Raw genomic sequence first — 144,179 nt, 5'->3', positions numbered from 1 at the left:
AAAAGTCATGATTTTGTAGATTTCGTGCTCTTCTTTGCGAATTCAAGCCAGAAAACAACGAAAATCGGCGAGAAATAATCGTTTTGCATCGAAATATGCGGTTTTCTGTAAGAATTTTGATGATTTCGTGCAGAATTCTGCTGTTTTCTTGCAATTCAGCCGTTGAATCTTGGTAAAAAGTCATGATTTTGTAGATTTCGTGCTCTTCTTTGCGAATTCAAGCCAGAAAACAACGAAAATCGGCGAGAAATAATCGTTTTGCATCGAAATATGCGGTTTTCTGTAAGAATTTTGATGATTTCGTGCAGAATTCTGCCGTTTTCTTGCAATTCAGCCGTTGAATCTTGGTAAAAAGTCATGATTTTGTAGTTTTTGTGCTCCTCTTTGCGAATTCAAACCAGAAAACCACGAAAATCGGCGAGAAATCGTCGTTTTGCATCGAAATTTGCGGTTTTCTGTAAGAATTTTGATGATTTCGTGCAGAATTCTGCCGTTTTCTTGCAATTCAGCCGTTGAATCCTGGTAAAAAGTCATGATTTTGTAGTTTTTGTGCTCCTCTTTGCGAATTCAAACCAGAAAACCACGAAAATCGGCGAGAAATCGTCGTTTTGCATCGAAATATGCGGTTTTCTCTAAGAATTTTGATGATTTCGTGCAGAATTCTGCTGTTTTTTTGCAATTCAGCCGTTGAATCTTGGTAAAAAGTGATAATTTTGTAGATTTTGTGCTCCTTTTTGCGAATTCAAGCCAGAAAACCACGAAAATCGGCGAGAAATCGTCGTTTTGCATCGAAATATGCGGTTTTCTCTAAGAATTTTGACGATTTCGTGCAGAATTCTGCTGTTTTCTTGCAATTCAGCTGTTGAATCTAGGTAAAAAGTCATGATTTTGTAGATTTCGTGCTCTTCTTGGCAAATTCAAGATAGAAAACAACGAAAATCGGCGAGAAATCGTTGTTTTGCATCAAAATATGCAGTTTTCTCTAAGAATTTTGATGATTTCGTGCAGAATTCTGCTGTTTTCTTGCAATTCAGCTGTTGAATCTAGGTAAAAAGTCATGATTTTGTAGATTTCGTGCTCTTCTTTGCGAATTCAAGCCAGAAAACAACGAAAATCGGCGAGAAATCGTCGTTTTGCATCGAAATATGCGGTTTTCTGTAAGAATTTTGATGATTTCGTGCAGAATTCTGCTGTTTTCTTGCAATTCAGCCGTTGAATCTTGGTAAAAAGTCATGATTTTGTAGATTCCGTGCTCTTCTTTGCGAATTCAAGATAGAAAACAACAAAAATCAGCGAGAAATCGTCGTTTTGCATCGAAATATGCGGTTTTCTCTAAGGATTTTGATGATTTCGTGCAGAGTTCTGCTGTTTTCTTGCAATTCAGCCGTTGAATCTTGGTAAAAAGTGATGATTTTGTAGATTTGGTGCTCTTCTTTGCGAACTCAAGATAGAAAACAACGAAAATCAGCGAGAAATCGTCGTTTTGCATCGAAATATGGGGTTTTCTCTAAGAATTTTGATGATTTCGTGCAGAATTCTGCTGTTTTCTTGCAATTCAGCCGTTGAATCTTGGTAAAAAGTGATGATTTAGTAGATTTCGTGCTCTTCCTTGCGAATTCAAGCCAGAAAACAACGAAAATCGGCGAGAAATCGTCGTTTTGCATCGAAATATGCGGTTTTCTCTAAGAATTTTGACGATTTCGTGCAGAATTCTGCTGTTTTCTTGCAATTCAGCTGTTGAATCTTGGTAAAAATTGATTATTTAGTAGATTTCGTGCTCTTCTTTGCGAATTCAAGCCAGAAAACAACGAAAATCGGCGAGAAATCGTTGTTTTGCATCGTAATATGCGGTTTTCTCTAAGAAGTTTCATGATTTCGTGCAGATTTCTGCTGTTTCCTTGCAATTCAGCCGTTGAATCTTGGTAAAAAGTGATGATTTTGTAGATTTCGTGCTCTTCTTTCCGAATTCAAGCCAGAAAACAACGAAAATCGGCGAGAAATCGTCGTTTTGCATCGAAATATGCGGTTTTCTGTAAGAATTTTGATAATTTCGTGCAGAATTCTGCTGTTTTCTTGCAATTCAGCCGTTGAATCTTGGTAAAAAGTCATGATTTTGTAGATTCCGTGCTCTTCTTTGCGAATTCAAGATAGAAAACAACAAAAATCAGCGAGAAATCGTCGTTTTGCATCGAAATATGCGGTTTTCTCTAAGAATTTTGATGATTTCGTGCAGAATTCTGCTGTTTTCTTGCAATTCAGCCGTTGAATCTTGGTAAAAAGTGATGATTTTGTAGATTTCGTGCTCTTCTTTGCGAATTCAAGCCAGAAAACAACGAAAATCGGCGAGAAATCGTCGTTTTGCATCGAAATATGCGGGTTTTCTCTAAGAATTTTGATGATTTCGTGCAGAATTCTGCTGTTTTCTTGCAATTCAGCCGTTGAATCTTGGTAAAAAGTGATGATTTTGTAGATTTCGTGCTTTTCTTTGCGAATTCAAGCCAGAAAACAACGAAAATCGGCAAGAAATCGTCGTTTTGCATCGAAATATGCGGTTTTCTCTAAGAATTTTGACGATTTCGTGCAGAATTCTGCTGTTTTCTTGCAATTCAGCCGTTGAATCTTGGTAAAAAGTCATGATTTTGTAGATTTCGTGCTCTCCTTTGCGAATTCAATATAGAAAACAACGAAAATCAGCGAGAAATCATCGTTTTGCATCGAAATATGCGGTTTTCTCTAAGAATTTTGATGATTTCGTGCAGAATTCTGCTGTTTTCTTGCAATTCAGCAGTTGAATCTTGGTAAAAAGTCATGATTTTGTAGATTTCGTGCTCTTCTTGGCGAATTTAAGATAGAAAACAACGAAAATCGGCGAGAAATCGTTGTTTTGCATCGAAATATGCAGTTTTCTCTAAGAATTTTGATGATTTCGTGCAGAATTCTGCTGTTTTCTTGCAATTCAGCCGTTGATTCTTGGTAAAAAGTCATGATTTTATAGATTTCGTGCTCTTCTTTGCGAATTCAAGCCAGAAAACAACGAAAATCGGCGAGAAATCGTCGTTTTGCATCGAAATATGCGGTTTTCTGTAAGAATTTTGATGATTTCGTGCAGAATTCTGCTGTTTTCTTGCAATTCAGCCGTAGAATCTTGGTAAAAAGTGATGATTTTGTAGATTTCGTGCTCTTCTTTGCGAATTCAAGCCAGAAAACAACGAAAATCGGCGAGAAATCGTCGTTTTGCATCGAAATATGCGGTTTTCTGTAAGAATTTTGATGATTTCGTGTAGAATTCTGCTGTTTTCTTGCAATTCAGCCGTTGAATCTTGGTAAAAAGTGATGATTTAGTAGATTTCGTGCTCTTCATTGCGAATTCAAGCCGGAAAACAACGAAAATCGGCGAGAAATTGTCGTTTTGCATCGAAATATGCGGTTTTCTGTAAGGATTTTGATGATTTCGTGCAGAGTTCTGCTGTTTTCTTGCAATTCAGCCGTTGAATCTTGGTAAAAAGTGATGATTTTGTAGATTTCGTGCTCTTCTTTGCGAACTCAAGATAGAAAACAACGAAAATCAGCGAGAAATCGTCGTTTTGCATCGAAATATGGGGTTTTCTCTAAGAATTTTGATGATTTCGTGCAGAATTCTGCTGTTTTCTTGCAATTCAGCCGTTGAATCTTGGTAAAAAGTGATGATTTAGTAGATTTCGTGCTCTTCCTTGCGAATTCAAGCCAGAAAACAACGAAAATCGGCGAGAAATCGTCGTTTTGCATCGAAATATGCGGTTTTCTCTAAGAATTTTGACGATTTCGTGCAGAATTCTGCTGTTTTCTTGCAATTCAGCTGTTGAATCTTGGTAAAAATTGATTATTTAGTAGATTTCGTGCTCTTCTTTGCGAATTCAAGCCAGAAAACAACGAAAATCGGCGAGAAATCGTTGTTTTGCATCGTAATATGCGGTTTTCTCTAAGAAGTTTCATGATTTCGTGCAGATTTCTGCTGTTTCCTTGCAATTCAGCCGTTGAATCTTGGTAAAAAGTGATGATTTTGTAGATTTCGTGCTCTTCTTTCCGAATTCAAGCCAGAAAACAACGAAAATCGGCGAGAAATCGTCGTTTTGCATCGAAATATGCGGTTTTCTGTAAAAATTTTGATGATTTCGTGCAGAATTCTGCTGTTTTCTTGCAATTCAGCCGTTGAATCTTGGTAGAAAGTGATGATTTAGTAGATTTCGTGCTCTTCTTTGCGAATTCAAGCCAGAAAACAACGAAAATCGGCGAGAAACCGTCGTTTTGCATCGAAATATGCGGTTTTCTATCGCAAAGAAGAGCACGAAATCTACAAAATCATGACTTTTTACCAAGATTCAACGGCTGAATTGCAAGAAAACAGCAGAATTCTGCACGAAATCATCAAAATTCTTACAGAAAACCGCATATTTCGATGCAAAACGACGATTTCTCGCCGATTTTCGTTGTTTTCTGGCTTGAATTCGCAAAAAAGAGCACGAAATCTACAAAGTCATCACTTTTTACCAAGATTCAACGGCTGAATTGCAAGAAAACAGCAGAATTCTGCACGAAATCATCAAAATTCTTACAGAAAACCGCATATTTCGATGCAAAACAACGATTTCTCGCCGATTTTCGTTGTTTTCTGGCTTGAATTCGCAAAGAAGAGCACGAAATCTACAAAATCATGATTTTTTACCAAGATTCAACGGCTGAATTGCAAGAAAACAGCAGAATTCTGCACAAAATCGTCAACATTCTTAGAGAAAACCGTATATTTCGATGCAAAACGACGATTTCTCGCCGATTTTCGTTGTTTTCTGGCTTGAATTCGCAAAGAAGAGCACGAAATCTACAAAATCATGACTTTTTACCAAAATTCAACGGCTGAATTGCAAGAAAACAGCAGAATTCTGCACGAAATCATCAAAATTCTTACAGAAAACCGCATATTTCGATGCAAAACGACCATTTCTCGCCGATTCTCGTTGTTTTCTGGCTTGAATTCGCAAAGAAGAGCACGAAATCTACAAAATCATGACTTTTTACCAAGATTCAACGGCTGAATTGCAAGAAAACAGCAGAATTCTGCAGGAAATCATCAAAATTCTTACAGAAAACCGCATATTTCGATGCAAAACGACGATTTCTCGCCGATTTTCGTTGTTTTCTGGCTTGAATTCGCAAAGCAGAGCACGAAATCTACAAAATCATCACTTTTTACCAAGATTCAACGGCTGAATTGCAAGAAAACAGCAGAATTCTGCACGAAATCATCAAAATTCTTACAGAAAACCGCATATTTCGATGCAAAACGACGATTTCTCGCCGATTTTCGTTGTTTTCTGGCTTGAATTCGCAATGAAGAGCACGAAATCTACAAAATCATCACTTTTTACCAAGATTCAACGGCTGAATTGCAAGAAAACAGCAGAATTCTGCACGAAATCATCAAAATTTTTAGAGAAAACCGCATATTTCGATGCAAAACGACGATTTCTCGCTGATTTTCGTTGTTTTCTATCTTGAATTCGCAAAGAAGAGCACGAAATCTACAAAATCATGACTTTTTACCAAGATTCAACGGCTGAATTGCAAGAAAACAGCAGAATTCTGCACGAAATCATCAAAATTCTTAGAGAAAACCGCATATTTCGATGCAAAACGACGATTTCTCGCTGATTTTCGTTGTTTTCTATCTTGAATTCGCAAAGAAGAGCACGAAATCTACAAAATCATGACTTTTTACCAAGATTCAACGGCTGAATTGCAAGAAAACAGCAGAATTCTGCACGAAATCGTCAACATTCTTAGAGAAAACCGTATATTTCGATGCAAAACGACGATTTCTCGCCGATTTTCGTTGTTTTCTGGCTTGAATTCGCAAAGAAGAGCACGAAATCTACAAAATCATGACTTTTTACCAAAATTCAACGGCTGAATTGCAAGAAAACAGCAGAATTCTGCACGAAATCATCAAAATTCTTACAGAAAACCGCATATTTCGATGCAAAACGACGATTTCTCGCCGATTCTCGTTGTTTTCTGGCTTGAATTCGCAAAGAAGAGCACGAAATCTACAAAATCATGACTTTTTAACAAGATTCAACGGCTGAATTGCAAGAAAACAGCAGAATTCTGCACGAAATCATCAAAATTCTTACAGAAAACCGCATATTTCGATGCAAAACGACGATTTCTCGCCGATTTTCGTTGTTTTCTGGCTTGAATTCGCAAAGCAGAGCACGAAATCTACAAAATCATCACTTTTTACCAAGATTCAACGGCTGAATTGCAAGAAAACAGCAGAATTCTGCACGAAATCATCAAAATTCTTACAGAAAACCGCATATTTCGATGCAAAACGACGATTTCTCGCCGATTTTCGTTGTTTTCTGGCTTGAATTCGCAAAGAAGAGCACGAAATCTACAAAATCATCACTTTTTACCAAGATTCAACGGCTGAATTGCAAGAAAACAGCAGAATTCTGCACGAAATCATCAAAATTCTTAGAGAAAACCGCATATTTCGATGCAAAACGACGATTTCTCGCTGATTTTCGTTGTTTTCTATCTTGAATTCGCAAAGAAGAGCACAAAATCTACAAAATCATGACTTTTTACCAAGATTCAACGGCTGAATTGCAAGAAAACAGCAGAATTCTGCACGAAATCATCAAAATTCTAACAGAAAACCGCATATTTCGATGCAAAACGACGATTTCTCGCCGATTTTCGTTGTTTTCTGGCTTGAATTCGCAAAGAAGAGCACGAAATCTACAAAATCATGACTTTTTACCAAGATTCAACGGCTGAATTGCAAGAAAACAGCAGAATTCTGCACGAAATCATCAAAATTCTTACAGAAAACCGCATATTTCGATGCAAAACGACGATTTTTCGCCGATTTTTGTTGTTTTCTGGCATGAATTCGCAAAGAAGAGCACGAAATCTACAAAATCATGACTTTTTACCAAGATTCAACGGCTGAATTGCAAGAAAACAGCAGAATTCTGCACGAAATCATCAAAATTCTTAGAGAAAACCGCATATTTCGATGCAAAACGACGATTTCTCGCCGATTTTCGTGGTTTTCTGGCTTGAATTCGCAAAGAAGAGCACGAAATCTACAAAATCATGACTTTTTACCAAGATTCAACGGCTGAATTGCAAGAAAACAGCAGAATTCTGCACGAAATCATCAAAATTCTTACAGAAAACCGCATATTTCGATGCAAAACGACGATTTCTCGCCGATTTTCGTTGTTTTCTGGCTTGAATTCGCAAAGAAGAGCACGAAATCTACAAAATCATGACTTTTTACCAAGATTCAACGGCTGAATTGCAAGAAAACAGCAGAATTCTGCACGAAATCATCAAAATTCTTACAGAAAACCGCATATTTCGATGCAAAACGACGATTTCTCGCCGATTTTTGTTGTTTTCTGGCATGAATTCGCAAAGAAGAGCACGAAATCTACAAAATCATGACTTTTTACCAAGATTCAAGATTCAACGGCTGAATTGCAAGAAAACAGCAGAATTCTGCACGAAATCATCAAAATTCTTACAGAAAACCGCATATTTCGATGCAAAACGACGATTTCTCGCTGATTTTCGTTGTTTTCTGGCTTGAATTCGCAAAGAAGAGCACGAAATCTACAAAATCATGACTTTTTACCAAGATTCAACGGCTGAATTGCAAGAAAACAGCAGAATTCTGCACGAAATCATCAAAATTCTTAGAGAAAACCGCATATTTCGATGCAAAACGGCGATTTCTCGCCGATTGTCATGGTTTTCTGGCTTGAATTCGCAAAGAAGAGCACGAAATCTACAAAATCATGACTTTTTACCAAGATTCAACGGCTGAATTGCAAGAAAACAGCAGAATTCTGCACGAAATCATCAAAATTCTTACAGAAAACCGCATATTTCGATGCAAAACGACGATTGCTCCACGATTTTCGTTGTTTTCTGGCTTGAATTTGCAAAGAAGAGCACGAAATCTACAAAATCATGACTTTTTACTAAGATTCAACGGCTGAATTGCAAGAAAACAGCAGAATTCTGCACGAAATCATCAAAATTCTTAGAGAAAACCGCATATTTCGATGCAAAACGACGATTTTTCGCTGATTTCCGTTGTTTTCTATCTTGAATTCGCAAAGAAGAGCACGAAATCTACTAAATCATCACTTTTTACCAAGATTCAACAGCTGAATTGCAAGAAAACAGCAGAATTCTGCACGAAATCATCAAAATTCTTACAGAAAACCGCATTTTTCGATGCAAAACGACGATTTCTCGCCGATTTTCATGGTTTTCTGGCTTAAATTCGCAAAGAAGAGCACAAAATTCACAAAATCATGACTTTTTACCAAGATTCAACGGCTGAATTGCAAGAAAACAGCAGAATTCTGCACGAAATCTTCAAAATTCTTACAGAAAACCGCATATTTCGATGCAAAACGACGATTTCTCCACGATTTTCGTTGTTTTCTGGCTTGAATTCGCAAAGAAGAGCTCGAAATCTACAAAATCATTACTTTTTACCAAGATTCAACAGCTGAATTGCAAGAAAACAGCAGAATTCCGCACAAAATCATCAAAATTCTCACAGAAAGCCGCATATTTCGATGCAAAACGACGATTTCTCGCCGATTTTCGTTGTTTTCTGGCATGAATTCGCAAAGAAGAGCACGAAATCTACAAAATCATGATTTTTTACCAAGATTCAACGGCTGAATTGCAAGAAAACAGCAGAATTCTGCACGAAATCATCAAAATTCTTAGAGAAAACCGCATATTTCGATGCAAAACGACGATTTCTCGCTGATTTTCGTTGTTTTCTATCTTGAATTCGCAAAGAAGAGCACGAAATCTACAAAATCATTACTTTTTACCAAGATTCAACGGCTGCATTGCAAGAAAACAGCAGAATTCTGCACGAAATCGTCAAAATTCTTAGAGAAAACCGCATATTTCGATGCAAAACGACGATTTCTCGCCGATTTTCGTTGTTTTCTGGCTTGAATTCGCAAAGGAGAGCACAAAATCATCACTTTTTACCAAGATTCAACGGCTGAATTGCAAGAAAACAGCAGAATTCTGCACGAAATCATCAAAATTCTTAGAGAAAACCGCATATTTCGATGCAAAACGACGATTTCTCGCTGATTTTCGTTGTTTTCTATCTTGAATTCGCAAAGAAGAGCACGAAATTTACAAAATCATGACTTTTTACCAAGATTCAACGGCTGAATTGCAAGAAAACAGCAGAATTCTGCACGAAGTCATCAAAATTCTTACAGAAAACCGCATATTTCGATGCAAAACGACGATTGCTCCACGATTTTCGTTGTTTTCTGGCTTGAATTCGCAAAGAAGAGCACGAAATCTACAAAATCATGACTTTTTACTAAGATTCAACGGCTGAATTGCAAGAAAACAGCAGAATTCTGCACGAAATCATCAAAATTCTTAGAGAAAACCGCATATTTCGATGCAAAACGACGATTTCTCGCCGATTTTCGTTGTTTTCTGGCTTGAATTCGCAAAGAAGAGCACGAAATCTACAAAATCATGACTTTTTACCAAGATTCAACGGCTGAATTGCAAGAAAACAGCAGAATTCTGCACGAAATCATCAAAATTCTTAGAGAAAACCGCATATTTCGATGCAAAACGACGATTTCTCGCCGATTTTCGTTGTTTTCTGGCTTGAATTCGCAAAGAAGAGCACGAAATCTACAAAATCATCACTTTTTACCAAGATTCAACGGCTGAATTGCAAGAAAACAGCAGAATTCTGCACGAAATCATCAAAATTCTTAAAGAAAACCGCATATTTCGATGCAAAACGACGATTTCTCGCTGATTTTCGTTGTTTTCTATCTTGAATTCGCAAAGAAGAGCACGAAATCCACAAAATCATTACTTTTTACCAAGATTCAACGGCTGAATTGCAAGAAAACAGTAGAATTCTGCACGAAATCATCAAAATTCTTAGAGAAAACCGCATATTTCGATGCAAAACGACGATTTCTCGCTGATTTTCGTTGTTTTCTATCTTGAATTCGCAAAGAAGAGCACGAAATCTACAAAATCATCACTTTTTACCAAGATTCAACGGCTGAATTGCAAGAAAACAGCAGAATTCTGCACGAAATCATCAAAATTCTTACAGAAAACCGCATATTTCGATGCAAAACGACGATTTCTCGCCGATTTTCGTTGTTTTCTGGCTTGAATTCGCAAAGCAGAGCACGAAATCTACAAAATCATCACTTTTTACCAAGATTCAACGGCTGAATTGCAAGAAAACTGCAGAATTCTGCACGAAATCATCAAAATTCTTACAGAAAACCGCATATTTCGATGCAAAACGACGATTTCTCGCCGATTTTCGTTGTTTTCTGGCTTGAATTCGCAATGAAGAGCACGAAATCTACAAAATCATCACTTTTTACCAAGATTCAACGGCTGAATTGCAAGAAAACAGCAGAATTCTGCACGAAATCATCAAAATTCTTAGAGAAAACCGCATATTTCGATGCAAAACGACGATTTCTCGCTGATTTTCGTTGTTTTCTATCTTGAATTCGCAAAGAAGAGCACGATATCTACAAAATCATGAGTTTCTACCAAGATTCAACGGCTGAATTGCAAGAAAACAGCAGAATTCTGCACGAAATCATCAAAATTCTTACAGAAAACCGCATATTTCGATGCAAAACGACGATTTCTCGCCGATTTTCGTTGTTTTCTGGCTTGAATTCGCAAAGAAGAGCACGAAATCTACAAAATCATGACTTTTTACCAAGATTCAACAGCTGAATTGCAAGAAAACAGCAGAATTCTGCACGAAATCGTCAACATTCTTAGAGAAAACCGTATATTTCGATGCAAAACGACGATTTCTCGCCGATTTTCGTTGTTTTCTGGCTTGAATTCGCAAAGAAGAGCACGAAATCTACAAAATCATGAATTTTTACCAAAATTCAACGGCTGAATTGCAAGAAAACAGCAGAATTCTGCACGAAATCATCAAAATTCTTACAGAAAACCGCATATTTCGATGCAAAACGACGATTTCTCGCCGATTCTCGTTGTTTTCTGGCTTGAATTCGCAAAGAAGAGCACGAAATCTACAAAATCATGACTTTTTACCAAGATTCAACGGCTAAATTGCAAGAAAACAGCAGAATTCTGCACGAAATCATCAAAATTCTTACAGAAAACCGCATATTTCGATGCAAAACGACGATTTTTCGCCGATTTTCGTTGTTTTCTGGCATGAATTCGCAAAGAAGAGCACGAAATCTACAAAATCATGCCTTTTTACCAAGATTCAACGGCTGAATTGCAAGAAAACAGCAGAATTCTGCACGAAATCATCAAAATTCTTAGAGAAAACCGCATATTTCGATGCAAAACGACGATTTCTCGCCGATTTTCGTGGTTTTCTGGCTTGAATTTGCAAAGAAGAGCACGAAATCTACAATATCATGACTTTTTACCAAGATTCAACGGCTGAATTGCAAGAAAACAGCAGAATTCTGCACGAAATCATCAAAATTCTTACAGAAAACCGCATATTTCGATGCAAAACGACGATTTCTCGCCGATTTTCGTTATTTTCTGGCTTGAATTCGCAAAGAAGAGCACGAAATCTACAAAATCATGACTTTTTACCAAGATTCAACGGCTGAATTGCAAGAAAACAGCAGAATTCTGCACGAAATCATCAAAATTCTTACAGAAAACCGCATATTTCGATGCAATACGACGATTTCTCGCCGATTTTTGTTGTTTTCTGGCATGAATTCGCAAAGAAGAGCACAAAATCTACAAAATCATGACTTTTTACCAAGATTCAAGATTCAACGGCTGAATTGCAAGAAAACAGCAGAATTCTGCACGAAATCATCAAAATTCTTACAGAAAACCGCATATTTCGATGCAAAACGACGATTTCTCGCCGATTTTCGTTGTTTTCTGGCTTGAATTCGCAAAGAAGAGCACGAAATCTACAAAATCATGACTTTTTACCAAGATTCAACGGCTGAATTGCAAGAAAACAGCAGAATTCTGCACGAAATCATCAAAATTCTTAGAGAAAACCGCATATTTCGATGCAAAACGACGATTTCTCGCCGATTTTCATGGTTTTCTGGCTTGAATTCGCAAAGAAGAGCACGAAATCTACAAAATCATGACTTTTTACCAAGATTCAACGGCTGAATTGCAAGAAAACAGCAGAATTCTGCACGAACTCATCAAAATTCTTACAGAAAACCGCATATTTCGATGCAAAACGACGATTGCTCCACGATTTTCGTTGTTTTCTGGCTTGAATTCGCAAAGAAGAGCACGAAATCTACAAAATCATGATTTTTTACCAAGATTCAACGGCTGAATTGCAAGAAAACAGCAGAATTCTGCACGAAATCATCAAAATTCTTAGAGAAAACCGCATATTTCGATGCAAAACGACGATTTCTCGCTGATTTTCGTTGTTTTCTATTTTGAATTCGCAAAGAAGAGCACGAAATCTACAAAATCATTACTTTTTACCAAGATTCAACGGCTGAATTGCAAGAAAACAGCAGAATTCTGCACGAAATCGTCAAAATTCTTAGAGAAAACCGCATATTTCGATGCAAAACGACGATTTCTCGCCGATTTTCGTTGTTTTCTGGCTTGAATTCGCAAAGAAGAGCACAAAATCATGACTTTTTACCAAGATTCAACGGCTGAATTGCAAGAAAACAGCAGAATTCTGCACGAAATCATCAAAATTCTTAGAGAAAACCGCATATTTCGATGCAAAACGACGATTTCTCGCTGATTTTCGTTGTTTTCCATCTTGAATTCGCAAAGAAGAGCACGAAATCTACAAAATCATGACTTTTTACCAAGATTCAACGGCTGAATTGCAAGAAAACAGCAGAATTCTGCACGAAGTCATCAAAATTCTTACAGAAAACCGCATATTTCGATGCAAAACGACGATTGCTCCACGATTTTCGTTGTTTTCTGGCTTGAATTCGCAAAGAAGAGCACGAAATCTACAAAATCATGACTTTTTACTAAGATTCAACGGCTGAATTGCAAGAAAACAGCAGAATTCTGCACGAAATCATCAAAATTCTTAGAGAAAACCGCATATTTCGATGCAAAACGACGATTTCTCGCCGATTTTCGTTGTTTTCTGGCTTGAATTCGCAAAGAAGAGCACGAAATCTACAAAATCATGACTTTTTACCAAGATTCAACAGCTGAATTGCAAGAAAACAGCAGAATTCTGCACGAAATCATCAAAATTCTTAGAGAAAACCGCATATTTCGATGCAAAACGACGATTTCTCGCCGATTTTCATGGTTTTCTGGCTTGAATTCGCAAAGAAGAGCACGAAATCTACAAAATCATGACTTTTTACCAAGATTCAACGGCTGAATTGCAAGAAAACAGCAGAATTCTGCACGAAATCATCAAAATTCTTACAGAAAACCGCATATTTCGATGCAAAACGACGATTGCTCCACGATTTTCGTTGTTTTCTGGCATGAATTCGCAAAGAAGAGCACGAAATCTACAAAATCATGATTTTTTACCAAGATTCAACGGCTGAATTGCAAGAAAACAGCAGAATTCTGCACGAAATCATCAAAATTCTTAGAGAAAACCGCATATTTCGATGCAAAACGACGATTTCTCGCTGATTTTCGTTGTTTTCTATTTTGAATTCGCAAAGAAGAGCACGAAATCTACAAAATCATTACTTTTTACCAAGATTCAACGGCTGAATTGCAAGAAAACAGCAGAATTCTGCACGAAATCGTCAAAATTCTTAGAGAAAACCGCATATTTCGATGCAAAACGACGATTTCTCGCCGATTTTCGTTGTTTTCTGGCTTGAATTCGCAAAGAAGAGCACAAAATCATCACTTTTTACCAAGATTCAACGGCTGAACTGCAAGAAAACAGCAGAATTCTGCACGAAATCATCAAAATTCTTAGAGAAAACCGCATATTTCGATGCAAAACGACGATTTCTCGCTGATTTTCGTTGTTTTCTATCTTTAATTCGCAAAGAAGAGCACGAAATCTACAAAATCATGACTTTTTACCAAGATTCAACGGCTGAATTGCAAGAAAACAGCAGAATTCTGCACGAAGTCATCAAAATTCTTACAGAAAACCGCATATTTCGATGCAAAACGAAGATTGCTTCACGATTTTCGTTGTTTTCTGGCTTGAATTCGCAAAGAAGAGCACGAAATCTACAAAATCATGACTTTTTACTAAGATTCAACTGCTGAATTCCAAGAAAACAGCAGAATTCTGCACGAAATCATCAAAATTCTTAGAGAAAACCGCATATTTCGATGCAAAACGACGATTTCTCGCCGATTTTCGTTGTTTTCTGGCTTGAATTCGCAAAGAAGAGCACGAAATCTACAAAATCATGTCTTTTTACCAAGATTCAACGGCTGAATTGCAAGAAAACAGCAGAATTCTGCACGAAATCATCAAAATTCTTAGAGAAAACCGCATATTTCGATGCAAAACGACGATTTCTCGCCGATTTTCATGGTTTTCTGGCTTGAATTCGAAAGAAGAGCACGAAATCTACAAAATCATGACTTTTTACCAAGATTCAACGGCTGAATTGCAAGAAAACAGCAGAATTCTGCACGAAATCATCAAAATTCTTACAGAAAACCGCATATTTCGATGCAAAACGACGATTGCTCCACGATTTTCGTTGTTTTCTGGCTTGAATTCGCAAAGAAGAGCACGAAATCTACAAAATCATGACTTTTTACTAAGATTCAACGGCTGAATTGCAAGAAAACAGCAGAATTCTGCACGAAATCATCAAAATTCTTAGAGAAAACCGCATATTTCGATGCAAAACGACGATTTCTCGCCGATTTTCGTTGTTTTCTGGCATGAATTCGCAAAGAAGAGCACGAAATCTACAAAATCATGACTTTTTACCAAGATTCAGCAGCTGAATTGCAAGAAAACAGCAGAATTCTGCACGAAATCATCAAAATTCTTACAGAAAACCGTATATTTCGATGCAAAACGACGATTTCTCGACGATTTTCGTTGTTTTCTGGCTTGAATTCGCAAAGAAGAGCACGAAATCTACAAAATCATGACTTTTTACCAAGATTCAACGGCTGAATTGCAAGAAAACAGCAGAATTCTGCACGAAATCATCAAAATTCTTAGAGAAAACCGCATATTTCGATGCAAAACGACGATTTCTCGCTGATTTTCGTTGTTTTCTATTTTGAATTCGCAAAGAAGAGCACGAAATCTACAAAATCATTACTTTTTACCAAGATTCAACGGCTGAATTGCAAGAAAACAGCAGAATTCTGCACGAAATCGTCAAAATTCTTAGAGAAAACCGCATATTTCGATGCAAAACGACGATTTCTCGCCGATTTTCGTTGTTTTCTGGCTTGAATTCGTAAAGAAGAGCACAAAATCATCACTTTTTACCAAGATTCAACGGCTGAATTGCAAGAAAACAGCAGAATTCTGCACGAAATCATCAAAATTCTTAGAGAAAACCGCATATTTCGATGCAAAACGACGATTTCTCGCTGATTTTCGTTGTTTTCTATCTTGAATTCGCAAAGAAGAGCACGAAATCTACAAAATCATGACTTTTTACCAAGATTCAACGGCTGAATTGGAAGAAAACAGCAGAATTCTGCACGAAGTCATCAAAATTCTTACAGAAAACCGCATATTTCGATGCAAAACGACGATTGCTCCACGATTTTCGTTGTTTTCTGGCTTGAATTCGCAAAGAAGAGCACGAAATCTACAAAATCATGATTTTTTACTAAGATTCAACGGCTGAATTGCAAGAAAACAGCAGAATTCTGCACGAAATCATCAAAATTCTTAGAGAAAACCGCATATTTCGATGCAAAACGACGATTTCTCGCCGATTTTCGTTGTTTTCTGGCTTGAATTCGCAAAGAAGAGCACGAAATCTACAAAATCATGACTTTTTACCAAGATTCAACGGCTGAATTGCAAGAAAACAGCAGAATTCTGCACGAAATCATCAAAATTCTTAGAGAAAACCGCATATTTCGATGCAAAACGACGATTTCTCGCCGATTTTCATGGTTTTCTGGCTTGAATTCGCAAAGAAGAGCACGAAATCTACAAAATCATGACTTTTTACCAAGATTCAACGGCTGAATTGCAAGAAAACAGCAGAATTCTGCACGAAATCTTCAAAATTCTTACAGAAAACCGCATTTTTCGATGCAAAACGACGATTTCTCGCTGATTTTCGTTGTTTTCTATCTTGAATTCGCAAAGAAGAGCACGAAATCTACAAAATCATTACTTTTTACCAAGATTCAACGGCTGAATTGCAAGAAAACAGTAGAATTCTGCACGAAATCATCAAAATTCTTAGAGAAAACCGCATATTTCGATGCAAAACGACGATTTCTCGCTGATTTTCGTTGTTTTCTATCTTGAATTCGCAAAGAAGAGCACGAAATCTACAAAATCATCATTTTTTACCAAAATTCAACGGCTGAATTGCAAGAAAACAGCAGAATTCTGCACGAAATCATCAAAATTCTTACAGAAAACCGCATATTTCGATGCAAAACGACGATTTCTCGACGATTTTCGTTGTTTTCTATCTTGAATTCGAAAAGAAGAGCACGAAATCTACAAAATCATGACTTTTTACCAAGATTCAACAGCTGAATTGCAAGAAAACAGCAGAATTCTGCACGAAGTCATCAAAATTCTTACAGAAAACCGTATATTTCGATGCAAAACGACGATTTCTCGACGATTTTCGTTGTTTTATGGCTTGAATTCGCAAAGAAGAGCACGATATCTACAATATCATAACATTTTACCAAGATTCAACGGCTGAGTTGCAAGAAAACAGCAGAATTCTGCACAAAATCATCAAAATTCTTACAGAAAGCCGCATATTTCGATGCAAAAAGACGATTTCTCGCCGATTTTCGTTGTTTTCTGGCATGAATTCGCAAAGAAGAGCACGAAATCTACAAAATCTTGACTTTTTACCAAGATTCAACGGCTGAATTGCAAGAAAACAGCAGAATTCTGCACGAAATCATCAAAATTCTTAAAGAAAACCGCATATTTCGATGCAAAACGACGATTTCTCGCTGATTTTCGTTGTTTTCTATCTTGAATTCGCAAAGAAGAGCACGAAATCTACAAAATCATTACTTTTTACCAAGATTCAACGGCTGAATTGCAAAAAAAACAGTAGAATTCTGCACGAAATCGTCAAAATTCTTAGAGAAAACCGCATATTTCGATGCAAAACGACGATTTCTCGCCGATTTTCGTTGTTTTCTGGCTTGAATTCGCAAAGAAGAGCACGAAATCAACAAAATCATCACTTTTTACCAAGATTCAACGGCTGAATTGCAAGAAAACAGCAGAATTCTGCACGAAATCATCAAAATTCTTAAAGAAAACCACATATTTCGATGCAAAACGACGATTTCTCGCTGATTTTCGTTGTTTTCTATCTTGAAATCGCAAAGAAGAGCACGAAATCTACAAAATCATTACTTTTTACCAAGATTCAACGGCTGAATTGCAAGAAAACAGTAGAATTCTGCACGAAATCATCAAAATTCTTAGAGAAAACCGCATATTTCGATGCAAAACGACGATTTCTCGCTGATTTTCGTTGTTTTCTATCTTGAATTCGCAAAGAAGAGCACGAAATCTACAAAATCATTACTTTTTACCAAAATTCAACAGCTGAATTGCAAGAAAACAGCAGAATTCTGCACGAAATCATCAAAATTCTTACAGAAAACCGCATATTTCGATGCAAAACGACGATTTCTCGACGATTTTCGTTGTTTTCTATCTTGAATTCAAAAAGAAGAGCACGAAATCTACAAAATCATGACTTTTTACCAAGATTCAACAGCTGAATTGCAAGAAAACAGCAGAATTCTGCACGAAGTCATCAAAATTCTTACAGAAAACCGTATATTTCGATGCAAAACGACGATTTCTCGACGATTTTCGTTGTTTTATGGCTTGAATTCGCAAAGAAGAGCACGATATCTACAATATCATGACTTTTTACCAAGATTCAACGGCTGAGTTGCAAGAAAACAGCAGAATTCTGCACGAAATCATCAAAATTCTTAGAGAAAACCGCATATTTCGATGCAAAACGACGATTTCTCCATGATTTTCGTTGTTTTCTATCTTGAATTCGAAAAGAAGAGCACGAAATCTACAAAATCATGACTTTTTACCAAGATTCAACGGCTGAATTGCAAGAAAACAGCAGAATTCTGCACGAAATCATCAAAATTCTTAGAGAAAACCGCATATTTCGATGCAAAACGACGATTTCTCGCTGATTTTCGTTGTTTTCTGGCTTGAATTAGCAAATAAAAGCACGAAATCTACTAAATAATCACTTTTAACCAAGATTCAAGGGCTGAATTGCAAGAAAACAGCAGAATTCTGCACGAAATCATCAAAATTCTTAGAGAAAACCGCATATTTCGATGTAAAACGACAATTTCTCGCCGATTTTCGTGGTTTTCTGGCTTGAATTCGCAAAGAAGAGCACGAAATCTACAAAATCATGACTTTTACCAAGATTCAACGGCTGAATTGCAAGAAAACAGCAAAATTCTGCACGAAATCATCAAAATTCTTACAGAAAACCGCATTTTTCGATGCAAATCGACGATTTCTCGCCGATTTTCGTTGTTTTCTGGCTTGAATTCGCAAAGAAAAGCACGAAATCTACAAAATCATGACTTTTTACCAAGATTCAACGGCTGAATTGCAAGAAAACAACAGAGTTCTGCACGAAATCATCAAAATTCTTACAGAGAACCGCATATTTCGATGCAAAACGACGATTTCTCGCCGATTTTCGTTGTTTTCTGGCTTGAATTCGCAAAGAAGAGCACGAAATCTACAAAATCATGACTTTTTACCAAGATTCAACGGCTGAATTGCAAGAAAACAGCAGAATTCTGCACGAAATCTTCAAAATTCTTACAGAAAACCGCATATTTCGATGCAAAACGACGATTTCTCCACGATTTTCGTTGTTTTCTGGCTTGAATTCGCAAAAAAGAGCTCGAAATCTACAAAATCATGACTTTTTACCAAGATTCAACGGCTGAATTGCAAGAAAACAGCAGAATTCCGCACAAAATCATCAAAATTCTTACAGAAAGCCGCATATTTCGATGCAAAACGACGATTTCTCGCCGATTTTTGTTGTTTTCTGGCATGAATTCGCAAAGAAGAGCACGAAATCTACAAAATCATGATTTTTTACCAAGATTCAACGGCTGAATTGCAAGAAAACAGCAGAATTCTGCACGAAATCATCAAAATTCTTAGAGAAAACCGCATATTTCGATGCAAAACGACGATTTCTCGCTGATTTTCGTTGTTTTCTATTTTGAATTCGCAAAGAAGAGCACGAAATCTACAAAATCATTACTTTTTACCAAGATTCAACGGGTGAATTGCAAGAAAACAGCAGAATTCTGCACGAAATCGTCAAAATTCTTAGAGAAAACCGCATATTTCGATGCAAAACGACGATTTCTCGCCGATTTTCGTTGTTTTCTGGCTTGAATTCGCAAAGAAGAGCACAAAATCATCACTTTTTACCAAGATTCAACGGCTGAACTGCAAGAAAACAGCAGAATTCTGCACGAAATCATCAAAATTCTTAGAGAAAACCGCATATTTCGATGCAAAACGACGATTTCTCGCTGATTTTCGTTGTTTTCTATCTTTAATTCGCAAAGAAGAGCACGAAATCTACAAAATCATGACTTTTTACCAAGATTCAACGGCTGAATTGCAAGAAAACAGCAGAATTCTGCACGAAGTCATCAAAATTCTTACAGAAAACCGCATATTTCGATGCAAAACGACGATTGCTCCACGATTTTCGTTGTTTTCTGGCTTGAATTCGCAAAGAAGAGCACGAAATCTACAAAATCATGACTTTTTACTAAGATTCAACGGCTGAATTGCAAGAAAACAGCAGAATTCTGCACGAAATCATCAAAATTCTTAGAGAAAACCGCATATTTCGATGCAAAACGACGATTTCTCGCCGATTTTCGTTGTTTTCTGGCTTGAATTCGCAAAGAAGAGCACGAAATCTACAAAATCATGTCTTTTTACCAAGATTCAACGGCTGAATTGCAAGAAAACAGCAGAATTCTGCACGAAATCATCAAAATTCTTAGAGAAAACCGCATATTTCGATGCAAAACGACGATTTCTCGCCGATTTTCATGGTTTTCTGGCTTGAATTCGAAAGAAGAGCACGAAATCTACAAAATCATGACTTTTTACCAAGATTCAACGGCTGAATTGCAAGAAAACAGCAGAATTCTGCACGAAATCATCAAAATTCTTACAGAAAACCGCATATTTCGATGCAAAACGACGATTGCTCCACGATTTTCGTTGTTTTCTGGCTTGAATTCGCAAAGAAGAGCACGAAATCTACAAAATCATGACTTTTTACTAAGATTCAACGGCTGAATTGCAAGAAAACAGCAGAATTCTGCACGAAATCATCAAAATTCTTAGAGAAAACCGCATATTTCGATGCAAAACGACGATTTCTCGCCGATTTTCGTTGTTTTCTGGCATGAATTCGCAAAGAAGAGCACGAAATCTACAAAATCATGACTTTTTACCAAGATTCAGCAGCTGAATTGCAAGAAAACAGCAGAATTCTGCACGAAATCATCAAAATTCTTACAGAAAACCGTATATTTCGATGCAAAACGACGATTTCTCGACGATTTTCGTTGTTTTCTGGCTTGAATTCGCAAAGAAGAGCACGAAATCTACAAAATCATGACTTTTTACCAAGATTCAACGGCTGAATTGCAAGAAAACAGCAGAATTCTGCACGAAATCATCAAAATTCTTAGAGAAAACCGCATATTTCGATGCAAAACGACGATTTCTCGCTGATTTTCGTTGTTTTCTATTTTGAATTCGCAAAGAAGAGCACGAAATCTACAAAATCATTACTTTTTACCAAGATTCAACGGCTGAATTGCAAGAAAACAGCAGAATTCTGCACGAAATCGTCAAAATTCTTAGAGAAAACCGCATATTTCGATGCAAAACGACGATTTCTCGCCGATTTTCGTTGTTTTCTGGCTTGAATTCGTAAAGAAGAGCACAAAATCATCACTTTTTACCAAGATTCAACGGCTGAATTGCAAGAAAACAGCAGAATTCTGCACGAAATCATCAAAATTCTTAGAGAAAACCGCATATTTCGATGCAAAACGACGATTTCTCGCTGATTTTCGTTGTTTTCTATCTTGAATTCGCAAAGAAGAGCACGAAATCTACAAAATCATGACTTTTTACCAAGATTCAACGGCTGAATTGGAAGAAAACAGCAGAATTCTGCACGAAGTCATCAAAATTCTTACAGAAAACCGCATATTTCGATGCAAAACGACGATTGCTCCACGATTTTCGTTGTTTTGTGGCTTGAATTCGCAAAGAAGAGCACGAAATCTACAAAATCATGACTTTTTACTAAGATTCAACGGCTGAATTGCAAGAAAACAGCAGAATTCTGCACGAAATCATCAAAATTCTTAGAGAAAACCGCATATTTCGATGCAAAACGACGATTTCTCGCCGATTTTCGTTGTTTTCTGGCTTGAATTCGCAAAGAAGAGCACGAAATCTACAAAATCATGACTTTTTACCAAGATTCAACGGCTGAATTGCAAGAAAACAGCAGAATTCTGCACGAAATCATCAAAATTCTTAGAGAAAACCGCATATTTCGATGCAAAACGACGATTTCTCGCCGATTTTCATGGTTTTCTGGCTTGAATTCGCAAAGAAGAGCACGAAATCTACAAAATCATGACTTTTTACCAAGATTCAACGGCTGAATTGCAAGAAAACAGCAGAATTCTGCACGAAATCTTCAAAATTCTTACAGAAAACCGCATTTTTCGATGCAAAACGACGATTTCTCGCTGATTTTCGTTGTTTTCTATCTTGAATTCGCAAAGAAGAGCACGAAATCTACAAAATCATTACTTTTTACCAAGATTCAACGGCTGAATTGCAAGAAAACAGTAGAATTCTGCACGAAATCATCAAAATTCTTAGAGAAAACCGCATATTTCGATGCAAAACGACGATTTCTCGCTGATTTTCGTTGTTTTCTATCTTGAATTCGCAAAGAAGAGCACGAAATCTACAAAATCATCATTTTTTACCAAAATTCAACGGCTGAATTGCAAGAAAACAGCAGAATTCTGCACGAAATCATCAAAATTCTTACAGAAAACCGCATATTTCGATGCAAAACGACGATTTCTCGACGATTTTCGTTGTTTTCTATCTTGAATTCGAAAAGAAGAGCACGAAATCTACAAAATCATGACTTTTTACCAAGATTCAACAGCTGAATTGCAAGAAAACAGCAGAATTCTGCACGAAGTCATCAAAATTCTTACAGAAAACCGTATATTTCGATGCAAAACGACGATTTCTCGACGATTTTCGTTGTTTTATGGCTTGAATTCGCAAAGAAGAGCACGATATCTACAATATCATAACATTTTACCAAGATTCAACGGCTGAGTTGCAAGAAAACAGCAGAATTCTGCACAAAATCATCAAAATTCTTACAGAAAGCCGCATATTTCGATGCAAAAAGACGATTTCTCGCCGATTTTCGTTGTTTTCTGGCATGAATTCGCAAAGAAGAGCACGAAATCTACAAAATCTTGACTTTTTACCAAGATTCAACGGCTGAATTGCAAGAAAACAGCAGAATTCTGCACGAAATCATCAAAATTCTTAAAGAAAACCGCATATTTCGATGCAAAACGACGATTTCTCGCTGATTTTCGTTGTTTTCTATCTTGAATTCGCAAAGAAGAGCACGAAATCTACAAAATCATTACTTTTTACCAAGATTCAACGGCTGAATTGCAAAAAAACAGTAGAATTCTGCACGAAATCGTCAAAATTCTTAGAGAAAACCGCATATTTCGATGCAAAACGACGATTTCTCGCCGATTTTCGTTGTTTTCTGGCTTGAATTCGCAAAGAAGAGCACGAAATCAACAAAATCATCACTTTTTACCAAGATTCAACGGCTGAATTGCAAGAAAACAGCAGAATTCTGCACGAAATCATCAAAATTCTTAAAGAAAACCACATATTTCGATGCAAAACGACGATTTCTCGCTGATTTTCGTTGTTTTCTATCTTGAAATCGCAAAGAAGAGCACGAAATCTACAAAATCATTACTTTTTACCAAGATTCAACGGCTGAATTGCAAGAAAACAGTAGAATTCTGCACGAAATCATCAAAATTCTTAGAGAAAACCGCATATTTCGATGCAAAACGACGATTTCTCGCTGATTTTCGTTGTTTTCTATCTTGAATTCGCAAAGAAGAGCACGAAATCTACAAAATCATTACTTTTTACCAAAATTCAACAGCTGAATTGCAAGAAAACAGCAGAATTCTGCACGAAATCATCAAAATTCTTACAGAAAACCGCATATTTCGATGCAAAACGACGATTTCTCGACGATTTTCGTTGTTTTCTATCTTGAATTCAAAAAGAAGAGCACGAAATCTACAAAATCATGACTTTTTACCAAGATTCAACAGCTGAATTGCAAGAAAACAGCAGAATTCTGCACGAAGTCATCAAAATTCTTACAGAAAACCGTATATTTCGATGCAAAACGACGATTTCTCGACGATTTTCGTTGTTTTATGGCTTGAATTCGCAAAGAAGAGCACGATATCTACAATATCATGACTTTTTACCAAGATTCAACGGCTGAGTTGCAAGAAAACAGCAGAATTCTGCACGAAATCATCAAAATTCTTAGAGAAAACCGCATATTTCGATGCAAAACGACGATTTCTCCATGATTTTCGTTGTTTTCTATCTTGAATTCGAAAAGAAGAGCACGAAATCTACAAAATCATGACTTTTTACCAAGATTCAACGGCTGAATTGCAAGAAAACAGCAGAATTCTGCACGAAATCATCAAAATTCTTAGAGAAAACCGCATATTTCGATGCAAAACGACGATTTCTCGCTGATTTTCGTTGTTTTCTGGCTTGAATTAGCAAATAAAAGCACGAAATCTACTAAATAATCACTTTTAACCAAGATTCAAGGGCTGAATTGCAAGAAAACAGCAGAATTCTGCACGAAATCATCAAAATTCTTAGAGAAAACCGCATATTTCGATGCAAAACAACGATTTCTCGCCGATTTTCGTTGTTTTCTATCTTGAATTCGCCAAGAAGAGCACGAAATCTACAAAATCATGACTTTTTACCAAGATTCAACGGCTGAATTGCAAGAAAACAGCAGAATTCTGCACGAAATTATCAAAATTCTTACAGAAAACCCCATATTTCGATGCAAAACGACAATTTCTCGCCGATTTTCGTTGTTTTCTGGCTTGAATTCGCAAAGAAGAGCACGAAATCTACAAAATCATGACTTTTTACCTAGATTCAACGGCTGAATTGCAAGAAAACAGCAGAATTCTGAACGAAATCATCAAAATTCTTTGAGAAAACCGCATATTTCGATGCAAAACAACGATTTCTCGCCGATTTTCGTTGTTTTCTATCTTGAATTCGCCAAGAAGAGCACGAAATCTACAAAATCATGACTTTTTACCAAGATTCAACGGCTGAATTGCAAGAAAACAGCAGAATTTTGCACGAAATCATCAAAATTCTTACAGAAAACCGCATATTTCGATGCAAAACGACGATTTCTCGCCGATTTTCTTTGTTTTCTGGCTTGAATTCGCAAAAAAGAGCACGAAATCTACAAAATCATGACTTTTTACCAAGATTCAACAGCTGAATTGCAAGAAAACAGCAGAATTCTGCACGAAATCATCAAAATTCTTTGAGAAAATCGCATATTTCGATGCAAAACAACGATTTCTCGCCGATTTTCGTTGTTTTCTATCTTGAATTCGCAAAGAAGAGCACGAAATCTACAAAATCATGACTTTTTACCAAGATTCAACGGCTGAATTGCAAGAAAACAGCAGAATTCTGCACGAAATCGTCAAAATTCTTACAGAAAACCGCATATTTCGATGCAAAACGACGATTTCTCGCCGATTTTCGTTGTTTTCTGGCTTGAATTCGCAAAGAAGAGCACGAAATCTACAAAATCATGACTTTTTACCAAAATTCAACGGCTGAATTGCAAGAAAACAGCAGAATTCTGCACGAAATCGTCAAAATTCTTACAGAAAACCGCATATTTCGATGCAAAACGACGATTTCTCGCCGATTTTCGTTGTTTTCTGTCTTGAATTCGCAAAGAAGAGCACGAAATCTACAAAATCATGACTTTTTACCAAGATTCAACGGCTGAATTGCAAGAAAACAGCAGAATTCTGCACGAAATCATCAAAATTCCTTGAGAAAACCGCATATTTCGATGCAAAACAACGATTTCTCGCCGATTTTCGTTATTTTCTATCTTGAATTTGCAAAGAAGAGCACGAAATCTACAAAATCATCACTTTTTACCAAGATTCAACGGCTGAATTGCAAGAAAACAGCAGAATTCTGCACGAAATCATCAAAATTCTTAGAGAAAACCGCATATTTCGATGCAAAACGACAATTTCTCGCTGATTTTCGTTGTTTTCTATCTTGAATTCGCAAAGAAGAGCACGAAATCTGCAAAATCATTTTTTTTTACCAAGATTCAACGGCTGAATTGCAAGAAAACAGCAGAATTCTGCACGAAATCATCAAAATTCTTAGAGAAAACCGCATATTTCGATGCAAAACAACGATTTCTCGCCGATTTTCGTTGTTTTCTATCTTGAATTCGCCAAGAAGAGCACGAAATCTACAAAATCATGACTTTTTACCAAGATTCAACGGCTGAATTGCAAGAAAACAGCAGAATTCTGCACGAAATCATCAAAATTCTTACAGAAAACCGCATAATTCGATGCAAAACGACGATTTTTCGCCGATTTTCGTTGTTTTCTGGCTTGAATTCGCAAAGAAGAGCACGAAATCTACAAAATCATGACTTTTTACCAAGATTCAACGGCTGAATTGCAAGAAAACAGCAGAATTCTGCACGAAATCATCAAAATTCTTAGAGAAAACCGCATATTTCGATGCAAAACAACGATTTCTCGCCGATTTTCGTTGTTTTCTATCTTGAATTCGCCAAGAAGAGCACGAAATCTACAAAATCATGAATTTTTACCAAGATTCAACGGCTGAATTGCAAGAAAACAGCAGAATTCTGCACGAAATCATCAAAATTCTTAGAGAAAACCGCATATTTCGATGCAAAACAACGATTTCTCGCCGATTTTCGTTGTTTTCTATCTTGAATTCGCCAAGAAGGGCACGAAATCTACAAAATCATGACTTTTTACCAAGATTTAACGGCTGAATTGCAAGAAAACAGCAGAATTCTGCACGAAATCATCAAAATTCTTAGAGAAAACCGCATATTTCGATGCAAAACAACGATTTCTCGCCGATTTTCGTTGTTTTCTATCTTGAGTTTGCCAAGAAGAGCACGAAATCTACAAAATCATGACTTTTTACCAAGATTCAACGGCTGAATTAAGAAAACAGCAGAATTCTGCACGAAATCATCAAAATTCTTAGAGAAAACCGCATATTTCGATGCAAAACAACGATTTCTCGCCGATTTTCGTTGTTTTCTATCTTGCATTCGCCAAGAAGAGCACGAAATCTACAAAATCATGACTTTTTACCAAGATTTGACGGCTGAATTGCAAGAAAACAGCAGAATTCTGCACGAAATCATCAAAATTCTTACAGAAAACCCCATATTTCGATGCAAAACGACGATTTCTCGCCGATTTTTGTTGTTTTCTGGCTTGAATTCGCAAAAAAGAGCACGAAATTTACAAAATCATGACTTTTTACCAAGATTCAACGGCTGAATTGCAAGAAAACAGCAGAATTCTGCACGAAATCATCAAAATTCTTTGAGAAAACCGCATATTTCGATGCAAAACAACGATTTCTCGCCGATTTTCGTTGTTTTCTATCTTGAATTCGCCAAGAAGAGCACGAAATCTACAAAATCATGACTTTTTACCAAGATTCAACGGCTGAATTGCAAGAAAACAGCAGAATTTTGCACGAAATCATCAACATTCTTACAGAAAACCGCATATTTCCATGCAAAACGACGATTTCTCGCCGATTTTCGTTGTTTTCTGGCTTGAATTCGCAAAGAAGAGCACGAAATCTACAAAATCATGACTTTTTACCAAGATTCAACGGCTGAATTGCAAGAAAACAACAGAATTCTGCACGAAATCATCAAAATTCTTACAGAAAACCGCATATTTCGATGCAAAACGACGATTTCTCGCCGATTTTCGTTGTTTTCTGGTTTGAATTCGCAAAGAAGAGCACGAAATCTACAAAATCATGACTTTTTACCAAGAGTCAACGGCTGAATTGCAAGAAAACAGCAGAATTCTGCACGAAATCTTCAAAATTCTCACAGAAAACCGCATATTTCGATGCAAAACGACGATTTCTCGCCGATTTTCGTTGTTTTCTGGCATGAATTCGCAAAGAAAAGCACGAAATCTACAAAATCATGACTTTTTACCAAGATTCAACAGCTGAATTGCAAGAAAACAGCAGAATTCTGCACGAAATCTTCAAAATTCTTACAGAAAACCGCATATTTCGATGCAAAACGACGATTTCTCGCCGATTTCTGTTGTTTTCTGGCATGAATTCGCAAAGAAAAGCACGAAATCTACAAAATCATGACTTTTTACCAAGATTCAACAGCTGAATTGCAAGAAAACAGCAGAATTCTGCACGAAATCATCAAAATTCTTAGAGAAAACCGCATATTTCGATGCAAAACAACGATTTCTCGCCGATTTTCGTTGTTTTCTATCTTGAATTCGCCAAGAAGAGCACGAAATCTACAAAATCATGAATTTTTACCAAGATTCAACGGCTGAATTGCAAGAAAACAGCAGAATTCTGCACGAAATCATCAAAATTCTTAGAGAAAACCGCATATTTCGATGCAAAACAACGATTTCTCGCCGATTTTCGTTGTTTTCTATCTTGAATTCGCCAAGAAGGGCACGAAATCTACAAAATCATGACTTTTTACCAAGATTTAACGGCTGAATTGCAAGAAAACAGCAGAATTCTGCACGAAATCATCAAAATTCTTAGAGAAAACCGCATATTTCGATGCAAAACAACGATTTCTCGCCGATTTTCGTTGTTTTCTATCTTGAGTTCGCCAAGAAGAGCACGAAATCTACAAAATCATGACTTTTTACCAAGATTCAACGGCTGAATTAAGAAAACAGCAGAATTCTGCACGAAATCATCAAAATTCTTAGAGAAAACCGCATATTTCGATGCAAAACAACGATTTCTCGCCGATTTTCGTTGTTTTCTATCTTGCATTCGCCAAGAAGAGCACGAAATCTACAAAATCATGACTTTTTACCAAGATTTGACGGCTGAATTGCAAGAAAACAGCAGAATTCTGCACGAAATCATCAAAATTCTTACAGAAAACCCCATATTTCGATGCAAAACGACGATTTCTCGCCGATTTTTGTTGTTTTCTGGCTTGAATTCGCAAAAAAGAGCACGAAATCTACAAAATCATGACTTTTTACCAAGATTCAACGGCTGAATTGCAAGAAAACAGCAGAATTCTGCACGAAATCATCAAAATTCTTTGAGAAAACCGCATATTTCGATGCAAAACAACGATTTCTCGCCGATTTTCGTTGTTTTCTATCTTGAATTCGCCAAGAAGAGCACGAAATCTACAAAATCATGACTTTTTACCAAGATTCAACGGCTGAATTGCAAGAAAACAGCAGAATTTTGCACGAAATCATCAACATTCTTACAGAAAACCGCATATTTCGATGCAAAACGACGATTTCTCGCCGATTTTCGTTGTTTTCTGGCTTGAATTCGCAAAGAAGAGCACGAAATCTACAAAATCATGACTTTTTACCAAGATTCAACGGCTGAATTGCAAGAAAACAACAGAATTCTGCACGAAATCATCAAAATTCTTACAGAAAACCGCATATTTCGATGCAAAACGACGATTTCTCGCCGATTTTCGTTGTTTTCTGGTTTGAATTCGCAAAGAAGAGCACGAAATCTACAAAATCATGACTTTTTACCAAGATTCAACGGCTGAATTGCAAGAAAACAGCAGAATTCTGCACGAAATCTTCAAAATTCTCACAGAAAACCGCATATTTCGATGCAAAACGACGATTTCTCGCCGATTTTCGTTGTTTTCTGGCATGAATTCGCAAAGAAAAGCACGAAATCTACAAAATCATGACTTTTTACCAAGATTCAACAGCTGAATTGCAAGAAAACAGCAGAATTCTGCACGAAATCTTCAAAATTCTTACAGAAAACCGCATATTTCGATGCAAAACGACGATTTCTCGCCGATTTCTGTTGTTTTCTGGCATGAATTCGCAATGAAAAGCACGAAATCTACAAAATCATGACTTTTTACCAAGATTCAACAGCTGAATTGCAAGAAAACAGCAGAATTCTGCACGAAATCATCAAAATTCTTAGAGAAAACCGCATATTTCGATGCAAAACGACGATTTCTCGCTGATTTTCGTTGTTTTCTATCTTGAATTCGCAAAGAAGAGCACGAAATCTACAAAATCATGACTTTTTACCAAGATTCAACGCTGAATTGCAAGAAAACAGCAGAATTTTGCACGAAATCGTCAAAATTCTTAGAGAAAACCGCATATTTCGATGCAAAACGACGATTTCTCGCCGATTTTCGTTGTTTTCTGGCTTGAATTCGCAAAGAATAGGACGAAATCTACAAAATCATCACTTTTTACCAAGATTCAACGGCTGAATTGCAAGAAAACAGAAGAATTCTGCACGAAATCATCAAAATTCTTAGAGAAAACCGCATATTTCGATGCAAAACGACGATTTCTCGCTGATTTTCGATGTTTTCTATCTTGAATTCGCAAAAGAAGAGCACGAAATCTACAAAATCATGACTTTTTACCAAGATTCAACGGCTGAATTGCAACAAAACAGCAGAATTCTGCACGAAATCATCAAAATTCTTACAGAAAACCGCATATTTCGATGCAAAACGACGATTTCTCGCCGATTTTCGTTGTTTTCTGGCTTGAATTCGCAAAGAAGAGCACGAAATCTACAAAATCATGACTTTTTACCAAGATTCAACTGCTGAATTTCAAGAAAACAGCAGAATTCTGCACGAAATCATCAAAATTCTTGGAGAAAACCGCATATTTCGATGCAAAACGACGATTTGGAATAACGAATCTTGGTAAAAAGTCATGATTTTGTAGATTTCGTGCTCTCCTTGGCGAATTCAAAATAGAAAACAACGAAAATCGGCGAGAAATCGTCGTTTTGCATCGAAATATGCGGTTTTCTGTAAGAATTTTGATGATTTCGTGCAGAATTCTGCTGTTTTCTTGCAATTCAGCCGTTGCATCTAGGTAAAAAGTCATGATTTTGTAGATTTCGTGCTCTTCTTGGCGAATTCAAGATAGAAAACAACGAAAATCGGCGAGAAATCGTTGTTTTGCATCGAAATATGCGGTTTTCTGTAAGAATTTTGATGATTTCGTGCAGAATTCTGCTGTTTTCTTGCAATTCAGCCGTTGAATCTATGTAAAAAGTCATGATTTTGTAGATTTCGTGCTCTTCTTGGCGAATTCAAGATAGAAAACAACGAAAATCGGCGAGAAATCGTTGTTTTGCATCGAAATATGCAGTTTTCTCTAAGAATTTTGATGATTTCGTGCAGAATTCTGCTGTTTTCTTGCAATTCAGCCGTTGAATCTTGGTAAAAAGTGATGATTTTGTAGATTTCGTGCTCTTCTTTGCGAATTCAAGCCAGAAAACAACGAAAATCGGCGAGAAATCGTTGTTTTGCATCGAAATATGCGGTTTTCTGTAAGAATTTTGATGATTTCGTGCAGAATTCTGCTGTTTTCTTGCAATTCAGCCGTTGAATCTAGGTAAAAAGTCATGATTTTGTAGATTTCGTGCTCTTCTTGGCGAATTCAAGATAGAAAACAACGAAAATCGGCGAAAAATCGTTGTTTTGCATCGAAATATGCAGTTTTCTCTAAGAATTTTGATGATTTCGTGCAGAATTCTGCTGTTTTCATGCAATTCAGCCGTTGAATCTTGGTAAAAGGTGAAGATTTTGTAGATTTCGTGCTTTTCTTTGCGAATTCAAGCCAGAAAACAACGAAAATCGGCGAGAAATCTTCGTTTTGCATCGAAATATGAGGTTTTCTGTAAGAATTTTGATGATTTCGTGCAGAATTCTGCTGTTTTCTTGCAATTCAGCCGTTGAATCTTGGTAAAAAGTCATGATTTTGTAGATTTCGTGCTCTTCTTTGCGAATTCAAGCTAGAAAACAACGAAAATCGGCGAGAAATCGTCGTTTTGCATAGAAATATGCGGTTTTCTGTAAGAATTTTGATGATTTCGTGCAGAATTCTGCTGTTTTCTTGCAATTCAGCCGTTGAATCTAGGTAAAAAGTCATGATTTTGTAGATTTCGTGCTCTTCTTGGCGAATTCAAGACAGAAAACAACGAAAATCGGCAAGAAATCGTTGTTTTGCATCGAAATATGCAGTTTTCTCTAAGAATTTTGATGATTTCGTGCAGAATTCTGCTGTTTTCTTGCAATTCAGCTGTTGAATCTTGGTAAAAAGTCATGATTTTGTAGATTTCGTGCTCTTCTTTCCGAATTCAAGATAGAAAACAACGAAAATCAGCGAGAAATCGTCGTTTTGCATCGAAATATGCGGTTTTCTCTAAGAATTTTGATGATTTCGTGCAGAATTCTGCTGTTTTCTTGCAATTCAGCCGTTGAATCTATGTAAAAAGTCATGATTTTGTAGATTTCGTGCTCTCCTTGGCGAATTCAAGATAGAAAACAACGAAAATCGGCGAGAAATCGTTGTTTTGCATCGAAATATGCAGTTTTCTCTAAGAATTTTGATGATTTCGTGCTGAATTCTGCTGTTTTCTTGCAATTCAGCCGTTGAATCTTGGTAAAAAGTCATGATTTTGTAGATTTCGTGCTCTTCTTTGCGAATTCAAGATAGAAAACAACGAAAATCGGCAAGAAATCGTTGTTTTGCGTCGTAATATGCAGTTTTCTCTAAGAATTTTGATGATTTCGTGCAGAATTCTGCTGTTTTCATCCAATTCAGCCGTTGAATCTTGGTAAAAAGTGATGATTTTGTAGATTTTGTGCTTTTCTTTGCGAATTCAAGCCAGAAAACAACGAAAATCGGCGAGAAATCGTCGTTTTGCATCGAAATATGCGGTTTTCTGTAAGAATTTTGATGATTTCGTGCAGAATTCTGCTGTTTTCTTGCAATTCAGCCGTTGAATCTTGGTAAAAAGTCATGATTTTGTAGATTTCGTGCTTTTCTTTGCGAATTCAAGCCAGAAAACAACGAAAATCGGCAAGAAATCGTCGTTTTGCATCGAAATATGCGGTTTTCTGTAAGAATTTGGTGATTTCGTGCAGAATTCTGCTGTTTTCTTGCAATTCAGCCGTTGAATCTAGGTAAAAACTCATGATTTTGTAGATTTCGTGCTCTTCTTGGCGAATTCAAGATAGAAAACAACGAAAATCGGCAAGAAATCGTTGTTTTGCATCGAAATATGCAGTTTTCTCTAAGAATTTTGATGATTTCGTGCAGAATTCTGCTGTTTTCATGCAATTCAGCCGTTGAATCTTGGTAAAAAGTGATGATTTTGTAGATTTCGTGCTTTTCTTTGCGAATTCAAGCCAGAAAACAACGAAAATCGGCGAGAAATCGTCGTTTTGCATCGAAATATGCGGTTTTCTCTAAGAATTTTGATGATTTCGTGCAGAATTCTGCTGTTTTCTTGCAATTCAGCCGTTGAATCTTGGTAAAAAGTCATGATTTTGTAGATTTCGTGCTCTTCTTTGCGAATTCAAGATAGAAAACAACGAAAATCAGTGAGAAATCGTCGTTTTGCATCGAAATATGCGGTTTTCTCTAAGAATTTTGATGATTTCGTGCAGAATTCTGCTGTTTTCTTGCAATTCAGCCGTTGAATCTTGGTAAAAAGTCATGATTTTGTAGATTTCGTGCTCTTCTTTGCGAATTCAAGCCAGAAAACAACGAAAATCGGCGAGAAATCGTCGTTTTGCATCGAAATATGCGGTTTTCTCTAAGAATTTTGATGATTTCGTGCAGAATTCTGCTGTTTTCTTGCAATTCAGCCGTTGAATCTTGGTAAAAAGTCATGATTTTGTAGATTTCGTGCTCTTCTTTGCGAATTCAAGCCAGAATACAACCAAAATCGGCGAGAAATCGTCGTTTTGCATCGAAATATGCGGTTTTCTGTAAGAATTTTGATGATTTCGTGCAGAATTCTGCTGTTTTCTTGCAATTCAGCCGTTGAATCTTGGTAAAAAGTCATGATTTTGTAGATTTCGTGCTCTTCTTTGCGAATTCAAGCCAGAAAACAACGAAAATCGGCGAGAAATCGTCGTTTTGCATCGAAATATGCGGTTTTCTGTAAGAATTTTGACGATTTCGTGCAGAATTCTGCTGTTTTCTTGCAATTCAGCCGTTGAACCTAGGTAAAAAGTCATGATTTTGTAGATTTCGTGATCTTCTTGGCGAATTCAAGATAGAAAACAACGAAAATCGGCAAGAAATCGTTGTTTTACATCGTAATATGCAGTTTTCTCTAAGAATTTTGATGATTTCGTGCAGAATTCTGCTGTTTTCATGCAATTCAGCCGTTGAATCTTGGTAAAAAGTGATGATTTTGTAGATTTCGTGCTCTTCTTTGCGAATTCAAGCCAGAAAACAACGAAAATCGGCGAGAAATCGTCGTTTTGCATCGAAATATGCGGTTTTCTGTAAGAATTTTGATGATTTTGTGCAGAATTCTGCTGTTTTCTTGCAATTCAGCCGTTGAATCTTGGTAAAAAGTCATGATTTTGTAGATTTCGTTCTCTTCTTTGCGAATTCAAGCCAGAAAACAACGAAAATCGGCGAGAAATCGTCGTTTTGCATCGAAATATGCGGTTTTCTGTAAGAATTTTGATGATTTCGTGCAGAATTCTGCTGTTTTCTTGCAATTCAGCCGTTGAATCTAGGTAAAAAGTCATGATTTTGTAGATTTCGTGCTCTTCTTGGCGAATTCAAGATAGAAAACAACGAAAATCGGCGAGAAATCGTTGTTTTGCATCGAAATATGCGGTTTTCTGTAAGAATTTTGATGATTTCGTGCAGAATTCTGCTGTTTTCTTGCAATTCAGCCGTTGAATCTATGTAAAAAGTCATGATTTTGTAGATTTCGTGCTCTTCTTGGCGATTTCAAGATAGAAAACAACGAAAATCGGCGAGAAATCGTTGATTTGCATCGAAATATGCAGTTTTCTCTAAGAATTTTGATGATTTCGTGCAGAATTCTGCTGTTTTCTTGCAATTCAGCCGTTGAATCTAGGTAAAAAGTTATGATTTTGTAGATTTCGTGCTCTTCTTTGCGAATTCAAGCCAGAAAACAACGAAAATCGGCGAGAAATCGTTGTTTTGCATCGAAATATGCAGTTTTCTCCAAGAATTTTGATGATTTCGTGCAGAATTCTGCTGTTTTCATGCAATTCAGCCGTTGAATCTTGGTAAAAAGTGATGATTTTGTAGATTTCGTGCTCTTCTTTGCGAATTCAAGCCAGAAAACAACGAAAATCGGCAAGAAATCGTTGTTTTGCATCGAAATATGCAGTTTTCTCTAAGAATTTTGATGATTTCGTGCAGAATTCTGCTGTTTTCATGCAATTCAGCTGTTGAATCTTGGTAAAAAGTGATGATTTTGTAGATTTCGTGCTTTTTTTTGCGAATTCAAGCCAGAAAACAACGAAAATCGGCGAGAAATCGTCGTTTTGCATCGAAATATGAGGTTTTCTGTAAGAATTTTGATGATTTCGTGCAGAATTCTGCTGTTTTCTTGCAATTCAGCTGTTGAATCTTGGTAAAAAGTGATGATTTTGTAGATTTCGTGCTTTTCTTTGCGAATTCAAGCCAGAAAACAACGAAAATCGGCGAGAAATCGTCGTTTTGCATCGAAATATGCGGTTTTCTGTAAGAATTTTGATGATTTCGTGCAGAATTCTGCTGTTTTCTTGCAATTCAGCCGTTGAATCTAGGTAAAAAGTCATGATTTTGTAGATTTCGTGCTCTTTTTGGCGAATTCAAGATAGAAAACAACGAAAATCGGCAAGAAATCGTTGTTTTGCATCGAAATATGCAGTTTTCTCTAAGAATTTTGATGATTTCGTGCAGAATTCTGCTGTTTTCATGCAATTCAGCCGTTGAATCTTGGTAAAAAGTGATGATTTTGTAGATTTCGTGCTCTTCTTTGCGAATTCAAGCCAGAAAACAACGAAAATCGGCGAGAAATCGTCGTTTTGCATCGAAATATGCGGTTTTCTCTAAGAATTTTGATGATTTCGTGCAGAATTCTGCTGTTTTCTTGCAATTCAGCCGTTGAATCTTGGTAAAAAGTCATGATTTTGTAGATTTCGTGCTCTTCTTTGCGAATTAAAGATAGAAAACAACGAAAATCAGCGAGAAATCGTCGTTTTGCATCGAAATATGCGGTTTTCTCTAAGAATTTTGATGATTTCGTGCAGAATTCTGCTGTTTTCTTGCAATTCAGCCGTTGAATCTATGTAAAAAGTCATGATTTTGTAGATTTCGTGCTCTCCTTGGCGAATTCAAGATAGAAAACAACGAAAATCGGCGAGAAATCGTTGTTTTGCATCGAAATATGCAGTTTTCTCTAAGAATTTTGATGATTTCGTGCAGAATTCTGCTGTTTTCTTGCAATTCAGCTGTTGAATCTTGGTAAAAAGTCATGATTTTGTAGATTTCGTGCTCTTCTTTGCGAATTCAAGATAGAAAACAACGAAAATCGGCAAGAAATCGTTGTTTTGCATCGTAATATGCAGTTTTCTCTAAGAATTTTGATGATTTCGTGCAGAATTCTGCTGTTTTCATGCAATTCAGCCGTTGAATCTTGGTAAAAAGTGATGATTTTGTAGATTTCGTGCTTTTCTTTGCGAATTCAAGCCAGAAAACAACGAAAATCGGCGAGAAATCGTCGTTTTGCATCGAAATATGCGGTTTTCTGTAAGAATTTGGATGATTTCGTGCAGAATTCTGCTGTTTTCTTGCAATTCAGCCGTTGAATCTTGGTAAAAAGTCATGATTTTGTAGATTTCGTGCTTTTCTTTGCGAATTCAAGCCAGAAAACAACGAAAATCGGCAAGAAATCGTCGTTTTGCATCGAAATATGCGGTTTTCTGTAAGAATTTGGTGATTTCGTGCAGAATTCTGCTGTTTTCTTGCAATTCAGCCGTTGAATCTAGGTAAAAACTCATGATTTTGTAGATTTCGTGCTCTTCTTGGCGAATTCAAGATAGAAAACAACGAAAATCGGCAAGAAATCGTTGTTTTGCATCGAAATATTCAGTTTTCTCTAAGAATTTTGATGATTTCGTGCAGAATTCTGCTGTTTTCATGCAATTCAGCCGTTGAATCTTGGTAAAAAGTGATGATTTTGTAGATTTCGTGCTTTTCTTTGCGAATTCAAGCCAGAAAACAACGAAAATCGGCGAGAAATCGTCGTTTTGCATCGAAATATGCGGTTTTCTCTAAGAATTTTGATGATTTCGTGCAGAATTCTGCTGTTTTCTTGCAATTCAGCCGTTGAATCTTGGTAAAAAGTCATGATTTTGTAGATTTCGTGCTCTTCTTTGCGAATTCAAGATAGAAAACAACGAAAATCAGCGAGAAATCGTCGTTTTGCATCGAAATATGCGGTTTTCTCTAAGAATTTTGATGATTTCGTGCAGAATTCTGCTGTTTTCTTGCAATTCAGCCGTTGAATCTTGGTAAAAAGTCATGATTTTGTAGATTTCGTGCTCTTCTTTGCGAATTCAAGCCAGAAAACAACGAAAATCGGCGAGAAATCGTCGTTTTGCATCGAAATATGCGGTTTTCTGTAAGAATTTTGATGATTTCGTGCAGAATTCTGCTGTTTTCTTGCAATTCAGCCGTTGAACCTAGGTAAAAAGTCATGATTTTGTAGATTTCGTGATCTTCTTGGCGAATTCAAGATAGAAAACAACAAAAATCGGCAAGAAATCGTTGTTTTGCATCGTAATATGCAGTTTTCTCTAAGAATTTTGATGATTTCGTGCAGAATTCTGCTGTTTTTTTGCAATTCAGCCGTTGAATCTTGGTAAAAAGTCATGATTTTGTAGATTTCGTGCTTTTCTTTGCGAATTCAAGCCAGAAAACAACGAAAATCGGCAAGAAATCGTCGTTTTGCATCGAAATATGCGGTTTGCTGTAAGAATTTGGTGATTTCGTGCAGAATTCTGCTGTTTTCTTGCAATTCAGCCGAAATCTAGGTAAAAACTCATGATTTTGTAGATTTCGTGCTCTTCTTGGCGAATTCAAGCTAGAAAACAACGAAAATCGGCAAGAAATCGTTGTTTTGCATCGAAATATGCAGTTTTCTCTAAGAATTTTGATGATTTCGTGCAGAATTCTGCTGTTTTCATGCAATTCAGCCGTTGAATCTTGGTAAAAAGTGATGATTTTGTAGATTTCGTGCTTTTCTTTGCGAATTCAAGCCAGAACACAACGAAAATCGGCGAGAAATCGTCGTTTTGCATCGAAATATGCGGTTTTCTCTAAGAATTTTGATGATTTCGTGCAGAATTCTGCTGTTTTCTTGCAATTCAGCCGTTGAATCTTGGTAAAAAGTCATGATTTTGTAGATTTCGTGCTCTTCTTTGCGAATTCAACATAGAAAACAACGAAAATCAGCGAGAAATCGTCGTTTTGCATCGAAATATGCGGTTTTCTCTAAGAATTTTGATGATTTCGTGCAGAATTCTGCTGTTTTCTTGCAATTCAGCCGTTGAATCTAGGTAAAAAGTCATAATTTTGTAGATTTCGTGCTCTTCTTGGCGAATTCAAGATAGAAAACAACGATAATCGGCGAGAAATCGTTGTTTTGCATCGAAATATGCAGTTTTCTCTAAGAATTTTGATGATTTCGTGCAGAATTCTGCTGTTTTCATGCAATTCAGCCGTTGAATCTTGGTAAAAAGTGATGATTTTGTAGATTTCGTGCTCTTCTTTGCGAATTCAAGCCAGAAAACAACGAAAATCGGCAAGAAATCGTTGTTTTGCATCGAAATATGCAGTTTTCTCTAAGAATTTTGATGATTTCGTGCAGAATTCTGCTGTTTTCATGCAATTCAGCTGTTGAATCTTGGTAAAAAGTGATGATTTTGTAGATTTCGTGCTTTTCTTTGCGAATTCAAGCCAGAAAACAACGAAAATCGGCGAGAAATCGTCGTTTTGCATCGAAATATGAGGTTTTCTGTAAGAATTTTGATGATTTCGTGCAGAATTCTGCTGTTTTCTTGCAATTCAGCCGTTGAATCTTGGTAAAAAGTCATGATTTTGTAGATTTCGTGCTCTTCTTTGCGAATTCAAGCCAGAAAACAACGAAAATCGGCGAAAAATCGTCGTTTTGCATCGAAATATGCGGTTTTCTGTAAGAATTTTGATGATTTCGTGCAGAATTCTGCTGTTTTCTTGCAATTCAGCCGTTGAACCTAGGTAAAAAGTCATGATTTTGTAGATTTCGTGATCTTCTTGGCGAATTCAAGATAGAAAACAACGAAAATCGGCAAGAAATCGTTGTTTTGCATCGAAATATGCAGTTTTCTCTAAGAATTTTGATGATTTCGTGCAGAATTCTGCTGTTTTCATGCAATTCAGCCGTTGAATCTTGGTAAAAAGTGATGATTTTGTAGATTTCGTGCTTTTCTTTGCGAATTCAAGCCAGAAAACAACGAAAATCGGCGAGAAATCGTCGTTTTGCATCGAAATATGCGGTTTTCTCTAAGAATTTTGATGATTTCGTGCAGAATTCTGCTGTTTTCTTGCAATTCAGCCGTTGAATCTTGGTAAAAAGTCATGATTTTGTAGATTTCGTGCTCTTCTTCTCGAATTCAAGATAGAAAACAACGAAAATCAGCGAGAAATCGTCGTTTTGCATCGAAATATGCGGTTTTCTCTAAGAATTTTGATGATTTCGTGCAGAATTCTGCTGTTTTCTTGCAATTCAGCCGTTGAATCTTGGTAAAAAGACATGATTTTGTAGATTTCGTGCTCTTCTTTGCGAATTCAAGCCAGAAAACAACGAAAATCGGCGAGAAATCGTCGTTTTGCATCGAAATATGCGGTTTTCTGTAAGAATTTTGATGATTTCGTGCAGAATTCTGCTGTTTTCTTGCAATTCAGCCGTTGAACCTAGGTAAAAAGTCATGATTTTGTAGATTTCGTGATCTTTTTGGCGAATTCAAGATAGAAAACAACGAAAATCGGCAAGAAATCGTTGTTTTGCATCGTAATATGCAGTTTTCTCTAAGAATTTTGATGATTTCGTGCAGAATTCTGCTGTTTTTTTTGCAATTCAGCCGTTGAATCTTGGTAAAAAGTCATGATTTTGTAGATTTCGTGCTTTTCTTTGCGAATTCAAGCCAGAAAACAACGAAAATCGGCAAGAAATCGTCGTTTTGCATCGAAATATGCGGTTTTCTGTAAGAATTTGGTGATTTCGTGCAGAATTCTGCTGTTTTCTTGCAATTCAGCCGTTGAATCTAGGTAAAAACTCATGATTTTGTAGATTTCGTGCTCTTCTTGGCGAATTCAAGATAGAAAACAACGAAAATCGGCAAGAAATCGTTGTTTTGCATCGAAATATGCAGTTTTCTCTAAGAATTTTGATGATTTCGTGCAGAATTCTGCTGTTTTCATGCAATTCAGCCGTTGAATTTTGGTAAAAAGTGATGATTTTGTAGATTTCGTGCTTTTCTTTGCGAATTCAAGCCAGAAAACAACGAAAATCGGCGAGAAATCGTCGTTTTGCATCGAAATATGCGGTTTTCTCTAAGAATTTTGATGATTTCGTGCAGAATTCTGCTGTTTTCTTGCAATTCAGCCGTTGAATCTTGGTAAAAAGTCATGATTTTGTAGATTTCGTGCTCTTCTTTGCGAATTCAACATAGAAAACAACGAAAATCAGCGAGAAATCGTCGTTTTGCATCGAAATATGCGGTTTTCTCTAAGAATTTTGATGATTTCGTGCAGAATTCTGCTGTTTTCTTGCAATTCAGCCGTTGAATCTAGGTAAAAAGTCATGATTTTGTAGATTTCGTGCTCTTCTTGGCGAATTCAAGATAGAAAACAACGATAATCGGCGAGAAATCGTTGTTTTGCATCGAAATATGCAGTTTTCTCTAAGAATTTTGATGATTTCGTGCAGAATTCTGCTGTTTTCATGCAATTGAGCTGTTGAATCTTGGTAAAAAGTGATGAATTTGTAGATTTGGTGCTCTTCTTTGCGAATTCAAGCCAGAAAACAACGAAAATCGGCAAGAAATCGTTGTTTTGCATCGAAATATGCAGTTTTCTCTAAGAATTTTGATGATTTCGTGCAGAATTCTGCTGTTTTCATGCAATTCAGCTGTTGAATCTTGGTAAAAAGTGATGATTTTGTAGATTTCGTGCTTTTCTTTGCGAATTCAAGCCAGAAAACAACGAAAATCGGCGAGAAATCGTCGTTTTGCATCGAAATATGAGGTTTTCTGTAAGAATTTTGATGATTTCGTGCAGAATTCTGCTGTTTTCTTGCAATTCAGCCGTTGAATCTTGGTAAAAAGTCATGATTTTGTAGATTTCGTGCTCTTCTTTGCGAATTCAAGCCAGAAAACAACGAAAATCGGCGAAAAATCGTCGTTTTGCATCGAAATATGCGGTTTTCTGTAAGAATTTTGATGATTTCGTGCAGAATTCTGCTGTTTTCTTGCAATTCAGCCGTTGAACCTAGGTAAAAAGTCATGATTTTGTAGATTTCGTGATCTTCTTGGCGAATTCAAGCCAGAAAACAACGAAAATCGGCGAGAAATCGTCGTTTTGCATCGAAATATGCGGTTTTCTGTAAGAATTTTGATGATTTCGTGCAGAATTCTGCTGTTTTCTTGCAATTCAGCCGTTGAATCTTGGTAAAAAGTCATGATTTTGTAGATTTCGTGCTCTTCTTTGCGAATTCAAGATAGAACAGAACGAAAATCAGCGAGAAATCGTCGTTTTGCATCGAAATATGCGGTTTTCTCTAAGAATTTTGATGATTTCGTGCAGAATTCTGCTGTTTTCTTGCAATTCAGCCGTTGAATCTTGGTAAAAAGTCATGATTTTGTAGATTTCGTGCTCTTCTTTGCGAATTCAAGCCAGAAAACAACGAAAATCGGCGAGAAATCGTTGTTTTGCATCGAAATATGCGGTTTTCTGTAAGAATTTTGATGATTTCGTGCAGAATTCTGCTGTTTTCTTGCAATTCAGCCGTTGAATCTAGGTAAAAAGTCATGATTTTGTAGATTTCGTGCTCTTCTTGGCGAATTCAAGATAGAAAACAACGATAATCGGCGAGAAATCGTTGTTTTGCATCGAAATATGCAGTTTTCTCTAAGAATTTTGATGATTTCGTGCAGAATTCTGCTGTTTTCATGCAATTCAGCCGTTGAATCTTGGTTAAAAGTGATGATTTTGTAGATTTCGTGCTCTTCTTTGCGAATTCAAGCCAGAAAACAACGAAAATCGGCAAGAAATCGTTGTTTTGCATCGAAATATGCAGTTTTCTCTAAGAATTTTGATGATTTCGTGCAGAATTCTGCTGTTTTCATGCAATTCAGCTGTTGAATCTTGGTAAAAAGTGATGATTTTGTAGATTTCGTGCTTTTCTTTGCGAATTCAAGCCAGAAAACAACGAAAATCGGCGAGAAATCGTCGTTTTGCATCGAAATATGAGGTTTTCTGTAAGAATTTTGATGATTTCGTGCAGAATTCTGCTGTTTTCTTACAATTCAGCCGTTGAATCTTGGTAAAAAGTCATGATTTTGTAGATTTCGTGCTCTTCTTTGCGAATTCAAGCCAGAAAACAACGAAAATCGGCGAGAAATCGTCGTTTTGCATCGAAATATGCGGTTTTCTGTAAGAATTTTGATGATTTCGTGCAGAATTCTGCTGTTTTCTTGCAATTCAGCCGTTGAATCTAGGTAAAAAGTCATGATTTTGTAGATTTCGTGCTCTTCTTGGCGAATTCAAGATAGAAAACAACGAAAATCGGCAAGAAATCGTTGTTTTGCATCGAAATATGCAGTTTTCTCTAAGAATTTTGATGATTTCGTGCAGAATTCTGCTGTTTTCATGCAATTCAGCCGTTGAATCTTGGTAAAAAGTGATGATTTTGTAGATTTCGTGCTCTTCTTTGCGAATTCAAGCCAGAAAACAACGAAAATCGGCGAGAAATCGTCGTTTTGCATCGAAATATGCGGTTTTCTCTAAGAATTTTGATGATTTCGTGCAGAATTCTGCTGTTTTCTTGCAATTCAGCCGTTGAATCTTGGTAAAAAGTCATGATTTTGTAGATTTCGTGCTCTTCTTTGCGAATTCAAGATAGAAAACAACGAAAATCAGCGAGAAATCGTCGTTTTGCATCGAAATATGCGGTTTTCTCTAAGAATTTTGATGATTTCGTGCAGAATTCTGCTGTTTTCTTGCAATTCAGCCGTTGAATCTATGTAAAAAGTCATGATTTTGTAGATTTCGTGCTTTTCTTTGCGAATTCAAGATAGAAAACAACGAAAATCGGCAAGAAATCGTTGTTTTGCATCGTAATATGCAGTTTTCTCTAAGAATTTTGATGATTTCGTGCAGAATTCTGCTGTTTTCATGCAATTCAGCCGCTGAATCTTGGTAAAAAGTGATGATTTTGTAGATTTCGTGCTTTTCTTTGCGAATTCAAGCCAGAAAACAACGAAAATCGGCGAGAAATCGTCGTTTTGCATCGAAATATGCGGTTTTCTGTAAGAATTTTGATGATTTCGTGCAGAATTCTGCTGTTTTCTTGCAATTCAGCCGTTGAATCTTGGTAAAAAGTCATGATTTTGTAGATTTCGTGCTCTTCTTTGCGAATTCAAGATAGAAAACAACGAAAATCGGCAAGAAATCGTTGTTTTGCATCGAAATATGCAGTTTTCTCTAAGAATTTTGATGATTTCGTGCAGAATTCTGCTGTTTTCATGCAATTCAGCCGTTGAATCTTGGTAAAAAGTGATGATTTTGTAGATTTCGTGCTTTTCTTTGCGAATTTAAGCCAGAAAACAACGAAAATCGGCGAGAAATCGTCGTTTTGCATCGAAATATGCGGTTTTCTCTAAGAATTTTGATGATTTCGTGCAGAATTCTGCTGTTTTCTTGCAATTCAGCCGTTGAATCTTGGTAAAAAGTCATGATTTTGTAGATTTCGTGCTCTTCTTTGCGAATTCAAGATAGAAAACAACGAAAATCAGCGAGAAATCGTCGTTTTGCATCGAAATATGCGGTTTTCTCTAAGAATTTTGATGATTTCGTGCAGAATTCTGCTGTTTTCTTGCAATTCAGCCGTTGAATCTTGGTAAAAAGTCATGATTTTGTAGATTTCGTGCTCTTCTTTGCGAATTCAAGCCAGAAAACAACGAAAATCGGCGAGAAATCGTCGTTTTGCATCGAAATATGCGGTTTTCTCTAAGAATTTTGATGATTTCGTGCAGAATTCTGCTGTTTTCTTGCAATTCAGCCGTTGAATCTTGGTAAAAAGTCATGATTTTGTAGATTTCGTGCTCTTCTTTGCGAATTCAAGCCAGAAAACAACGAAAATCGGAGAGAAATCGTCGTTTTGCATCGAAATATGCGGTTTTCTGTAAGAATTTTGATGATTTCGTGCAGAATTCTGCTGTTTTCTTGCAATTCAGCCGTTGAATCTTGGTAAAAAGTCATGATTTTGTAGATTTCGTGCTCTTCTTTGCAAATTCAAGCCAGAAAACAACGAAAGTCGGCGAGAAATCGTCGTTTTGCATCGAAATATGCGGTTTTCTGTAAGAATTTTGATGATTTCGTGCAGAATTCTGCTGTTTTCTTGCAATTCAGCCGTTGAATCTAGGTAAAAAGTCATGATTTTGTAGATTTCGTGCTCTTCTTGGCGAATTCAAGATAGAAAACAACGAAAATCGGCAAGAAATCGTTGTTTTGCATCGAAATATGCAGTTTTCTCTAAGTATTTTGATGATTTCGTGCAGAATTCTGCTGTTTTCATGCAATTCAGCCGTTGAATCTTGGTAAAAAGTGATGATTTTGTAGATTTCGTGCTCTTCTTTGCGAATTCAAGCCAGAAGACAACGAAAATCGGCGAGAAATCGTTGTTTTGCTTCGAAATATGCGGTTTTCTGTAAGAATTTTGATGATTTCGTGCAGAATTCTGCTGTTTTCTTGCAATTCAGCCGTTGAATCTAGGTAAAAAGTCATGATTTTGTAGATTTCGTGCTCTTCTTGGCGAATTCAAGATAGAAAACAACAAAAATCGGCGAGAAATCGTTGTTTTGCATCGAAATATGCAGTTTTCTGTAAGAATTTTGATGATTTCGTGCAGAATTCTGCTGTTTTCTTGCAATTCAGCCGTAGAATCTTGGTAAAAAGTGATGATTTTGTAGATTTCGTGCTCTTCTTTGCGAATTCAAGCCAGAAAACAACGAAAATCGGCGAGAAATCGTTGTTTTGCATCGAAATATGCGGTTTTCTGTAAGAATTTTGATGATTTCGTGCAGAATTCTGCTGTTTTCATGCAATTCAGCCGTTGAATCTTGGTAAAAAGTTATGATTTTGTAGATTTCGTGCTCTTCTTTGCGAATTCAAGCCAGAAAACAACTAAAATCGGCGAGAAATCGTTGTTTTGCATCGAAATATGCGGTTTTCTGTAAGAATTTTGATGATTTCGTGCAGAATTCTGCTGTTTTCTTGCAATTCAGCCGTTGAATCTAGGTAAAAAGTCATGATTTTGTAGATTTCGTGCTCTTCTTGGCGAATTCAAGATAGAAAACAACGAAAATCGGCGAGAAATCGTTGTTTTGCATCGAAATATGCAGTTTTCTGTAAGAATTTTGATGATTTCGTGCAGAATTCTGCTGTTTTCTTGCAATTCAGCCGTAGAATCTTGGTAAAAAGTGATGATTTTGTAGATTTCGTGCTCTTCTTTGCGAATTCAAGCCAGAAAACAACGAAAATCGGCGAGAAATCGTTGTTTTGCATCGAAATATGCGGTTTTCTGTAAGAATTTTTATGATTTCGTGCAGAATTCTGCTGTTTTCTTGCAATTCAGCCGTTGAATCTAGGTAAAAACTCATGATTTTGTAGATTTCGTGCTCTTCTTGGCGAATTCAAGATAGAAAACAACGAAAATCGGCGAGAAATCGTTGTTTTGCATCGAAATATGCAGTTTTCTCTAAGAATTTTGATGATTTGGTGCAGAATTCTGCTGTTTTCATGCAATTCAGACGTTGAATCTTGGTAAAAAGTGATGATTTTGTAGATTTCGTGCTCTTCTTTGCGAATTCAAGCCAGAAAACAACGAAAATCGGCAAAAAATGGTTGTTTTGCATCGAAATATGCAGTTTTCTCTAAGAATTTTGATGATTTCGTGCAGAATTCTGCTGTTTTCATGCAATTCAGCCGTTGAATCTTGGTAAAAAGTAATGATTTTGTAGATTTCGTGCTTTTCTTTGCGAATTCAAGCCAGAAAACAACGAAAATCGGCGAGAAATCGTCGTTTTGCATCGAAATATGAGGTTTTCTGTAAGAATTTTGATGATTTCGTGCAGAATTCTGCTGTTTTCTTGCAATTCAGCCGTTGAATCTAGGTAAAAAGTCATGATTTTGTAGATTTCGTGCTCTTCTTGGCGAATTCAAGATAGAAAACAACGAAAATCGGCGAGAAATCGTTGTTTTGCATCGAAATATGCAGTTTTCTGTAAGAATTTTGATGATTTCGTGCAGAATTCTGCTGTTTTCTTGCAATTCAGCCGTAGAATCTTGGTAAAAAGTGATGATTTTGTAGATTTCGTGCTCTTCTTTGCGAATTCAAGCCAGAAAACAACGAAAATCGGCGAGAAATCGTTGTTTTGCATCGAAATATGCGGTTTTCTGTAAGAATTTTGATGATTTCGTGCAGAATTCTGCTGTTTTCTTGCAATTCAGCCGTTGAATCTAGGTAAAAACTCATGATTTTGTAGATTTCGTGCTCTTCTTGGCGAATTCAAGATAGAAAACAACGAAAATCGGCGAGAAATCGTTGTTTTGCATCGAAATATGCAGTTTTCTCTAAGAATTTTGATGATTTCGTGCAGAATTCTGCTGTTTTCATGCAATTCAGCCGTTGAATCTTGGTAAAAAGTGATGATTTTGTAGATTTCGTGCTCTTCTTTGCGAATTCAAGCCAGAAAACAACGAAAATCGGCAAGAAATGGTTGTTTTGCATCGAAATATGCAGTTTTCTCTAAGAATTTTGATGATTTCGTGCAGAATTCTGCTGTTTTCTTGCAATTCAGCCGTTGAATCTTGGTAAAAAGTCATGATTTTGTAGATTTCGTGCTTTTCTTTGCGAATTAAAGCCAGAAAACAACGAAAATCGGCGAGAAATTGTCGTTTTGCATCGAAATATGCGGAATTTTGATGATTTCGTGCAGAATTCTGCTGTTTTCTTGCAATTCAGCCGTTGAATCTTGGTAAAAAGTCATGATTTTGTAGATTTCGTGCACTTCTTTGCGAATTCAAGCCAGAAAACAACGAAAATCAGCGAGAAATCGTCGTTTTGCATCGAAATATGCGGTTTTCTCTAAGAATTTTGATGATTTCGTGCAGAATTCTGCTGTTTTCATGCAATTCAGCCGTTGAATCTTGGTAAAAAGTCATGATTTTGTAGATTTCGTGCTCTTCTTTGCGAATTCAAGCCAGAAAACAACGAAAATCGGCGAGAAATCGTCGTTTTGCATCGAAACATGCGGTTTTCTGTAAGAATTTTGATGATTTCGTGCAGAATTCTGCGGTTTTCTTGCAATTCAGCCGTTGAATCTTGGTAAAAAGTCATGATTTTGTAGATTTCGTGCTCTTCTTTGCGAATTCAAGCCAGAAAACAACGAAAATCGGCGAGAAATCGTCGTTTTGCATCGAAATATGCGGTTTTCTCTATGAATTTTGACGATTTCGTGCAGAATTCTGCTGTTTTCTTGCAATTCAGCTGTTGAATCTTAATAAAAAGTCATGATTTTGTAGATTTCGTGCTCTTCTTTGCGAACTCAAGCCAGAAAACCACGAAAATCGGCGAGAAATCGTCGTTTTGCATCGAAATATGCGGTTTTCTCTAAGAATTTTGATGATTTCGTGCAGAATTCTGCTGTTTTCTTGCAATTCAGCCGTTGAATCTTGGTAAAAAGTAATGATTTTGTTGATTTCGTGCTCTTCTTTGCGAATTCAAGCCAGAAAACAACGAAAATCGGCGAGAAATCGTTGTTTTGCATCGAAATATGCGGTTTTCTCTAAGAATTTTGATGATTTCGTGCAGAACTCTGCTGTTTTCTTACAATTCAGCCGTTGAATCTTGGTAAAAAGTGATGATTTTGTAGATTTCGTGCTCTTCTATGCGAATTAAAGCCAGAAAACAACGAAAATCGGCGAGAAATTGTCGTTTTACATCGAAATATGCGGTTTTCTCTAAGAATTTTGACGATTTCGTGCAGAATTCTGCTGTTTACTTGCAATTCAGCCGTTGAATCTTGGTAAAAAGTCATGATTTTGTCCATTTCGTGCTCTTCTTTGCGAATTCAAGATAGAAAACAACGAAAATCAGCGAGAAATCGTCGTTTTGCATCGAAATATGCGGTTTTCTCTAAGAATTTTGATGATTTCGTGCAGAATTCTGCTGTTTTCTTGCAATTCAGCCGTTGAATCTTGGTAAAAAGTCATGATTTTGTAGATTTCGTGCTCTTCTTTGCGAATTCAAGCCAGAAAACAACGAAAATCGCCGAGAAATCGTCGTTTTGCATCGAAATATGCGGTTTTCTGTGAGAATTTTGATGATTTCGTGCAGAATTCTGCGGTTTTCTTGCAATTCAGCCGTTGAATCTTGGTAAAAAGTCATGATTTTGTAGATTTCGTGCTCTTCTTTGCGAACTCAAGCCAGAAAACCACGAAAATCGGCGAGAAATCGTCGTTTTGCATCGAAATATGCGGTTTTCTCTAAGAATTTTGATGATTTCGTGCAGAATTCTGCTGTTTTCTTGCAATTCAGCCGTTGAATCTTGGTAAAAAGTGATGATTTTGTGGATTTCGTGCTCTTCTTTGCGAATTCAAGCCAGAAAACAACGAAAATCGGCGAAAAATCGTCGTTTTGCATCGAAATATGCGGTTTTCTCTAAGAATTTTGACGATTTCGTGCAGAATTCTGCTGTTTTCTTGCAATTCAGCCGTTAAATCTTGGTAAAAAGTCATGATTTTGTAGATTTCGTGCTCTTCTTGGCGAATTCAAGATAGAAAACAACGAAAATCGGCGAGAAATCGTTGTTTTGCATCGAAATATGCAGTTTTCTCAAAGAATTTTGATGATTTCGTGCAAAATTCTGCTATTTTTTTGCAATTCAGCCGTTGAATCTTGGTAAAAAGTCATGATTTTGTAGATTTCGTGCTCTTCTTTGCGAATTCAAGCCAGAAAACAACGAAAATCGGCGAGAAATCGTCGTTTTGCATCGAAATATGCGGTTTTCTCTATAAATTTTGACGATTTCTGCAGAATTCTGCTGTTTTCTTGCAATTCAGCCGTTGAATCTTAATAAAAAGTCATGATTTTGTAGATTTCGTGCTCTTCTTTGCGAACTCAAGCCAGAAAACTACGAAAATCGGCGAGAAATTGTCGTTTTGCATCGAAATATGCGGTTTTCTCTAAGAATTTTGATGATTTCGTGCAGAATTCTGCTGTTTTCTTGCAATTCAGCCGTTGAATCTTGGTAAAAAGTGATGATTTTGTGGATTTCGTGCTCTTCTTTGCGAATTCAAGCCAGAAAACAACGAAAATCGGCGAAAAATCGTCGTTTTGCATCGTAATATGCGGTTTTCTCTAAGAATTTTGACGATTTCGTGCAGAATTCTGCTGTTTTCTTGCAATTCAGCCGTTAAATCTTGGTAAAAAGTCATGATTTTGTAGATTTCGTGCTCTTCTTGGCGAATTCAAGATAGAAAACAACGAAAATCGGCGAGAAATCGTTGTTTTGCATCGAAATATGCAGTTTTTTCAAAGAATTTTGATGATTTCGTGCAAAATTCTGCTATTTTCTTGCAATTCAGCCGTTGAATCTTGGTAAAAAGTCATGATTTTGTAGATTTCGTGCTCTTCTTTGCGAATTCAAGCCAGAAAACAACGAAAATCGGCGAGAAATCGTCGTTTTGCATCGAAATATGCGGTTTTCTGTAAGAATTTTGATGATTTCGTGCAGAATTCTGCTGTTTTCTTGCAATTCAGCCGTAGAATCTTGGTAAAAAGTGATGATTTTGTAGATTTCGTGCTCTTCTTTGCGAATTCAAGCCAGAAAACAACGAAAATCGGCGAGAAATCGTTGTTTTGCATCGAAATATGCGGTTTTCTGTAAGAATTTTGATGATTTCGTGCAGAATTCTGCTGTTTTCTTGCAATTCAGCTGTTGAATCTTGGTAAAAAGTCATGATTTTGTAGATTTCGTGCTCTTCTCTGCGAATTCAAGCCAGAAAACAACGAAAATCGGCGAGAAATCGTCGTTTTGCATCGAAAAATGCGGTTTTCTGTAAGAATTTTGATGATTTCGTGCAGAATTCTGCTGTTTTCTTGCAATTCAGCCGTTGAATCTTGGTAAAAAGTCATGATTTTGTAGATTTCGTGCTCTTCTTTGCGAATTCAAGCCTGAAAACAACGAAAATCGGCGAGAAATCGTCGTTTTGCATCGAAATATGCGGTTTTCTCTAAGAATTTTGATGATTTCGTGCAGAATTCTGCTGTTTTCTTGCAATTCAGCCGTTGAATCTTGGTAAAATGTGATGATTTTGTAGATTTCGTGCTCTTCTTGGCGAATTCAAAATAGAAAACAACGAAAATCGGCGAGAAATCGTTGTTTTGCATCGAAATATGCAGTTTTCTCTAAGAATTTTGATGATTTCGTGCAGAATTCTGCTGTTTTCTTGCAATTCAGCCGTTGAATCTTGGTAAAAAGTCATGATTTTGTAGATTTCGTGCTCTTCTTTGCGAATTCAAGCCAGATAACAACGAAAATCGGCGAGAAATCGTTGTTTTGCATCGAAATATGGGGTCTTCTGTAAGAATTTTGATGATTTCGTGCAGAATTCTGCTGTTTTCTTGCAATTCAGCTGTTGAATCTAGGTAAAAAGTCATGATTTTGTAGATTTCGTGCTCTTCTTGGCGAATTCAAGATAGAAAACAACGAAAATCGGCGAGAAATCGCTGTTTTGCATCGAAATATGCAGTTTTCTCCAAGAATTTTGATGATTTTGTGCAGAATTCTGCTGTTTTCTTGCAATTCAGCCGTTGAATCTTGGTAAAACGTCATGATTTTGTAGATTTCGTGCTCTTCTTTGCGAATTCAAGATAGAAAACAACGAAAATCAGCGAGAAAACGTCGTTTTGCATCGAAATATGCGGTTTTCTCTAAGAATTTTGATGATTTCGTGCAGAATTCTGCTGTTTTTTTGCAATTCAGCCGTTGAATCTTGGTAAAAAGTCATAATTTTGTAGATTTCGTGCTCTTCTTTGCAAATTCATGCCAGAAAACAACGAAAATCGGCGAAAAATCGTCGTTTTGCATCGAAATATGCGGTTTTCTGTAAGAATTTTGATGATTTCGTGCAGAATTCTGCTGTTTTCTTGCAATTCAGCCGTTGAATCTTGGTAAAAAGTCATGATTTTGTAGATTTCGTGCTCTTCTTTGCAAATTCAAGCCAAAAAACAAGGAAAATCGGCGAGAAATCGTCGTTTTGCATCGAAATATGCGGTTTTCTGTAAGAATTTTGATGATTTCGTGCAGAATTCTGCTGTTTTCTTGTAATTCAGCCGTAGAATCTTGGTAAAAAGTGATGATTTTGTAGATTTCGTGCTCATCTTTGCGAATTCAAGCCAGAAAACAACGAAAATCGGCAAGAAATCGTTGTTTTGCATCGAAATATGCGGTTTTCTGTAAGAATTTTGATGATTTCGTGCAGAATTCTGCTGTTTTCTTGCAATTCAGCTGTTGAATCTTGGTGAAAAGTCATGATTTTGTAGATTTCGTGCTCTTCTTTGCGAATTCAAGCCAGAAAACAACGAAAATCGGCGAGAAATCGTCGTTTTGCATCGAAAAATGCGGTTTTCTGTAAGAATTTTGATGATTTCGTGCAGAATTCTGCTGTTTTCTTGCAATTCAGCCGTTGAATCTTGGTAAAAAGTCATGATTTTGTAGATTTCGTGCTCTTCTTTGCGAATTCAAGCCAGAAAACAACGAAAATCGACGAGAAATCGTCGTTTTGCATCGAAATATGCGGTTTTCTCTAAGAATTTTGATGATTTCGTGCAGAATTCTGCTGTTTTCTTGCAATTCAGCCGTTGAATCTTGGTAAAAAGTCATGATTTTGTAGATTTCGTGCTCTTCTTTGCGAATTCAAGCCAGAAAACAACGAAAATCGGCGAGAAATCGTTGTTTTGCATCGAAATATGCGGTTTTCTGTAAGAATTTTGATGATTTCGTGCAGAATTCTGCTGTTTTCTTCCAATTCAGCCGTTGAATCTTGGTAAAAGGTCATGATTTTGTAGATTTCGTGCTCTTCTTTGCGAATTCAAGCCAGAAAACAACGAAAATGGGCGAGAAATCGTCGATTTGCATCGAAAAATGCGGTTTTCTGTAAGAATTTTGATGATTTCTTGCATAATTCTGCGGTTTTCTTGCAATTCAGCCGTTGAATCTTGGTAAAAAGTCACGATTTTGTAGATTTCGTGCTCTTCTTTGCGAATTCAAGCCAGAAAACAATGAAAATCGGCGAGAAATCGTCGTTTTGCATGGAAATATGCGGTTTTCTGTAAGAATTTTGATGATTTCGTGCAGAATTCTGCTGTTTTCTTGCAATGCAGCCGTTGAATCTTGGTAAAAAGTGATGATTTTGTAGATTTCGTGCTCTTCTTTGCGAATTCAAGCCAGAAAACAACGAAAATCGGCGAGAAATCGTCGTTTTGCATCGAAATATGCAGTTTTCTCTAAGAATTTTGATGATTTCGTGCAGAATTCTGCTGTTTTCTTGCAATTCAGCCGTTGAATCTTGGTAAAAAGTCATGATTTTGTAGATTTCGTGCTCTTCTTTGCGAATTCAAGCCAGAAAACAACGAAAATCGGCGAAAAATCGTCGTTTTGCATCGAAATATGCGGTTTTCTGTAAGAATTTTGATGATTTCGTGCAGAATTCTGCTGTTTTCTTGCAATTCAGCCGTAGAATCTTGGTAAAAAGTGATGATTTTGTAGATTTCGTGCTCTTCTTTGCGAATTCAAGCCAGAAAACCACGAAAATCGGCGAGAAATCGTTGTTTTGCATCGAAATATGCGGTTTTCTGTAAGAATTTTGATGATTTCGTGCAGAATTCTGCTGTTTTCTTGCAATTCAGCCGTAGAATCTTGGTAAAAAGTGATGATTTTGTAGATTTCGTGCTCTTCTTTGCAAATTCATGCCAGAAAACAACGAAAATCGGCGAGAAATCGTCGTTTTGCATCGAAATATGCGGTTTTCTCTAAGAATTTTGATGATTTCGTGCAGAATTCTGCTGTTTTCTTGCAATTCAGCCGTTGAATCTTGGTAAAAAGTCATGATTTTGTAGATTTCGTGCTCTTCTTTGCAAATTCATGCCAGAAAACAACGAAAATCGGCGAGAAATCGTCGTTTTGCATCGAAATATGCGGTTTTCTGTAAGAATTTTGATGATTTCGTGCAGAATTCTGCTGTTTTCTTGCAATTCAGCTGTTGAATCTTGGTAAAATGTCATGATTTTGTAGATTTCGTGCTCTTCTTTGCAAATTCAAGCCAGAAAACAACGAAAATCGGCGAGAAATCGTCGTTTTGCATCGAAATATGCGGTTTTCTGTAAGAATTTTGATGATTTCGTGCAGAATTCTGCTGTTTTCTTGCAATTCAGCCGTTGAATCTAGGTAAAAAGTCATGATTTTGTAGATTTCGTGCTCTTCTTGGCGAATTCAAGATAGAAAACAACGAAAATCGGCGAGAAATCGTTGTTTTGCATCGAAATATGCAGTTTTCTCTAAGAATTTTGATGATTTCGTGCAGAATTCTGCTGTTTTCTTGCAATTCAGCCGTTGAATCTTGGTAAAAAGTCATGATTTCGTAGATTTCGTGCTCTTCTGTGCGAATTCAAGCCAGAAAACAACGAAAATCGGCGAGAAATCGTCGTTTTGCATCGAAATATGCGGTTTTCTGTAAGAATTTTGATGATTTCGTGCAGAATTCTGCTGTTTTCTTGCAATTCAGCCGTAGAATCTTAGTAAAAAGTGATGATTTTGTAGATTTCGTGCTCTTCTTTGCGAATTCAAGCCAAAAAACAACGAAAATCGGCGAGAAATCGTCGTTTTGCATCAAAATATGCGGTTTTCTGTAAGAATTTTGATGATTTCGTGCAGAATTCTGCTGTATTCTTGCAATTCAGCCGTTGAATCTTGGTAAAAAGTCATGATTTTGTAGATTCCGTGCTCTTCTTTGCGAATTCAAGCCAGAAAACAACGAAAATCGGCGAGAAATCGTCGTTTTGCATCGAAAAATGCGGTTTTCTGTAAGAATTTTGATGATTTCGTGCAGAATTCTGCTGTTTTCTTGCAATTCAGCCGTTGAATCTAGGTAAAAAGTCATGATTTTGTAGATTTCGTGCTCTTCTTGGCGAATTCAAGATAGAAAACAACGAAAATCGGCGAGAAATCGTTGTTTTGCATCGAAATATGCGGTTTTCTGTAAGAATTTTGATGATTTCGTGCAGAATTCTGCTGTTTTCTTGCAATTCAGCCGTTGAATCTTGGTAAAAAGTCATGATTTTGTAGATTTCGTGCTCTTCTTTGCGAATTCAAGCCAGAAAACAACGAAAATCGGCGAGAAATCGTCGTTTTGCATCGAAAAATGCGGTTTTCTGTAAGAATTTTGATGATTTCGTGCAGAATTCTGCTGTATTCTTGCAATTCAGCCGTTGAATCTTGGTAAAAAGTCATGATTTTGTAGATTCCGTGCTCTTCTTTGCGAATTCAAGATAGAAAACAACGAAAATCAGCGAGAAATCGTCGTTTTGCATCGAAATATGCGGTTTTCTCTAAGAATTTTGATGATTTCGTGCAGAATTCTGCTGTTTTCTTGCAATTCAGCCGTTGAATCTTGGTAAAAAGTGATGATTTTGTAGATTTCGTGCACTTCTTTGCGAATTCAAGCCAGAAAACAACGAAAATCAGCGAGAAATCATCGTTTTGCATCGAAATATGCGGTTTTCTCTAAGAATTTTGATGATTTCGTGCAGAATTCTGCTGTTTTCATGCAATTCAGCCGTTGAATCTTGGTAAAAAGTCATGATTTTGTAGAATTCGTGCTCTTCTTTGCGAATTCAAGCCAGAAAACAACGAAAATCGGCGAGAAATCGTCGTTTTGCATCGAAATATGCGGTTTTCTGTAAGAATTTTGATGATTTCGTGCAGAATTCTGCGGTTTTCTTGCAATTCAGCCGTTGAATCTTGGTAAAAAGTCATGATTTTGTAGATTTCGTGCTCTTCTTTGCGAATTCAAGCCAGAAAACAACGAAAATCGGCGAGAAATCGTCGTTTTGCATCGAAATATGCGGTTTTCTCGATGAATTTTGACGATTTCGTGCAGAATTCTGCTGTTTTCTTGCAATTCAGCTGTTGAATCTTAATAAAAAGTCATGATTTTGTAGATTTCGTGCTCTTCTTTGCGAACTCAAGCCAGAAAACCACGAAAATCGGCGAGAAATCGTCGTTTTGCATCGAAATATGCGGTTTTCTCTAAGAATTTTGATGATTTCGTGCAGAATTCTGCTGTTTTCTTGCAATTCAGCCGTTGAATCTTGGTAAAAAGTGATGATTTTGTTGATTTCGTGCTCTTCTTTGCGAATTCAAGCCAGAAAACAACGAAAATCGGCGAGAAATCGTCGTTTTGCATCGAAATATGCGGTTTTCTCTAAGAATTTTGATGATTTCGTGCAGAACTCTGCTGTTTTCTTGCAATTCAGCCGTTGAATCTTGGTAAAAATCATGATTTTGTAGATTTCGTGCTCTTCTTTGCAAATTCATGCCAGAAAACAACGAAAATCGGCGAGAAATCGTCGTTTTGCATCGAAATATGCGGTTTTCTGTAAGAATTTTGATGATTTCGTGCAGAATTCTGCTGTTTTCTTGCAATTCAGCTGTTGAATCTTGGTAAAATGTCATGATTTTGTAGATTTCGTGCTCTTCTTTGCAAATTCAAGCCAGAAAACAACGAAAATCGGCGAGAAATCGTCGTTTTGCATCGAAATATGCGGTTTTCTGTAAGAATTTTGATGATTTCGTGCAGAATTCTGCTGTTTTCTTGCAATTCAGCCGTTGAATCTAGGTAAAAAGTCATGATTTTGTAGATTTCGTGCTCTTCTTGGCGAATTCAAGATAGAAAACAACGAAAATCGGCGAGAAATCGTTGTTTTGCATCGAAATATGCAGTTTTCTCTAAGAATTTTGATGATTTCGTGCAGAATTCTGCTGTTTTCTTGCAATTCAGCCGTTGAATCTTGGTAAAAAGTCATGATTTTGTAGATTTCGTGCTCTTCTTTGCGAATTCAAGCCAGAAAACAACGAAAATCGGCGAGAAATCGTCGTTTTGCATCGAAATATGCGGTTTTCTGTAAGAATTTTGATGATTTCGTGCAGAATTCTGCTGTTTTCTTGCAATTCAGCCGTAGAATCTTAGTAAAAAGTGATGATTTTGTAGATTTCGTGCTCTTCTTTGCGAATTCAAGCCAGAAAACAACGAAAATCATCGAGAAATCGTTGTTTTGCATCGAAATATGCGGTTTTCTGTAAGAATTTTGATGAGTTCGTGCAGAATTCTGCTGTTTTCTTGCAATTCAGCCGTTGAATCTTGGTAAAAAGTCATGATTTTGTAGATTTCGTGCTCTTCTTTGCGAATTCAAGCCAAAAAACAACGAAAATCGGCGAGAAATCGTCGTTTTGCATCGAAAAATGCGGTTTTCTGTAAGAATTTTGATGATTTCGTGCAGAATTCTGCTGTTTTCTTGCAATTCAGCCGTTGAATCTTGGTAAAAAGTGATGATTTTGTAGATTTCGTGCACTTCTTTGCGAATTCAAGCCAGAAAACAACGAAAATCAGCGAGAAATCATCGTTTTGCATCGAAATATGCGGTTTTCTCTAAGAATTTTGATGATTTCGTGCAGAATTCTGCTGTTTTCATGCAATTCAGCCGTTGAATCTTGGTAAAAAGTCATGATTTTGTAGAATTCGTGCTCTTCTTTGCGAATTCAAGCCAGAAAACAACGAAAATCGGCGAGAAATCGTCGTTTTGCATCGAAATATGCGGTTTTCTGTAAGAATTTTGATGATTTCGTGCAGAATTCTGCGGTTTTCTTGCAATTCAGCCGTTGAATCTTGGTAAAAAGTCATGATTTTGTAGATTTCGTGCTCTTCTTTGCGAATTCAAGCCAGAAAACAACGAAAATCGGCGAGAAATCGTCGTTTTGCATCGAAATATGCGGTTTTCTCGATGAATTTTGACGATTTCGTGCAGAATTCTGCTGTTTTCTTGCAATTCAGCTGTTGAATCTTAATAAAAAGTCATGATTTTGTAGATTTCGTGCTCTTCTTTGCGAACTCAAGCCAGAAAACCACGAAAATCGGCGAGAAATCGTCGTTTTGCATCGAAATATGCGGTTTTCTCTAAGAATTTTGATGATTTCGTGCAGAATTCTGCTGTTTTCTTGCAATTCAGCCGTTGAATCTTGGTAAAAAGTGATGATTTTGTTGATTTCGTGCTCTTCTTTGCGAATTCAAGCCAGAAAACAACGAAAATCGGCGAGAAATCGTCGTTTTGCATCGAAATATGCGGTTTTCTCTAAGAATTTTGATGATTTCGTGCAGAACTCTGCTGTTTTCTTGCAATTCAGCCGTTGAATCTTGGTAAAAATCATGATTTTGTAGATTTCGTGCTCTTCTTTGCAAATTCATGCCAGAAAACAACGAAAATCGGCGAGAAATCGTCGTTTTGCATCGAAATATGCGGTTTTCTGTAAGAATTTTGATGATTTCGTGCAGAATTCTGCTGTTTTCTTGCAATTCAGCTGTTGAATCTTGGTAAAATGTCATGATTTTGTAGATTTCGTGCTCTTCTTTGCAAATTCAAGCCAGAAAACAACGAAAATCGGCGAGAAATCGTCGTTTTGCATCGAAATATGCGGTTTTCTGTAAGAATTTTGATGATTTCGTGCAGAATTCTGCTGTTTTCTTGCAATTCAGCCGTTGAATCTAGGTAAAAAGTCATGATTTTGTAGATTTCGTGCTCTTCTTGGCGAATTCAAGATAGAAAACAACGAAAATCGGCGAGAAATCGTTGTTTTGCATCGAAATATGCAGTTTTCTCTAAGAATTTTGATGATTTCGTGCAGAATTCTGCTGTTTTCTTGCAATTCAGCCGTTGAATCTTGGTAAAAAGTCATGATTTTGTAGATTTCGTGCTCTTCTTTGCGAATTCAAGCCAGAAAACAACGAAAATCGGCGAGAAATCGTCGTTTTGCATCGAAATATGCGGTTTTCTGTAAGAATTTTGATGATTTCGTGCAGAATTCTGCTGTTTTCTTGCAATTCAGCCGTAGAATCTTAGTAAAAAGTGATGATTTTGTAGATTTCGTGCTCTTCTTTGCGAATTCAAGCCAGAAAACAACGAAAATCATCGAGAAATCGTTGTTTTGCATCGAAATATGCGGTTTTCTGTAAGAATTTTGATGAGTTCGTGCAGAATTCTGCTGTTTTCTTGCAATTCAGCCGTTGAATCTTGGTAAAAAGTCATGATTTTGTAGATTTCGTGCTCTTCTTTGCGAATTCAAGCCAAAAAACAACGAAAATCGGCGAGAAATCGTCGTTTTGCATCGAAAAATGCGGTTTTCTGTAAGAATTTTGATGATTTCGTGCAGAATTCTGCTGTTTTCTTGCAATTCAGCCGTTGAATCTTGGTAAAAAGTCATGATTTTGTAGATTTCGTGCTCTTCTTTGCGAATTCAAGCCAAAAAACAACGAAAATCGGCGAGAAATCGTCGTTTTGCATCAAAATATGCGGTTTTCTGTAAGAATTTTGATGATTTCGTGCAGAATTCTGCTGTTTTCTTGCAATTCAGCCGTTGAATCTTGGTAAAAAGTCATGATTTTGTAGATTCCGTGCTCTTCTTTGCGAATTCAAGATAGAAAACAACGAAAATCAGCGAGAAATCGTCGTTTTGCATCGAAATATGCGGTTTTCTCTAAGAATTTTGATGATTTCGTGCAGAATTCTGCTGTTTTCTTGCAATTCAGCCGTTGAATCTTGGTAAAAAGTGATGATTTTGTAGATTTCGTGCACTTCTTTGCGAATTCAAGCCAGAAAACAACGAAAATCAGCGAGAAATCGTCGTTTTGCATCGAAATATGCGGTTTTCTCTAAGAATTTTGATGATTTCGTGCAGAATTCTGCTGTTTTCATGCAATTCAGCCGTTGAATCTTGGTAAAAAGTCATGATTTTGTAGATTTCGTGCTTTTCTTTGCGAATTCAAGCCAGAAAACAACGAAAATCGGCGAGAAATCGTCGTTTTGCATCGAAATATGCGGTTTTCTGTAAGAATTTTGATGATTTCGTGCAGAATTCTGCGGTTTTCTTGCAATTCAGCCGTTGAATCTTGGTAAAAAGTCATGATTTTGTAGATTTCGTGCTCTTCTTTGCGAATTCAAGCCAGAAAACAACGAAAATCGGCGAGAAATCGTCGTTTTGCATCGAAATATGCGGTTTTCTCTATGAATTTTGACGATTTCGTGCAGAATTCTGCTGTTTTCTTGCAATTCAGCTGTTGAATCTTAATAAAAAGTCATGATTTTGTAGATTTCGTGCTCTTCTTTGCGAACTCAAGCCAGAAAACCACGAAAATCGGCGAGAAATCGTCGTTTTGCATCGAAATATGCGGTTTTCTCTAAGAATTTTGATGATTTCGTGCAGAACTCTGCTGTTTTCTTACAATTCAGCCGTTGAATCTTGGTAAAAAGTGATGATTTTGTAGATTTCGTGCTCTTCTTTGCGAATTAAAGCCAGAAAACAACGAAAATCGGCGAGAAATTGTCGTTTTGCATCGAAATATGCGGTTTTCTCTAAGAATTTTGACGATTTCGTGCAGAATTCTGCTGTTTACTTGCAATTTGGCCGTTGAATCTTGGTAAAAAGTCATGATTTTGTAGATTTCGTGCTCTTCTTTGCGAATTCAAGATAGAAAACAACGAAAATCAGCGAGAAATCGTCGTTTTGCATCGAAATATGCGGTTTTCTCTAAGAATTTTGATGATTTCGGGCAGAATTCTGCTGTTTTCTTGCAATTCAGCCGTTGAATCTTGGTAAAAAGTCATGATTTTGTAGATTTCGTGCTCTTCTTTGCGAATTCAAGCCAGAAAACAACGAAAATCGGCGAGAAATCGTCGTTTTGCATCGAAATATGCGGTTTTCTCTAAGAATTTTGACGATTTCGTGCAGAATTCTGCTGTTTTCTTGCAATTCAGCCATTAAATCTTGGTAAAAAGTCATGATTTTGTAGATTTCGTGCTCTTCTTGGCGAATTCAAGATAGAAAACAACGAAAATCGGCGAGAAATCGTTGTTTTGCATCGAAATATGCAGTTTTCTCAAAGAATTTTGATGATTTCGTGCAGAATTCTGCTATTTTCTTGCAACTCAGCCGTTGAATCTTGGTAAAAAGTCATGATTTTGTAGATTTCGTGCTCTTCTTTGCGAATTCAAGCCAGAAAACAACGAAAATCGGCGAGAAATCGTCGTTTTGCATCGAAATATGCGGTTTTCTGTAAAAATTTTGATGATTTCGTGCAGAATTCTGCTGTTTTCTTGCAATTCAGCCGTTGAATCTTGGTAAAAAGTCATGATTTTGTAGATTTCGTGCTCTTCTTTGCGAATTCAAGCCAGAAAACAACGAAAATCGGCGAGAAATCGTCGTTTTGCATCGAAATATGCGGTTTTCTGTAAGAATTTTGATGATTTCGTGCAGAATTCTGCTGTTTTCTTGCAATTCAGCCGTAGAATCTTGGTAAAAAGTGATGATTTTGTAGATTTCGTGCTCTTCTTTGCGAATTCAAGCCAGAAAACAACAAAAATCGGCGAGAAATCGTTGTTTTGCATCGAAATATGCGGTTTTCTGTAAGAATTTTGATGATTTCGTGCAGAATTCTGCTGTTTTCTTGCAATTCAGCCGTTGAATCTTGGTAAAAAGTCATGATTTTGTAGATTTCGTGCTCTTCTTTGCGAATTCAAGCCAGAAAACAACGAAAATCGGCGAGAAATCGTCGTTTTGCATCGAAAAATGCGGTTTTCTGTAAGAATTTTGATGATTTCGTGCAGAATTCTGCTGTTTTCTTGCAATTCAGCCGTTGAATCTTGGTAAAAAGTCATGATTTTGTAGATTTCGTGCTCTTCTTTGCGAATTCAAGCCTGAAAACAACGAAAATCGGCGAGAAATCGTCGTTTTGCATCGAAATATGCGGTTTTCTGTAAGAATTTTGATGATTTCGTGCAGAATTCTGCTGTTTTCTTGCAATTCAGCCGTAGAATCTTGGTAAAAAGTGATGATTTTGTAGATTTCGTGCACTTCTTTGCGAATTCAAGCCAGAAAACAACGAAAATCAGCGAGAAATCGTCGTTTTGCATCGAAATATGCGGTTTTCTCTAAGAATTTTGATGATTTCGTGCAGAATTCTGCTGTTTTCATGCAATTCAGCCGTTGAATCTTGGTAAAAAGTCATGATTTTGTAGATTCCGTGCTCTTCTTTGCGAATTCAAGATAGAAAACAACGAAAATCAGCGAGAAATCGTCGTTTTGCATCGAAATATGCGGTTTTCTCTAAGAATTTTGATGATTTCGTGCAGAATTCTGCTGTTTTCTTGCAATTCAGCCGTTGAATCTTGGTAAAAAGTGATGATTTTGTAGATTTCGTGCACTTCTTTGCGAATTCAAGCCAGAAAACAACGAAAATCAGCGAGAAATCGTCGTTTTGCATCGAAATATGCGGTTTTCTCTAAGAATTTTGATGATTTCGTGCAGAATTCTGCTGTTTTCATGCAATTCAGCCGTTGAATCTTGGTAAAAAGTCATGATTTTGTAGATTTCGTGCTTTTCTTTGCGAATTCAAGCCAGAAAACAACGAAAATCGGCGAGAAATCGTCGTTTTGCATCGAAAAATGCGGTTTTCTGTAAGAATTTTGATGATTTCGTGCAGAATTCTGCGGTTTTCTTGCAATTCAGCCGTTGAATCTTGGTAAAAAGTCATGATTTTGTAGATTTCGTGCTCTTCTTTGCGAATTCAAGCCAGAAAACAACGAAAATCGGCGAGAAATCGTCGTTTTGCATCGAAATATGCGGTTTTCTCTATGAATTTTGACGATTTCGTGCAGAATTCTGCTGTTTTCTTGCAATTCAGCTGTTGAATCTTAATAAAAAGTCATGATTTTGTAGATTTCGTGCTCTTCTTTGCGAACTCAAGCCAGAAAACCACGAAAATCGGCGAGAAATCGTCGTTTTGCATCGAAATATGCGGTTTTCTCTAAGAATTTTGATGATTTCGTGCAGAACTCTGCTGTTTTCTTACAATTCAGCCGTTGAATCTTGGTAAAAAGTGATGATTTTGTAGATTTCGTGCTCTTCTTTGCGAATTAAAGCCAGAAAACAACGAAAATCGGCGAGAAATTGTCGTTTTGCATCGAAATATGCGGTTTTCTCTAAGAATTTTGACGATTTCGTGCAGAATTCTGCTGTTTACTTGCAATTTGGCCGTTGAATCTTGGTAAAAAGTCATGATTTTGTAGATTTCGTGCTCTTCTTTGCGAATTCAAGATAGAAAACAACGAAAATCAGCGAGAAATCGTCGTTTTGCATCGAAATATGCGGTTTTCTCTAAGAATTTTGATGATTTCGGGCAGAATTCTGCTGTTTTCTTGCAATTCAGCCGTTGAATCTTGGTAAAAAGTCATGATTTTGTAGATTTCGTGCTCTTCTTTGCGAATTCAAGCCAGAAAACAACGAAAATCGGCGAGAAATCGTCGTTTTGCATCGAAATATGCGGTTTTCTCTAAGAATTTTGACGATTTCGTGCAGAATTCTGCTGTTTTCTTGCAATTCAGCCATTAAATCTTGGTAAAAAGTCATGATTTTGTAGATTTCGTGCTCTTCTTGGCGAATTCAAGATAGAAAACAACGAAAATCGGCGAGAAATCGTTGTTTTGCATCGAAATATGCAGTTTTCTCAAAGAATTTTGATGATTTCGTGCAGAATTCTGCTATTTTCTTGCAACTCAGCCGTTGAATCTTGGTAAAAAGTCATGATTTTGTAGATTTCGTGCTCTTCTTTGCGAATTCAAGCCAGAAAACAACGAAAATCGGCGAGAAATCGTCGTTTTGCATCGAAATATGCGGTTTTCTGTAAAAATTTTGATGATTTCGTGCAGAATTCTGCTGTTTTCTTGCAATTCAGCCGTTGAATCTTGGTAAAAAGTCATGATTTTGTAGATTTCGTGCTCTTCTTTGCGAATTCAAGCCAGAAAACAACGAAAATCGGCGAGAAATCGTCGTTTTGCATCGAAATATGCGGTTTTCTGTAAGAATTTTGATGATTTCGTGCAGAATTCTGCTGTTTTCTTGCAATTCAGCCGTAGAATCTTGGTAAAAAGTGATGATTTTGTAGATTTCGTGCTCTTCTTTGCGAATTCAAGCCAGAAAACAACAAAAATCGGCGAGAAATCGTTGTTTTGCATCGAAATATGCGGTTTTCTGTAAGAATTTTGATGATTTCGTGCAGAATTCTGCTGTTTTCTTGCAATTCAGCCGTTGAATCTTGGTAAAAAGTCATGATTTTGTAGATTTCGTGCTCTTCTTTGCGAATTCAAGCCAGAAAACAACGAAAATCGGCGAGAAATCGTCGTTTTGCATCGAAAAATGCGGTTTTCTGTAAGAATTTTGATGATTTCGTGCAGAATTCTGCTGTTTTCTTGCAATTCAGCCGTTGAATCTTGGTAAAAAGTCATGATTTTGTAGATTTCGTGCTCTTCTTTGCGAATTCAAGCCTGAAAACAACGAAAATCGGCGAGAAATCGTCGTTTTGCATCGAAATATGCGGTTTTCTGTAAGAATTTTGATGATTTCGTGCAGAATTCTGCTGTTTTCTTGCAATTCAGCCGTAGAATCTTGGTAAAAAGTGATGATTTTGTAGATTTCGTGCTCTTCTTGGCGAATTCAAGATAGAAAACAACGAAAATCGGCGAGAAATCGTTGTTTTGCATCGAAATATGCAGTTTTCTCAAAGAATTTTGATGATTTCGTGCAGAATTCTGCGGTTTTCTTGCAATTCAGCCGTTGAATCTTGGTAAAAAGTCATGTTTTTGTAGATTTCGTGCTCTTCTTTGCGAATTCAAGCCAGAAAACAACGAAAATCGGCGAGAAATCGTCGTTTTGCATCGAAATATGCGATTTTCTGTAAGAATTTTGATGATTTCGTGCAGAATTCTGCTGTTTTCTTGCAATTCAGCCGTTGAATCTTAATAAAAAGTCATGATTTTGTAGATTTTGTGCTCTTCTTTGCGAACTCAAGCCAGAAAACCACGAAAATCGGCGAGAAATCGTCGTTTTGCATCGAAATATGCGGTTTTCTGTAAGAATTTTGATGATTTCGTGCAGAATTCTGCTGTTTTCTTGCAATTCAGCCGTAGAATCTTGGTAAAAAGTGATGATTTTGTAGATTTCGTGCTCTTCTTGGCGAATTCAAGATAGAAAACAACGAAAATCGGCGAGAAATCTTCGTTTTGCATCGAAATATGCGATTTTCTGTAAGAATTTTGATGATTTCGTGCAGAATTCTGCTGTTTTCTTGCAATTCAGCCGTTGAATCTTAATAAAAAGTCATGATTTTGTAGATTTTGTGCTCTTCTTTGCGAACTCAAGCCAGAAAACCACGAAAATCGGCGAGAAATCGTCGTTTTGCATCGAAATATGCGGTTTCCTCTAAGAATTTTGATGATTTCGTGCAGAATTCTGCTGTTTTCTTGCAACTCAGCCGTTGAATCTTGGTAAAAAGTGATGATTTTGTTGATTTCGTGCTCTTCTTTGCGAATTCAAGCCAGAAAACCACGAAAATCGGCGAGAAATCGTCGTTTTGCATCGAAATATGCGGTTTTCTCTAAGAATTTTGATGATTTCGTGCAGAGTTCTGCTGTTTTCTTGCAACTCAGCCGTTGAATCTTGGTAAAAAGTGATGATTTTGTTGATTTCGTGCTCTTCTTTGCGAATTCAAGCCAGAAAACAACGAAAATCGGCGAGAAATCGTCGTTTTGCATCGAAATATGCGGTTTTCTCTAAGAATTTTGACGATTTCGTGCAGAATTCTGCCGTTTTCTTGCAATTCAGCCGTTGAATCTTGGTAAAAAGTCATGATTTTGTAGATTTCGTGCTCTTCTTGGCGAATTCAAGATAGAAAACAACGAAAATCGGCGAGAAATCGTTGTTTTGCATCGAAATATGCAGTTTTCTCTAAGAATTTTGATGATTTCGTGCAGAATTCTGCTGTTTTCTTCCAATTCAGCCGTTGAATCTTGGTAAAAAGTCATGATTTTGTAGATTTCGTGCTCTTCTTTGCGAATTCAAGCCAGAAAACAACGAAAATCGACGAGAAATCGTCGTTTTGCATCGAAATATGCGGTTTTCTGTAAGAATTTTGATGATTTCGTGCAGAATTCTGCTGTTTTCTTGCAATTCAGCCGTTGAATCTTGGTAAAAAGTCATGATTTTGTAGATTTCGTACTCTTCTTTGCGAATTCATGCCAGAAAACAACGAAAATCGGCGAGAAATCGTCGTTTTGCATCGAAATATGCGGTTTTCTGTAAGAATTTTGATGATTTCGTGCAGAATTCTGCTGTTTTCTTGCAATTCAGCCGTTGAATCTTGGTAAAATGTCATGATTTTGTAGATTTCGTGCTCTTCTTTGCGAATTCAAGCCAGAAAACAACGAAAATCGGCGAGAAATCGTCGTTTTGCATCGAAATATGCGGTTTTCTCTAAGAATTTTGATGATTTCGTGCAGAATTCTGCTGTTTTCTTGCAATTCAGAAGTTGAATCTTAGTAAAAAGTGATGATTTTGTAGATTTTGTGCTCTTCTTTACGAATTCAAGCCAGAAAACAACGAAAATCGGCGAGAAATCGTCGTTTTGCATCGAAATATGCGGTTTTCTCTAAGAATTTTGACGATTTCGTGCAGAATTCTGCTGTTTTCTTGCAATTCAGCCGTTGAATCTTGGTAAAAAGTCATGATTTTGTAGATTTCGTGCTCTTCTTTGCGAATTCAAGCCAGAAAACAACGAAAATCGGCGAGAAATCGTCGTTTTGCATCGAAATATGCGGTTTTCTGTAAGAATTTTGATGATTTCGTGCAGAATTCTGCTGTTTTCTTGCAATTCAGCCGTTGAATCTAGGTAAAAAGTCATGATTTTGTAGATTTCGTGCTCTTCTTGGCGAATTCAAGATAGAAAACAACGAAAATCGGCGAGAAATCGTTGTTTTGCATCGAAATATGCGGTTTTCTGTAAGAATTTTGATGATTTCGTGCAGAATTCTGCTGTTTTCTTGCAATTCAGCCGTTGAATCTATGTAAAAAGTCATGATTTTGTAGATTTCGTGCTCTTCTTGGCGAATTCAAGATAGAAAACAACGAAAATCGGCGAGAAATCGTTGTTTTGCATCGAAATATGCAGTTTTCTCTAAGAATTTTGATGATTTCGTGCAGAATTCTGCTGTTTTCTTGCAATTCAGCCGTTGAATCTTGGTAAAAAGTCATGATTTTGTAGATTTCGTGCTCTTCTTTGCGAATTCAAGCCAGAAAACAACGAAAATCGGCGAGAAATCGTCGTTTTGCATCGAAATATGCGGTTTTCTGTAAGAATTTTGATGATTTCGTGCAGAATTCTGCTGTTTTCTTGCAATTCAGCCGTTGAATCTAGGTAAAAAGTCATGATTTTGTAGATTTCGTGCTCTTCTTGGCGAATTCAAGATAGAAAACAACGAAAATCGGCGAGAAATCGTTGTTTTGCATCGAAATATGCAGTTTTCTCTAAGAATTTTGATGATTTCGTGCAGAATTCTGCTGTTTTCATGCAATTCAGCCGTTGAATCTTGGTAAAAAGTGATGATTTTGTAGATTTCGTGCTCTTCTTTGCGAATTCAAGCCAGAAAACAACGAAAATCGGCAAGAAATCGTTGTTTTGTATCGAAATATGCAGTTTTCTCTAAAAATTTTGATGATTTCGTGCAGAATTCTGCTGTTTTCATGCAATTCAGCCGTTGAATCTTGGTAAAAAGTGATGATTTTGTAGATTTCGTGCTTTTCTTTGCGAATTCAAGCCAGAAAACAACGAATATCGGCGAGAAATCGTCGTTTTGCATCGAAATATGCGGTTTTCTCTAAGAATTTTGATGATTTCGTGCAGAATTCTGCTGTTTTCTTGCAATTCAGCCGTTGAATCTTGGTAAAAAGTCATGATTTTGTAGATTTCGTGCTCTTCTTTGCGAATTCAAGATAGAAAACAACGAAAATCAGCGAGAAATCGTCGTTTTGCATCGAAATATGCGGTTTTCTCTAAGAATTTTGATGATTTCGTGCAGAATTCTGCTGTTTTCTTGCAATTCAGCCGTTGAATCTTGGTAAAAAGTCATGATTTTGTAGATTTCGTGCTCTTCTTTGCGAATTCAAGCCAGAAAACAACGAAAATCGGCGAGAAATCGTCGTTTTGCATCGAAATATGCGGTTTTCTCTAAGAAATTTGATGATTTCGTGCAGAATTCTGCTGTTTTCTTGCAATTCAGCCGTTGAATCTTGGTAAAAAGTCATGATTTTGTAGATTTCGTGCTCTTCTTTGCGAATTCAAGCCAGAATACAACGAAAATCGGCGAGAAATCGTCGTTTTGCATCGAAATATGCGGTTTTCTGTAAGAATTTTGATGATTTCGTGCAGAATTCTGCTGTTTTCTTGCAATTCAGCCGTTGAATCTTGGTAAAAAGTCATGATTTTGTAGATTTCGTGCTCTTCTTTGCAGATTCATGCCAGAAAACAACGAAAATCGGCGAGAAATCGTCGTTTTGCATCGAAATATGCGGATTTCTGTAAGAATTTTGATGATTTCGTGCTGAATTCTGCTGTTTTCTTGCAATTTAGCCGTTGAACCTTGGTAAAAAGTCATGATTTTGTAGATTTCGTGCTCTTCTTTGCGAATTCAACATAGAAAACAACGAAAATCAGCGAGAAAACGTTGTTTTGCATAGAAATATGCGGTTTTCTCTAAGAATTTTGATGATTTCGTGCAGATTTCAGCTGTTTTCTTGCAATTCAGCCGTTGAATTATGGTAAAAAGTCATGATTTTGTAGATTTCGTGCTCTTCTTGGCGAATTCAAGATAGAAAACAACGAAAATCGGCAAGAAATCGTTGTTTTGCATTGAAATATGCAGTTTTCTCTAAGAATTTTGATGATTTCGTGCAGAATTCTGCTGTTTTCATGCAATTCAGCCGTTGAATCTTGGTAAAAAGTCATGATTTTGTCCATTTCGTGCTCTTCTTTGCGAATTCAAGATAGAAAACAACGAAAATCAGCGAGAAATCGTCGTTTTGCATCGAAATATGCGGTTTTCTCTAAGAATTTTGATGATTTCGTGCAGAATTCTGCTGTTTTCTTGCAATTCAGCCGTTGAATCTTGGTAAAAAGTCATGATTTTGTAGATTTCGTGCTCTTCTTTGCGAATTCAAGCCAAAAAACAACGAAAATCGGCGAGAAATCGTCGTTTTGCATCGAAATATGCGGTTTTCTGTAAGAATTTTGATGATTTCGTGCAGAATTCTGCTGTTTTCTTGCAATTCAGCTGTTCAATCTAGGTAAAAAGTCATGATTTTGTGGATTTCGTGCTCTTCTTGGCGAATTCAAGATAGAAAACAACGAAAATCGGCGAGAAATCGTTGTTTTGCATCGAAATATGCGGTTTGCTGTAAGAATTTTGATGATTTCGTGCAGAATTTTGCTGTTTCCTTGCAATTCAGCCGTTGAATCTATGTAAAAAGTCATGATTTTGTAGATTTCGTGCTATTCTTGGCGAATTCAAGATAGAAAACAACGAAAATCGGCGAGAAATCGTTGTTTTGCATCGAAATATGCAGTTTTCTCTAAGAATTTTGATGATTTCGTGCAGAATTCTGCTGTTTTCTTGCAATTCAGCCGTTGAATCTTGGTAAAAAGTCATGATTTTGTAGATTTCGTGCTCTTCTTTGCGAATTCAAGCCAGAAAACAACGAAAATCGGCGAGAAATCGTCGTTTTGCATCGAAATATGCGGTTTTCTGTAAGAATTTTGATGATTTCGTGCAGAATTCTGCTGTTTTCTTGCAATTCAGCCGTTGAATCTTGGTAAAATGTCATGATTTTGTAGATTTCGTGCTCTTCTTTGCGAATTCAAGCCAGAAAACAACGAAAATCGGCAAGAAATCGTTGTTTTGCATCGAAATATGCAGTTTTCTCTAAGAATTTTGATGATTTCGTGCAGAATTCTGCTGTTTTCATGCAATTCAGCCGTTGAATCTTGGTAAAAAGTGATGATTTTGTAAATTTCGTGCTTTTCTTTGCGAATTCAAGCCAGAAAACAACGAAAATCGGCGAGAAATCGTCGTTTTGCATCGAAATATGCGGTTTTCTCTAAGAATTTTGATGATTTCGTGCAGAATTCTGCTGTTTTCTTGCAATTCAGCCGTTGAATCTTGGTAAAAAGTCATGATTTTGTAGTTTTCGTGCTCTTCTTTGCGAATTCAAGATAGAAAACAACGAAAATCAGCGAGAAATCGTCGTTTTGCATCGAAATATGCGGTTTTCTCTAAGAATTTTGATGATTTCGTGCAGAATTCTGCTGTTTTCTTGCAATTCAGCCGTTGAATCTTGGTAAAAAGTCATGATTTTGTAGATTTCGTGCTCTTCTTTGCGAATTCAAGCCAGAAAACAACGAAAATCGGCGAGAAATCGTCGTTTTGCATCGAAATATGCGGTTTTCTCTAAGAATTTTGATGATTTCGTGCAGAATTCTGCTGTTTTCTTGCAATTCAGCCGTTGAATCTTGGTAAAAAGTCATGATTTTGTAGATTTCGTGCTCTTCTTTGCGAATTCAAGCCAGAATACAACGAAAATAGGCGAGAAATCGTCGTTTTGCATCGAAATATGCGGTTTTCTGTAAGAATTTTGATGATTTCGTGCAGAATTCTGCTGTTTTCTTGCAATTCAGCCGTTGAATCTTGGTAAAAAGTCATGATTTTGTAGATTTCGTGCTCTTCTTGGCGAATTCAAGATAGAAAACAACGAAAATCGGCGAGAAATCGTTGTTTTGCATCGAAATATGCAGTTTTCTCTAAGAATTTTGATGATTTCGTGCAGAATTCTGCTGTTTTCATGCAATTCAGCCGTTGAATCTTGGTAAAAAGTGATGATTTTGTAGATTTCGTGCTCTTCTTTGCAAATTCAAGCCAGAAAACAACGAAAATCGGCAAGAAATCGTTGTTTTGTATCGAAATATGCAGTTTTCTCTAAAAATTTTGATGATTTCGTGCAGAATTCTGCTGTTTTCATGCAATTCAGCCGTTGAATCTTGGTAAAAAGTGATGATTTTGTAGATTTCGTGCTTTTCTTTGCGAATTCAAGCCAGAAAACAACGAAAATCGGCGAGAAATCGTCGTTTTGCATCGAAATATGCGGTTTTCTCTAAGAATTTTGATGATTTCGTGCAGAATTCTGCTGTTTTCTTGCAATTCAGCCGTTGAATCTTGGTAAAAAGTCATGATTTTGTAGATTTCGTGCTCTTCTTTGCGAATTCAAGATAGAAAACAACGAAAATCAGCGAGAAATCGTCGTTTTGCATCGAAATATGCGGTTTTCTCTAAGAATTTTGATGATTTCGTGCAGAATTCTGCTGTTTTCTTGCAATTCAGCCGTTGAATCTTGGTAAAAAGTCATGATTTTGTAGATTTCGTGCTCTTCTTTGCGAATTCAAGCCAGAAAACAACGAAAATCGGCGAGAAATCGTCGTTTTGCATCGAAATATGCGGTTTTCTCTAAGAAATTTGATGATTTCGTGCAGAATTCTGCTGTTTTCTTGCAATTCAGCCGTTGAATCTTGGTAAAAAGTCATGATTTTGTAGATTTCGTGCTCTTCTTTGCGAATTCAAGCCAGAATACAACGAAAATCGGCGAGAAATCGTCGTTTTGCATCGAAATATGCGGTTTTCTGTAAGAATTTTGATGATTTCGTGCAGAATTCTGCTGTTTTCTTGCAATTCAGCCGTTGAATCTTGGTAAAAAGTCATGATTTTGTAGATTTCGTGCTCTTCTTTGCAGATTCATGCCAGAAAACAACGAAAATCGGCGAGAAATCGTCGTTTTGCATCGAAATATGCGGATTTCTGTAAGAATTTTGATGATTTCGTGCTGAATTCTGCTGTTTTCTTGCAATTTAGCCGTTGAACCTTGGTAAAAAGTCATGATTTTGTAGATTTCGTGCTCTTCTTTGCGAATTCAACATAGAAAACAACGAAAATCAGCGAGAAAACGTTGTTTTGCATCGAAATATGCGGTTTTCTCTAAGAATTTTGATGATTTCGTGCAGATTTCAGCTGTTTTCTTGCAATTCAGCCGTTGAATTATGGTAAAAAGTCATGATTTTGTAGATTTCGTGCTCTTCTTGGCGAATTCAAGATAGAAAACAACGAAAATCGGCAAGAAATCGTTGTTTTGCATTGAAATATGCAGTTTTCTCTAAGAATTTTGATGATTTCGTGCAGAATTCTGCTGTTTTCATGCAATTCAGCCGTTGAATCTTGGTAAAAAGTCATGATTTTGTCCATTTCGTGCTCTTCTTTGCGAATTCAAGATAGAAAACAACGAAAATCAGCGAGAAATCGTCGTTTTGCATCGAAATATGCGGTTTTCTCTAAGAATTTTGATGATTTCGTGCAGAATTCTGCTGTTTTCTTGCAATTCAGCCGTTGAATCTTGGTAAAAAGTCATGATTTTGTAGATTTCGTGCTCTTCTTTGCGAATTCAAGCCAAAAAAACAACGAAAATCGGCGAGAAATCGTCGTTTTGCATCGAAATATGCGGTTTTCTGTAAGAATTTTGATGATTTCGTGCAGAATTCTGCTGTTTTCTTGCAATTCAGCTGTTCAATCCAGGTAAAAAGTCATGATTTTGTGGATTTCGTGCTCTTCTTGGCGAATTCAAGATAGAAAACAACGAAAATCGGCGAGAAATCGTTGTTTTGCATCGAAATATGCGGTTTGCTGTAAGAATTTTGATGATTTCGTGCAGAATTTTGCTGTTTTCTTGCAATTCAGCCGTTGAATCTATGTAAAAAGTCATGATTTTGTAGATTTCGTGCTATTCTTGGCGAATTCAAGATAGAAAACAACGAAAATCGGCGAGAAATCGTTGTTTTGCATCGAAATATGCAGTTTTCTCTAAGAATTTTGATGATTTCGTGCAGAATTCTGCTGTTTTCTTGCAATTCAGCCGTTGAATCTTGGTAAAAAGTCATGATTTTGTAGATTTCGTGCTCATCTTTGCGAATTCAAGCCAGAAAACAACGAAAATCGGCGAGAAATCGTCGTTTTGCATCGAAATATGCGGTTTTCTGTAAGAATTTTGATGATTTCGTGCAGAATTCTGCTGTTTTCTTGCAATTCAGCCGTTGAATCTTGGTAAAATGTCATGATTTTGTAGATTTCGTGCTCTTCTTTGCGAATTCAAGCCAGAAAACAACGAAAATCGGCAAGAAATCGTTGTTTTGCATCGAAATATGCAGTTTTCTCTAAGAATTTTGATGATTTCGTGCAGAATTCTGCTGTTTTCATGCAATTCAGCCGTTGAATCTTGGTAAAAAGTGATGATTTTGTAGATTTCGTGCTTTTCTTTGCGAATTCAAGCCAGAAAACAACGAAAATCGGCGAGAAATCGTCGTTTTGCATCGAAATATGCGGTTTTCTCTAAGAATTTTGATGATTTCGTGCAGAATTCTGCTGTTTTCTTGCAATTCAGCCGTTGAATCTTGGTAAAAAGTCATGATTTTGTAGTTTTCGTGCTCTTCTTTGCGAATTCAAGATAGAAAACAACGAAAATCAGCGAGAAATCGTCGTTTTGCATCGAAATATGCGGTTTTCTCTAAGAATTTTGATGATTTCGTGCAGAATTCTGCTGTTTTCTTGCAATTCAGCCGTTGAATCTTGGTAAAAAGTCATGATTTTGTAGATTTCGTGCTCTTCTTTGCGAATTCAAGCCAGAAAACAACGAAAATCGGCGAGAAATCGTCGTTTTGCATCGAAATATGCGGTTTTCTCTAAGAATTTTGATGATTTCGTGCAGAATTCTGCTGTTTTCTTGCAATTCAGCCGTTGAATCTTGGTAAAAAGTCATGATTTTGTAGATTTCGTGCTCTTCTTTGCGAATTCAAGCCAGAATACAACGAAAATAGGCGAGAAATCGTCGTTTTGCATCGAAATATGCGGTTTTCTGTAAGAATTTTGATGATTTCGTGCAGAATTCTGCTGTTTTCTTGCAATTCAGCCGTTGAATCTTGGTAAAAAGTCATGATTTTGTAGATTTCGTGCTCTTCTTTGCGAATTCAAGCCAGAAAACAACGAAAATCGGCGAGAAATCGTCGTTTTGCATCGAAATATGCGGTTTTCTGTAAGAATTTTGATGATTTCGTGCAGAATTCTGCTGTTTTCCTGCAATTCAGCCGTTGAACCTAGGTAAAAAGTCATGATTTTGTAGATTTCGTGATCTTCTTGGCGAATTCAAGATAGAAAACAACGAAAATCGGCAAGAAATCGTTGTTTTGCATCGTAATATGCAGTTTTCTCTAAGAATTTTGATGATTTCGTGCAGAATTCTGCTGTTTTCATGCAATTCAGCCGTTGAATCTTGGTAAAAAGTGATGATTTTGTAGATTTTGTGCTCTTCTTTGCGAATTCAAGCCAGAAAACAACGAAAATCGGCGAGAAATCGTCGTTTTGCATCTAAATATGCGGTTTTCTGTAAGAATTTTGATGATTTTGTGCAGAATTCTGCTGTTTTCTTGCAATTCAGCCGTTGAATCTTGGTAAAAAGTCATGATTTTGTAGATTTCGTTCTCTTCTTTGCGAATTCAAGCCAGAAAACAACGAAAATCGGCGAGAAATCGTCGTTTTGCATCGAAATATGCGGTTTTCTGTAAGAATTTTGATGATTTCGTGCAGAATTCTGCTGATTTCTTGCAATTCAGCCGTTGAATCTAGGTAAAAAGTCATGATTTTGTAGATTTCGTGCTCTTCTTGGCGAATTCAAGATAGAAAACAACGAAAATCGGCGAGAAATCGTTGTTTTGCATCGAAATATGCGGTTTTCTGTAAGAATTTTGATGATTTCGTGCAGAATTCTGCTGTTTTCTTGCAATTTAGCCGTTGAATCTATGTAAAAAGTCATGATTTTGTAGATTTCGTGCTCTTCTTGGCGAATTCAAGATAGAAAACAACGAAAATCGGCGAGAAATCGTTGTTTTGCATCGAAATATGCAGTTTTCTCTAAGAATTTTGATGATTTCGTGCAGAATTCTGCGGTTTTTTTGCAATTCAGCCGTTGAATCTTGGTAAAAAGTGATGATTTTGTAGATTTCGTGCTCTTCTTTGCGAATTCAAGCCAGAAAACAACGAAAATCGGCGAGAAATCGTTGTTTTGCATCGAAATATGCGGTTTTCTGTAAGAATTTTGATGATTTCGTGCAGAATTCTGCTGTTTTCTTGCAATTCAGCCGTTGAATCTAGGTAAAAAGTCATGATTTTGTAGATTTCGTGCTCTTCTTGGCGAATTCAAGATAGAAAACAACGAAAATCGGCGAGAAATCGTTGTTTTGCATCGAAATATGCAGTTTTCTCCAAGAATTTTGATGATTTCGTGCAGAATTCTGCTGTTTTCATGCAATTCAGCCGTTGAATCTTGGTAAAAAGTGATGATTTTGTAGATTTCGTGCTCTTCTTTGCGAATTCAAGCCAGAAAACAACGAAAATCGGCAAGAAATCGTTGTTTTGCATCGAAATATGCAGTTTTCTCTAAGAATTTTGATGATTTCGTGCAGAATTCTGCTGTTTTCATGCAATTCAGCTGTTGAATCTTGGTAAAAAGTGATGATTTTGTAGATTTCGTGCTTTTCTTTGCGAATTCAAGCCAGAAAACAACGAAAATCGGCGAGAAATCGTCGTTTTGCATCGAAATATGAGGTTTTCTGTAAGAATTTTAATGATTTCGTGCAGAATTCTGCTGTTTTCTTGCAATTCAGCCGTTGAATCTTGGTAAAAAGTCATGATTTTGTAGATTTCGTTCTCTTCTTTGCGAATTCAAGCCAGAAAACAACGAAAATCGGCGAGAAATCGTCGTTTTGCATCGAAATATGCGGTTTTCTGTAAGAATTTTGATGATTTCGTGCAGAATTCTGCTGTTTTCTTGCAATTCAGCCGTTGAATCTATGTAAAAAGTCATGATTTTGTAGATTTCGTGCTCTTCTTGGCGAATTCAAGATAGAAAACAACGAAAATCGGCGAGAAATCGTTGTTTTGCATCGAAATATGCAGTTTTCTCTAAGAATTTTGATGATTTCGTGCAGAATTCTGCTGTTTTTTTGCAATTCAGCCGTTGAATCTTGGTAAAAAGTGATGATTTTGTAGATTTCGTGCTCTTCTTTGCGAATTCAAGCCAGAAAACAACGAAAATCGGCGAGAAATCGTTGTTTTGCATCGAAATATGCGGTTTTCTGTAAGAATTTTGATGATTTCGTGCAGAATTCTGCTGTTTTCTTGCAATTCAGCCGTTGAATCTAGGTAAAAAGTCATGATTTTGTAGATTTCGTGCTCTTCTTGGCGAATTCAAGATAGAAAACAACGAAAATCGGCGAGAAATCGTTGTTTTGCATCGAAATATGCAGTTTTCTCCAAGAATTTTGATGATTTCGTGCAGAATTCTGCTGTTTTCATGCAATTCAGCCGTTGAATCTTGGTAAAAAGTGATGATTTTGTAGATTTCGTGCTCTTCTTTGCGAATTCAAGCCAGAAAACAACGAAAATCGGCAAGAAATCGTTGTTTTGCATCGAAATATGCAGTTTTCTCTAAGAATTTTGATGATTTCGTGCAGAATTCTGCTGTTTTCATGCAATTCAGCTGTTGAATGTTGGTAAAAAGTGATGATTTTGTAGATTTCGTGCTTTTCTTTGCGAATTCAAGCCAGAAAACAACGAAAATCGGCGAGAAATCGTCGTTTTGCATCGAAATATGAGGTTTTCTGTAAGAATTTTAATGATTTCGTGCAGAATTCTGCTGTTTTCTTGCAATTCAGCCGTTGAATCTTGGTAAAAAGTCATGATTTTGTAGATTTCGTGCTCTTCTTTGCGAATTCAAGCCAGAAAACAACGAAAATCGGCGAGAAATCGTCGTTTTGCATCGAAATATGCGGTTTTCTGTAAGAATTTTGATGATTTCGTGCAGAATTCTGCTGTTTTCTTGCAATTCAGCCGTTGAATCTAGGTAAAAAGTCATGATTTTGTAGATTTCGTGCTCTTCTTGGCGAATTCAAGATAGAAAACAACGAAAATCGGCGAGAAATCGTTGTTTTGCATCGAAATATGCGGTTTTCTGTAAGAATTTTGATGATTTCGTGCAGAATTCTGCTGTTTTCTTGCAATTTAGCCGTTGAATCTATGTAAAAAGTCATGATTTTGTAGATTTCGTGCTCTTCTTGGCGAATTCAAGATAGAAAACAACGAAAATCGGCGAGAAATCGTTGTTTTGCATCGAAATATGCAGTTTTCTCTAAGAATTTTGATGATTTCGTGCAGAATTCTGCTGTTTTTTTGCAATTCAGCCGTTGAATCTTGGTAAAAAGTGATGATTTTGTAGATTTCGTGCTCTTCTTTGCGAATTCAAGCCAGAAAACAACGAAAATCGGCGAGAAATCGTTGTTTTGCATCGAAATATGCGGTTTTCTGTAAGAATTTTGATGATTTCGTGCAGAATTCTGCTGTTTTCTTGCAATTCAGCCGTTGAATCTAGGTAAAAAGTCATGATTTTGTAGATTTCGTGCTCTTCTTGGCGAATTCAAGATAGAAAACAACGAAAATCGGCGAGAAATCGTTGTTTTGCATCGAAATATGCAGTTTTCTCCAAGAATTTTGATGATTTCGTGCAGAATTCTGCTGTTTTCATGCAATTCAGCCGTTGAATCTTGGTAAAAAGTGATGATTTTGTAGATTTCGTGCTCTTCTTTGCGAATTCAAGCCAGAAAACAACGAAAATCGGCAAGAAATCGTTGTTTTGCATCGAAATATGCAGTTTTCTCTAAGAATTTTGATGATTTCGTGCAGAATTCTGCTGTTTTCATGCAATTCAGCTGTTGAATCTTGGTAAAAAGTGATGATTTTGTAGATTTCGTGCTTTTCTTTGCGAATTCAAGCCAGAAAACAACGAAAATCGGCGAGAAATCGTCGTTTTGCATCGAAATATGAGGTTTTCTGTAAGAATTTTAATGATTTCGTGCAGAATTCTGCTGTTTTCTTGCAATTCAGCCGTTGAATCTTGGTAAAAAGTCATGATTTTGTAGATTTCGTTCTCTTCTTTGCGAATTCAAGCCAGAAAACAACGAAAATCGGCGAGAAATCGTCGTTTTGCATCGAAATATGCGGTTTTCTGTAAGAATTTTGATGATTTCGTGCAGAATTCTGCTGTTTTCTTGCAATTCAGCCGTTGAATCTATGTAAAAAGTCATGATTTTGTAGATTTCGTGCTCTTCTTGGCGAATTCAAGATAGAAAACAACGAAAATCGGCGAGAAATCGTTGTTTTGCATCGAAATATGCAGTTTTCTCTAAGAATTTTGATGATTTCGTGCAGAATTCTGCTGTTTTTTTGCAATTCAGCCGTTGAATCTTGGTAAAAAGTGATGATTTTGTAGATTTCGTGCTCTTCTTTGCGAATTCAAGCCAGAAAACAACGAAAATCGGCGAGAAATCGTTGTTTTGCATCGAAATATGCGGTTTTCTGTAAGAATTTTGATGATTTCGTGCAGAATTCTGCTGTTTTCTTGCAATTCAGCCGTTGAATCTAGGTAAAAAGTCATGATTTTGTAGATTTCGTGCTCTTCTTGGCGAATTCAAGATAGAAAACAACGAAAATCGGCGAGAAATCGTTGTTTTGCATCGAAATATGCAGTTTTCTCCAAGAATTTTGATGATTTCGTGCAGAATTCTGCTGTTTTCATGCAATTCAGCCGTTGAATCTTGGTAAAAAGTGATGATTTTGTAGATTTCGTGCTCTTCTTTGCGAATTCAAGCCAGAAAACAACGAAAATCGGCAAGAAATCGTTGTTTTGCATCGAAATATGCAGTTTTCTCTAAGAATTTTGATGATTTCGTGCAGAATTCTGCTGTTTTCATGCAATTCAGCTGTTGAATGTTGGTAAAAAGTGATGATTTTGTAGATTTCGTGCTTTTCTTTGCGAATTCAAGCCAGAAAACAACGAAAATCGGCGAGAAATCGTCGTTTTGCATCGAAATATGAGGTTTTCTGTAAGAATTTTAATGATTTCGTGCAGAATTCTGCTGTTTTCTTGCAATTCAGCCGTTGAATCTTGGTAAAAAGTCATGATTTTGTAGATTTCGTGCTCTTCTTTGCGAATTCAAGCCAGAAAACAACGAAAATCGGCGAGAAATCGTCGTTTTGCATCGAAATATGCGGTTTTCTGTAAGAATTTTGATGATTTCGTGCAGAATTCTGCTGTTTTCTTGCAATTCAGCCGTTGAATCTAGGTAAAAAGTCATGATTTTGTAGATTTCGTGCTCTTCTTGGCGAATTCAAGATAGAAAACAACGAAAATCGGCAAGAAATCGTTGTTTTGCATCGAAATATGCAGTTTTCTCTAAGAATTTTGATGATTTCGTGCAAAATTCTGCTGTTTTCATGCAATTCAGCCGTTGAATCTTGGTAAAAAGTGATGATTTTGTAGATTTCGTGCTCTTCTTTGCGAATTCAAGCCAGAAAACAACGAAAATCGGCGAGAAATCGTCGTTTTGCATCGAAATATGCGGTTTTCTCTAAGAATTTTGATGATTTCGTGCAGAATTCTGCTGTTTTCTTGCAATTCAGCCGTTGAATCTTGGTAAAAAGTCATGATTTTGTAGATTTCGTGCTCTTCTTTGCGAATTCAAGATAGAAAACAACGAAAATCAGCGAGAAATCGTCGTTTTGCATCGAAATATGCGGTTTTCTCTAAGAATTTTGATGATTTCGTGCAGAATTCTGCTGTTTTCTTGCAATTCAGCCGTTGAATCTATGTAAAAAGTTATGATTTTGTAGATTTCGTGCTCTCCTTGGCGAATTCAAGATAGAAAACAACGAAAATCGGCGAGAAATCGTTGTTTTGCATCGAAATATGCAGTTTTCTCTAAGAATTTTGATGATTTCGTGCAGAATTCTGCTGTTTTCTTGCAATTCAGCCGTTGAATCTTGGTAACAAGTCATGATTTTGTAGATTTCGTGCTCTTCTTTGCGAATTCAAGATAGAAAACAACGAAAATCGGCAAGAAATCGTTGTTTTGCATCGTAAAATGCAGTTTTCTCTAAGAATTTTGATGATTTCGAGCAGAATTCTGCTGTTTTCATGCAATTCAGCCGTTGAATCTTGGTAAAAAGTGATGATTTTGTAGATTTCGTGCTTTTCTTTGCGAATTCAAGCCAAAAAACAACGAAAATCGGCGAGAAATCGTCGTTTTGCATCGAAATATGCGGTTTTCTGTAAGAATTTTGATGATTTCGTGCAGAATTCTGCTGTTTTCTTGCAATTCAGCCGTTGAATCTTGGTAAAAAGTCATGATTTTGTAGATTTCGTGCTTTTCTTTGCGAATTCAAGCCAGAAAACAACGAAAATCGGCAAGAAATCGTCGTTTTGCATCGAAATATGCGGTTTTCTGTAAGAATTTGGTGATTTCGTGCAGAATTCTGCTGTTTTCTTGCAATTCAGCCGTTGAATCTAGGTAAAAACTCATGATTTTGTAGATTTCGTGCTCTTCTTGGCGAATTCAAGATAGAAAACAACGAAAATCGGCAAGAAATCGTTGTTTTGCATCGAAATATGCAGTTTTCTCTAAGAATTTTGATGATTTCGTGCAGAATTCTGCTGTTTTCATGCAATTCAGCCGTTGAATCTTGGTAAAAAGTGATGATTTTGTAGATTTCGTGCTTTTCTTTGCGAATTCAAGCCAGAAAACAACGAAAATCGGCGAGAAATCGTCGTTTTGCATCGAAATATGCGGTTTTCTCTAAGAATTTTGATGATTTCGTGCAGAATTCTGCTGTTTTCTTGCAATTCAGCCGTTGAATCTTGGTAAAAAGTCATGATTTTGTAGATTTCGTGCTCTTCTTTGCGAATTCAAGATAGAAAACAACGAAAATCAGCGAGAAATCGTCGTTTTGCATCGAAATATGCGGTTTTCTCTAAGAATTTTGATGATTTCGTGCAGAATTCTGCTGTTTTCTTGCAATTCAGCCGTTGAATCTTGGTAGAAAGTCATGATTTTGTAGATTTCGTGCTCTTCTTTGCGAATTCAAGCCAGAAAACAACGAAAATCGGCGAAAAATCGTCGTTTTGCATCGAAATATGCGGTTTTCTGTAAGAATTTTGATGATTTCGTGCAGAATTCTGCTGTTTTCTTGCAATTCAGCCGTTGAATCTTGGTAAAAAGTCATGATTTTGTAGATTTCGTGCTCTTCTTTGCGAATTCAAGCCAGAAAACAACGAAAATCGGCGAGAAATCGTTGTTTTGCATCGAAATATGCGGTTTTCTGTAAGAATTTTGATGATTTCGTGCAGAATTCTGCTGTTTTCTTGCAATTCAGCCGTTGAATCTAGGTAAAAAGTCATGATTTTGTAGATTTCGTGCTCTTCTTGGCGAATTCAAGATAGAAAACAACGATAATCGGCAAGAAATCGTTGTTTTGCATCGAAATATGCAGTTTTCTCCAAGAATTTTGATGATTTCGTGCAGAATTCTGCTGTTTTCATGCAATTCAGCCGTTGAATCTTGGTAAAAAGTGATGATTTTGTAGATTTCGTGCTCTTCTTTGCGAATTCAAGCCAGAAAACAACGAAAATCGGCAAGAAATCGTTGTTTTGCATCGAAATATGCAGTTTTCTCTAAGAATTTTGATGATTTCGTGCAGAATTCTGCTGTTTTCATGCAATTCAGCTGTTGAATCTTGGTAAAAAGTGATGATTTTGTAGATTTCGTGCTTTTCTTTGCGAATTCAAGCCAGAAAACAACGAAAATCGGCGAGAAATCGTCGTTTTGCATCGAAATATGAGGTTTTCTGTAAGAATTTTGATGATTTCGTGCAGAATTCTGCTGTTTTCTTGCAATTCAGCCGTTGAATCTTGGTAAAAAGTCATGATTTTGTAGATTTCGTGCTCTTCTTTGCGAATTCAAGCCAGAAAACAACGAAAATCGGCGAGAAATCGTCGTTTTGCATCGAAATATGCGGTTTTCTGTAAGAATTTTGATGATTTCGTGCAGAATTCTGCTGTTTTCTTGCAATTCAGCCGTTGAATCTTGGTAAAAAGTCATGATTTTGTAGATTTCGTGCTTTTCTTTGCGAATTCAAGCCAGAAAACAACGAAAATCGGCAAGAAATCGTCGTTTTGCATCGAAATATGCGGTTTTCTGTAAGAATTTGGTGATTTCGTGCAGAATTCTGCTGTTTTCTTGCAATTCAGCCGTTGAATCTAGGTAAAAACTCATGATTTTGTAGATTTCGTGCTCTTCTTGGCGAATTCAAGATAGAAAACAACGAAAATCGGCAAGAAATCGTTGTTTTGCATCGAAATATGCAGTTTTCTCTAAGAATTTTGATGATTTCGTGCAGAATTCTGCTGTTTTCATGCAACTCAGCCGTTGAATCTTGGTAAAAAGTGATGATTTTGTAGATTTCGTGCTTTTCTTTGCGAATTCAAGCCAGAAAACAACGAAAATCGGCGAGAAATCGTCGTTTTGCATCGAAATATGCGGTTTTCTCTAAGAATTTTGATGATTTCGTGCAGAATTCTGCTGTTTTCTTGCAATTCAGCCGTTGAATCTTGGTAAAAAGTCATGATTTTGTAGATTTCGTGCTCTTCTTTGCGAATTCAAGATAGAAAACAACGAAAATCAGCGAGAAATCGTCGTTTTGCATCGAAATATGCGGTTTTCTCTAAGAATTTTGATGATTTCGTGCAGAATTCTGCTGTTTTCTTGCAATTCAGCCGTTGAATCTTGGTAAAAAGTCATGATTTTGTAGATTTCGTGCTCTTCTTTGCGAATTCAAGCCAGAAAACAACGAAAATCGGCGAGAAATCGTCGTTTTGCATCGAAATATGCGGTTTTCTGTAAGAATTTTGATGATTTCGTGCAGAATTCTGCTGTTTTCTTGCAATTCAGCCGTTGAATCTTGGTAAAAAGTCATGATTTTGTAGATTTCGTGCTCTGCTTTGCGAATTCAAGCCAGAAAACAACGAAAATCGGCGAGAAATCATCGTTTTGCATCGAAATATGCGGTTTTCTGTAAGAATTTTGATGATTTCGTGCAGAATTCTGCTGTTTTCTTGCAATTCAGCCGTTGAACCTAGGTAAAAAGTCATGATTTTGTAGATTTCGTGATCTTCTTGGCGAATTCAAGATAGAAAACAACGAAAATCGGCAAGAAATCGTTGTTTTGCATCGTAATATGCAGTTTTCTCTAAGAATTTTGATGATTTCGTGCAGAATTCTGCTGTTTTCTTGCAATTCAGCCGTTGAATCTTGGTAAAAAGTCATGATTTTGTAGATTTCGTGCTCTTCTTTGCGAATTCAAGCCAGAAAACAACGAAAATCGGCAAGAAATCGTTGTTTTGCATCGAAATATGCAGTTTTCTCTAAGAATTTTGATGATTTCGTGCAGAATTCTGCTGTTTTCATGCAATTCAGCTGTTGAATCTTGGTAAAAAGTGATGATTTTGTAGATTTCGTGCTTTTCTTTGCGAATTCAAGCCAGAAAACAACGAAAATCGGCGAGAAATCGTCGTTTTGCATCGAAATATGAGGTTTTCTGTAAGAATTTTGATGATTTCGTGCAGAATTCTGCTGTTTTCTTGCAATTCAGCCGTTGAATCTTGGTAAAAAGTCATGATTTTGTAGATTTCGTGCTCTTCTTTGCGAATTCAAGCCAGAAAACAACGAAAATCGGCGAGAAATCGTCGTTTTGCATCGAAATATGCGGTTTTCTGTAAGAATTTTGATGATTTCGTGCAGAATTCTGCTGTTTTCTTGCAATTCAGCCGTTGAACCTAGGTAAAAAGTCATGATTTTGTAGATTTCGTGATCTTCTTGGCGAATTCAAGATAGAAAACAACGAAAATCGGCAAGAAATCGTTGTTTTGCATCGTAATATGCAGTTTTCTCTAAGAATTTTGATGATTTCGTGCAGAATTCTGCTGTTTTCATGCAATTCAGCCGTTGAATCTTGGTAAAAAGTGATGATTTTGTAGATTTCGTGCTCTTCTTTGCGAATTCAAGCCAGAAAACAACGAAAATCGGCGAGAAATCGTCGTTTTGCATCGAAATATGCGGTTTTCTGTAAGAATTTTGATGATTTTGTGCAGAATTCTGCTGTTTTCTTGCAATTCAGCCGTTGAATCTTGGTAAAAAGTCATGATTTTGTAGATTTCGTGCTCTTCTTTGCGAATTCAAGCCAGAATACAACGAAAATCGGCGAGAAATCGTCGTTTTGCATCGAAATATGCGGTTTTCTGTAAGAATTTTGATGATTTCGTGCAGAATTCTGCTGTTTTCTTGCAATTCAGCCGTTGAATCTTGGTAAAAAGTCATCATTTTGTAGATTTCGTGCTCTTCTTTGCGAATTCAAGCCAGAAAACAACGAAAATCGGCGAGAAATCGTCGTTTTGCATCGAAATATGCGGTTTTCTGTAAGAATTTTGATGATTTCGTGCAGAATTCTGCTGTTTTCTTGCAATTCAGCCGTTGAATCTTGGTAAAAAGTCATGATTTTGTAGATTTCGTGCTCTTCTTTGCGAATTCAAGATAGAAAAGAACGAAAATCAGCGAGAAATCGTCGTTTTGCATCGAAATATGCGGTTTTCTCTAAGAATTTTGATGATTTCGTGCAGAATTCTGCTGTTTTCTTGCAATTCAGCCGTTGAATCTTGGTAAAAAGTCATGATTTTGTAGATTTCGTGCTCTTCTTTGCGAATTCAAGCCAGAAAACAACGAAAATCGGCGAGAAATCGTTGTTTTGCATCGAAATATGCGGTTTTCTCTAAGAATTTTGATGATTTCGTGCAGAATTCTGCTGTTTTCATGCAATTCAGCTGTTGAATCTTGGTAAAAAGTGATGATTTTGTAGATTTCGTGCTTTTCTTTGCGAATTCAAGCCAGAAAACAACGAAAATCGGCGAGAAATCGTCGTTTTGCATCGAAATATGAGGTTTTCTGTAAGAATTTTGATGATTTCGTGCAGAATTCTGCTGTTTTCTTGCAATTCAGCCGTTGAATCTTGGTAAAAAGTCATGATTTTGTAGATTTCGTGCTCTTCTTTGCGAATTCAAGCCAGAAAACAACGAAAATCGGCGAGAAATCGTCGTTTTGCATCGAAATATGCGGTTTTCTGTAAGAATTTTGATGATTTCGTGCAGAATTCTGCTGTTTTCTTGCAATTCAGCCGTTGAATCTTGGTAAAAAGTCATGATTTTGTAGATTTCGTGCTTTTCTTTGCGAATTCAAGCCAGAAAACAACGAAAATCGGCAAGAAATCGTCGTTTTGCATCGAAATATGCGGTTTTCTGTAAGAATTTGGTGATTTCGTGCAGAATTCTGCTGTTTTCTTGCAATTCAGCCGTTGAATCTAGGTAAAAACTCATGATTTTGTAGATTTCGTGCTCTTCTTGGCGAATTCAAGATAGAAAACAACGAAAATCGGCAAGAAATCGTTGTTTTGCATCGAAATATGCAGTTTTCTCTAAGAATTTTGATGATTTCGTGCAGAATTCTGCTGTTTTCATGCAACTCAGCCGTTGAATCTTGGTAAAAAGTGATGATTTTGTAGATTTCGTGCTTTTCTTTGCGAATTCAAGCCAGAAAACAACGAAAATCGGCGAGAAATCGTCGTTTTGCATCGAAATATGCGGTTTTCTCTAAGAATTTTGATGATTTCGTGCAGAATTCTGCTGTTTTCTTGCAATTCAGCCGTTGAATCTTGGTAAAAAGTCATGATTTTGTAGATTTCGTGCTCTTCTTTGCGAATTCAAGATAGAAAACAACGAAAATCAGCGAGAAATCGTCGTTTTGCATCGAAATATGCGGTTTTCTCTAAGAATTTTGATGATTTCGTGCAGAATTCTGCTGTTTTCTTGCAATTCAGCCGTTGAATCTTGGTAAAAAGTCATGATTTTGTAGATTTCGTGCTCTTCTTTGCGAATTCAAGCCAGAAAACAACGAAAATCGGCGAGAAATCGTCGTTTTGCATCGAAATATGCGGTTTTCTGTAAGAATTTTGATGATTTCGTGCAGAATTCTGCTGTTTTCTTGCAATTCAGCCGTTGAATCTTGGTAAAAAGTCATGATTTTGTAGATTTCGTGCTCTGCTTTGCGAATTCAAGCCAGAAAACAACGAAAATCGGCGAGAAATCATCGTTTTGCATCGAAATATGCGGTTTTCTGTAAGAATTTTGATGATTTCGTGCAGAATTCTGCTGTTTTCTTGCAATTCAGCCGTTGAACCTAGGCAAAAAGTCATGATTTTGTAGATTTCGTGATCTTCTTGGCGAATTCAAGATAGAAAACAACGAAAATCGGCAAGAAATCGTTGTTTTGCATCGTAATATGCAGTTTTCTCTAAGAATTTTGATGATTTCGTGCAGAATTCTGCTGTTTTCTTGCAATTCAGCCGTTGAATCTTGGTAAAAAGTCATGATTTTGTAGATTTCGTGCTCTTCTTTGCGAATTCAAGCCAGAAAACAACGAAAATCGGCAAGAAATCGTTGTTTTGCATCGAAATATGCAGTTTTCTCTAAGAATTTTGAAGATTTCGTGCAGAATTCTGCTGTTTTCATGCAATTCAGCTGTTGAATCTTGGTAAAAAGTGATGATTTTGTAGATTTCGTGCTTTTCTTTGCGAATTCAAGCCAGAAAACAACGAAAATCGGCGAGAAATCGTCGTTTTGCATCGAAATATGAGGTTTTCTGTAAGAATTTTGATGATTTCGTGCAGAATTCTGCTGTTTTCTTGCAATTCAGCCGTTGAATCTTGGTAAAAAGTCATGATTTTGTAGATTTCGTGCTCTTCTTTGCGAATTCAAGCCAGAAAACAACGAAAATCGGCGAGAAATCGTCGTTTTGCATCGAAATATGCGGTTTTCTGTAAGAATTTTGATGATTTCGTGCAGAATTCTGCTGTTTTCTTGCAATTCAGCCGTTGAACCTAGGTAAAAAGTCATGATTTTGTAGATTTCGTGATCTTCTTGGCGAATTCAAGATAGAAAACAACGAAAATCGGCAAGAAATCGTTGTTTTGCATCGTAATATGCAGTTTTCTCTAAGAATTTTGATGATTTCGTGCAGAATTCTGCTGTTTTCATGCAATTCAGCCGTTGAATCTTGGTAAAAAGTGATGATTTTGTAGATTTCGTGCTCTTCTTTGCGAATTCAAGCCAGAAAACAACGAAAATCGGCGAGAAATCGTCGTTTTGCATCGAAATATGCGGTTTTCTGTAAGAATTTTGATGATTTTGTGCAGAATTCTGCTGTTTTCTTGCAATTCAGCCGTTGAATCTTGGTAAAAAGTCATGATTTTGTAGATTTCGTGCTCTTCTTTGCGAATTCAAGCCAGAATACAACGAAAATCGGCGAGAAATCGTCGTTTTGCATCGAAATATGCGGTTTTCTGTAAGAATTTTGATGATTTCGTGCAGAATTCTGCTGTTTTCTTGCAATTCAGCCGTTGAATCTTGGTAAAAAGTCATCATTTTGTAGATTTCGTGCTCTTCTTTGCGAATTCAAGCCAGAAAACAACGAAAATCGGCGAGAAATCGTCGTTTTGCATCGAAATATGCGGTTTTCTGTAAGAATTTTGATGATTTCGTGCAGAATTCTGCTGTTTTCTTGCAATTCAGCCGTTGAATCTTGGTAAAAAGTCATGATTTTGTAGATTTCGTGCTCTTCTTTGCGAATTCAAGATAGAAAAGAACGAAAATCAGCGAGAAATCGTCGTTTTGCATCGAAATATGCGGTTTTCTCTAAGAATTTTGATGATTTCGTGCAGAATTCTGCTGTTTTCTTGCAATTCAGCCGTTGAATCTTGGTAAAAAGTCATGATTTTGTAGATTTCGTGCTCTTCTTTGCGAATTCAAGCCAGAAAACAACGAAAATCGGCGAGAAATCGTTGTTTTGCATCGAAATATGCGGTTTTCTGTAAGAATTTTGATGATTTCGTGCAGAATTCTGCTTGTTTTCTTGCATTTCAGCCGTTGAATCTAGGTAAAAAGTCATGATTTTGTAGATTTCGTGCTCTTCTTGGCGAATTCAAGATAGAAAACAACGATAATCGGCGAGAAATCGTTGTTTTGCATCGAAATATGCAGTTTTCTCTAAGAATTTTGATGATTTCGTGCAGAATTCTGCTGTTTTCATGCAATTCAGCCGTTGAATCTTGGTAAAAAGTGATGATTTTGTAGATTTCGTGCTCTTCTTTGCGAATTCAAGCCAGAAAACAACGAAAATCGGCAAGAAATCGTTGTTTGGCATCGAAATATGCAGTTTTCTCTAAGAATTTTGATGATTTCGTGCAGAATTCTGCTGTTTTCATGCAATTCAGCTGTTGAATCTTGGTAAAAAGTGATGATTTTGTAGATTTCGTGCTTTTCTTTGCGAATTCAAGCCAGAAAACAACGAAAATCGGCGAGAAATCGTCGTTTTGCATCGAAATATGAGGTTTTCTGTAAGAATTTTGATGATTTCGTGCAGAATTCTGCTGTTTTCTTGCAATTCAGCCGTTGAATCTTGGTAAAAAGTCATGATTTTGTAGATTTCGTGCTCTTCTTTGCGAATTCAAGCCAGAAAACAACGAAAATCGGCGAGAAATCGTCGTTTTGCATCGAAATATGCGGTTTTCTGTAAGAATTTTGATGATTTCGTGCAGAATTCTGCTGTTTTCTTGCAATTCAGCCGTTGAATCTAGGTAAAAAGTCATGATTTTGTAGATTTCGTGCTCTTCTTGGCGAATTCAAGATAGAAAACAACGAAAATCGGCAAGAAATCGTTGTTTTGCATCGAAATATGCAGTTTTCTCTAAGAATTTTGATGATTTCGTGCAGAATTCTGCTGTTTTCTTGCAATTCAGCCGTTGAATCTTGGTAAAAAGTCATGATTTTGTAGATTTCGTGCTCTTCTTTGCGAATTCAAGCCAGAAAACAACGAAAATCGGCGAGAAATCGTCGTTTTGCATCGAAATATGCGGTTTTCTCTAAGAATTTTGATGATTTCGTGCAGAATTCTGCTGTTTTCTTGCAATTCAGCCGTTGAATCTTGGTAAAAAGTCATGATTTTGTAGATTTCGTGCTCTTCTTTGCGAATTCAAGATAGAAAACAACAAAAATCAGCGAGAAATCGTCGTTTTGCATCGAAATATGCGGTTTTCTCTAAGAATTTTGATGATTTCGTGCAGAATTCTGCTGTTTTCTTGCAATTCAGCCGTTGAATCTATGTAAAAAGTCATGATTTTGTAGATTTCGTGCTCTCCTTGGCGAATTCAAGATAGAAAACAACGAAAATCGGCGAGAAATCATTGTTTTGCATCGAAATATGCAGTTTTCTCTAAGAATTTTGATGATTTCGTGCAGAATTCTGCTGTTTTCATGCAATTCAGCCGTTGAATCTTGGTAAAAAGTGATGATTTTGTAGATTTCGTGCTTTTCTTTGCGAATTCAAGCCAGAAAACAACGAAAATCGGCGAGAAATCGTCGTTTTGCATCGAAATATGCGGTTTTCTCTAAGAATTTTGATGATTTCGTGCAGAATTCTGCTGTTTTCTTGCAATTCAGCCGTTGAATCTTGGTAAAAAGTCATGATTTTGTAGATTTCGTGCTCTTCTTTGCGAATTCAAGCCAGAAAACAACGAAAATCGGCGAGAAATCGTCGTTTTGCATCGAAATATGCGGTTTTCTGTAAGAATTTTGATGATTTCGTGCAGAATTCTGCTGTTTTCTTGCAATTCAGCCGTTGAATCTTGGTAAAAAGTCATGATTTTGTAGATTTCGTGCTCTGCTTTGCGAATTCAAGCCAGAAAACAACGAAAATCGGCGAGAAATCATCGTTTTGCATCGAAATATGCGGTTTTCTGTAAGAATTTTGATGATTTCGTGCAGAATTCTGCTGTTTTCTTGCAATTCAGCCGTTGAACCTAGGCAAAAAGTCATGATTTTGTAGATTTCGTGATCTTCTTGGCGAATTCAAGATAGAAAACAACGAAAATCGGCAAGAAATCGTTGTTTTGCATCGTAATATGCAGTTTTCTCTAAGAATTTTGATGATTTCGTGCAGAATTCTGCTGTTTTCTTGCAATTCAGCCGTTGAATCTTGGTAAAAAGTCATGATTTTGTAGATTTCGTGCTCTTCTTTGCGAATTCAAGCCAGAAAACAACGAAAATCGGCAAGAAATCGTTGTTTTGCATCGAAATATGCAGTTTTCTCTAAGAATTTTGAAGATTTCGTGCAGAATTCTGCTGTTTTCATGCAATTCAGCTGTTGAATCTTGGTAAAAAGTGATGATTTTGTAGATTTCGTGCTTTTCTTTGCGAATTCAAGCCAGAAAACAACGAAAATCGGCGAGAAATCGTCGTTTTGCATCGAAATATGAGGTTTTCTGTAAGAATTTTGATGATTTCGTGCAGAATTCTGCTGTTTTCTTGCAATTCAGCCGTTGAATCTTGGTAAAAAGTCATGATTTTGTAGATTTCGTGCTCTTCTTTGCGAATTCAAGCCAGAAAACAACGAAAATCGGCGAGAAATCGTCGTTTTGCATCGAAATATGCGGTTTTCTGTAAGAATTTTGATGATTTCGTGCAGAATTCTGCTGTTTTCTTGCAATTCAGCCGTTGAACCTAGGTAAAAAGTCATGATTTTGTAGATTTCGTGATCTTCTTGGCGAATTCAAGATAGAAAACAACGAAAATCGGCAAGAAATCGTTGTTTTGCATCGTAATATGCAGTTTTCTCTAAGAATTTTGATGATTTCGTGCAGAATTCTGCTGTTTTCATGCAATTCAGCCGTTGAATCTTGGTAAAAAGTGATGATTTTGTAGATTTCGTGCTCTTCTTTGCGAATTCAAGCCAGAAAACAACGAAAATCGGCGAGAAATCGTCGTTTTGCATCGAAATATGCGGTTTTCTGTAAGAATTTTGATGATTTTGTGCAGAATTCTGCTGTTTTCTTGCAATTCAGCCGTTGAATCTTGGTAAAAAGTCATGATTTTGTAGATTTCGTGCTCTTCTTTGCGAATTCAAGCCAGAATACAACGAAAATCGGCGAGAAATCGTCGTTTTGCATCGAAATATGCGGTTTTCTGTAAGAATTTTGATGATTTCGTGCAGAATTCTGCTGTTTTCTTGCAATTCAGCCGTTGAATCTTGGTAAAAAGTCATCATTTTGTAGATTTCGTGCTCTTCTTTGCGAATTCAAGCCAGAAAACAACGAAAATCGGCGAGAAATCGTCGTTTTGCATCGAAATATGCGGTTTTCTGTAAGAATTTTGATGATTTCGTGCAGAATTCTGCTGTTTTCTTGCAATTCAGCCGTTGAATCTTGGTAAAAAGTCATGATTTTGTAGATTTCGTGCTCTTCTTTGCGAATTCAAGATAGAAAACAACGAAAATCAGCGAGAAATCGTCGTTTTGCATCGAAATATGCGGTTTTCTCTAAGAATTTTGATGATTTCGTGCAGAATTCTGCTGTTTTCTTGCAATTCAGCCGTTGAATCTTGGTAAAAAGTCATGATTTTGTAGATTTCGTGCTCTTCTTTGCGAATTCAAGCCAGAAAACAACGAAAATCGGCGAGAAATCGTTGTTTTGCATCGAAATATGCGGTTTTCTGTAAGAATTTTGATGATTTCGTGCAGAATTCTGCTTGTTTTCTTGCATTTCAGCCGTTGAATCTAGGTAAAAAGTCATGATTTTGTAGATTTCGTGCTCTTCTTGGCGAATTCAAGATAGAAAACAACGATAATCGGCGAGAAATCGTTGTTTTGCATCGAAATATGCAGTTTTCTCTAAGAATTTTGATGATTTCGTGCAGAATTCTGCTGTTTTCATGCAATTCAGCCGTTGAATCTTGGTAAAAAGTGATGATTTTGTAGATTTCGTGCTCTTCTTTGCGAATTCAAGCCAGAAAACAACGAAAATCGGCAAGAAATCGTTGTTTGGCATCGAAATATGCAGTTTTCTCTAAGAATTTTGATGATTTCGTGCAGAATTCTGCTGTTTTCATGCAATTCAGCTGTTGAATCTTGGTAAAAAGTGATGATTTTGTAGATTTCGTGCTTTTCTTTGCGAATTCAAGCCAGAAAACAACGAAAATCGGCGAGAAATCGTCGTTTTGCATCGAAATATGAGGTTTTCTGTAAGAATTTTGATGATTTCGTGCAGAATTCTGCTGTTTTCTTGCAATTCAGCCGTTGAATCTTGGTAAAAAGTCATGATTTTGTAGATTTCGTGCTCTTCTTTGCGAATTCAAGCCAGAAAACAACGAAAATCGGCGAGAAATCGTCGTTTTGCATCGAAATATGCGGTTTTCTGTAAGAATTTTGATGATTTCGTGCAGAATTCTGCTGTTTTCTTGCAATTCAGCCGTTGAATCTAGGTAAAAAGTCATGATTTTGTAGATTTCGTGCTCTTCTTGGCGAATTCAAGATAGAAAACAACGAAAATCGGCAAGAAATCGTTGTTTTGCATCGAAATATGCAGTTTTCTCTAAGAATTTTGATGATTTCGTGCAGAATTCTGCTGTTTTCTTGCAATTCAGCCGTTGAATCTTGGTAAAAAGTCATGATTTTGTAGATTTCGTGCTCTTCTTTGCGAATTCAAGCCAGAAAACAACGAAAATCGGCGAGAAATCGTCGTTTTGCATCGAAATATGCGGTTTTCTCTAAGAATTTTGATGATTTCGTGCAGAATTCTGCTGTTTTCTTGCAATTCAGCCGTTGAATCTTGGTAAAAAGTCATGATTTTGTAGATTTCGTGCTCTTCTTTGCGAATTCAAGATAGAAAACAACAAAAATCAGCGAGAAATCGTCGTTTTGCATCGAAATATGCGGTTTTCTCTAAGAATTTTGATGATTTCGTGCAGAATTCTGCTGTTTTCTTGCAATTCAGCCGTTGAATCTATGTAAAAAGTCATGATTTTGTAGATTTCGTGCTCTCCTTGGCGAATTCAAGATAGAAAACAACGAAAATCGGCGAGAAATCATTGTTTTGCATCGAAATATGCAGTTTTCTCTAAGAATTTTGATGATTTCGTGCAGAATTCTGCTGTTTTCATGCAATTCAGCCGTTGAATCTTGGTAAAAAGTGATGATTTTGTAGATTTCGTGCTTTTCTTTGCGAATTCAAGCCAGAAAACAACGAAAATCGGCGAGAAATCGTCGTTTTGCATCGAAATATGCGGTTTTCTCTAAGAATTTTGATGATTTCGTGCAGAATTCTGCTGTTTTCTTGCAATTCAGCCGTTGAATCTTGGTAAAAAGTCATGATTTTGTAGATTTCGTGCTCTTCTTTGCGAATTCAAGATAGAAAACAACGAAAATCAGCGAGAAATCGTCGTTTTGCATCGAAATATGCGGTTTTCTCTAAGAATTTTGATGATTTCGTGCAGAATTCTGCTGTTTTCTTGCAATTCAGCCGTTGAATCTTGGTAAAAAGTCATGATTTTGTAGATTTCGTGCTCTTCTTTGCGAATTCAAGCCAGAAAACAACGAAAATCGGCGAGAAATCGTCGTTTTGCATCGAAATATGCGGTTTTCTCTAAGAATTTTGATGATTTCGTGCAGAATTCTGCTGTTTTCTTGCAATTCAGCCGTTGAATCTTGGTAAAAAGTCATGATTTTGTAGATTTCGTGCTCTTCTTTGCGAATTCAAGCCAGAATACAACGAAAATCGGCGAGAAATCGTCGTTTTGCATCGAAATATGCGGTTTTCTGTAAGAATTTTGATGATTTCGTGCAGAATTCTGCTGTTTTCATGCAATTCAGCCGTTGAATCTTGGTAAAAAGTGATGATTTTGTAGATTTCGTGCTTTTCTTTGCGAATTCAAGCCAGAAAACAACGAAAATCGGCGAGAAATCGTCGTTTTGCATCGAAATATGCGGTTTTCTCTAAGAATTTTGACGATTTCGTGCAGAATTCTGCTGTTTTCTTGCAATTCAGCCGTTGAATCTTAGTAAAAAGTCATGATTTTGTAGATTTCGTGCTCTTCTTTGCGAATTCAAGATAGAAAACAACGAAAATCAGCGAGAAATCGTCGTTTTGCATCGAAATATGCGGTTTTCTCTAAGAATTTTGATGATTTCGTGCAGAATTCTGCTGTTTTCTTGCAATTCAGCCGTTGAATCTTGGTAAAAAGTCATGATTTTGTAGATTTCGTGCTCTTCTTTGCGAATTCAAGCCAGAAAACAACGAAAATCGGCGAGAAATCGTCGTTTTGCATCGAAATATGCGGTTTTCTCTAAGAATTTTGATGATTTCGTGCAGAATTCTGCTGTTTTCTTGCAATTCAGCCGTTGAATCTTGGTAAAAAGTCATGATTTTGTAGATTTCGTGCTCTTCTTTGCGAATTCAAGCCAGAAAACAACGAAAATCGGCGAGAAATCGTCGTTTTGCATCGAAATATGCGGTTTTCTTGCAATTCAGCCGTTGAATCTTGGTAAAAAGTCATGATTTTGTAGATTTCGTGCTCTTCTTTGCGAATTCAAGCCAGAAAACAACGAAAGTCGGCGAGAAATCGTCGTTTTGCATCGAAATATGCGGTTTTCTGTAAGAATTTTGATGATTTCGTGCAGAATTCTGCTGTTTTCTTGCAATTCAGCCGTTGAATCTAGGTAAAAAGTCATGATTTTGTAGATTTCGTGCTCTTCTTGGCGAATTCAAGATAGAAAACAACGAAAATCGGCAAGAAATCGTTGTTTTGCATCGAAATATGCAGTTTTCTCTAAGAATTTTGATGATTTCGTGCAGAATTCTGCTGTTTTCATGCAATTCAGCCGTTGAATCTTGGTAAAAAGTGATGATTTTGTAGATTTCGTGCTCTTCTTTGCGAATTCAAGCCAGAAAACAACGAAAAATCGGCGAGAAATCGTTGTTTTGCTTCGAAATATGCGGTTTTCTGTAAGAATTTTGATGATTTCGTGCAGAATTCTGCTGTTTTCTTGCAATTCAGCCGTTGAATCTAGGTAAAAAGTCATGATTTTGTAGATTTCGTGCTCTTCTTGGCGAATTCAAGATAGAAAACAACGAAAATCGGCGAGAAATCGTTGTTTTGCATCGAAATATGCAGTTTTCTGTAAGAATTTTGATGATTTCGTGCAGAATTCTGCTGTTTTCTTGCAATTCAGCCGTAGAATCTTGGTAAAAAGTGATGATTTTGTAGATTTCGTGCTCTTCTTTGCGAATTCAAGCCAGAAAACAACGAAAATCGGCGAGAAATCGTTGTTTTGCATCGAAATATGCGGTTTTCTGTAAGAATTTTGATGATTTCGTGCAGAATTCTGCTGTTTTCATGCAATTCAGCCGTTGAATCTTAATAAAAAGTGATGATTTTGTAGATTTCGTGCTCTTCTTTGCGAATTCAAGCCAGAAAACAACGAAAATCGGCGAGAAATCGTTGCTTTGCATCGAAATATGCGGTTTTCTGTAAGAATTTTGATGATTTCGTGCAGAATTCTGCTGTTTTCATGCAATTCAGCCGTTGAATCTAGGTAAAAAGTGATGATTTTGTAGATTTCGTGCTCTTCTTTGCGAATTCAAGCCAGAAAACAACGAAAATCGGCGAGAAATCGTTGTTTTGCGTCGAAATATGCGGTTTTCTGTAAGAATTTTGATGATTTCGTGCAGAATTCTGCTGTTTTTTTGCAATTCAGCCGTTGAATCTAGGTAAAAAGTCATGATTTTGTAGATTTCGTGCTCTTCTTGGCGAATTCAAGATAGAAAACAACGAAAATCGGCGAGAAATCGTTGTTTTGCATCGAAATATGCAGTTTTCTGTAAGAATTTTGATGATTTCGTGCAGAATTCTGCTGTTTTCATGCAATTCAGCCGTTGAATCTTAATAAAAAGTGATGATTTTGTAGATTTCGTGCTCTTCTTGGCGAATTCAAGATAGAAAACAACGAAAATCGGCGAGAAATCGTTGTTTTGCATCGAAATATGCAGTTTTCTGTAAGAATTTTGATGATTTCGTGCAGAATTCTGCTGTTTTCTTGCAATTCAGCCGTAGAATCTTGGTAAAAAGTGATGATTTTGTAGATTTCGTGCTCTTCTTTGCGAATTCAAGCCAGAAAACAACGAAAATCGGCGAGAAATCGTTGTTTTGCATCGAAATATGCGGTTTTCTGTAAAAATTTTGATGATTTCGTGCAGAATTCTGCTGTTTTCATGCAATTCAGCCGTTGAATCTAGGTAAAAAGTGATGATTTTGTAGATTTCGTGCTCTTCTTTGCGAATTCAAGCCAGAAAACAACGAAAATCGGCGAGAAATCGTTGTTTTGCATCGAAATATGCGGTTTTCTGTAAGAATTTTGATGATTTTGTGCAGAATTCTGCTGTTTTCTTGCAATTCAGCCGTTGAATCTAGGTAAAAAGTCATGATTTTGTAGATTTCGTGCTCTTCTTGGCGAATTCAAGATAGAAAACAACGAAAATCGGCGAGAAATCGTTGTTTTGCATCGAAATATGCAGTTTTCTGTAAGAATTTTGATGATTTCGTGCAGAATTCTGCTGTTTTCTTGCAATTCAGCCGTAGAATTTTGGTAAAAAGTGATGATTTTGTAGATTTCGTGTTCTTCTTTGCGAATTCAAGCCAGAAAACAACGAAAATCGGCGAGAAATCGTTGTTTTGCATCGAAATATGCGGTTTTCTGTAAGAATTTTGATGATTTCGTGCAGAATTCTGCTGTTTTCATGCAATTCAGCCGTTGAATCTTGGTAAAAAGTGATGATTTTGTAGATTTCGTGCTCTTCTTTGCGAATTCAAGCCAGAAAACAACGAAAATCGGCGAGAAATCGTTGTTTTGCATCGAAATATGCGGTTTTCTGTAAGAATTTTGATGATTTCGTGCAGAATTCTGCTGTTTTCTTGCAATTCAGCCGTTGAATCTAGGTAAAAAGTCATGATTTTGTAGATTTCGTGCTCTTCTTGGCGAATTCAAGATAGAAAACAACGAAAATCGGCGAGAAATCGTTGTTTTGCATCGAAATATGCAGTTTTCTGTAAGAATTTTGATGATTTCGTGCAGAATTCTGCTGTTTTCTTGCAATTCAGCCGTAGAATCTTGGTAAAAAGTGATGATTTTGTAGATTTCGTGTCTTCTTTGCGAATTCAAGCCAGAAAACAACGAAAATCGGCGAGAAATCGTTGTTTTGCATCGAAATATGCGGTTTTCTGTAAGAATTTTGATGATTTCGTGCAGAATTCTGCTGTTTTCTTGCAATTCAGCCGTTGAATCTAGGTAAAAAGTCATGATTTTGTAGATTTCGTGCTCTTCTTGGCGAATTCAAGATAGAAAACACGAAAATCGGCGAGAAATCGTTGTTTTGCATCGAAATATGCAGTTTTCTCTAAGAATTTTGATGATTTCGTGCAGAATTCTGCTGTTTTCATGCAATTCAGCCGTTGAATCTTGGTAAAAAGTGATGATTTTGTAGATTTCGTGCTCTTCTTTGCGAATTCAAGCCAGAAAACAACGAAAATCGGCAAGAAATGGTTGTTTTGCATCGAAATATGCAGTTTTCTCTAAGAATTTTGATGATTTCGTGCAGAATTCTGCTGTTTTCATGCAATTCAGCCGTTGAATCTTGGTAAAAAGTGATGATTTTGTAGATTTCGTGCTTTTCTTTGCGAATTCAAGCCAGAAAACAACGAAAATCGACGAGAAATCGTCGTTTTGCATCGAAATATGAGGTTTTCTGTAAGAATTTTGATGATTTCGTGCAGAATTCTGCTGTTTTCTTGCAATTCAGCCGTTGAATCTTGGTAAAAAGTCATGATTTTGTAGATTTCGTGCTCTTCTTTGCGAATTCAAGCCAGAAAACAACGAAAATCGGCGAGAAATCGTCGTTTTGCATCGAAATATGCGGTTTTCTCTAAGAATTTTGATGATTTCGTGCAGAATTCTGCTGTTTTCTTGCAATTCAGCCGTTGAATCTAGGTAAAAAGTCATGATTTTGTAGATTTCGTGCTCTTCTTGGCGAATTCAAGATAGAAAACAACGAAAATCGGCAAGAAATCGTTGTTTTGCATCGAAATATGCAGTTTTCTCTAAGAATTTTGATGATTTCGTGCAGAATTCTGCTGTTTTCATGCAATTCAGCTGTTGAATCTTGGTAAAAAGTGATGATTTTGTAGATTTCGTGCTTTTCTTTGCGAATTCAAGCCAGAAAACAACGAAAATCGGCGAGAAATCGTCGTTTTGCATCGAAATATGAGGTTTTCTGTAAGAATTTTGATGATTTCGTGCAGAATTCTGCTGTTTTCATGCAATTCAGCCGTTGAATCTTGGTAAAAAGTGATGATTTTGTAGATTTCGTGCTCTTCTTTGCGAATTCAAGCCAGAAAACAACGAAAATCGGTGAGAAATCGTCGTTTTGCATCGAAATATGCGGTTTTCTCTAAGAATTTTGATGATTTCGTGCAGAATTCTGCTGTTTTCTTGCAATTCAGCTGTTGAATCTTGGTAAAAAGTCATGATTTTGTAGATTTCGTGCTCTTCTTTGCGAATTCAAGATAGAAAACAACGAAAATCACCGAGAAATCGTCGTTTTGCATCGAAATATGCGGTTTTCTCTAAGAATTTTGATGATTTCGTGCAGAATTCTGCTGTTTTCTTGCAATTCAGCCGTTGAATCTTGGTAAAAAGTCATGATTTTGTAGATTTCGTGCTCTTCTTTGCGAATTCAAGATAGAAAACAACGAAAATCGGCAAGAAATCGTTGTTTTGCATCGTAATATGCAGTTTTCTCTAAGAATTTTGATGATTTCGTGCAGAATTCTGCTGTTTTCATGCAATTCAGCCGTTGAATCTTGGTAAAAAGTGATGATTTTGTAGATTTCGTGCTTTTCTTTGCGAATTCAAGCCAGAAAACAACGAAAATCGGCGAGAAATCGTCGTTTTGCATCGAAATATGCGGTTTTCTGTAAGAATTTTGATGATTTCGTGCAGAATTCTGCTGTTTTCTTGCAATTCAGCCGTTGAATCTTGGTAAAAAGTCATGATTTTGTAGATTTCGGGCTCTTCTTTGCGAATTCAAGCCAGAAAACAACGAAAATCGGCAAGAAATCGTCGTTTTGCATCGAAATATGCGGTTTTCTGTAAGAATTTGGTGATTTCGTGCAGAATTCTGCTGTTTTCTTGCAATTCAGCCGTTGAATCTTGGTAAAAAGTCATGATTTTGTAGATTTCGGGCTCTTCTTTGCGAATTCAAGCCAGAAAACAACGAAAATCGGCAAGAAATCGTCGTTTTGCATCGAAATATGCGGTTTTCTGTAAGAATTTGGTGATTTCGTGCAGAATTCTGCTGTTTTCTTGCAATTCAGCCGTTGAATCTAGGTAAAAAGTCATGATTTTGTAGATTTCGTGCTCTTCTTGGCGAATTCAAGATAGAAAACAACGAAAATCGGCAAGAAATCGTTGTTTTGCATCGAAATATGCAGTTTTCTCTAAGAATTTTGATGATTTCGTGCAGAATTCTGCTGTTTTCATGCAATTCAGCCGTTGAATCTTGGTAAAAAGTGATGATTTTGTAGATTTCGTGCTTTTCTTTGCGAATTCAAGCCAGAAAACAACGAAAATCGGCGAGAAATCGTCGTTTTGCATCGAAATATGCGGTTTTCTCTAAGAATTTTGATGATCTCGTGCAGAATTCTGCTGTTTTCTTGCAATTCAGCCGTTGAATCTTGGTAAAAAGTCATGATTTTGTAGATTTCGTGCTCTTCTTTGCGAATTCAAGATAGAAAAAAACGAAAATCAGCGAGAAATCGTCGTTTTGCATCGAAATATGCGGTTTTCTCTAAGAATTTTGATGATTTCGTGCAGAATTCTGCTGTTTTCTTGCAATTCAGCCGTTGAATCTTGGTAAAAAGTCATGATTTTGTAGATTTCGTGCTCTTCTTTGCGAATTCAAGCCAGAAAACAACGAAAATCGGCGAGAAATCGTCGTTTTGCATCGAAATATGCGGTTTTCTCTAAGAATTTTGATGATTTCGTGCAGAATTCTGCTGTTTTCTTGCAATTCAGCCGTTGAATCTTGGTAAAAAGTCATGATTTTGTAGATTTCGTGCTCTTCTTTGCGAATTCAAGCCAGAAAACAACGAAAATCGGCGAGAAATCGTCGTTTTGCATCGAAATATGCGGTTTTCTGTAAGAATTTTGATGATTTCGTGCAGAATTCTGCTGTTTTCTTGCAATTCAGCCGTTGAATCTTGGTAAAAAGTCATGATTTTGTAGATTTCGTGCTCTTCTTTGCGAATTCAAGCCAGAAAACAACGAAAATCGGCGAGAAATCGTCGTTTTGCATCGAAATATGCGGTTTTCTGTAAGAATTTTGATGATTTCGTGCAGAATTCTGCTGTTTTCTTGCAATTCAGCCGTTGAATCTAGGTAAAAAGTCATGATTTTGTAGATTTCGTGCTCTTCTTGGCGAATTCAAGATAGAAAACAACGAAAATCGGCAAGAAATCGTTGTTTTGCATCGAAATATGCGGTTTTCTCTAAGAATTTTGATGATTTCGTGCAGAATTCTGCTGTTTTCATGCAATTCAGCCGTTGAATCTTGGAAAAAAGTGATAATTTTGTAGATTTCGTGCTTTTCTTTGCGAATTCAAGCCAGAAAACAACGAAAATCGGCGAGAAATCGTCGTTTTGCTTCGAAATATGCGGTTTTCTCTAAGAATTTTAATGATTTCGTGCAGAATTCTGCTGTTTTCTTGCAATTCAGCCGTTGAATCTTGGTAAAAAGTCATGATTTTGTAGATTTCGTGCTCTTCTTTGCGAATTCAAGATAGAAAACGACGAAAATCAGCGAGAAATCGTCGTTTTGCATCGAAATATGCGGTTTTCTCTAAGAATTTTGATGATTTCGTGCAGAATTCTGCTGTTTTCTTGCAATTCAGCCGTTGAATCTTGGTAAAAAGTCATGATTTTGTAGATTTCGTGCTCTTCTTTGCGAATTCAAGCCAGAAAACAACGAAAATCGGCGAGAAATCGTCGTTTTGCATCGAAATATGCGGTTTTCTGTAAGAATTTTGATGATTTCGTGCAGAATTTTGCTGTTTTCTTGCAATTCAGCCGTTGAATCTATGTAAAAAGTCATGATTTTGTAGATTTCGTGCTCTTCTTGGCGAATTCAAGATAGAAAACAACGAAAATCGGCGAGAAATCGTTGTTTTGCATCGAAATATGCAGTTTTCTCTAAGAATTTTGATGATTTCGTGCAGAATTCTGCTGTTTTCTTGCAATTCAGCCGTTGAATCTTGGTAAAAAGTCATGATTTTGTAGATTTCGTGCTCTTCTTTGCGAATTCAAGCCAGAAAACAACGAAAATCGGCGAGAAATCGTCGTTTTGCATCGAAATATGCGGTTTTCTGTAAGAATTTTGATGATTTCGTGCAGAATTCTGCTGTTTTCTTGCAATTCAGCCGTAGAATCTTGGTAAAAAGTGATGATTTTGTAGATTCCGTGCTCTTCTTTGCGAATTCAAGATAGAAAACAACGAAAATCCGCGAGAAATCGTCGTTTTGCATCGAAATATGCGGTTTTCTCTAAGAATTTTGATGATTTCGTGCAGAATTCTGCTGTTTTCATGCAATTCAGCCGTTGAATCTTGGTAAAAAGTGATAATTTTGTAGATTTCGTGCTTTTCTTTGCGAATTCAAGCCAGAAAACAACGAAAATCGGCGAGAAATCGTCGTTTTGCTTCGAAATATGCGGTTTTCTCTAAGAATTTTGATGATTTCGTGCAGAATTCTGCTGTTTTCTTGCAATTCAGCCGTTGAATCTTGGTAAAAAGTCATGATTTTGTAGATTTCGTGCTCTTCTTTGCGAATTCAAGCCAGAAAACAACGAAAATCGGCGAGAAATCGTCGTTTTGCATCGAAATATGCGGTTTTCTCTAAGAATTTTGATGATTTCGTGCAGAATTCTGCTGTTTTCTTGCAATTCAGCCGTTGAATCTTGGTAAAAAGTCATGATTTTGTAGATTTCGTGCTCTTCTTTGCGAATTCAAGCCAGAAAACAACGAAAATCGGCGAGAAATCGTCGTTTTGCATCGAAATATGCGGTTTTCTGTAAGAATTTTGATGATTTCGTGCAGAATTCTGCTGTTTTCTTGCAATTCAGCCGTTGAATCTTGGTAAAAAGTCATGATTTTGTAGATTTCGTGCTCTTCTTTGCGAATTCAAGCCAGAAAACAACGAATATCGGCGAGAAATCGTCGTTTTGCATCGAAATATGCGGTTTTCTGTAAGAATTTTGATGATTTCGTGCAGAATTCTGCTGTTTTCTTGCAATTCAGCCGTTGAATCTAGGTAAAAAGTCATGATTTTGTAGATTTCGTGCTCTTCTTGGCGAATTCAAGATAGAAAACAACGAAAATCGGCAAGAAATCGTTGTTTTGCATCGAAATATGCGGTTTTCTCTAAGAATTTTGATGATTTCGTGCAGAATTCTGCTGTTTTCATGCAATTCAGCCGTTGAATCTTGGTAAAAAGTGATAATTTTGTAGATTTCGTGCTTTTCTTTGCGAATTCAAGCCAGAAAACAACGAAAATCGGCGAGAAATCGTCGTTTTGCTTCGAAATATGCGGTTTTCTCTAAGAATTTTGATGATTTCGTGCAGAATTCTGCTGTTTTCTTGCAATTCAGCCGTTGAATCTTGGTAAAAAGTCATGATTTTGTAGATTTCGTGCTCTTCTTTGCGAATTCAAGATAGAAAACGACGAAAATCAGCGAGAAATCGTCGTTTTGCATCGAAAAATGCGGTTTTCTCTAAGAATTTTGATGATTTCGTGCAGAATTCTGCTGTTTTCTTGCAATTCAGCCGTTGAATCTTGGTAAAAAGTGATAATTTTGTAGATTTCGTGCTCTTCTTTGCGAATTCAAGCCAGAAAACAACGAATATCGGCGAGAAATCGTCGTTTTGCATCGAAATATGCGGTTTTCTGTAAGAATTTTGATGATTTCGTGCAGAATTCTGCTGTTTTCTTTCAATTCAGCCGTTGAATCTTGGTAAAAAGTCATGATTTTGTAGATTTCGTGCTCTTCTTTGCAAATTCATGCTAGAAAACAACGAAAATCGGCGAGAAATCGTCGTTTTGCATCAAAATATGCGGTTTTCTGTAAGAATTTTGATGATTTCGTGCAGAATTCTGCTGTTTTCATGCAATTCAGCCGTTGAATCTTGGTAAAAAGTGATAATTTTGTAGATTTCGTGCTTTTCTTTGCGAATTCAAGCCAGAAAACAACGAAAATCGGCGAGAAATCGTCGTTTTGCTTCGAAATATGCGGTTTTCTCTAAGAATTTTGATGATTTCGTGCAGAATTCTGCTGTTTTCTTGCAATTCAGCCGTTGAATCTTGGTAAAAAGTCATGATTTTGTAGATTTCGTGCTCTTCTTTGCGAATTCAAGCCAGAAAACAACGAAAATCGGCGAGAAATCGTCGTTTTGCATCGAAATATGCGGTTTTCTGTAAGAATTTTGATGATTTCGTGCAGAATTCTGCTGTTTTCTTGCAATTCAGCTGTTGAATCTAGGTAAAAAGTCATGATTTTGTAGATTTCGTGCCCTTCTTGGCGAATTCAAGATAGAAAACAACGAAAATCGGCGAGAAATCGTCGTTTTGCATCGAAATATTCGGTTTTCTCTAAGAATTTTGATGATTTCGTGCAGAATTCTGCTGTTTTCTTGCAATTCAGCCGTTGAATCTTGGTAAAAAGTGATGATTTTGTAGATTTCGTGCTCTTCTTTGCAAATTCAAGCCAGAAAACAACGAAAATCGGCGAGAAATCGTCGTTTTGCATCGAAACATGCGGTTTTCTGTAAGAATTTTGATGATTTCGTGCAGAATTCTGCTGTTTTCTTGCAATTCAGCCGTTGAATCTTGGTAAAAAGTCATGATTTTGTAGATTTCGTGCTCTTCTTTGCGAATTCAAGCCAGAAAATAACGAAAATCGCCGAGAAATCGTCGTTTTGCATCGAAATATGCGGTTTTCTGTAAGAATTTTGATGATTTCGTGCAGAATTCTGCTGTTTTCTTGCAATTCAGCCGTTGAATCTTGGTAAAAAGTCATGATTTTGTAGATTTCGTGCTCTTCTTTGCGAATTCAAGATAGAAAACAACGAAAATCAGCGAGAAAACGTCGTTTTGCTTCGAAATATGCGGTTTTCTCTTAGAAATTTGATGATTTCGTGCAGAATTCTGCTGTTTTCTTGCAATTCAGCCGTTGAATCTTGGTAAAAAGTCATGATTTTGTAGATTTCGTGCTCTTCTTTGCAGATTCATGCCAGAAAACAACGAAAATCGGCGAGAAATCGTCGTTTTGCATCGAAATATGCGGTTTTCTGTAAGAATTTTGATGATTTCGTGCTGAATTCTGCTGTTTTCTTGCAATTCAGCCGTTGAACCTTGGTAAAAAGTCATGATTTTGTAGATTTCGTGCTCTTCTTTGCGAATTCAACATAGAAAACAACGAAAATCAGCGAGAAAACGTTGTTTTGCATCGAAATATGCGGTTTTCTCTAAGAATTTTGATGATTTCGTGCAGATTTCAGCTGTTTTCTTGCAATTCAGCCGTTGAATTATGGTAAAAAGTCATGATTTTGTAGATTTCGTGCTCTTCTTGGCGAATTCAAGATAGAAAACAACGAAAATCGGCAAGAAATCGTTGTTTTGCATCGAAATATGCAGTTTTCTCTAAGAATTTTGATGATTTCGTGCAGAATTCTGCTGTTTTCATGCAATTCAGCCGTTGAATCTTGGTAAAAAGTCATGATTTTGTCCATTTCGTGCTCTTCTTTGCGAATTCAAGATAGAAAACAACGAAAATCAGCGAGAAATCGTCGTTTTGCATCGAAATATGCGGTTTTCTCTAAGAATTTTGATGATTTCGTGCAGAATTCTGCTGTTTTCTTGCAATTCAGCCGTTGAATCTTGGTAAAAAGTCATGATTTTGTAGATTTCGTGCTCTTCTTTGCGAATTCAAGCCAAAAAACAACGAAAATCGGCGAGAAATCGTCGTTTTGCATCGAAATATGCGGTTTTCTGTAAGAATTTTGATGATTTCGTGCAGAATTCTGCTGTTTTCTTGCAATTCAGCTGTTCAATCTAGGTAAAAAGTCATGATTTTGTGGATTTCGTGCTCTTCTTGGCGAATTTAAGATAGAAAACAACGAAAATCGGCGAGAAATCGTTGTTTTGCATCGAAATATGCGGTTTGCTGTAAGAATTTTGATGATTTCGTGCAGAATTTTGCTGTTTTCTTGCAATTCAGCCGTTGAATCTATGTAAAAAGTCATGATTTTGTAGATTTCGTGCTATTCTTGGCGAATTCAAGATAGAAAACAACGAAAATCGGCGAGAAATCGTTGTTTTGCATCGAAATATGCAGTTTTCTCTAAGAATTTTGATGATTTCGTGCAGAATTCTGCTGTTTTCTTGCAATTCAGCCGTTGAATCTTGGTAAAAAGTCATGATTTTGTAGATTTCGTGCTCTTCTTTGCGAATTCAAGCCAGAAAACAACAAAAATCGGCGAGAAATCGTCGTTTTGCATCGAAATATGCGGTTTTCTGTAAGAATTTTGATGATTTCGTGCAGAATTCTGCTGTTTTCTTGCAATTCAGCCGTAGAATCTTGGTAAAAAGTGATGATTTTGTAGATTCCGTGCTCTTCTTTGCGAATTCAAGATAGAAAACAACGAAAATCCGCGAGAAATCGTCGTTTTGCATCGAAATATGCGGTTTTCTCTAAGAATTTTGATGATTTCGTGCAGAATTCTGCTGTTTTCTTGCAATTCAGCCGTTGAATCTTGGTAAAAAGTAATGACTTTGTAGATTTCGTGCTCTTTTTTGCGAATTCAAGCCAGAAAACAACGAAAATCGGCGAGAAATCGTCGTTTTGCATCGAAATATGCGGTTTTCTCTAAGAATTTTGACGATTTCGTGCAGAATTCTGCTGTTTTCTTGCAATTCAGCCGTTGAATCTTGGTAAAAAGTCATGATTTTGTAGATTTTGTGCTCTTCTTTGCGAATTTAAGATAGAAAACAACGAAAATCAGCGAGAAATCGTCGTTTTGCATCGAAATATGCGGTTTTCTCTAAGAATTTTGATGATTTCGTGCAGAATTCTGCTGTTTTCTTTCAATTCAGCCGTTGAATCTTGGTAAAAAGTCATGATTTTGTAGATTTCGTGCTCTTCTTTGCAAATTCATGCTAGAAAACAACGAAAATCGGCGAGAAATCGTCGTTTTGCATCGAAATATGCGGTTTTCTGTAAGAATTTTGATGATTTCGTGCAGAATTCTGCTGTTTTCTTGCAATTCAGCTGTTGAATCTAGGTAAAAAGTCATGATTTTGTAGATTTCGTGCACTTCTTGGCGAATTGAAGATAGAAAACAACGAAAATCGGCGAGAAATCGTCGTTTTGCATCGAAATATTCGGTTTTCTCTAAGAATTTTGATGATTTCGTGCAGAATTCTGCTGTTTTCTTGCAATTCAGCCGTTGAATCTTGGTAAAAAGTGATGATTTTGTAGATTTCGTGCTCTTCTTTGCAAATTCAAGCCAGAAAACAACGAAAATCGGCGAGAAATCGTCGTTTTGCATCGAAATATGCGGTTTTCTGTAAGAATTTTAATGATTTCGTGCAGAATTCTGCTGTTTTCTTGCAATTCAGCCGTTGAATCTTGGTAAAAAGTCAGGATTTTGTAGATTTCGTGCTCTTCTTTGCGAATTCAAGCCAGAAAACAACGAAAATCACCGAGAAATCGTCGTTTTGCATCGAAATATGCGGCTTTCTGTAAGAATTTTGATGATTTCGTGCAGAATTCTGCTGTTTTCTTGCAATTCAGCCGTTGAATCTTGGTAAAAAGTCATGATTTTGTAGATTTCGTGCTCTTCTTTGCGAATTCAAGATAGAAAACAACGAAAATCAGCGAGAAAACGTCGTTTTGCTTCGAAATAAGCGGTTTTCTCTTAGAAATTTGATGATTTCGTGCAGAATTCTGCTGTTTTCTTGCAATTCAGCCGTTGAATCTTGGTAAAAAGTCATGATTTTGTAGATTTCGTGCTCTTCTTTGCAGATTCATGCCAGAAAACAACGAAAATCGGCGAGAAATCGTCGTTTTGCATCGAAATATGCGGTTTTCTGTAAGAATTTTGATGATTTCGTGCTGAATTCTGCTGTTTTCTTGCAATTCAGCCGTTGAACCTTGGTAAAAAGTCATGATTTTGTAGATTTCGTGCTCTTCTTTGCGAATTCAACATAGAAAACAACGAAAATCAGCGAGAAAACGTCTTTTTGCATCGAAATATGCGGTTTTCTCTAAGAATTTTGATGATTTCGTGCAGATTTCTGCTGTTTTCTTGCAATTCAGCCGTTGAATTATGGTAAAAAGTCATGATTTTGTAGATTTCGTGCTATTCTTGGCGAATTCAAGATAGAAAACAACGAAAATCGGCAAGAAATCGTTGTTTTGCATCGAAATATGCAGTTGTCTCTAAGAATTTTGATGATTTCGTGCAGAATTCTGCTGTTTTCATGCAATTCAGCCGTTGAATTTTGGTAAAAAGTGATGATTTTGTAGATTTCGTGCTTTTCTTTGCGAATTCAAGCCAGAAAACAACGAAAATCGGCGAGAAATCGTCGTTTTGCTTCGAAATATGCGGTTTTCTCTAAGAATTTTGATGATTTCGTGCAGAATTCTGCTGTTTGCTTGCAATTCAGCCGTTGAATCTTGGTAAAAAGTCATGATTTTGTCCATTTCGTGCTCTTCTTTGCGAATTCAAGATAGAAAACAACGAAAATCAGCGAGAAATCGTCGTTTTGCATCGAAATATGCGGTTTTCTCTAAGAATTTTGATGATTTCGTGCAGAATTCTGCTGTTTTCTTGCAATTCAGCCGTTGAATCTTGGTAAAAAGTCATGATTTTGTAGATTTCGTGCTCTTCTTTGCGAATTCAAGCCAGAAAACAACGAAAATCGGCGAGAAATCGTCGTTTTGCATCGAAATATGCGGTTTTCTGTAAGAATTTTGATGATTTCGTGCAGAATTCTGCTGTTTTCTTGCAATTCAGCCGTAGAATCTTGGTAAAAAGTGATGATTTTGTAGATTCCGTGCTCTTCTTTGCGAATTCAACATAGAAAACAACGAAAATCCGCGAGAAATCGTCGTTTTGCATCGAAATATGTGGTTTTCTCTAAGAATTTTGATGATTTCGTGCAGAATTCTGCTGTTTTCTGGCAATTCAGCCGTTGAATCTTGGTAAAAAGTAATGATTTTGTAGATTTCGTGCTCTTCTTTGCGAATTCAAGCCAGAAAACAACGAAAATCGGCGAGAATTCGTCGTTTTGCATCGAAATATGCGGTTTTCTCTAAGAATTTTGACGATCTCGTGCAGAATTCTGCTGTTTTCTTGCAATTCAGCCGTTGAATCTTGGTAAAAAGTCATGATTTTGTAGATTTTGTGCTCTTCTTTGCGAATTTAAGATAGAAAACAACGAAAATCAGCAAGAAATCGTCGTTTTGCATCGAAATATGCGGTTTTCTCTAAGAATTTTGATGATTTCGTGCAGAATTCTGCTGTTTTCTTTCAATTCAGCCGTTGAATCTTGGTAAAAAGTCATGATTTTGTAGATTTCGTGCTCTTCTTTGCAAATTCATGCTAGAAAACAACGAAAATCGGCGAGAAATCGTCGTTTTGCATCGAAATATGCGGTTTTCTGTAAGAATTTTGATGATTTCGTGCAGAATTCTGCTGTTTTCTTGCAATTCAGCCGTTGAATCTTGGTAAAAAGTCATGATTTTGTAGATTTCGTGCTCTTCTTTGCGAATTCAAGATAGAAAACAACGAAAATCAGCGAGAAATCGTCGTTTTGCATCGAAATATGCGGTTTTCTCTAAGAATTTTGATGATTTCGTGCAGAATTCTGCTGTTTTCTTTCAATTCAGCCGTTGAATCTTGGTAAAAAGTCATGATTTTGTAGATTTCGTGCTCTTCTTTGCAAATTCATGCTAGAAAACAACGAAAATCGGCGAGAAATCGTCGTTTTGCATCGAAATATGCGGTTTTCTGTAAGAATTTTGATGATTTCGTGCAGAATTCTGCTGTTTTCTTGCAATTCAGCCGTTGAATTATGGTAAAAAGTCATGATTTTGTAGATTTCGTGCTCTTCTTGGCGAATTCAAGATAGAAAACAACGAAAATCGGCAAGAAATCGTTGTTTTGCATCAAAATATGCAGTTTTCTCTAAGAATTTTGATGATTTCGTGCAGAATTCTGCTGTTTTCATGCAATTCAGCCGTTGAATCTTGGTAAAAAGTGATGATTTTGTAGATTTCGTGCTTTTCTTTGCGAATTCAAGCCAGAAAACAACGAAAATCGGCGAGAAATCGTCGTTTTGCTTCGAAATATGCGGTTTTCTCTAAGAATTTTGATGATTTCGTGCAGAATTCTGCTGTTTTCTTGCAATTCAGCCGTTGAATCTTGGTAAAAAGTCATGATTTTGTAGATTTCGTGCTCTTCTTTGCGAATTCAAGATAGAAAACAACGAAAATCAGCGAGAAATCGTCGTTTTGCATCGAAATATGCGGTTTTTTTTAAGAATTTTGATGATTTCGTGCAGAATTCTGCTGTTTTCTTGCAATTCAGCCGTTAAATCTTGGTAAAAAGTCATGATTTTGTAGATTTCGTGCTCTTCTTTGCGAATTCAAGCCAGAAAACAACGAAAATCGGCGAGAAATCGTCGTTTTGCATCGAAATATGCGGTTTTCTGTAAGAATTTTGATGATTTCGTGCAAAATTCTGCTGTTTTCTTGCAATTCAGCTGTTGAATCTAGGTAAAAGGTTATGATTTTGTAGATTTCGTGCTCTTCTTGGCGAATTCAAGATAGAAAACAACGAAAATCGGCGAGAAATCGTTGTTTTGCATCGAAATATGCGGCTTTCTGTAAGAATTTTGATGATTTCGTGCAAAATTCTGCTGTTTTCTTGCAATTCAGCTGTTGAATCTATGTAAAAAGTCATGATTTTGTATATTTCGTGCTCTTCTTGGCGAATTCGAGATAGAAAACAACGAAAATCGGCGAGAAATCGTTGTTTTGCATCGAAATATGCAGTTTTCTCTAAGAATTTTGATGATTTCGTGCAGAATTTTGCTGTTTTCTTGCAATTCAGCCGTTGAATCTTGGTAAAAAGTCATGATTTTGTAGATTTCGTGCTCTTCTTTGCGAATTCAAGCCAGAAAACAACGAAAATCGGCGAGAAATCGTCGTTTTGCATCGAAATATGCGGTTTTCTGTAAGAATTTTAATGATTTCGTGCAGAATTCTGCTGTTTTCTTGCAATTCAGCCGTAGAATCTTGGTAAAAAGTGATGATTTTGTAGATTCCGTGCTCTTCTTTGCGAATTCAAGATAGAAAACAACGAAAATCCGCGAGAAATCGTCGTTTTGCATCGAAATATGCGGTTTTCTCTAAGAATTTTGATGATTTCGTGCAGAATTCTGCTGTTTTCTTGCAATTCAGCCGTTGAATCTTGGTAAAAAGTAATGATTTGGGAGATTTCGTGCTCTTCTTTGCGAATTCAAGCCAGAAAACAACGAAAATCGGCGAGAAATCGTCGTTTTGCATCGAAATATGCGGTTTTCTCTAAGAATTTTGACGATTTCGTGCAGAATTCTGCTGTTTTCTTGCAATTCAGCCGTTGAATCTTGGTAAAAAGTCATAATTTTGTAGATTTTGTGCTCTTCTTTGCGAATTTAAGATAGAAAACAACGAAAATCAGCGAGAAATCGTCGTTTTGCATCGAAATATGCGGTTTTCTCTAAGAATTTTGATGATTTCGTGCAGAATTCTGCTGTTTTCTTTCAATTCAGCCGTTGAATCTTGGTAAAAAGTCATGATTTTGTAGATTTCGTGCTCTTCTTTGCCAATTCAAGATAGAAAACAACGAAAATCAGCGAGAAAACGTCGTTTTGCATCGAAATATGCGGTTTTCTCTAAGAATTTTGATGATTTCGTGCAGATTTCTGCTGTTTTCTTGCAATTCAGCCGTTGAATTATGGTCAAAAGTCATGATTTTGTAGATTTCGTGCTCTTTTTTGCAAATTCAAGCCAGAAAACAACGAAAATCGGCGAGAAATCGTCGTTTTGCATCGAAATATGCGGTTTTCTGTAAGAATTTTGATGATTTCGTGCAGAATTCTGCTGTTTTCTTGCAATTCAGCCGTTGAATCTTGTAAAAAGTCATGATTTTGTAAATTTCGTGCTCTTCTTTGCGAATTCAAGATAGAAAACAACGATAATCGGCGAGAAATCGTCGTTTTGCATCGAAATATGCGGTTTTCTCTAAGAATTTTGATGATTTCGTGCAGAATTCTGCTGTTTTCTTGCAATTCAGCCGTTGAATCTTGGTAAAAAGTCATGATTTTGTAGATTTCGTGCTATTCTTTGCGAATTCAAGCCAGAAAACAACGAAAATCGGCGAGAAATCGTCGTTTTGCATCGAAATATGCGGTTTTCTGTAAGAATTTCGATGATTTCGTGCAGAATTCTGCTGTTTTCTTGCAATTCAGCCGTAGAATCTTGGTAAAAAGTGATGATTTTGTAGATTTCGTGCTCTTCTTTGCAAATTCAAGCCAGAAAACAAGGAAAATCGGCGAGAAATCGTCGTTTTGCATCGAAATATGCGGTTTTCTGTAAGAATTTTGATGATTTCGTGCAGAATTCTGCTGTTTTCTTGCAATTCAGCCGTAGAATCTTGGTAAAAAGTGATGATTTTGTAGATTTCGTGCTCTTCTTTGCGAATTCAAGCCAAAAAACAACGAAAATCGGCAAGAAATCGTTGTTTTGCATCGAAATATGCGGTTTTCTGTAAGAATTTTGATGATTTCGTGCAGAATTCTGCTGTTTTCTTGCAATTCAGCTGTTGAATCTTGGTGAAAAGTCATGATTTTGTAGATTTCGTGCTCTTCTTTGCGAATTCAAGCCAGAAAACAACGAAAATCGGGGAGAAATCGTTGTTTTGCATCGAAATATGCGGTTTTCTGTAAGAATTTTGATGATTTCGTGCAGAATTCTGCTGTTTTCTTCCAATTCAGCCGTTGAATCTTGGTAAAAAGTCATGATTTTGTAGATTTCGTGCTCTTCTTTGCGAATTCAAGCCAGAAAACAACGAAAATCGGCGAGAAATCGTCGATTTGCATCGAAAAAATGCGGTTTTCTGTAAGAATTTTGATGATTTAGTGCAGAATTCTGCGGTTTTCTTGCAATTCAGCCGTTGAATCTTGGTAAAAAGTCACGATTTTGTAGATTTCGTGCTCTTCTTTGCGAATTCAAGCCAGAAAACAACGAAAATCGGCGAGAAATCGTCGTTTTGCATCGAAATATGCGGTTTTCTGTAAGAATTTTGATGATTTCGTGCAGAATTCTGCTGTTTTCTTGCAATTCAGCCGTTGAATCTTGGTGAAAAGTCATGATTTTGTAGATTTCGTGCTCTTCCTTGCGAATTCAAGCCAGAAAACAACGAAAATCGGGGAGAAATCGTTGTTTTGCATCGAAATATGCGGTTTTCTGTAAGAATTTTGATGATTTCGTGCAGAATTCTGCTGTTTTCTTCCAATTCAGCCGTTGAATCTTGGTAAAAAGTCATGATTTTGTAGATTTCGTGCTCTTCTTTGCGAATTCAAGCCAGAAAACAACGAAAATCGGCGAGAAATCGTCGATTTGCATCGAAAAATGCGGTTTTCTGTAAGAATTTTGATGATTTAGTGCAGAATTCTGCGGTTTTCTTGCAATTCAGCCGTTGAATCTTGGTAAAAAGTCACGATTTTGTAGATTTCGTGCTCTTCTTTGCGAATTCAAGCCAGAAAACAACGAAAATCGGCGAGAAATCGTCGTTTTGCATCGAAATATGCGGTTTTCTGTAAGAATTTTGATGATTTCGTGCAGAATTCTGCTGTTTTCTTGCAATTCAGCCGTTGAATCTTGGTAAAAAGTGATGATTTTGTAGATTTCGTGCTCTTCTTTGCGTATTCAAGCCAGAAAACAACGAAAATCGGCGAGAAATCGTCGTTTTGCATCGAAATATGCAGTTTTCTCTAAGAATTTCGATGATTTCGTGCAGAATTCTGCTGTTTTCTTGCAATTCAGCCGTTGAATCTTGGTAAAAAGTCATGATTTTGTAGATTTCGTGCTCTTCTTTGCGAATTCAAGATAGAAAACAACGAAAATCAGCGAGAAATCGTCGTTTTGCATCGAAATATGCGGTTTTTTTTAAGAATTTTGATGATTTCGTGCAGAATTCTGCTGTTTTCTTGCAATTCAGCCGTTGAATCTTGGTAAAAAGTCATGATTTTGTAGATTTCGTGCTCTTCTTTGCGAATTCAAGCCAGAAAACAACGAAAATCGGCGAGAAATCGTCGTTTTGCATCGAAATATGCGGTTTTCTGTAAGAATTTTGATGATTTCGTGCAGAATTCTGCTGTTTTCTTGCAATTCAGCTGTTGAATCTAGGTAAAAAGTTATGATTTTGTAGATTTCGTGCTCTTCTTGGCGAATTCAAGATAGAAAACAACGAAAATCGGCGAGAAATCGTTGTTTTGCATCGAAATATGCGGTTTTCTGTAAGAATTTTGATGATTTCGTGCAAAATTCTGCTGTTTTCTTGCAATTCAGCTGTTGAATCTATGTAAAAAGTCATGATTTTGTATATTTCGTGCTCTTCTTGGCGAATTCGAGATAGAAAACAACGAAAATCGGCGAGAAATCGTTGTTTTGCATCGAAATATGCAGTTTTCTCTAAGAATTTTGATGATTTCGTGCAGAATTCTGCTGTTTTCTTGCAATTCAGCCGTTGAATCTTGGTAAAAAGGCATGATTTTGTAGATTTCGTGCTCTTCTTTGCGAATTCAAGCCAGAAAACAACGAAAATCGGCGAGAAATCGTCGTTTTGCATCGAAATATGCGGTTTTCTGTAAGAATTTTGATGATTTCGTGCAGAATTCTGCTGTTTTCTTGCAATTCAGCCGTAGAATCTTGGTAAAAAGTGATGATTTTGTAGATTCCGTGCTCTTCTTTGCGAATTCAAGATAGAAAACAACGAAAATCCGCGAGAAATCGTCGTTTTGCATCGAAATATGCGGTTTTCTCTAAGAATTTTGATGATTTCGTGCAGAATTCTGCTGTTTTCTTGCAATTCAGCCGTTGAATCTTGGTAAAAAGTAATGATTTGGGAGATTTCGTGCTCTTCTTTGCGAATTCAAGCCAGAAAACAACGAAAATCGGCGAGAAATCGTCGTTTTGCATCGAAATATGCGGTTTTCTCTAAAAATTTTGACGATTTCGTGCAGAATTCTGCTGTTTTCTTGCAATTCAGCCGTTGAATCTTGGTAAAAAGTCATAATTTTGTAGATTTTGTGCTCTTCTTTGCGAATTTAAGATAGAAAACAACGAAAATCAGCGAGAAATCGTCGTTTTGCATCGAAATATGCGGTTTTCTCTAAGAATTTTGATGATTTCGTGCAGAATTCTGCTGTTTTCTTTCAATTCAGCTGTTGAATCTTGGTAAAAAGTCATGATTTTGTAGATTTCGTGCTCTTCTTTGCCAATTCAAGATAGAAAACAACGAAAATCAGCGAGAAAACGTCGTTTTGCATCGAAATATGCGGTTTTCTCTAAGAATTTTGATGATTTCGTGCAGATTTCTGCTGTTTTCTTGCAATTCAGCCGTTGAATTATGGTCAAAAGTCATGATTTTGTAGATTTCGTGCTCTTTTTTGCAAATTCAAGCCAGAAAACAACGAAAATCGGCGAGAAATCGTCGGTTTGCATCGAAATACGCGGTTTTCTGTAAGAATTTTGATGATTTCGTGCAGAATTCTGCTGTTTTCTTGCAATTCAGCCGTTGAATCTTGTAAAAAGTCATGATTTTGTAGATTTCGTGCTCTTCTTTGCGAATTCAAGATAGAAAACAACGATAATCGGCGAAAAATCGTCGTTTTGCATCGAAATATGCGGTTTTCTCTAAGAATTTTGATGATTTCGTGCAGAATTCTGCTGTTTTCTTGCAATTCAGCCGTTGAATCTTGGTAAAAAGTCATGATTTTGTAGATTTCGTGCTCTTCTTTGCGAATTCAAGCCAGAAAACAACGAAAATCGGCGAGAAATCGTCGTTTTGCATCGAAATATGCGGTTTTCTGTAAGAATTTCGATGATTTCGTGCAGAATTCTGCTGTTTTCTTGCAATTCAGCCGTAGAATCTTGGTAAAAAGTGATGATTTTGTAGATTTCGTGCTCTTCTTTGCAAATTCAAGCCAGAAAACAAGGAAAATCGGCGAGAAATCGTCGTTTTGCATCGAAATATGCGGTTTTCTGTAAGAATTTTGATGATTTCGTGCAGAATTCTGCTGTTTTCTTGCAATTCAGCCGTAGAATCTTGGTAAAAAGTGATGATTTTGTAGATTTCGTGCTCTTCTTTGCGAATTCAAGCCAGAAAACAACGAAAATCGGCAAGAAATCGTTGTTTTGCATCGAAATATGCGGTTTTCTGTAAGAATTTTGATGATTTCGTGCAGAATTCTGCTGTTTTCTTGCAATTCAGCCGTTGAATCTTGGTGAAAAGTCATGATTTTGTAGATTTCGTGCTCTTCTTTGCGAATTCAAGCCAGAAAACAACGAAAATCGGGGAGAAATCGTTGTTTTGCATCGAAATATGCGGTTTTCTGTAAGAATTTTGATGATTTCGTGCAGAATTCTGCTGTTTTCTTCCAATTCAGCCGTTGAATCTTGGTAAAAGGTCATGATTTTGTAGATTTCGTGCTCTTCTTTGCGAATTCAAGCCAGAAAACAACGAAAATCGGCGAGAAATCGTCGATTTGCATCGAAAAATGCGGTTTTCTGTAAGAATTTTGATGATTTAGTGCAGAATTCTGCGGTTTTCTTGCAATTCAGCCGTTGAATCTTGGTAAAAAGTCACGATTTTGTAGATTTCGTGCTCTTCTTTGCGAATTCAAGCCAGAAAACAACGAAAATCGGCGAGAAATCGTCGTTTTGCATCGAAATATGCGGTTTTCTGTAAGAATTTTGATGATTTCGTGCAGAATTCTGCTGTTTTCTTGCAATTCAGCCGTTGAATCTTGGTAAAAAGTGATGATTTTGTAGATTTCGTGCTCTTCTTTGCGAATTCAAGCCAGAAAACAACGAAAATCGGCGAGAAATCGTCGTTTTGCATCGAAATATGCAGTTTTCTCTAAGAATTTCGATGATTTCGTGCAGAATTCTGCTGTTTTCTTGCAATTCAGCCGTTGAATCTTGGTAAAAAGTCATGATTTTGTAGATTTCGTGCTCTTCTTTGCGAATTCAAGCCAGAAAACAACGAAAATCGGCGAGAAATCGTCGTTTTGCATCGAAATATGCGGTTTTCTGTAAGAATTTTGATGATTTCGTGCAGAATTCTGCTGTTTTCTTGCAATTCAGCCGTAGAATCTTGGTAAAAAGTGATGATTTTGTAGATTTCGTGCTCTTCTTTGCGAATTCAAGCCAGAAAACAACGAAAATCGGCGAGAAATCGTTGTTTTGCATCGAAATATGCGGTTTTCTGTAAGAATTTTGATGATTTCGTGCAGAATTCTGCTGTTTTCTTGCAATTCAGCCGTTGAATCTTGGTAAAAAGTCATGATTTTGTAGATTTCGTGCTCTTCTTTGCAAATTCATGCCAGAAAACAACGAAAATCGGCGAGAAATCGTCGTTTTGCATCGAAATATGCGGTTTTCTGTAAGAATTTTGATGATTTCGTGCAGAATTCTGCTGTTTTCTTGCAATTCAGCTGTTGAATCTTGGTAAAAAGTCTTGATTTTGTAGATTTCGTGCTCTTCTTTGAAAATTCAAGCCAGAAAACAACGAAAATCGGCGAGAAATCGTCGTTTTGCATCGAAATATGCGGTTTTCTGTAAGAATTTTGATGATTTCGTGCAGAATTCTGCTGTTTTCTTGCAATTCAGCCGTTGAATCTAGGTAAAAAGTCATGATTTTGTAGATTTCGTGCTCTTCTTGGCGAATTCAAGATAGAAAACAACGAAGATCGGCGAGAAATCGTTGTTTTGCATCGAAATATGCAGTTTTCTCTAAGAATTTTGATGATTTCGTGCAGAATTCTGCTGTTTTCTTGCAATTCAGCCGTTGAATCTTGGTAAAAAGTCATGATTTTGTAGATTTCGTGCTCTTCTTTGCGAATTCAAGCCAGAAATCAACGAAAATCGGCGAGAAATCGTCGTTTTGCATCGAAATATGCGGTTTTCTGTAAGAATTTTGATGATTTCGTGCAGAATTCTGCTGTTTTCTTGCAATTCAGCCGTAGAATCTTGGTAAAAAGTGATGATTTTGTAGATTTCGTGCTCTTCTTTGCGAATTCAAGCCAGAAAACAACGAAAATCGGCTAGAAATCGTTGTCTTGCATCGAAATATGCGGTTTTCTGTAAGAATTTTGATAATTTCGTGCAGAATTCTGCTGTTTTCTTGCAATTCAGCCGTTGAATCTTGGTAAAAAGTCATGATTTTGTAGATTTCGTGCTCTTCTTTGCGAATTCAAGCCAGAAAACAACGAAAATCGGCGAGAAATCGTCGTTTTGCATCGAAAAATGCGGTTTTCTGTGAGAATTTTGATGATTTCGTGCAGAATTCTGCTGTTTTCTTGCAATTCAGCCGTTGAATCTTGGTAAAAAGTCATGATTTTGTAGATTTCGTGCTCTTCTTGGCGAATTCAAGCCAGAAAACAACGAAAATCGGCGAGAAATCGTCGTTTTGCATCAAAATATGCGGTTTTCTGTAAGAATTTTGATGATTTAGTGCAGAATTCTGCTGTTTTCTTGCAATTCAGCCGTTGAATCTTGGTAAAAAGCCATGACTTTGTAGATTCCGTGCTCTTCTTTGCGAATTCAAGATAGAAAGCAACGAAAATCAGCGAGGAATCGTCGTTTTGCATCGAAATATGCGGTTTTCTCTAAGAATTTTGATGATTTCGTGCAGAATTCTGCTGTTTTCTTGCAATTCAGCCGTTGAATCTTGGTAAAAAGTCATGATTTTGTAGATTTCGTGCTCTTCTTTGCGAATTCAAGCCAGAAAACAACGAAAATCGGCGAGAAATCGTTGTTTTGCATCGAAATATGCGGTTTTCTGTAAGAATTTTGATGATTTCGTGCAGAATTCTGCTGTTTTCTTGCAATTCAGCCGTTGAATCTTGGTAAAAAGTCATGATTTTGTAGATTTCGTGCTCTTCTTTGCAAATTCATGCCAGAAAACAACGAAAATCGGCGAGAAATCGTCGTTTTGCATCGAAATATGCGGTTTTCTCTAAGAATTTTGATGATTTCGTGCAGAATTCTGCTGTTTTCTTGCAATTGAGCTGTTGAATCTTGGTAAAAAGTCATGATTTTGTAGATTTCGTGCTCTTCTTTGCAAATTCATGCCAGAAAACAACGAAAATCGGCGAGAAATCGTCGTTTTGCATCGAAATATGCGGTTTTCTGTAAGAATTTTGATGATTTCGTGCAGAATTCTGCTGTTTTCTTGCAATTCAGCTGTAGAATCTTAGTAAAAAGTGATGATTTTGTAGATTTCGTGCTCTTCTTTGCGAATTCAAGCCAGAGAACAACGAAAATCGGCGAGAAATCGTTGTTTTGCATCGAAATATGCGGTTTTCTGTAAGAATTTTGATGATTTCGTGCAGAATTCTGCTGTTTTCTTGCAATTCAGCCGTAGAATCTTGGTAAAGAGTGATGATTTTGTAGATTTCGTGCTCTTCTTTGCGAATTCAAGTCAGAAAACAACGAAAATCGGCGAGAAATCGTCGTTTTGCATCGAAATATGCAGTTTTCTCTAAGAATTTTGATGATTTCGTGCAGAATTCTGCTGTTTTCTTGCAATTCGGCCGTTGAATCTTGGTAAAAAGTCATGATTTTGTAGATTTCGTGCTCTTCTTTGCAAATTCATGCCAGAAAACAACGAAAATCGGCGAGAAATCGTCGTTTTGCATCGAAATATGCGGTTTTCTCTAAGAATTTTGATGATTTCGTGCAGAATTCTGCTGTTTTCTTGCAATTCAGCCGTTGAATCTTGGTAAAAAGTCATGATTTTGTAGATTTCGTGCTCTTCTTTGCAAATTCATGCCAGAAAACAACGAAAATCGGCGAGAAATCGTCGTTTTGCATCGAAATATGCGGTTTTCTGTAAGAATTTTGATGATTTCGTGCAGAATTCTGCTGTTTTCTTGCAATTCAGCTGTTGAATCTTGGTAAAAAGTCATGATTTTGTAGATTTCGTGCTCTTCTTTGCAAATTCAAACCAGAAAACAACGAAAATCGGCGAGAAATCGTCGTTTTGCATCGAAATATGCGGTTTTCTGTAAGAATTTTGATGATTTCGTGCAGAATTCTGCTGTTTTCTTGCAATTCAGCCGTTGAATCTTGGTAAAAAGTGATGATTTTGTAGATTTCGTGCTCTTCTTTGCGAATTCAAGCCAGAAAACAACGAAAATCGGCGAGAAATCGTCGTTTTGCATCGAAATATGCAGTTTTCTCTAAGAATTTCGATGATTTCGTGCAGAATTCTGCTGTTTTCTTGCAATTCAGCCGTTGAATCTTGGTAAAAAGTCATGATTTTGTAGATTTCGTGCTCTTCTTTGCGAATTCAAGCCAGAAAACAACGAAAATCGGCGAGAAATCGTCGTTTTGCATCGAAATATGCGGTTTTCTGTAAGAATTTTGATGATTTCGTGCAGAATTCTGCTGTTTTCTTGCAATTCAGCCGTAGAATCTTGGTAAAAAGTGATGATTTTGTAGATTTCGTGCTCTTCTTTGCGAATTCAAGCCAGAAAACAACGAAAATCGGCGAGAAATCGTTGTTTTGCATCGAAATATGCGGTTTTCTGTAAGAATTTTGATGATTTCGTGCAGAATTCTGCTGTTTTCTTGCAATTCAGCCGTAGAATCTTGGTAAAAAGTGATGATTTTGTAGATTTCGTGCTCTTCTTTGCGAATTCAAGCCAAAAAACAACGAAAATCGGCGGGAAATCGTCGTTTTGCATCGAAATATGCGGTTTTCTCTAAGAATTTTGATGATTTCGTGCAGAATTCTGCTGTTTTCTTGCAATTCAGCCGTTGAATCTTGGTAAAAAGTCATGATTTTGTAGATTTCGTGCTCTTCTTTGCAAATTCATGCCAGAAAACAACGAAAATCGGCGAGAAATCGTCGTTTTGCATCGAAATATGCGGTTTTCTCTAAGAATTTTGATGATTTCGTGCAGAATTCTGCTGTTTTCTTGCAATTCAGCCGTTGAATCTTGGTAAAAAGTCATGATTTTGTAGATTTCGTGCTCTTCTTTGCAAACTCATGCCAGAAAACAACGAAAATCGGCGAGAAATCGTCGTTTTGCATCGAAATATGCGGTTTTCTGTGAGAATTTTGATGATTTCGTGCAGAATTCTGCTGTTTTCTTGCAATTCAGCTGTTGAATCTTGGTAAAAAGTCTTGATTTTGTAGATTTCGTGCTCTTCTTTGCAAATTCAAGCCAGAAAACAACGAAAATCGGCGAGAAATCGTCGTTTTGCATCGAAATATGCGGTTTTCTGTAAGAATTTTGATGATTTCGTGCAGAATTCTGCTGTTTTCTTGCAATTCAGCCGTTGAATCTAGGTAAAAAGTCATGATTTTGTAGATTTCGTGCTCTTCTTGGCGAATTCAAGATAGAAAACAACGAAAATCGGCGAGAAATCGTTGTTTTGCATCGAAATATGCAGTTTTCTGTAAGAATTTTGATGATTTCGTGCAGAATTCTGCTGTTTTCTTGCAATTCAGCCGTTGAATCTTGGTAAAAAGTCATGATTTTGTAGATTTCGTGCTCTTCTTGGCGAATTCAAGCCAGAAAACAACGAAAATCGGCGAGAAATCGTCGTTTTGCATCAAAATATGCGGTTTTCTGTAAGAATTTTGATGATTTAGTGCAGAATTCTGCTGTTTTCTTGCAATTCAGCCGTTGAATCTTGGTAAAAAGCCATGACTTTGTAGATTCCGTGCTCTTCTTTGCGAATTCAAGATAGAAAGCAACGAAAATCAGCGAGGAATCGTCGTTTTGCATCGAAATATGCGGTTTTCTCTAAGAATTTTGATGATTTCGTGCAGAATTCTGCTGTTTTCTTGCAATTCAGCCGTTGAATCTTGGTAAAAAGTCATGATTTTGTAGATTTCGTGCTCTTCTTTGCGAATTCAAGCCAGAAAACAACGAAAATCGGCGAGAAATCGTCGTTTTGCATCGAAATATGCGGTTTTCTGTAAGAATTTTGATGATTTCGTGCAGAATTCTGCTGTTTTCTTGCAATTCAGCCGTAGAATCTTGGTAAAAAGTGATGATTTTGTAGATTTCGTGCTCTTCTTTGCGAATTCAAGCCAGAGAACAACGAAAATCGGTGAGAAATCGTTGTTTTGCATCGAAATATGCAGTTTTCTCTAAGAATTTTGATGATTTCGTGCAGAATTCTGCTGTTTTCTTGCAATTCGGCCGTTGAATCTTGGTAAAAAGTCATGATTTTGTAGATTTCGTGCTCTTCTTTGCAAATTCATGCCAGAAAACAACGAAAATCGGCGAGAAATCGTCGTTTTGCATCGAAATATGCGGTTTTCTCTAAGAATTTTGATGATTTCGTGCAGAATTCTGCTGTTTTCTTGCAATTCAGCTGTTGAATCTTGGTAAAAAGTCATGATTTTGTAGATTTCGTGCTCTTCTTTGCAAATTCATGCCAGAAAACAACGAAAATCGGCGAGAAATCGTCGTTTTGCATCGAAATATGCGGTTTTCTGTAAGAATTTTGATGATTTCGTGCAGAATTCTGCTGTTTTCTTGCAATTCAGCTGTAGAATCTTAGTAAAAAGTGATGATTTTGTAGATTTCGTGCTCTTCTTTGCGAATTCAAGCCAGAGAACAACGAAAATCGGCGAGAAATCGTTGTTTTGCATCGAAATATGCGGTTTTCTGTAAGAATTTTGATGATTTCGTGCAGAATTCTGCTGTTTTCTTGCAATTCAGCCGTAAAATCTTGGTAAAAAGTGATGATTTTGTAGATTTCGTGCTCTTCTTTGCGAATTCAAGCCAGAAAACAACGAAAATCGGCGAGAAATCGTCGTTTTGCATCGAAATATGCAGTTTTCTCTAAGAATTTTGATGATTTCGTGCAGAATTCTGCTGTTTTCTTGCAATTCGGCCGTTGAATCTTGGTAAAAAGTCATGATTTTGTAGATTTCGTGCTCTTCTTTGCAAATTCATGCCAGAAAACAACGAAAATCGGCGAGAAATCGTCGTTTTGCATCGAAATATGCGGTTTTCTCTAAGAATTTTGATGATTTCGTGCAGAATTCTGCTGTTTTCTTGCAATTCAGCTGTTGAATCTTGGTAAAAAGTCATGATTTTGTAGATTTCGTGCTCTTCTTTGCAAATTCATGCCAGAAAACAACGAAAATCGGCGAGAAATCGTCGTTTTGCATCGAAATATGCGGTTTTCTGTAAGAATTTTGATGATTTCGTGCAGAATTCTGCTGTTTTCTTGCAATTCAGCTGTAGAATCTTAGTAAAAAGTGATGATTTTGTAGATTTCGTGCTCTTCTTTGCGAATTCAAGCCAGAGAACAACGAAAATCGGCGAGAAATCGTTGTTTTGCATCGAAATATGCGGTTTTCTGTAAGAATTTTGATGATTTCGTGCAGAATTCTGCTGTTTTCTTGCAATTCAGCCGTAAAATCTTGGTAAAAAGTGATGATTTTGTAGATTTCGTGCTCTTCTTTGCGAATTCAAGCCAGAAAACAACGAAAATCGGCGAGAAATCGTCGTTTTGCATCGAAATATGCAGTTTTCTCTAAGAATTTTGATGATTTCGTGCAGAATTCTGCTGTTTTCTTGCAATTCGGCCGTTGAATCTTGGTAAAAAGTCATGATTTTGTAGATTTCGTGCTCTTCTTTGCAAATTCATGCCAGAAAACAACGAAAATCGGCGAGAAATCGTCGTTTTGCATCGAAATATGCGGTTTTCTCTAAGAATTTTGATGATTTCGTGCAGAATTCTGCTGTTTTCTTGCAATTCAGCCGTTGAATCTTGGTAAAAAGTCATGATTTTGTAGATTTCGTGCTCTTCTTTGCAAATTCATGCCAGAAAACAACGAAAATCGGCGAGAAATCGTCGTTTTGCATCGAAATATGCGGTTTTCTGTAAGAATTTTGATGATTTCGTGCAGAATTCTGCTGTTTTCTTGCAATTCAGCTGTTGAATCTTGGTAAAAAGTCATGATTTTGTAGATTTCGTGCTCTTCTTTGCAAATTCAAGCCAAAAAACAACGAAAATCGGCGAGAAATCGTCGTTTTGCATCGAAATATGCGGTTTTCTGTAAGAATTTTGATGATTTCGTGCAGAATTCTGCTGTTTTCTTGCAATTCAGCCGTTGAATCTAGGTAAAAAGTCATGATTTTGTAGATTTCGTGCTCTTCTTGGCGAATTCAAGATAGAAAACAACGAAAATCGGCGAGAAATCGTTGTTTTGCATCGAAATATGCAGTTTTCTCTAAGAATTTTGATGATTTCGTGCAGAATTCTGCTGTTTTCTTGCAATTCAGCCGTTGAATCTTGGTAAAAAGTCATGATTTTGTAGATTTCGTGCTCTTCTTTGCGAATTCAAGCCAGAAAACAACGAAAATCGGCGAGAAATTGTCGTTTTGCATCGAAATATGCGGTTTTCTGTAAGAATTTTGATGATTTCGTGCAGAATTCTGCTGTTTTCTTGCAATTCAGCCGTAGAATCTTAGTAAAAAGTGATGATTTTGTAGATTTCGTGCTCTTCTTTGCGAATTCAAGCCAGAAAACAACGAAAATCGGCGAGAAATCGTTGTTTTGCATCGAAATATGCGGTTTTCTGTAAGAATTTTGATGATTTCGTGCAGAATTCTGCTGCTTCCTTGCAATTCAGCCGTTGAATCTTGGTAAAAAGTCATGATTTTGTAGATTTCGTGCTCTTCTTTGCGAATTCAAGCCAGAAAACAACGAAAATCGGCGAGAAATCGTCGTTTTGCATCGAAAAATGCGGTTTTCTGTAAGAATTTTGATGATTTCGTGCAGAATTCTGCTGTTTTCTTGCAATTCAGCCGTTGAATCTTGGTAAAAAGTCATGATTTTGTAGATTTCGTGCTCTTCTTTGCGAATTCAAGCCAGAAAACAACGAAAATCGGCGAGAAATCGTCGTTTTGCATCAAAATATGCGGTGTTCTGTAAGAATTTTGATGATTTCGTGCAGAATTCTGCTGTTTTCTTGCAATTCAGCTGTTGAATCTTGGTAAAAAGTCATGATTTTGTAGATTCCGTGCTCTTCTTTGCAAATTCAAGATAGAAAACAACGAAAATCAGCGAGAAATCGTCGTTTTGCACCGAAATATGCGGTTTTCTCTAAGAATTTTGATGATTTCGTGCAGAATTCTGCTGTTTTCTTGCAATTCAGCCGTTGAATCTTGGTAAAAAGTGATGATTTTGTAGATTTCGTGCTCTTCTTTGCGAATTCAAGAGAAAAAACAACGAAAATCGGCGAGAAATCGTCGTTTTGCATCGAAATATGCGGTTTTCTCTAAGAATTTTGATGATTTCGTGCAGAACTCTGCTGTTTTCTTGCAATTCAGCCGTTGAATCTTGGTAAAAAGTGATCATTTTGTAGATTTCGTGCTCTTCTTTGCGAATTAAAGCCAGAAAACAACGAAAATCGGCGAGAAATCGTCGTTTTGCATCGAAATATGCGGTTTTCTCTTAGAATTTTGACGATTTCGTGCAGAATTCTGCTGTTTACTTGCAATTCAGCAGTTGAATCTTGGTAAAAAGTCATGATTTTGTAGATTTCGTGCTCTTCTTTGCGAATTCAAGATAGAAAACAACGAAAATCAGCGAGAAATCGTCGTTTTGCATCGAAATATGCGGTTTTCTCTAAGAATTTTGATGATTTCGTGCAGAATTCTGCTGTTTTCTTGCAATTCAGCCGTTGAATCTTGGTAAAAAGTCATGATTTTGTAGATTTCGTGCTCTTCTTTGCAAATTCAAGCCAGAAAACAACGAAAATCGGCGAGAAATCGTCGTTTTGCATCGAAATATGCGGTTTTCTGTAAGAATTTTGATGATTTCGTGCAGAATTCTGCGGTTTTCTTGCAATTCAGCCGTTGAATCTTGGTAAAAAGTCATGATTTTGTAGATTTCGTGCTCTTCTTTGCGAATTCAAGCCAGAAAACGACGAAAATCGGCGAGAAATCGTCGTTTTGCATCGAAATATGCGGTTTTCTCTATGAATTTTGACGATTTCGTGCAGAATTCTGCTGTTTTCTTGCAATTCAGCCGTTGAATCTTAATAAAAAGTCATGATTTTGTAGATTTCGTGCTCTTCTTTGCGAATTCAAGCCAGAAAACAACGAAAATCGGCGAGAAATCGTCGTTTTGCATCAAAATATGCGGTTTTCTGTAAGAATTTTGATGATTTCGTGCAGAATTCTGCTGTTTTCTTGCAATTCAGCCGTTGAATCTTGGTAAAAAGCCATGATTTTGTAGATTCCGTGCTCTTCTTTGCGAATTCAAGATAGAAAACAAGGAAAATCAGCGAGGAATCGTCGTTTTGCATCGAAATATGCGGTTTTCTCTAAGAATTTTGATGATTTCGTGCAGAATTCTGCTGTTTTCTTGCAATTCAGCCGTTGAATCTTGGTAAAAAGTCATGATTTTGTAGATTTCGTGCTCTTCTTTGCGAATTCAAGCCAGAAAACAACGAAAATCGGCGAGAAATCGTCGTTTTGCATCGAAATATGCGGTTTTCTGTAAGAATTTTGATGATTTCGTGCAGAATTCTGCTGTTTTCTTGCAATTCAGCCGTAGAATCTTGGTAAAAAGTGATGATTTTGTAGATTTCGTGCTCTTCTTTGCGAATTCAAGCCAGAGAACAACGAAAATCGGCGAAAAATCGTTGTTTTGCATCGAAATATGCGGTTTTCTGTAAGAATTTTGATGATTTCGTGCAGAATTCTGCTGTTTTCTTGCAATTCAGCCGTAGAATCTTGGTAAAAAGTGATGATTTTGTAAATTTCGTACTCTTCTTTGCGAATTCAAGCCAGAAATCAACGAAAATCGGCGAGAAATCGTCGTTTTGCATCGAAATATGCAGTTTTCTCTAAGAATTTTGATGATTTCGTGCAGAATTCTGCTGTTTTCTTGCAATTCGGCCGTTGAATCTTGGTAAAAAGTCATGATTTTGTAGATTTCGTGCTCTTCTTTGCAAATTCATGCCAGATAACAACGAAAATCGGCGAGAAATCGTCGTTTTGCATCGAAATATGCGGTTTTCTCTAAGAATTTTGATGATTTCGTGCAGAATTCTGCTGTTTTCTTGCAATTCAGCTGTTGAATCTTGGTAAAAAGTCATGATTTTGTAGATTTCGTGCTCTTCTTTGCAAATTCAAGCCAGAAAACAACGAAAATCGGCGAGAAATCGTCGTTTTGCATCGAAATATGCGGTTTTCTGTAAGAATTTTGATGATTTCGTGCAGAATTCTGCTGTTTTCTTGCAATTCAGCCGTTGAATCTAGGTAAAAAGTCATGATTTTGTAGATTTCGTGCTCTTCTTGGCGAATTCAAGATAGAAAACAACGAAAATCGGCGAGAAATCGTTGTTTTGCATCGAAATATGCAGTTTTCTCTAAAAATTTTGATGATTTCGTGCAGAATTCTGCTGTTTTCTTGCAATTCAGCCGTTGAATCTTGGTAAAAAGTCATGATTTTGTAGATTTCGTGCTCTTCTTTGCGAATTCAAGCCAGAAAACAACGAAAATCGGCGAGAAATCGTCGTTTTGCATCGAAATATGCGGTTTTCTGTAAGAATTTTGATGATTTCGTGCAGAATTCTGCTGTTTTCTTGCAATTCAGCCGTAGAATCTTAGTAAAAAGTGATGATTTTGTAGATTTCGTGCTCTTCTTTGCGAATTCAAGCCAGAAAACAACGAAAGTCGGCGAGAAATCGTTGTTTTGCATCGAAATATGCGGTTTTCTGTAAGAATTTTGATGATTTCGTGCAGAATTCTGCTGTTTCCTTGCAATTCAGCCGTTGAATCTTGGTAAAAAGTCATGATTTTGTAGATTTCGTGCTCTTCTTTGCGAATTCAAGCCAGAAAACAACGAAAATCGGCGAGAAATCGTCGTTTTGCATCGAAAAATGCGGTTTTCTGTAAGAATTTTGATGATTTCGTGCAGAATTCTGCTGTTTTCTTGCAATTCAGCCGTTGAATCTTGGTAAAAAGTCATGATTTTGTAGATTCCGTGCTCTTCTTTGCGAATTCAAGATAGAAAACAACGAAAATCAGCGAGAAATCGTCGTTTTGCATCGAAATATGCGGTTTTCTCTGAGAATTTTGATGATTTCGTGCAGAATTCTGCTGTTTTCTTGCAATTCAGCCGTTGAATCTTGGTAAAAAGTGATGATTTTGTAGATTTCGTGCTCTTCTTTGCGAATTCAAGCCAGAAAACAACGAAAATCGGCGAGAAATCGTCGTTTTGCATCGAAATATGCGGTTTTCTCTAAGAATTTTGATGATTTCGTGCAGAACTCTGCTGTTTTCTTGCAATTCAGTCGTTGAATCTTGGTAAAAATGGTACAAAATGATCACTTTTTACCAAGATTCAACGGCTGAATTGCAAGAAAACAGCAGAGTTCTGCACGAAATCATCAAAATTCTTAGAGAAAACCGCATATTTCGATGCAAAACAACGATTTCTCGCCGATTTTCGTTGTTTTCTGGCTTGAATTCGCAAAGAAGAGCACGAAATCTACAAAATCATCACTTTTTACCAAGATTCAACGGCTGAATTGCAAGAAAACAGCAGAATTCTGCACGAAATCTTCAAAATTCTTAGAGAAAACCGCATATTTCGATGCAAAACGACGATTTCTCGCTGATTTTCGTTGTTTTCTATCTTGAATTCGCAAAGAAGAGCACGAAATCTACAAAATCATCACTTTTTACCAAGATTCTACGGCTGAATTGCAAGAAAACAGCAGAATTCTGCACGAAATCATCAAAATTCTTACAGAAAACCGCATATTTCGATGCAAAACGACGATTTCTCGCCGATTTTCGTTGTTTTCTGGCTTGAATTCGCAGAGAAGAGCACGAAATCTACAAAATCATGACTTTTTACCAAGATTCAACGGCTGAATTGCAAGAAAACAGCAGAATTCTGCACGAAATCATCAAAATTCTTAGAGAAAACTGCATATTTCGATGCAAAACAACGATTTCTCGCCGATTTTCGTTGTTTTCTATCTTGAATTCGCCAAGAAGAGCACGAAATCTACAAAATCATGACTTTTTACCTAGATTCAACGGCTGAATTGCAAGAAAACAGCAGAATTCTGCACGAAATCATCAAAATTCTTACAGAAAACCGCATATTTCGATGCAAAACGACGATTTCTCGCCGATTTTCGTTGTTTTCTGGCTTGAATTTGCAAAGAAGAGCACGAAATCTACAAAATCATGACTTTTTACCAAGATTCAACAGCTGAATTGCAAGAAAACAGCAGAATTCTGCACGAAATCATCAAAATTCTTACAGAAAACCGCATATTTCGATGCAAAACGACGATTTCTCGCCGATTTTCGTTGTTTTCTGGCATGAATTTGCAAAGAAGAGCACGAAATCTACAAAATCATGACTTTTTACCAAGATTCAACGGCTGAATTGCAAGAAAACAGCAGAATTCTGCACGAAATCATCAAAATTCTTAGAGAAAACCGCATATTTCGATGCAAAACGACGATTTCTTGCCGATTTTCGTTGTTTTCTGGCATGAATTTGCAAAGAAGAGCACGAAATCTACAAAATCATGACTTTTTACCAAGATTCAACGGCTGAATTGCAAGAAAACAGCAGAATTCTGCACGAAATCATCAAAATTCTTAGAGAAAACCGCATATTTCGATGCAAAACGACGATTCCTCGCTGATTTTCGTTGTTTTCTATCTTGAATTCGCAAAGAAGAGCACGGAATCTACAAAATCATGGCTTTTTACCAAGATTCAACGGCTGAATTGCAAGAAAACAGCAGAATTCTGCACGAAATCATCAAAATTCTTACAGAAAACCGCATATTTCGATGCAAAACGACGATTTCTCGCCGATTTTCGTTGTTTTCTGGCTTGAATTCGCAAAGAAGAGCACGAAATCTACAAAATCATGACTTTTTATTAAGATTCAACGGCTGAATTGCAAGAAAACAGCAGAATTCTGCACGAAATCGTCAAAATTCATAGAGAAAACCGCATATTTCGATGCAAAACGACGATTTCTCGCCGATTTTCGTTGTTTTCTGGCTTGAATTCGTAAAGAAGAGCACGAAATCTACAAAATGATGACTTTTTACCAAGATTCAACGGCTGAATTGCAAGAAAACCGCAGAATTCTGCACGAAATCATCAAAATTCTTACAGAAAACCGCATATTTCGATGCAAAACGACGATTTCTCGCCGATTTTCGTTGTTTTCTGGCTTGAATTCGCAAAGAAGAGCACGAAATCTACAAAATCATGACTTTTTACCAAGATTCAACGGCTGAATGCAAGAAAACAGCAGAATTCTGCACGAAATCATCAAAATTCTTAGAGAAAACCGCATATTTCGATGCAAAACGACGATTTCTCGCTGATTTTCGTTGTTTTCTATCTTGAATTCGCAAAGAAGAGCACTAAATCTACAAAATCATGACTTTTTACCAAGATTCGACGGCTGAATTGCAAGTAAACAGCAGAATTCTGCACGAAATCGTCAAAATTCTTAGAGAAAACCGCATATTTCGATGCAAAACGACGATTTCTCGCCGATTTTCGTTGTTTTCTGGCTTGAATTCGCAAAGAAGACCACGAAATCTACAAAATCATGACTTTTTACCAAGATTCAACGGCTGAATTGCAAGAAAACAGCAGAATTCTGCACGAAATCATCAAAATTCTTAGAGAAAACTGCATATTTCGATGCAAAACAACGATTTCTCGCCGATTTTCGTTGTTTTCTATCTTGAATTCGACAAGAAGAGCACGAAATCTACAAAATCATGACTTTTTACCTAGATTCAACGGCTGAATTGAAGAAAACAGCAGAATTCTGCACGAAATCATCAAAATTCTTAGAGAAAACCGCATATTTCGATGCAAAACGACATTTCCTCGCTGATTTTCGTTGTTTTCTATCTTGAATTCGCAAAGAAGAGCACGGAATCTACAAAATCATGGCTTTTTACTAAGATTCAACGGCTGAATTGCAAGAAAACAGCAGAATTCTGCACGAAATCATCAAAATTCTTACAGAAAACCGCATATTTTGATGCAAAACGACGATTTCTCGCCGATTTTCGTTGTTTTCTGGCTTGAATTCGCCAAGAAGAGCACGAAATCTACAAAATCATGACTTTTTACCAAGATTCAACGGCTGAATTGCAAGAAAACAGCAGAATTCTGCACGAAATCATCAAAATTCTCACAGAAAACCGCATTTTTCGATGCAAAACGACGATTTCTCGCCGATTTTCGTTGTTTTCTGGCTTGAATTCGCAAAGAAGAGCACGAAATCTACAAAATCATGACTTTTTACCAAGATTCAACGGCTGAATTGCAAGAAAACAGCAGAATTCTGCACGAAATCATCAAAATTCTTACAGAAAACCGCATATTTCGATGCAAGACAACGATTTCTCGCCGATTTTCGTTGTTTTCTGGCTTGAATTCGCAAAGAAGAGCACGAAATCTACAAAATCATCACTTTTTACCAAGATTCTACGGCTGAATTGCAAGAAAACAGCAGAATTCTGCACGAAATCATCAAAATTCTTACAGAAAACCGCATATTTCGATGCAAAACGACGATTTCTCGCCGATTTTCGTTGTTTTCTGGCTTGAATTCGCAAAGAAGAGCACGAAATCTACAAAATAATGACTTTTTACCAAGATTCAACGGCTGAATTGCAAGAAAACAGCAGAATTCTGCACGAAATCATCAAAATTCTTAGAGAAAACTGCATATTTCGATGCAAAACAACGATTTCTCGCCGATCTTCGTTGTTTTCTATCTTGAATTCGCCAAGAAGAGCACGAAATCTACAAAATCATGACTTTTTACCTAGATTCAACGGCTGAATTGCAAGAAAACAGCAGAATTCTGCACGAAATCATCAAAATTCTTACAGAAAACCGCATATTTCGATGCAAAAAGACGATTTCTCGCCGATTTTCGTTGTTTTCTGGCTTGAATTTGCAAAGAAGAGCACGAAATCTACAAAATCAAGACTTTTTACCAAGATTCAACAGCTGAATTGCAAGAAAACAGCAGAATTCTGCACGAAATCATCAAAATTCTTACAGAAAACCGCATATTTCGATGCAAAACGACGATTTCTCGCCGATTTTCGTTGTTTTCTGGCATGAATTTGCAAAGAAGAGCACGAAATCTACAAAATCATGACTTTTTACCAAGATTCAACGGCTGAATTGCAAGAAAACAGCAGAATTCTGCACGAAATCATCAAAATTCTTAGAGAAAACCGCATATTTCGATGCAAAACGACGATTTCTCGCCGATTTTCGTTGTTTTCTGGCATGAATTTGCAAAGAAGAGCACGAAATCTACAAAATCATGACTTTTTACCAAGATTCAACGGCTGAATTGCAAGAAAACAGCAGAATTCTGCACGAAATCATCAAAATTCTTAGAGAAAACCGCATATTTCGATGCAAAACGACGATTTCCCGCCGATTTTCGTTGTTTTCTGGCTTGAATTCGCAAAGAAGAGCACGAAATCTACAAAATCATCACTTTTTACCAAGATTCTACTGCTGAATTGCAAGAAAACAGCAGAATTCTGCACGAAATCATCAAAATTCTTACAGAAAACCGCATATTTCGATGCAAAACAACGATTTCTCGCCTATTTTCGTTGTTTTCTGGCTTGAATTCGCAAAGAAGAGCACGAAATCTACAAAATCATCAAGATTCTACGGCTGAATTGCAAGAAAACAGCAGAATTCTGCACGAAATCATCAAAATTCTTACAGAAAACCGCATATTTCGATGCAAAACAACGATTTCTCGCCGATTTTCGTTGTTTTCTGGCTTGAATTCGCAAAGAAGAGCACGAAATCTACAAAATCATCAAGATTCTACGGCTGAATTGCAAGAAAACAGCAGAATTCTGCACGAAATCATCAAAATTCTTACAGAAAACCGCATATTTCGATGCAAAACGACGATTTCTCGCCGATTTTCGTTGTTTTCTGGCTTGAATTTGCAAAGAAGAGCACGAAATCTACAAAATCAAGACTTTTTACCAAGATTCAACAGCTGAATTGCAAGAAAACGGCAGAATTCTGCACGAAATCATCAAAATTCTTACAGAAAACCGCATATTTCGATGCAAAACGACGATTTCTCGCCGATTTTCGTTGTTTTCTGGCATGAATTTGCAAAGAAGAGCACGAAATCTACAAAATCATGACTTTTTACCAAGATTCAACGGCTGAATTGCAAGAAAACAGCAGAATTCTGCACGAAATCATCAAAATTCTTAGAGAAAACCGCATATTTCGATGCAAAACGACGATTTCTCGCCGATTTTCGTTGTTTTCTGGCATGAATTTGCAAAGAAGAGCACGAAATCTACAAAATCATGACTTTTTACCAAGATTCAACGGCTGGATTGCAAGAAAACAGCAGAATTCTGCACAAAATCATCAAAATTCTTAGAGAAAACCGCATATTTCGATGCAAAACGACGATTTCCCGCCGATTTTCCTTGTTTTCTGGCTTGAATTCGCAAAGAAGAGCACGAAATCTACAAAATCATCACTTTTTACCAAGATTCTACGGCTGAATTGCAAGAAAACAGCAGAATTCTGCACGAAATCATCAAAATTCTTACAGAAAACCGCATATTTCGATGCAAAACAACGATTTCTCGCCGATTTTCGTTGTTTTCTGGCTTGAATTCGCAAAGAAGAGCACGAAATCTACAAAATCATCAAGATTCTACGGCTGAATTGCAAGAAAACAGCAGAATTCTGCACGAAATCATCAAAATTCTTACAGAAAACCGCATATTTCGATGCAAAACAACGATTTCTCGCCGATTTTCGTTGTTTTCTGGCTTGAATTCGCAAAGAAGAGCACGAAATCTACAAAATCATGACTTTTTACCAAGATTCAGCAGCTGAATTGCAAGAAAACAGCAGAATTCTGCACGAAATCATCAAAATTCTTACAGAAAACCGCATATTTCGATGCAAAACGACGATTTCTCGCCGATTCTCGTTGTTTTCTGGCTTGAATTCGCAAAGAAGAGCACGAAATCTACAAAATCGTGATTTTTTACCAAGATTCAACGGCTGAATTGCAAGAAAACCGCAGAATTCTGCACGAAATCATCAAAATTCTTACAGAAAACCGCATTTTTCGATGCAAATCGACGATTTCTCGCCGATTTTCGTTGTTTTCCGGCTTGAATTCGCAAAGAAGAGCACGAAATCTACAAAATCATGACCTTTTACTAAGATTCAACGGCTGAATTGGAAGAAAACAGCAGAATTCTGCACGAAATCATCAAAATTCTTACAGAAAACCGCATATTTCGATGCAAAACAACGATTTCTTGCCGATTTTCGTTGTTTTCTGGCTTGAATTCGCAAAGAAGAGCACGAAATCTACAAAATCGTGACTTTTTACCAAGATTCTACGGCTGAATTGCAAGAAAACAGCAGAATTCTGCACGAAATCATCAAAATTCTTACAGAAAACCGCATATTTCGATGCAAAACGACGATTTCTCGCCGATTTTCCTTGTTTTCTGGCTTGAATTTGCAAAGAAGAGCACGAAATCTACAAAATCATCACTTTTTACCAAGATTCTACGGCTGAATTGCAAGAAAACAGCAGAATTCTGCACGAAATCATCGAAATTCTTACAGAAAACCGCATATTTCGATGCAAAACGACGATTTCTCGCCGATTTTCGTTGTTTTCTGGCTTGAATTCGCAAAGAAGAGCACGAAATCTACAAAATCATGACTTTTTACCAAGATTCAACGGCTGAATTGCAAGAAAACAGCAGAATTCTGCACGAAATCATCAAAATTCTTAGAGAAAACCGCATATTTCGATGCAAAACGACGATTTCTCGCCGATTATCGTTGTTTTCTATCTTGAATTCGCAAAGAAGAGCACGAAATCTACAAAATCATGACTTTTTACCAAGATTCAACAGCTGAATTGCAAGAAAACAGCAGAATTCTGCACGAAATCATCAAAATTCTTACAGAAAACCGCATATTTCGATGCAAAACGACGATTTCTCGCCGATTTTCGTTGTTTTCTGGCTTGAATTTGCAAAAAAGAGCACGAAATCTACAAAATCATGACTTTTGACCATAATTCAACGGCTGAATTGCAAGAAAACAGCAGAAATCTGCACGAAATCATCAAAATTCTTAGAGAAAACCGCATATTTCGATGCAAAACGACGTTTTCTCGCTGATTTTCGTTGTTTTCTATCTTGAATTCGAAAAGAAGAGCACGAAATCTACAAAATCATGACTTTTTACCAAGATTCAACAGCTGAATTGAAAGAAAACAGCAGAATTCTGCACGAAATCATCAAAATTCTTAGAGAAAACCGCATATTTCGATGCAAAACGACGATTTCTCGCTGATTTTCGTTGTTTTCTATCTTAAATTCGCAAAGAAGAGCACAAAATCTACAAAATCATGACTTTTTACCAAGATTCAACGGCTGAATTGCAAGAAAACAGCAGAATTCTGCACGAAATCGTCAAAATTCTTAGAGAAAACCGCATATTTCGATGCAAAACGACGATTTCTCGCCGATTTTCGTTGTTTTCTGGCTTGAATTCGCAAAGAAGAGCACGAAATCTCCCAAATCATTACTTTTTACCAAGATTCAACGGCTGAATTGCAAGAAAACAGCAGAATTCTGCACGAAATCATCAAAATTCTTAGAGAAAACCGCATATTTCGATGCAAAACGACGATTTCTCGCGGATTTTCGTTGTTTTCTATCTTGAATTCGCAAAGAAGAGCACGGAATCTACAAAATCATCACTTTTTACCAAGATTCTACGGCTGAATTGCAAGAAAACAGCAGAATTCTGCACGAAATCATCAAAATTCTTACAGAAAACCGCATATTTCGATGCAAAACGACGATTTCTCGCCGATTTTCGTTGTTTTCTGTCTTGAATTCGCAAAGAAGAGCACGAAATCTACAAAATCATGACTTTTTACCAAGATTCAACGGCTGAATTGCAAGAAAACAGCAGAATTCTGCACGAAATCATCAAAATTCTTAGAGAAAACTGCATATTTCGATGCAAAACAACGATTTCTCGCCGATTTTCGTTGTTTTCTATCTCGAATTCGCCAAGAAGAGCACGAAATATACAAAATCATGACTTTTTACATAGATTCAACAGCTGAATTGCAAGAAAACAGCAGAATTCTGCACGAAATCATCAAAATTCTTACAGAAAACCGCATATTTCGATGCAAAACAACGATTTCTCGCCGATTTTCGTTGTTTTCTATCTTGAATTCGCCAAGAAGAGCACGAAATCTACAAAATCATGACTTTTTACCTAGATTCAACAGCTGAATTGCAAGAAAACAGCAGAATTCTGCACGAAATCATCAAAATTCTTACAGAAAACCGCATATTTCGATGCAAAACGACGATTTCTCGCCGATTTTCGTTGTTTTCTGGCTTGAATTCGCAAAGAAGAGCACGAAATCTACAAAATCATGACTTTTTACCAAGATTCAACGGCTGAATTGCAAGAAAACAGCAGAATTCTGCACGAAATCATCAAAATTCTTAGAGAAAACCGCATATTTCGATGCAAAACGACGATTTCTCGTTGATTTTCGTTGTTTTCTATCTTGAATTCGCAAAGAAGAGCACGAAATCTACAAAATCATGACTTTTTACCAAGATTCAACGGCTGAATTGCAAGAAAACAGCAGAATTCTGCACGAAATCATCAAAATTCTTAGAGAAAACCGCATATTTCGAAGCAAAACGACGATTTCTCGCCTATTTTCGTTGTTTTCTGGCTTGAATTCGCAAAGAAAAGCACGAAATCTACAAAATCATCACTTTTTACCAAGATTCAACGGCTGAATTGCATGAAAACAGCAGAATTCTGCACGAAATCATCAAAATTCTTAGAGAAAACTGCATATTTTGATGCAAAACAACGATTTCTTGCCGATTTTCGTTGTTTTCTATCTTGAATTCGCCAAGAAGAGCACGAAATCTACAAAATCATGACTTTTTACCATAATTCAACGGCTGAATTGCAAGAAAACAGCAGAATTCTGCACGAAATCATCAAAATTCTTACAGAAAACCGCATATTTCGATGCAAAACGACGATTTCTCGCCGATTTTCGTTGTTTTCTAGCATGAATTTGCAAAGAAGAGCACGAAATATACAAAATCATGACTTTTTACCAAGATTCAACGGCTGAATTGAAAGAAAACAGCAGAATTCTGCACGAAATCATCAAAATTCTTAGAGAAAACCGCATATTTCGATGCAAAACGACGATTTCTCGCTGATTTTCGTTGTTTTCTATCTTGAATTCGCAAAGAAGAGCACGAAATCTACAAAATCATGACTTTTTACCAAGATTCAACGGCTGAATTGCAAGAAAACAGCAGAATTCTGCACGAAATCATCAAAATTCTTACAGAAAACCGCATATTTCGATGCAAAACGACGATTTCTCGCCGATTTTCGTTGTTTTCTAGCATGAATTTGCAAAGAAGAGCACGAAATCTACAAAATCATGACTTTTTACCAAGATTCAACGGCTGAATTGAAAGAAAACAGCAGAATTCTGCACGAAATCATCAAAATTCTTAGAGAAAACCGCATATTTCGATGCAAAACGACGATTTCTTGCTGATTTTCGTTGTTTTCTATCTTAAATTCGCAAAGAAGAGCACAAAATCTACAAAATCATGACTTTTTACCAAGATTCAACGGCTGAATTGCAAGAAAACAGCAGAATTCTGCACGAGATCGTCAAAATTCTTAGAGAAAACCGCATATTTCGATGCAAAACGACGAATTCTCGCCGATTTTCGTTGTTTTCTGGCTTGAATTCGCAAAGAAGAGCACGAAATCTACAAAATCATTACTTTTTACCAAGATTCAACGGCTGAAGTGCAAGAAAACAGCAGAATTCTGCACGAAATCATCAAAATTCTTAGAGAAAACCACATATTTCGATGCAAAACGACGATTTCTCGCGGATTTTCGTTGTTTTCTAGCATGAATTCGCAAAGAAGAGCACGGAATCTACAAAATCATCACTTTTTACCAAGATTCTACGGCTGAATTGCAAGAAAACAGCAGAATTCTGCACGAAATCATCAAAATTCTTACAGAAAACCGCATATTTCGATGCAAAACGACGATTTCTCGCCGATTTTCGTTGTTTTCTGGCTTGAATTCGCAAAGAAGAGCACGAAATCTACAAAATCATGACTTTTTACCAAGATTCAACGGCTGAATTGCAAGAAAACAGCAGAATTCTGCACGAAATCATCAAAATTCTTAGAGAAAACCGCATATTTCGATGCAAAACGACGATTTCTCGCTGATTTTCGTTGTTTTCTATCTTGAATTCGCAAAGAAGAGCACGAAATGGACAAAATCATGACTTTTTACCAAGATTCAACGGCTGAATTGCAAGCAAACAGCAGAATTCTGCACGAAATCATCAAAATTCTTAGAGAAAACCGCATATTTCGAAGCAAAACGACGATTTCTCGCCGATTTTCGTTGTTTTCTGGCTTGAATTCGCAAAGAAAAGCACGAAATCTACAAAATCATCACTTTTTACCAAAATTCAACGGCTGAATTGCATGAAAACAGCAGAATTCTGCACGAAATCATCAAAATTCTTAGAGAAAACTGCATATTTCGATGCAAAACAACGATTTCTTGCCGATTTTCGTTGTTTTCTATCTTGAATTCGCCAAGAATAGCACGAAATCTACAAAATCATGACTTTTTACCATAATTCAACGGCTGAATTGCAAGAAAACAGCAGAAATCTGCACGAAATCATCAAAATTCTTAGAGAAAACCGCATATTTCGATGCAAAACGACGTTTTCTCGCTGATTTTCGTTGTTTTCTATGTTGAATTCGCAAAGAAGAGCACGAAATCTACAAAATCATGACTTTTTACCAAGGTTCAACGGCTGAATTGCAAGAAAACAGCAGAATTCAGCACGAAATCATCAAAATTCTTACAGAAAACCGCATATTTCGATGCAAAACGACGATTTCTCGCCGATTTTTGTTGTTTTCTGGCATGAATCTGCAAAGAAGAGCACGAAATCTACAAAATCATGACTTTTTACCAAGATTCAACGGCTGAATTGCAAGAAAACAGCAGAATTCTGCACGAAATTATCAAATTTCTAAGAGAAAACCGCTTATTTCGAAGCAAAACGACGTTTTCTCGCTGATTTTTGTTGTTTTCTATCTTGAATTCGCAAAGAAGAGCACGAAATCTACAAAATCATGACTTTTTACCAAGATTCAACGGCTGAATTGCAAGAAAACAGCAGAATTCTGCACGAAATCATCAAAATTCTTACAGAAAACCGCATATTTCGATGCAAAACGACGATTTCTCGCCGATTTTCGTTGTTTTCTGGCTTGAATTTGCAAAGAAGAGCACGAAATCTACAAAATCATCACTTTTTACCAAGATTCAACGGCTGAATTGCAAGAAAACAGCAGAATTCTGCACGAAATCATCAAAATTCTTAGAGAAAACCGCATATTTCGATGCAAAACGACAATTTCTCGCTGATTTTCGTTGTTTTCTATCTTGAATTCGCAAAGAAGAGCACGAAATCTACAAAATCATGACTTTTTACCAAGATTCAACGGCTGAATTGCAAGAAAACAGCAGAATTCTGCACGAAATCATCAAAATTCTTACAGAAAACCGCATATTTCGATGCAAAACGACGATTTCTCGCCGATTTTCGTTGTTTTCTAGCATGAATTTGCAAAGAAGAGCACGAAATCTACAAAATCATGACTTTTTACCAAGATTCAACGGCTGAATTGCAAGAAAACAGCAGAATTCTGCACGAAATCATCAAAATTCTTAGAGAAAACCGCATATTTCGATGCAAAACGACGATTTCTCGCTGATTTTCGTTGTTTTCTATCTTGAATTCGCAAAGAAGAGCACGAAATCTACAAAATCATGACTTTTTACCAAGATTCAACGGCTGAATTGCAAGAAAACAGCAGAATTCTGCACGAAATCATCAAAATTCTTAGAGAAAACCGCATATTTCGAAGCAAAACGACGATTTCTCGCCTATTTTCGTTGTTTTCTGGCTTGAATTCGCAAAGAAAAGCACGAAATCTACAAAATCATCACTTTTTACCAAGATTCAACGGCTGAATTGCATGAAAACTGCAGAATTCTGCACGAAATCATCAAAATTCTTAGAGAAAACTGCATATTTTGATGCAAAACAACGATTTCTTGCCGATTTTCGTTGTTTTCTATCTTGAATTCGCCAAGAAGAGCACGAAATCTACAAAATCATGACTTTTTACCATAATTCAACGGCTGAATTGCAAGAAAACAGCAGAATTCTGCACGAAATCATCAAAATTCTTACAGAAAACCGCATATTTCGATGCAAAACGACGATTTCTCGCCGATTTTCGTTGTTTTCTAGCATGAATTTGCAAAGAAGAGCACGAAATATACAAAATCATGACTTTTTACCAAGATTCAACGGCTGAATTGAAAGAAAACAGCAGAATTCTGCAAGAAATCATCAAAATTCTTAGAGAAAACCGCATATTTCGATGCAAAACGACGATTTCTCGCTGATTTTCGTTGTTTTCTATCTTGAATTCGCAAAGAAGAGCACGAAATCTACAAAATCATGACTTTTTACCAAGATTCAACGGCTGAATTGCAAGAAAACAGCAGAATTCTGCACGAAATCATCAAAATTCTTACAGAAAACCGCATATTTCGATGCAAAACGACGATTTCTCGCCGATTTTCGTTGTTTTCTAGCATGAATTTGCAAAGAAGAGCACGAAATCTACAAAATCATGACTTTTTACCAAGATTCAACGGCTGAATTGAAAGAAAACAGCAGAATTCTGCACGAAATCATCAAAATTCTTAGAGAAAACCGCATATTTCGATGCAAAACGACGATTTCTTGCTGATTTTCGTTGTTTTCTATCTTAAATTCGCAAAGAAGAGCACAAAATCTACAAAATCATGACTTTTTACCAAGATTCAACGGCTGAATTGCAAGAAAACAGCAGAATTCTGCACGAGATCGTCAAAATTCTTAGAGAAAACCGCATATTTCGATGCAAAACGACGAATTCTCGCCGATTTTCGTTGTTTTCTGGCTTGAATTCGCAAAGAAGAGCACGAAATCTACAAAATCATTACTTTTTACCAAGATTCAACGGCTGAAGTGCAAGAAAACAGCAGAATTTTGCACGAAATCATCAAAATTCTTAGAGAAAACCACATATTTCGATGCAAAACGACGATTTCTCGCGGATTTTCGTTGTTTTCTAGCATGAATTCACAAAGAAGAGCACGGAATCTACAAAATCATCACTTTTTACCAAGATTCTACGGCTGAATTGCAAGAAAACAGCAGAATTCTGCACGAAATCATCAAAATTCTTACAGAAAACCGCATATTTCGATGCAAAACGACGATTTCTCGCCGATTTTCGTTGTTTTCTGGCTTGAATTCGCAAAGAAGAGCACAAAATCTACAAAATCATGACTTTTTACCAAGATTCAACGGCTGAATTGCAAGAAAACAGCAGAATTCTGCACGAAATCATCAAAATTCTCAGAGAAAACCGCATATTTCGATGCAAAACGACGATTTCTCGCTGATTTTCGTTGTTTTCTATCTTGAATTCGCAAAGAAGAGCACGAAATGGACAAAATCATGACTTTTTACCAAGATTCAACGGCTGAATTGCAAGCAAACAGCAGAATTCTGCACGAAATCATCAAAATTCTTAGAGAAAACCGCATATTTCGAAGCAAAACGACGATTTCTCGCCGATTTTCGTTGTTTTCTGGCTTGAATTCGCAAAGAAAAGCACGAAATCTACAAAATCATCACTTTTTACCAAAATTCAACGGCTGAATTGCATGAAAACAGCAGAATTCTGCACGAAATCATCAAAGTTCTTAGAGAAAACTGCATATTTCGATGCAAAACAACGATTTCTTGCCGATTTTCGTTGTTTTCTATCTTGAATTCGCCAGGAATAGCACGAAATCTACAAAATCATGACTTTTTACCATAATTCAACGGCTGAATTGCAAGAAAACAGCAGAAATCTGCACGAAATCATCAAAATTCTTAGAGAAAACCGCATATTTCGATGCAAAACGACGTTTTCTCGCTGATTTTCGTTGTTTTCTATGTTGAATTCGCAAAGAAGAGCACGAAATCTACAAAATCATGACTTTTTACCAAGGTTCAACGGCTGAATTGCAAGAAAACAGCAGAATTCAGCACGAAATCATCAAAATTCTTACAGAAAACCGCATATTTCGATGCAAAACGACGATTTCTCGCCGATTTTCGTTGTTTTCTGGCATGAATCTGCAAAGAAGAGCACGAAATCTACAAAATCATGACTTTTTACCAAGATTCAACGGCTGAATTGCAAGAAAACAGCAGAATTCTGCACGAAATCATCAAATTTCTAAGAGAAAACCGCTTATTTCGAAGCAAAACGACGTTTTCTCGCTGATTTTTGTTGTTTTCTATCTTGAATTCGCAAAGAAGAGCACGAAATCTACAAAATCATGACTTTTTACCAAGATTCAACGGCTGAATTGCAAGAAAACAGCAGAATTCTGCACGAAATCATCAAAATTCTTACAGAAAACCGCATATTTCGATGCAAAACGACGATTTCTCGCCGATTTTCGTTGTTTTCTGGCTTGAATTTGCAAAGAAGAGCACGAAATCTACAAAATCATCACTTTTTACCAAGATTCAACGGCTGAATTGCAAGAAAACAGCAGAATTCTGCACGAAATCATCAAAATTCTTAGAGAAAACCGAATATTTCGATGCAAAACGACGATTTCTCGCCGATTTTCGTTATTTTCTATCTTGAATTCGCCAAGAAGTGCACGAAATCTACAAAATCATGACTTTTTACCTAGATTCAACAGCTGAATTGCAAGAAAACAGCAGAATTCTGCACGAAATCATCAAAATTCTTACAGAAAACCGCATATTTCGATGCAAAACGACGATTTCTCGCCGATTTTCGTTGTTTTCTAGCATGAATTTGCAAAGAAGAGCACGAAATCTACAAAATCATGACTTTTTACCAAGATTCAACGGCTGAATTGAAAGAAAACAGCAGAATTCTGCACGAAATCATCAAAATTCTTAGAGAAAACCGCATATTTCGATGCAAAACGACGATTTCTCGCTGATTTTCGTTGTTTTCTATCTTAAATTCGCAAAGAAGAGCACAAAATCTACAAAATCATGACTTTTTACCAAGATTCAACGGCTGAATTTCAAGAAAACAGCAGAATTCTGCACGAAATCGTCAAAATTCTTAGAGAAAACCGCATATTTCGATGCAAAACGACGATTTCTCGCCGATTTTCGTTGTTTTCTGGCTTGAATTCGCAAAGAAGAGCACGAAATCTACAAAGTCATTACTTTTTACCAAGATTCAACGGCTGAATTGCAAGAAAACAGCAGAATTCTGCACGAAATCATCAAAATTCTTAGAGAAAACCGCATATTTCGATGCAAAACGACGATTTCTCGCGGATTTTCGTTGTTTTCTATCTTGAATTCGCAAAGAAGAGCACGGAATCTACAAAATCATCACTTTTTATCAAGATTCTACGGCTGAATTGCAAGAAAACAGCAGAATTCTGCACGAAATAATCAAAATTCTTACAGAAAACCGCATATTTCGATGCAAAACGACGATTTCTCGCCGATTTTCGTTGTTTTCTGGCTTGAATTCGCAAAGAAGAGCACGAAATCTACAAAATCATGACTTTTTACCAAGATTCAACGGCTGAATTGCAAGAAAACAGCAGAATTCTGCACGAAATCATCAAAATTCTTAGAGAAAACTGCATATTTCGATGCAAAACAACGATTTCTCGCCGATTTTCGTTGTTTTCTATCTTGAATTCGCCAAGAATAGCACGAAATCTACAAAATCATGACTTTTTACATAGATTCAACGGCTGAATTGCAAGAAAACAGCAAAATTCTGCACGAAATCATCAAAATTCTTACAGCAAACCGCATATTTCGATGCAAAACAACGATTTCTCGCCGATTTTCGTTGTTTTCTATCTTGAATTCGCCAAGAAGAGCACGAAATCCACAAAATCATGACTTTTCACCTAGATTCAACAGCTGAATTGCAAGAAAACAGCAGAATTCTGCACGAAATCATCAAAATTCTTACAGAAAACCGCATATTTCGATGCAAAACGACGATTTCTCGCCGATTTTCGTTGTTTTCTGGCTTGAATTCGCAAAGAAGAGCACGAAATCTACAAAATCATGACTTTTTACCAAGATTCAACGGCTGAATTGCATGAAAACAGCAGAATTCTGCACGAAATCATCAAAATTCTTAGAGAAAACTGCATATTTCGATGCAAAACAACGATTTCTTGCCGATTTTCGTTGTTTTCTATCTTGAATTCGCCAAGAAGAGCACGAAATCTACAAAATCATGACTTTTTACCATAATTCAACAGCTGAATTGCAAGAAAACAGCTGAAATCTGCACGAAATCATCAAAATTCTTAGAGAAAACCGCATATTTCGATGCAAAACAACGTTTTCTCGCTGATTTTCGTTGTTTTCTATGTTGAATTCGCAAAGAAGAGCACGAAATCTACAAAATCATGACTTTTTACCAAGGTTCAACGGCTGAATTGCAAGAAAACAGCAGAATTCAGCACGAAATCATCAAAATTCTTACAGAAAACCGCATATTTCGATGCAAAAGGACGATTTCTCGCCGATTTTCGTTGTTTTCTGGCATGAATCTGCAAAGAAGAGCACGAAATCTACAAAATCATGACTTTTTACCAAGATTCAACAGCTGAATTGCAAGAAAACAGCAGAATTCTGCACGAAATCATCAAATTTCTAAGAGAAAACCGCATATTTCGAAGCAAAACGACGTTTTCTCGCTGATTTTCGTTGTTTTCTATCTTGAATTTGCAAAGAAGAGCACGAAATCTACAAAATCATGACTTTTTACCAAGATTCAACGGCTGAATTGCAAGAAAACAGCAGAATTCTGCACGAAATCATCAAAATTCTTACAGAAAACCGCATATTTCGATGCAAAACGACGATTTCTCGGCGATTTTCGTTGTTTTCTGGCTTGAATTCGCAAAGAAGAGCACGAAATCTACAAAATCATGACTTTTTACCAAGATTCAACGGCTGAATTGCAAGAAAACAGCAGAATTCTGCACGAAATCATCAAAATTCTTACAGAAAACCGCATGTTTCGATGCAAAACGACGATTTCTCGCCGATTTTCGTTGTTTTCTGGCTTGAATTTGCAAAGAAGAGCACGAAATCTACAAAATCATCACTTTTTACCAAGATTCAACGGCTGAATTGCAAGAAAACAGCAGAATTCTGCACGAAATCATCAAAATTCTTAGAGAAAACCGAATATTTCGATGCAAAACGACGATTTCTCGCCGATTTTCGTTGTTTTCTATCTTGAATTCGCCAAGAAGGGCACGAAATCTACAAAATCATGACTTTTT

The sequence above is a fragment of the Gnatocerus cornutus genome, unplaced genomic scaffold (assembly GCF_029298725.1).
Source record: "Gnatocerus cornutus isolate USDA-ARS CGAHR unplaced genomic scaffold, icGnaCorn1.1 ctg00000036.1, whole genome shotgun sequence".
NCBI lineage: Eukaryota > Metazoa > Arthropoda > Insecta > Coleoptera > Tenebrionidae > Gnatocerus > Gnatocerus cornutus.
Note: the sequence above shows the minus strand (reverse complement) of the source record.